At 41.4% G+C, this 121,896-nt stretch overlaps 1 protein-coding gene across 1 annotated transcript; it reads left to right on the forward strand.

Moving 5' to 3' along the window:
* The first annotated feature begins 11,383 nt into the window (after positions 1-11,383).
* On the forward strand, positions 11,384-121,670 carry VSTM4 (V-set and transmembrane domain containing 4). Its single transcript, XM_045842128.1, has 8 exons — positions 11,384-11,478; positions 19,132-19,530; positions 48,255-48,323; positions 59,308-59,415; positions 81,246-81,279; positions 91,759-91,865; positions 93,340-93,401; positions 120,215-121,670. The coding sequence occupies exons 1-8, from the start codon at positions 11,424-11,426 to the stop codon at positions 120,338-120,340; spliced, it is 960 nt and encodes a 319-aa protein (XP_045698084.1). The 5' UTR covers positions 11,384-11,423; the 3' UTR covers positions 120,341-121,670.
* Positions 121,671-121,896: the final 226 nt, after the last annotated feature.

Consider the following 121,896-nt stretch of genomic DNA (forward strand, 5'->3'; position numbering starts at 1 on the left):
CCTCAGGATGTGACTGCTTTTGGAGACTGAGCCTTTAATGAGGTAATTAAAGTGAAATGAGGTCATTAGAGTGGTCTCTAATCCAATATCTGCTGTCCTTATAAGGAAAGGAGATTAGGACATACACACAAAGGGAAGGCCCTGTGAAGACATAGGAAGAAGATGGCCATCTATGAGCCAAGTAGAGGACTCAGAGGAAACTAGCCCCACTGACACCTTGATATCGAACTTCCAGCCTCCAGCTGTGAAACAATAAGTGCCTGCTCTCTCAGTGCCCATGTCTGCAGGGTATTGTTATGCAAGCCCCAGCAAATGAATTCAGCTGTTGGAGAAAGGAGCTGGAGGTAGGCAGCCAGCAGCCAGCAGCCAGAAAGGCAGGAGTGCATCCATGCTTTTGGTGGGAAGCCCTCCTGGTCCCTGATCCTTAAGAGAGGGAGTACACAGTGAGTGCTCAAGTAATGTTTGTTGATTTGAACGCCTGGAATAGAATAAGTACATCTGGAAACAAGCAGCTGACTTTTGGTAAACACTGTGTGGCTTATTGGCCCCGAGCACTCAAAGTTGTTTGGGCTACTGCAGAGGAACCTGGTGTATGAGCTTGTGATAGCATTGGGTTGGTTAAGAGAACACAGTATGTTCTCTTTAATTCTCTTCTGAGACTCTAATGCTTGTCCCCCAGTGAGACTGACCTGAAGGCCCCACTGAGAAATGAACTGAACACAGGGACAAGAAGGACCTGGATTTGCTGAGTTGAAGGAAAAATGGTACAAACAGTTCATGAAATTGTCATGTCTAGAGGTTAAAGCCTGGCACCAGGAGCAGACCCTGTGTGTACACACACACACGTGTGTTTGTGCATTTGAGTGTATGTGCATGTGTAGTACATGCTGTTCTGCACTGGATCCTGGCTTGGGGCAGAGCATAAGGATCTGGAGAGAAGGTGCATGAATGATGCTTGTGGATACTCTGCTTTCTCAGCCCATCCCAGTGCACACTCAGGACCTGCCAAGCTGAGGTACCATCAGTCTCAGAAGAGAATGAGAATTCCTCATAGCAGTGTTCTGCAAACTTGAGTATTATCCTTTCAAAGGCCAAGAACATTCTTTCAGGGCCTGTGTTGACAAGTTATTGCTGATTAAATAAAGACTTAACACAAATACAAATAACCAAGATTATAGTTGCTTTTAACCATAAATAAAAACAAATTTATAAATGAAATACAAACACAATTACAACAGCAATAAAACTAACAACATTAATTTTATGTGACTGTTGAGTCTGGTGTTTACAAAACCAAGTTGTTGCCTAAGGGAATATGGGACAGAATGTGAGACAGATTCTTCTAGGGTGATAGGTCCTCACTGCCATATGCTGAGATGATATAATCTCCCACTATAGATAATATGGATGCATAAAGCCATACTAATTGAGGTTAGCCTGATTGCCAATCTAAGTTCAATCAAGGGCACAGAAATCAGGTGCCACCAGGGGTTTATATGGTGCTTATCCAGGTAATCCATGTACTATAAAACTTTTTCTAGAACTTCTTAAAGTGTTAAGAATTCCATTAGGAAGTGTGAAGAGCTCATGGGAGCCCTGTTTGGGAAACATCACCTGGGAGCACCCATGTGGAACATCCTTGATTTGTTCCACAGACATTCACTTACCACTCCCCCCATGCCCAGGGCCTGGGCTTAAGCAGAAGGGGCACAGAGATGACTGATAGCCCTGGCCTTTGGGATCAGACAGTCCAGTATATACTTTAGGGGCATTTACTAAAGTATCAACAATGCTGTATATAGAGGTTTGTATAGGAAACTGGAGAGGTGGGGCTTAGAAGAGGGGACCTAACATAGGCTTTTGGGGCCTGGAACCCTTCCTGGGAGAGGTAATTCCTCTCTAACCTGAGTCTTCAAAGGATAGAAACTTCTTGATATTATTTCAATCTTCTTTGTTTTGTGGCCTAACAGGTGTCCTATCCTGATAACTGTTCCATGTGCACTTGAAAAGAATGTATATTCTGTTGCTTTATAATGAAATGCTCTAAAAAATTCAATTACATTAATCTGGTCTAATGTGTCTTTTAAGGCTACCTTTTCCTTGTTGATTTTTTGTCTGGAAGATCTCTACCCATTAATGTTAATGGGGTATTAAAGTCTCCTACATTAAATGTGATAATATTGATCTCTCCCTTTATGTCCATATCAAGATTTACTTTAGCCCTGGCTGCTGTGGCTCAGTGGATTGAGTGCCGGCATGCAAACAAAAAGGTTGCTGGTTCAATGCCCAGTTAGGGCACATGCTTGTGTTGCAGGTCAGGTCCCCAGTAGGGGGCATGAGAAAGCCAACTGGTCAATGTATCTCTTGGACATTGCCATTTCTCCGTCCCTTCCCATCTCTCTAAAAATAAATAAATAAAATCTTTTAAAAAAAGGATTTACTTTATATATTTAGGTGCTCTTGTTTTGAATACATAAATGTTCACAAGAATTATATTTTCTTGTTGAATTGATCTCATTATTATGTAACATTGTTCTTTGTCTCTTATCATATATAGACTTTGTTTTAATGTCTATTTTGTCTAAGTACTGCTACCCAGCTTTTTTTTGTTTGTTTCCTTTTGCATGAAATATTTTTTCCAATCTCTTTACTTTCAACGTTTGTGTGTTTTTCAATCTGAATTTGATTACTTGTGGGCATAATATACATGGGTCTTGTTTTTAAAAAATTCATTCAGCTACCCTATGTCTGTTAATAGGACAATTTAATTCATTTACATTTAAAGTGACTTATTGATATATTGCCATTTCATATTCATATTTATGTTTCTTTTTTCTGTCTTCTTCTTAAAGAAGCCCTTATATCATTTGTTTTTTTAAAGACTTTATTTATTTATTTATTTATTTATTTATTTTCCTAGAGAGGAGAAGGGGGGAGGAAAAAAGGGTGAGAAACATCAATGTGAGAGAGAAACATTGATCAGTTGCCTTTTGCACATGCCCTGACTAGGGACCAAACCACAACCCAGGCATGCACACTCACCATGAATCAAAACAGAGACTTTTTGCTTTTCAGGATGATGCCCAACCAACAGTGGTCAGGGCCACCTTTGTCAATTGTTGTAATATGGGTTCGGTGGTGATGAACTCTTAGTTTTTTCTTATCTGGGAGGATTTATCTTGCCTTCAATTTTGAATGGTAGTCTTACTAGATGGAGTAGTATTTGCTGGAAGCCCTTGCTTTTTATCACATTTTTGGAATATTTCATGGCAATCCCTTCTGGCCTGAGAAATTTCTGTTGAGAAAATCACTGAAAGTCTTATGGAACTCTCTTGTAGGTAACTAACTGTTTTTCTGTTGCTTCTTTTAAGGTTCTCTCTTTATCTTTAGTCTTTGCTATTTTAATTATGATGTGTCTTGGTGTGAATATCTTTGGGTTTATCTTTTTTGGGACTGTCTGTTCTTCCTGGATTTCTGTGTCTTTTTCTTCTACCAATTTGCAGAAGTTTCCCTCATTTTTTCTTCAACTAGGTTCTCAATCTCTTGATCTCTTTCTTCTTCTTCTGGTAACCCTATTATACAAATGTTGTTATGCTTCATGTTGCTCCTGATGTCCCTTAAACTTTCTTCATTTAAAAAAAATTCCTTTTTCTTTTGCTGCTTTGATTTGGTGTTTACTGCTACCTTGTCTTTCAAATTGCTTATTAAATTGTCTGCTTCATTTAATCTGCTGTTGATTCCTTCTAGTGCATTCTTCCTTTCACTTATTGTATTTTTCATTTCTGACTGTTTTTATGGTTTCTATGTCTTTTTATATGTTTAATATCTCTTTGTTGAAATTCTCACTGAGTTCTTCTATTCTTCCTCTACGTTCCTTAAGCATCCTTACAACTATTGTTTTGAACTCTGTATCTGGTAGTTTGATTGTCTTTATTTTAATTTGTACTTATTCTGAAGATTTCTCCTTTTTTTTTACTTGGGGTGTGTTTGTCTCCCCATTTTGGCTGTCTCTCTGTGTTTGTTTCTGTGTATTAGGTATAAATGCTATGTCTCCCAATCTTGGTAGGGTGGCTTCATGTGGCAGATGCCTTGTGGGACCCAGTGCAGTCTCCCTGATCACCTGAGCCTGATCACAAACGTGCCTCGAGTATCCCTCATGTGGAGTATGTGTGTCCCCTTGTTGTAGTTAAGCCTTGATTATTGTCAGCATGTACACAGGTGGGTTTAACCCTCAGGCTGGATGGTTGTAAGGATTGGCCACAATCACATTGTATTAGCTTCTGTGCAGGGGCTAACCACATGCAGTGGAATTTTTCCCATCTGGATCTAATGCCTGCTGAGACCTCGCTTTTTGTGTGCTGCTTGTGGAGCTAATCGGGTGGTGCTCTGTTATTGTCTGAAGCCAGACCACAGGTGTGTTGATTCTTTGGCTACTTGGGAGGGACTCCAGTGCAAGTTAGTGTCAGCCACTGACTGTGACTGGCCATGGGCTACTTCTTGGGTGCGACAAAGCTGTTCATGGTTGGTTACTACTATTGCTGGACCTGAGTGCACATTGGAGGGACCAAGCTGTGAAACTAGGCTGATTTCCATCAGTACCTGGCCTGGGGAAGGTCAGCAAAGGCCCAAGGCACCCCAAGACCTGCTGCCACCTGCCAGCTGCCTATTAGATTCAGCTGCTGAAAGAGTCTCAGGTGGGACATGACTTGTATGAGGCAGGTAGGGGTGAGTGGTATTCACCAGGTTAATACAATTTCAATCTTAGCACCAGTGTTGGGTCTGAGACCACTCAGCAAAATTCTCAGAATACATGGAGGCCAGCTGCCAGCCATCTGGGACCTTTGTGGTGAGGCAGGTCTCAGGGAGTTATTAGCACAAAGCTACTAGAATTCACTGGTGTAAAGCAGATTAAGATTTGATAGTGTCGGGGAGGGCTTAACAGTAAAGATGGGCCATGCAGGAAAACAGCACTCACCCTGAAGCCACACAACTCAGTTTCTGTCTGTGTGTCTCTGGCATCCCTCAAACTTGACCAGAATTTCTTGAGAGCTTTTCAAAAAAGACCCAGGTTGGCTGCTGCCAACAGAGCCCCAGCCTTGTATGAGTCATCAGAATGTAGCTAGTGTGGCTCACTAGGCTAATGCTGTGTGGGGAGGAGTACTTAACCCAGGAAAGATGACACCTGTGAGCTGTGCTGTAGGAGGACTCAACACAGTGTCATTGGAGGCTGTCCCTCCAGCCCTTGCCCTAAAGCCACATACCTCAGTCTCTCCTTGTATAACTCTGGCATCCTCCAAACTTCTCTCTCTCTACTGTAGCCTAGGCTAAGTACCTATGTGTGAGAATTTGTGCACTGGCATTTTAAGGGACTGCCTGGGTTTCCAGCAGCTTCTGTCTCCCTTTGGGAGGTGGGATCCCTGCTGATTTCCACAGCCCAATGTTATGTGGGCTTCTCCTCCTAGCACTGGTGCTCTGGGCTAGGGAGCCCAACCTAGGGCTGAGTCCCCTCACTTCCCTGAGGGACCTCTGCTGCTGAGATATCCCTCTAGATTCTCAACTGTCACATGTAGTTGTGGGGCCAGCCCATTTCACATTTCTACCCCTCCTATGTCTCGACGTGGCTTCTTCAGATGATTTCTGTTTAGCTATCCAATTTGATTGTCCTATAATTTAGTTGTGATTCTGATGTGGTCATGGGAGAGGGTGATTGCAACTTCCACCTAATCTGCCATTTTAGACCTTTTGTTGCCCCTTCTTTGATAGTTTACCTTGGTGAATTGGCCTCCAGGGGACAGCAGTCTCTTGGCTCCTTATCTACATCTCCATTTGTCAACTCCCTTTGTCTTAACACTCACATAATACCTACCTTCCTCTTCCCACCTCTCCCTCCCTTCTCCCCTCCAGTCATGGACTGAACTGTGTCCCCCAAAATCCATCTATTGAAGTCTTAATACTCAGTGCCTCAGAAAGTGACTATTTGGAGATGGGCCCTTCAAGGAGATAGTTGAGTTAAGGCAGGTTCACTAGCATGAATCCTAATTTAATATGACCAGTGTACTTACAAGAAAAAAATTAGGACACAGAAACCCATAGAAGACTGTGTGAAAATCCAGGGAAAAGGCAACCCTCCATACATCAGGGAACAAGGCCCCAGAGGAAACCAACCCTGAGGTGGAGATCTCTCAGACTTCCAGCCTTCAGAATTATGAGAATACATTTCTATTTTTAAGCACTCAGTTTGTGGTATCTTGTTATGGCAGCCTGAGCAAACTTACATACCTTTCTTTCTTTCTTCATTTAATAATTTACTGATACATTCCTGAAATATTTATTGATAACCCTCTCATGTGTTAGGAACTGAGTAATAATGGACTTTCTAGGGCTCAGTACTCAGCCTTTCTCTCATCTCAAAGGACTGGCTCTGGACAATGGCATTTGTTCCTATGGAATCCCATATAGGCTCGAGAATGAGTCAGTTGTCTTACTCTGGTTCTACCTCACAGACTTTAAAATTCAACATTGTAAATAGAAGTTCGTCCTACCCTATAGATGGAACAAAAGAGATGATCTCTGATAATCTCTTTTTAGGGGCCATGGACAGGGACTCTAATTCAAGTTTTTCCAGGTAGTGGAAGTGAGGAAAAGAAGTTCCTCCTGAGCCAAGTTGCCCTTAACTCAAAATCAATCCTCATCACTGAAACACATCTTAGTGTGACTAGCTTTGAACTCCCACACCTCCTTGTGACATCACCTGTCTTTCAGTGACAACCACCATCATTGGGATGAGGTACAAACTTCTTGGTCAAGCATTTGAGGGTCTCTAGGACTTTGTTCCTATTTGTCCCTCCATTCGTTTTGTTAACAGTAAGGGGACCAGGCCCAGAGTGGATCTGTCTAGGATAGGCCAGTGGTGTGTGTTCTTGATTTTGTGCAGGAAAAATTTCACAACATGAACCAGATGATTTTTGAGGAAAGTTTATTAGAGCTGGAGACAGTGAAACAATGAAGGGCTTAGGGTAGAAGAAGAAATAAGAAAGAGACTATGCAAGGTTGCTTTGGTTTTCTAAAGACACTATGGGAAAGAAGTGAGCCGAGGCTGGGCTACTGTTAGCTCACTTGGAAGTCAGAGAAAAGGGGACTTCAGGGACAGGTTCAGGGGATTAGCCATGAATAAGTTGCCACTGTCCATTGCTCCCCTGGTTGCAAATATCATGGGTCCCTTAGAGTTTAGGAGATGCATGCCTGTGGTAGAAGGAAGAGGGAGAAGGGAAAGGTGTGGGCATGGTTCCTTTCTTTTGGAGGGTGTTAAAAGCTGGAGCTTTTGGGGAGGTCTTAGGGCAGGATCTTAATAGAATGCTCATCAGCTTTTCCAGGTGTACCTTTTCAGGGTAATGGTCTCACAGATTGGTCAGTGCCAGGACAGGGCGGTCATTAGACATTGCAACTGGTGTTGGCATTGCCTAAAAGATTTTGCTGCTTTTCTGGGCCTGAAACTAAAATACCTCTGAGGCCTAGAAGTTATCTCAAGGGGTCTAAACCACATGACCAGCAATATGCCAGGGGAGGAAAGGCCATCCAAGGTATAAGGTTTGGCACCAGTTTTGCCTGTTGCTAGGCACCAGGGGCTTTCTACCCAAGTGACTTTCTATATCTGGCTGTAAATTGCCTGGGCAGTTGTTCAGTTGGCTATCCATTTCAGTCTCATTATTCCACTTACCAAAGAATTCTCCTAGCTTCTTACTTTCCTGCCTCAATTTCTACCCACTGAACACAACTGGTTTTCTAGCCACCTACAGGACCTGAAAGTCCTATATCTTTTAGCCTCTGTGCTTTGATTCATGCTATTCCCTTGCTTGGAATAAGCCCCTCACTCTGCTTTCAGGATTTTCCCAGTATCCTTTAAGGTTCAGTTCAAGAGCTATTTTCACTATAAATGTTCCTATCACTAGGAAGAGGAAGTGGGCATGGCCTTCATTGAGGTCAATGATTTAGATAACCTATTCAGTTCTTAATTTCTCCCTCATTGCAATCCCTTCCACCTGGAGCCTTCTAGATTCTGGAGGCCATTTCTTTCTGCATTTAGCCAGCCTGCAGAGTCCCTGATACCAAGTTCACAATCACTGCTAAGTTTGTGGAATGACCCCAATTTATCAAAGTCACCACTGTGGTTGGTTTGGAGAAGCTATTTCTATGTACATATAGGGTCAGGCTTACAGCTTCACATCTCCTTACTTTTAGTGGAAAAACCAGTGCACTTTACTCCCCTTCTCCAGTTGTGCATTGAAAAGATTCTGCAGGTTTTGTGAAAGGTCCACCATCAGTGGCTCATGACTTTCCTAATTGGATGGACTTGCCCTCTGTAACTGTGATCTCTTCTTTCTCATCCTCCCTCATCAGTCACAGCTGAAACCCCTTTTATCCTGAGTCGCTCTTTGTTCAGTTCCTTTAGTGAAAATACATGTGTGCAACTAACTTCTTTTTGCAGTAAAATGCTTGTGAGCCATATGGAGGAGGAAAACTTAAACATTACTTGTATAAATCCACATTGAAGAAACAACACAGAAATGTGCTGAACACCTTAGAAGGGGAGTGTTTACTTTTCCTTGGTGCTTTTAGTTTAGGAATATATTTCCTGTACACAAAATCATGCTAATTACAAAGCCATGCCACACTTTAATCTTGGGCCCAGGTTTTAGCAAACAACTGAATAATGAAAGAGGAAAAGGAGACTTCCACATCCTAACCATTATGCAACATCAGGATGCAGTTATTTTGAGGGAATATGGACTTCTATTCCTTCAGTGCCGAATGGTGGAATCCAGATTAGTTGAGTAGAGCCGGCATGCAGCTTAGTGTCCACAGGGACCTGGATCAACTTCAGAACAGTCTGAATGCTCGTCCAGAAACCCCAGACAGAATCACCCAGACAGGGGGGTTTTTATAAGAGGTAATTTTTAAAATATATAATTAGATTGTATTATTCTAATTCAGAACAAGTTAGACCTGATAGAGCCAGGGAACAGACAAATAAGCCAGTGGAGGGTTTTCAAATCATCCTAAGCTTGTGTGTGAGGGCAAGGCAAAGCCCTTTGCTATTGCAGTCCACAGCAGCTAAAATACTGAGTCTCACCTGGCTCATTAGCTGAGTCTTCCCTGAGGACTGGGTATATTTCTCTGATCCTATGTCATGCAACAAAGGTCTGACCAATGTTTGGTAGATTATTGGGGAAGCTGAAGAGTACTGAGAGAGAGCATAGCTGCAAACAGAACAATGTTCTGTATTGCAGAACTGCGAGAAAAACACTTTTCAGCCCCAAATCTCCAGCACTGCACCTGTTGGCAAAGAAAAAAGCAAGGGAAAGGCTGAGCATTTAGGTCCAATGATGGACTGAATGTCTGCTCAGTTCTGCAAGGAGAAATGGATATTAAGAAGTGATACAATGACCGAAGCAGGAACTTGCTCCTCAAAGTGTGGCCAACAGGTGTAAGGGGCCCCTTCTACTTTTTACCAACTGGGAGCGTAAACTGAAAGCATCAGTGTTGAGGTGTAATGTCATGATGGGCACCAAACTGTCCTGCCACTTCCTTGGTTCCCTGCCCAGGTGAAGTCATGTTGACATGCCATTTTACATGTCATCACCTGCATCAGGGAAATAAAGTTCAGAGGACCTACAGCTGTTCAGGTGGGATGCCAGCTGACTTTAAGAGCCAGTGCTCCTCTTCTGCCATGAGTTCAAGTTCCCAGTTCAGACACTCCATGGCCCACAGAACCCTGAACGGGTCTCAGGTCCTCTTTGATACTGAGTTTACCAATCTGTAAAATGGAGCCTGGGACCTCACAGAATTAGTTAGTTTTCAGGCTCTGGTCTAGAAGTCTCCTAGGAATGTTTGCTTTCCAGGGCTGTAGGATCCAGTCTGGCACCAGTTCCCGTCTTTACTTGTTGTCCTTGCAATCAGATCTGGGGACCTTGAAGCTAGCTCACCACAGACTCCTCAGGTCCTTTCACTAGCCTGGCTGAGTAGTAGGGCCACTCCCCAGTCTGGTTGCCTTGATAGGCAGCCCAGTCCCTGCAGGACCCTGTTCTGTATGAGGGATCTGTCAGCTACAGGAGCCCTATAAGGACCATGGGACCTAGACCTCAGGGAGTGCTTGAGATTTGGAGTGATCACAAAGGCTTGCACCCATTGACCCGGGCTGTAGTGGTAGATGGTCCCTCTGGGACACATCTTGGGGCTCAATACCAGTGGGCAACACTACCTCTCTCTCTATGCTGTCTGCACTCCCCTCACTGCCCTTAGAGGGAAGAAGATGAGGACTCTGTTTTCCTCTGCTTCCATGGACCAGTCCCAAGCAGAGCCTACTATTTCTGGAACCCCTCAAAGACCTTCCCTTACAAAACATACCTAACATACACTGTTCATGCCCTGGAGATCCTGGACTAACATATCAGTTGGGCTCAGACCCCAAGTTTAGAACCATGGTGAAGAGACTAGGTGTTGACTCAGAGTGACCTGGGCTGAGTGGCTTTGTCACCACTCCCTGGCTGTGTGACTTGGGTCAGCTCCTTTGTCTCCCTGCTTCCACTTTCTTACATATAATAATAATACTAAGGATAGCTGACATTCATGGGCCTTAACTGGACCTGTCTAACTTGATCTTAAACACTTGGTGAGGAACGTGTCCATTATCCCACTGGACAGATGGAGGAAACCGAGGCATATGGAGATTAAGGAGCTATCCCAGGAGCCTCACTGTGCCAGGATTCAGTGACATGGTGCCAAGTACCTAGACCAGGCTGTGTCTGAAAGAACCCTAAGTGGTCTTTATTTTTAACAGTGTCCATGTGGACCCTCTCATTTTTGCAAGGGTCCCCATCCCTGGCACCCCCACACCCAGTTCAGGGCAGCAGAAGAGGACTTCTTTCTCTGCTGCTCTGCTCTTTGGCTCACAAATGTCTCTTTAGACGGTGGGCAGCAGGTTACACTCACACAGGGACATTTCGTACTTCCCCCATTCCACTCCACCTGCAAGCTCCAATATTTCCTCTCCTTAGAAATAATTGCCTGTGATGCTAACAGACTGAGAATCCCATTGCAGCTGCGTATTTCCTCTGTCCAGCCATCAGCTCTCAGAATCTCAGTTTTCTCATCTGTGAAACGGGAGTAGTGAAAACAAGATGCTCACAGGTTGCCCGAGAATGATCGTGCGGGGCGGGGGGAGAGGGGTGCCGCCCCTCACCCAGGGCGGCCCCAGGCATCCTGAAGCCAAGTCCAGCAAGCGGGCGGCCCAGGAGCGGGCCAGGATGGGCCGGGGCCGAGGCCGGGGCAAGGTTTGGGGGCGGGCCCAGGGCGGGCTAGGCGGCAAGCCCCGGTGGGCGGTAGCGTGGCTTCGCGTCACAGCGACGGGCGGCGGTGGAGGGGAGATGCGGCTCTTGGCGCTGGCCACTGCCGTGTTGCTGGTGTGGGTTTCGGCCCCGGGTAAGCACCACAGATGGGCGGCGGCTGCCGGGTGGCCGGCGGGTGAAGGGCGGCTGGGGCTCGGGGCTTGGGCCTGGCGAGGAGGCAAGGCAGCCTCCAGGCCTCCCCCTCCTTGTGCTCGCTAGCGGCCGGTTCTGTGCTGTCCAAGTCGCCACGCGGATGCCTGCCAGAGGGCACGGGCTGCGCCTTCTCCCCACTTTTTTCCTCCTTGGCCAGGACCCTGGCGCTCCACAGAGAAGCTCAGAACAGCTAGCCCCCTTTCAAGGGTCAGATGTCTCAGTAGATTTAAACCGGAAAGCGCGAGCCCTAGTTGTTGGTTTGTTTTTTTCCTCCACAGTACGTACAACTGTTAGCCGGTGGTTAGTCTGGGCAGCAACTTCCCTTAACTCCCTTTGTACATTCCTTGGAGGGTCTGGATCTCCCTGGCTAGCTTTGGGTCTGGGGACGTATATACTTGGGCCATTTGCGATGACCAGGCCTAGTGAGATAAGATATCCAATAGCTGGATGAAGCGGGACCATTTACATAACACCCTGCCTTAGGGAAAGCCTCTGCCCGCACAGCTGGCTTTCATTTGGGGGTTTATGCCCTCACTTCCAAGTTGATGAAGAATTTTCTCTCCTTATTCCTCAGGGCCCTGCCTGCTTGCCCCAGAGCTGAAAGAGCCATGCTGGCTAGAATAATAGTAAAAATAAGTGTATCAATGGCCGTCAGGTTTCCGGGGAGCCACCTGGGTTCCAAGTGTTGTGCTATACAGTTATCTCATTTATTCACAGCACTACTTCAAAATAATAATGACAAGAGCAAATATTTGTATATCCAGGTACAAACATTAACTCAGTTAAACTTGTCAATAATCTTTGAGGGAGGTGCTGTTATTGTCCCCAGTTTGAAGATGAAGAAACTGAGGCAGAGGCCCATGTGTTGACTTGCCTTAAGTCATGAGGCATATAAGTGGTGGAGCTGGGATTTGAACCCAGGAAGCCTGGCTCTAGACTCTGTGCTCATACTGTTGCCATTGTTTTGTAAACAAAAATGCTGATGCTCAGAGTTACATAATTTTCCAGGGGTGACCCAGCTACCAAGTGGTAGAGCTGGCCTTTGAGCTAGCTAGCATAGATCAGAATCTGAGGAATGACTTGGATCATCATGGTGGGAAGAAATTTACCCATTATCCCTGGCTACCAGAGCAATGGGGTTTCTAGTGAACCTGAAATCAGCACTGTGGGACATGTTCCTTTTAGGGCTATCACTGTCTTGACTGACAAAGGCTGCAGGTTTGACTGTGATAGTTGGGCCTGGCCCCTCTGGTGGCCTGTGTGGAGTAGCCAGCAGCAAATTGGATGCAAGAGGGCACAGGGGTCTTTGTCTCCAGGCTCCATGACCACCTTCCTAATCTTTGGTGCTGTCAGAGAGGGCACCCTCAGAGAGGCATTTTGAGGGTCAAGGACATTCTCATGTTCCAGGAGACATCAGCTGAAATTCAGGATTCCTTACAGCCCACTCTGGCTGTGACCAAGGCCGTAGCTCAGGTAATGATAATGATGACAGCTCCTGCTTGGCAGCACTCATCATGTGCTACCCACTCTTCTGTGGTGTTTCACCCGTGACTCCTTGTCACCATCCCCCAAGGCAGAGCCTGGCGGAGACACTTTATACATAAGTCTGGACTCTTAACCCTTGAACTTTTCTACTTCTCTATTTTGGGGCAGACCAGGACCTTAGCAATCACCTGGTCCCACCTCTCATTTTACAGCAAACCAAGGGGCAAAGTATTTAGTATTTAGTAGAAGCCAAACTACGGTACAAAGTGCTGGTTGAGAGTTGGCTCTGAAGCTGATGGCCTAGGTTCAACTCCAACTCTGCCACGTTCTATGGCAGTTTGCACGAGCGGCTTAGCCTTTCTGGGCCTCACCCCTCTTGTCTGTAAATGGGGATAAACACAGTATAAGGGTAAATTGGGAAAATACATTTAAAGTGCTTATATTGTACTTGACATGGAGTTCATGTCCAGCAAATGTTATGTTAGACTTTATCACTGGTCGAAGCCATATGTTTGTCCTGGATGAGAGCTCTTTTCAGGTGGTGGGCTTATTATGATTGCATCAGCCCCTGCACTTGTGCTTGGTGCTTCATCCTAGTGCCATGGGTTTTCAAGGAATACAGTTGTATTATTTTCAGAGATTTACTTGTCATGAATTCAGACTAACCATTTAATGAGAATGAGATTTTTGCTATTGAGTGGTACACACAATTTGCATTCCTTATAAACATAGAGGCACCTGGCTCTCTGAAATGAGTGGGGCAAGGCTCCTCAGGACAGAAAAGACGTGCAGGGCACAAAGCCACTAGCACATCACTGGCTAGGTTAGAAGAGAAGGACTCAGGCTGTGCCCACCTCTGCTCTCAATCAAGGCCAGTGCCTTGTTTCTGCTGTAAGTCGCACATTCGCCAGCATCTGGAAGTTGCTGCCCTCCCCTTATGAGGAGAGGTTGTGTGCTAGATGAGTAGTACTATTTGACTACACTGATGTCCTTTAGGTATTTTCTGCGCTGTTAGAAAACATTATCCAAATAGGAACAAGAAGGTTATACCCCATCAATCTTACCCACAGGAATTCAGTGTTTGCTTATAGCCAGAACAAGATATATAATTTGTGGGATCCTGTACAAAATAAAAACGTGGGGCTCCCTACTAAAAAATTATTAAGATGTCCAGAGAATGACAGAAAAGATCAAACCAAATGGGGGGCCCCCTGTGTAACTGTAAGACACACACCAAGGTGCCCACCCTACTCATGGTCAGTGTGTATGTCACTTTTTATCGTCCCTACCTGCTCAGTTCTCAGGGCATGCAAACTATTGTCGATATTTTAAAGTTAGTTTCACGCTAGAGCTTTATACTCACCATGTAAGGGATTACTTTCCCATTTTTCAGATGAAGAAACTGAGGCTCTGAGGGAATTACTCCTAATAGAACCAGGTTTCCAACTTGGCTGACTCTTTGCCTAGCCCCAATAAGCCACTGGGATGTCCTGGAGCCATGAGCAACCCAGTGCCCAGACCACATGGGGTAACCAGGGCTCCCAAGTAATGGAGCCTGTGCTCATTGAAGGAACAAGGTTCCCTTCAGCAGTGTCCTGTCCTTCTCTGTTTGCATCAGTCTCTTCCCTGCACTCTTTAAGAACTGACCTTGGAGGCCCAGACTGGGGTGGAAAATCCTCTCCTGAAATCCATCTGCAGATCCAGGTAGCTGCATGGGCCATGGGGCAGTGGACTTCACTAGATCAGGGGTGTCAAGCTCATTTTTACCAGGGGCCACATCAGTCTTGCAGTTGCCTTCAAAGGACCAAATGTAATTTTAGGTCTGTATAAATGTAACTACTCCTTAACAGTTAAGCAAGAGCTTGGCGTTGCTGCTGGGTAGAAACAAGGTGCTGGGCTGGATAAAACAAGGTGGAGGGCCAAATATGGCCCTCGGGCCTTGTGTTTGCCACCTGTGCACTAGAGGATGCTGATTTCTCTATTTCCAGCTTGCTCTAGGTGGCTCCTGCCTCAGGGTCTTTGCACAGGTGGGGCCTTCTCCCAAGAGAGTGATTCCTTCAGCTGCCCTGAGTTTTGTGTCATTAAATCCAACTCATTCTTCATCTCATGATCACCTCCCCAGGTTCTCTCCCCTGACCCCTAGACTATGTCAGGATCCTGCCCTGATTTGTGTAATCCCTGTATCTTGTCTCTGCAGTATATTATATTACTTGTTGTCACATACTCCTATCTTTTTCCTGATGAACAGTTGCCTTTCCCACTGGGATGAAGGCTCTATGAAATTAGGAATGCCATCTTTTTCTTCATACAGTGCCGAGCACATGGTTGTTGTTCAGCAAGTATGTGTTGACTGGTTAAGTGTACAAAGCATAAACTGGGGCATAGGCTAGGGGAAATGGGAACTCTGAATGTGGAGGTTCCCCCAGGGTCACAAAGCAAAATATTTAGTTTTTTTCTGGGCCAAACTTTGCCAGTTTTCCCTCCTAGGCCAGAAGAGGGGAGACTCTGCCCTTCCTGAGACTACTTCCTTACCTTACCAGGTGTAGGAGGGTCTGGTGACACCCGTCCTCTCCTGTCCTATAGCTGGCTTGGCCTGGGATTGCTGGGCTTCCTTCATGACCTGCAGGGTGTGTATGCTCTATTCTTCAGACCGAGATAGAGAAGGGAAAGACCTAGACACCAAAGATACCACTTGACTCTATCAGCTTTGCCTTTGCTCTCTGTAGTCCTGCTGTGTTCTCTCCTGAGCCACATGAGTCCTGGTGACTACAGTGGAGAAGATGTGTGTGGTTCTCACCTAGTATGTAACTAAGCATCCAGGTCAGCTAACCTTGGCCAGGCACTGGCTCCCCACATGAATCTTTTCACCTTCTACAGTGTCTCCTCACCACCACACACATGAGCTGTGTCTCCTTGGTTTAAGTTAGGAATCTCTGTGCCTAGGGGATCATGTTACCCTGGGGTGCCTGGCCTTCTGAGCAAGCTCATCACAGGCTTGGGAGTCCCCCACAATCCGAGAGCCTATGTTCTTTAGCAAAGCTTTAAGATTCCAAGGGCCTCTTGAGCATCACAGTTTCAGTTACACTCACTTTTATTGAAAGTGAGTGTGACTGTCCGGATGGTGGCAGATATAGGGCTGAAATGAGCCTTCCTGTGAACAAGGTTACATTGGTTTACTAGGGCTGCCATGACGAAGTACCATAGACTGGTAGTTTAAACAATGGAAATGTATTTCTCACAGTCCTTGGGAGGTCTGAGATCAAGGTGCTGGCAAAATTGATTTCTTCTGAGGCCTTTCTCCTTGGCTTGTAGATGACCACGTTCTTTCTGTCTTCACATGGTCTGCCCTCTGTGTCCTAATCTCTTCTTATAAGGACACAAATTGTGTTGGATTAGGGTCTATACTAATAGCCTCATTTTAACTTAATCACCCTTTTAAAGGTCCTTTCTCCAAGTACAGTCACATTCTGAGGTCTTGGGTGTTGGGATTCAGTATATGAATTTGGAGGGGACACAATTCAGCCCATATCAGAAATCTTTGTGCTTCACTGGGAGAATTGTGCTGGAGCCCTTTGTGAGAGAACATGGGGATGAATGAAGGCAGAAAGGCATACAGGTACAGAGGAGGGGAGGGCTCATGTTGGGAAGATGGTTCAGTCCATTCCTTTCATGGGAACTGCTGACTCTTGGCCTGAGCTATGGAAGTGGAAGGGTTACTAGTTTGCTTCCAGGATGGAATCTGGCCTCCCTGGGGACCAGAGCACTTGGCACATTCTCTCACCATAAAAATCCCTCCTTCATGCAGTGTTAATAGAAGGAGACTGGTGTGTGGGGGTCCAGCCTTGCCCTCACCCACCCATATTGTTTTAATTTCCTGCCTTCCCCTTCTCCTTGCCTCCAGTGGGGGGCCAGCCTTGGGGGTAGGTGGAGCTGGACTTCAAATCTGGAGATCAGCTGATGCCTCTCTGCTGCTCTCTGCCTGTTGAACCCCTGTGTTGCTGTTAGAATGGGGTCAGCTTGGTGTTTTGGCTGTGTGGCTGCTCACCAGGGAACTCCCAACATGGAGGCCTTTTAGACAGGACCTTAACAGTCAAGGGAAATGTTCTTGGACTAATACGGCATTTGAGCAAAGTTCAGGCCAGGTGGGTGAGATGCCGGGGAGACAGATGCAGGGGAGACAGTTTCCTCCTTTTGTCCTGCATCAGTGACTTGTGTTGACAGTGAGATTGTTAGAGATTGCTACTAGAGAGCATATAACATTCTCCAAATGACTCCCTAGACTACTTTGTCCTTTGTCACTGTAGATACGGAAGACTCATTCTTGTCCACAAGCTACTTAGAGTCCATCTGATCATCAATCTTTTTCTTCTGAATTTGCTTCCATCTATTTTTTAAGGTAACAAAAGACTATCATAGTATGATAAGCTGAATAGTGATCCCCCCAAAATGTCTGTGTCCTAATCCCTGAACCTGTAAATGTTACCTTATATGGAAAAGTGCACTTAATCATGTGATTAAATTAAGTGTCCTGAAGTATCCTGGTGAGCCTGGCTTCTAAGAGATGAGAAAAAATTAAAGAACATTGGCCTTCAAGTCATATCTCTCAAGGTGTTCAGTTTGTTAAATCAGTGGTGGAAACCATACAAGAGGATGACCTTACTGGCTAATTTTTAATCCTCACCCAAGGATATATCTATTGATTTTAGAGGAGGGGGGAGGGAGGGAAGAAGTAGGAGAGAAGAAAGAGAGAAAGAGAAAGAAAGAGAGAGGAACACTGATGTGAGAGAAACCTCGATTCGTTGCCTTCCATACGCACCCTGACTGGGTATCAAGCATGCAACCTAGGTATGTGCTCTGACTGGGAATTGAACCTGGTGTACAGGATGACACTTCAAATAACTGAGCCATCTGGCTAGGGTAAGAATATTTTTATGTGGCAACCCCAACCCACCCCAACATACACAGGGCCTCACCGTGTTGACACAGCCTCTTCACAGCATAATATACAGATCTCTAATCTCTTTGTCATCCTTCCTTGCCTACTTGCAGCACTGATCTGAGTTCAGAGCTTTTGGTTACTCTGACCTCAGGCCCTGACCCCTTCAGATGACCAGATGACATTTAGGAGATATTTGTGGTTTAGGATGACCTGGGACACCTGCTTAGGTAGTGGGTTGGGTGGGGAATGGTGCTTCCTGGAGTTGTGCACTGGACTGCACAGGGGTGAGGATGTGGCTCTTGGGGACAAAACAGCCCTGCTTGGACAGAGAAGGTTCTGGGCATCCTTTGTAATTTCTGGGTTTTGCAGGCCAGAGGAAGGGGCCATCTGGAAGCTTCAGGGCAGCCTGAGTGCCCTGTACGATCTGGAGGGTCAGCCCTTGAGATGAATGTAACTAGGAAACCAAAGGACAAGAAGTAGTGGACCAGGCCTGCAATGCCGGAGCATCTTGTGGATGACTGGGAGGTTTCCTCACCCCTCTCAGCTCCTGGGCTCATTCATCTTTATTTCTGCATGTCAGCCCTGAGTCCAAAGGGACTTAGAGCAAGAAACTGAGAAACCCCTGTGGTTCTAGCTCTCAGTACTTGTTTAATACATTCCTAACTAGTGCTGATAATCTGCCTTGGTGACAGCTGAACCAGAAACAGGGAAAGGTGCTTGGAAGGGCAGCTCCTGAACCCACAGCACTGCCCACTCATGCCTGTGGTAGAACTGGTCCAAGCAGGCCTTGGGGAGGTGGGTGGGGAGGGGTTGGTGAGGGCTGGAAATTCGTAAGAGATTCCAATTTTTATGTGAAATATTGTATCCTCAATTTTAAGCATCAGCAATTAATTTAAACAAATTAAAAAATACCTTTGGGCCTGGTGGTCAGTGCCATTCTGTGTGGATGGGACCATTTCATAGGAGAAGACATGTGCTCCCACAGAGGGTCCCCCCAGAGGAGCCCTCCTTCTGGCCATCTTGAGGGCAAAGAGCAAGAGTGGAGGGACTGGGATGGCCTAACTCTCTGTCTATGCAGATCACATTGGCTCCTGGAGAAAATACACACTGTGTCCACCTGTAGAAGAAGAGTGACCTTCCTCACTATCTTTCTTCATCTTTTTTCTGCAGAGGTCTGTGGGGCCCTCAATGTTACCGTGTCCCCAGGACCTGTGGTTAACTACCTGGAGGGGGAAAATGCCACTCTTCTCTGCCACATCTCCCAGAAGAGGTGGAAGGACAGCTTGCTGGCTGTGCGCTGGTTTTTTGCACGTTCCAACACCCAGGAAACCTTGATGGTTAAGATGACCAAGCTCAGGGTGGTGCAGTACTATGGGAATTTCAGCCGCAGCTCCTACCGGCAGCGGCTGCGCCTTCTGGAGGAGAGGCATGGGGTACTCTACACACTCTCTGTTTTGACCCTCCGACCAGCTGATCAAGGGCATTATGTCTGCAAAGTTCAGGAAATCAGTAAGTACAAGAATAAGTGGACAGCCTGGTCCAACGGCTCTTCAGAGACAGAAATTAGAGGTAAGCACATCCGCTGTCTTGGAAGAGGCATGGGGATAGGTCAGTGGGCCTCCCTGAAAGGGCCGGGCAGCTTCCAGGATGACTGTGCTGGGTTAGAGCACATCTTCTCAGCCTCTAAGAGCCACAGCCATAAGGAGCCAGGTCATGCACTGAGGACAGATTGTTTTGTGAGCTGATGTTTTTGGTAGATGTGAAAGCAAGGACAGAAAGAAGCAAGAGCCTGGCCCCATGTTGCCCAGCCTGCCCCAGAGCAAAACCTCCTTCACATTTGAAAGCTGGGACTGACTGGATACTTTACCTCGAGCTCAGGTTTGGGAGCCTGGATTACTTTGGCCTTTGAGTGTCAGGCGTCCACAGAGGAGGTACACATTGAGAGGTCCTGATGTCAGTTGCCAGGCCTCAGAACAGGGAAGACTGCTGACTGATCTGTTGCCCAAAGCTTATTGAGAAATTCACCTGAAAGTGGGCAAAGGACCAGAAGTAGCCCTTCCAATTGGAGACAGACAGGAGGTGTATTGGGCCTCATTCTGGCATATCTTAGCTACCAAGTGCCATACTTGAGGGTTATTATTATCACAAATGTTCTATTCAAGACACCTCTCACAATTTTAATAAGACTTCCTGACGCAGACACCAGCCCACAGTGTCTGCAGTGTCATGGATGAGACATGAGACATTCACATAGACTACCTAGTCCTGTGTGGAGGAAAAGGGACAGCATGGCTACCTTCTCAAGGGGAGGGCAACTCGGAGTGGCCTGGCCACTCTCTCAAAGGAGACCATGCTGATCCTTCCCTTCACAGGGTTTTTACTGGCTTTTAATTTGCCCAGGAATATAGGTGAAGTTCATTAATCATTGTCAGGCAGTTAGGATCACACAATAGATAACATATAAAGAACTCTGAGGGCCTATTCTGAGTCAGGGTCTGTTAGCTAAAGGGCCACAAAACTCTGGGAAGCAAACTCATTCCTGCCTGGACCTTTATCATTTAATTAAGAGCATTTTTAGTGAAGTAGGTTTCACAGGAATTTATGTATTCCTTCTTAGGCCTGTTCACCCAGGGAAACGTGCCCTTTCCAGCACAAGGCTGCACTGCCCTCTGTCATTGTTTTAGGCTTAAGTCAGGTAGGGGAAGTAAGGCAGCCAAGAGATAGGAGACTTCTTGCAGGTAGAATGAGGACTCAGGCTTTGTCAAAGCCAAGGGGTGAGGGTCCATCACCCCCTTTCTCCATAGCCCCCCAAGTCCTTCCCTGGGGCCTCCATGTGATCATGCCTATCTTAGATCATTCCCCCCTTGGGGAATCTTACCCGCCATTGGCTAACTGATCAATCATTGGGGCCCAGTTATGAAAAGAGGACCAGAAGTTGCACTCCTGCCAGGGAGATAAGCTTTGTCTCCTTAGTTGTTTCTGGTCCAAAGGTTGCTCACTCAGCCTTAGCCATGGGGGGTTACAGCTCCTGAAGCCAGGCAGGGTGGTTCCCAACAACTTCCCATTTATTGCTAAAATTACATCTCAGATTGCTTTGAATTTGGTCTGGCACAGGAGCAAGGGGATCATAAAGTAAAGCTGATAGTCCTGAACATGAAAAAAAGAACCTAATTTTATTATATACATGTAGTACAATATTAAAGGCATTGATGATCTTTTGATAAGCTTTTTTCAAAGGATAAAACTCAGTTGTGAAAGGTATTTTTAGTATCCTACATAAATAAGGGATATGTTAATATAAATATTTACATGGATAGTCTTTAAGCAGCCTACCTTTGTCCTTGGAAATGTTCTTAAGCACAGAATGATATATTAATCCAAAATGTTATCACTTTTTATTTTAAGCAACTTAATTCAAGAGAATAAATGACTATTAGTATAAATATACTCATATATTTTGGCACAGAAAACATAAGGCTGGGAAGGGAATCCATTCTGCATATCACTTGGCTCTGAAACATATGATTGTATATATGTCCTTTTTATTTTTACGTCATAGTATATTCTGGAGCCATGCACTAAGTGTACTGGCAGTAAGTCTGCCAATTAGAATGGTCCAATTAGAATAGATAAAAAGGTTCCCTACATTCAAGTGAGTGCAGTCATCTAGTGTATTAAAGTGAATCTACTTTTGAGAGGTGAAGTGGGTTCCTTTCAGAACATTTGGGTGTCCTTGTTCTGAGGTAGTTCGTAAGTGTTCAGAGAGATTAAAAATCTGCCCCTGCTTCTTTTCTCCTCTTCACGTTATTCCCTTCTCTTTGCCTTCCCTCCATTTTCCTCATCTTCCTTCCTCCCCTTCTCAAAATCCCCTTTCTCTTCTCACTCTTCTTCTCCTCCTATCCCCTTACCCTCCCCTTTCTCTCTTCCCTCCTCCTCTTGCCTTTCCTCACTTACTGTTTCTTTTCCTCTTCTTCTTTCTTCTGTTGCTATCTGGGGATCACTCCCCTAACCCATTCTCTCCCTTGGAGGTGGTTTTAACTCTCCAAGGACCTGAGCCTCCCCTGCTATACCTGGCCTACCTCAGAGCTTCCTGTTTTACACAATTCCTCAGCTTCTGGGCTGGGCCATGGGTTTCTCATGAGAAGGTTCAAAACCTTAGGAATCAATGACCATAGGGTCATTGGTTCTTGAAGGGTCCACTTAGGCTTCTGGGAGTCTACTGTAAGGGATTAAGGAAAGGTAACCCAAAGTGAATGACCTGAAAGCAGACAGGCTTGTTTAGGTTGGAGCATATCTGTATAGAGCTGAGGGGAGTATGTGGAGGCTTGGCTTCTGTCCTTCCTGGGCAGGCTGGGGACAGACCTGTGACTCCAGCCTCCCAGGATATCTTTCTCCAGGCCCTTTGCCTCATTCATCTCCAAGGGCCTTGTTTTCCTAACTCTGCACCTGAGTAGTTATTATAAGGAAAACAGGAGCAAAAAATAACAATATAATGAAAAATTCTGTGGAAAGATGCATTTGGTTTGGAATGTTAAACAGAAACAGCATGAAATGGGAAAAGTTGGCGTTTGTGCTGCCTGTCCCTACCAGAACCAGTAAGTAGAGAGAAGAAGAATTGAATCTTTAGGGGTGCTTTATTCAGGTGGCTGGTGATCTGAGAAGACAGCAGGTTATGTTCCCTAAAAGACTGGATTACATTTCATTTCAAGCTGACCTTTCTTATAGAAAAAAGTGTAGGTAAGGGGTTTGGGATTCAGCAAAAGTTATTCAGATAAAACCTGCAGTTCGGCAATTTTCCTAGCAGCCTTTCATTTGTTGACCTCAGGTGGACTTCTCTCCCTGGAGCACAATGGCTCAGATACCATCTTGATTGCTTTCAGTCCTGGGGCACAATGTTTGAATTGCTTATGGTCTCCTGAAGTCAGGGTGGGTTATACCTTCAGTTCCTAATATGATAGCTTTTTATATGCATTAATGACTAAGCTTATTAGCTATAGAATTTAAAACTAAACATTTTCCAAATCTTAAGTTCCCTCAGTAAGAGCTGTTTCTGAATAGAAAGCCTTTTCCCCTGGGCTCCATGGCTTACTCACTTTTTCTGCATGCCCACTCTGCTCTCCTCCTTCCCATGGGCTTCTCAAGTCATTCACGGAGAGAGAAACTGGCTTTTCTTGGGAATTCTTTCTAACACTACCCACCTACAACCCACTATGGACTATTCTGTTGTCCTTGCAATGTTATTAATGTGAGATCAAATTGCTTGTCTTTCCCTGTAAACTTCCAGAAAGACTGGTGGTCTCTTTTTGCTGTTGCAAACAGAGGTTGACTTGTGTTGATGCAGTTAAGGGATGGTTCTTGGCATGGCAAGTGTCAGAGCAGTGTTGGCTCTTTTGATTTACCCTGATTTCCACGTGTTGGTTTTTTCTATTGCAAAAATAATATAGTCCAATTAGAGAAAATATGGAAAAATACAGAAATGACTTGCAATCTCTCCACCCAGTCATAACTTATCATTTCATTATAAATCCTTTCAGACATTTTTATGCACATAAAAATTAAAAACCTAATTCCACTTATACCACAAATACCATTTTGGGACTTGCTTTTCTCACATTACTAAATAATATGCACATTTTCTTATGTTAAACATGCTTCCTTAACCTATTTTTAATGGTGGAATAATATTCCATGATGTGGATGTACCACAATTTAGCTTCCTGGTTATTGTCACTAAAGTTGTTCTACTACCTTGTCAGTAAATCTTTACTAATGTTCCTGTCCTTAGAATAAAATCCTGGAAATAAGATTGCGGGGCCTACTGGTATATTCAAGTTAAAGACTGATACAATTTAAAGAGTCAAATTGGCCTCTATAGTAGTTAATGAATTTATATACCGACTAGCATTGAAAATGCCTTTTTTGCATGGATTTGTCTACATAATACATAATTTTGGGGGATGATGATGATCTGTACACAACAGACTGTCAATAAGTACTTGACGAATGAATGAAATGCTCTTGGTGGATAATGTCACCCTCTCTTGGAGGCCTTAACCCTTTTTCCTTTGGACTATTCCAATTGCACATCTTATTTAAGGTCCCTCATCCACCCTTCCTCCTCCATGAGGGTATCTTTGTGTGTGCTAGCTCTTGGAGACCTCTTCCACCTAAGGCATCATGTAACTTTTGTTTTTAGCACTGTTTACACAACATAGTGTAGTCACACCAATGTTTTTGTAAGCTGCTGTGACACAGGCATTATGTAAAAAATATTATATGTAAAAGATTCAAACACTGCCAAAATTAAAATGTGAGAGTCTGCATTTCCTATGTTTATGCCCCAATATCCCACTTCTGCTGCCATCCCCAGAGATAATCATTGCCAATGATTTGGTTTAGATCTTTCAAGTCCCTCTCCTATTGGCATTCATCTGTACCCACACCGATATTATTAACACTACATTTAATGCTTTATAAGCATTGTTGGTAATATTATTTGCACTTTTTTTCATTGATGTTACATAGCAAGGCAATACCAAACTATATCCTGTCATTTCCCAGGGATGAAAACTTAGGAAACTTCCCATATTTCATTTACACAACCAGTGCTTCAGTGAACATCCTTATATACATTTTCCAGTGTTTCTGTTGGTTAGATTTCTGGAAAGAGAATTGCTGGGCCTAAGACTATGCCTATTTAAAGTTTTAATAGACAAGGCTAAGATGGTCTCCTAAAAGACTTTACAAATTTATACTCTGACCATCATTGCATAATAGATCTATTTCCCTGAAGCTTCATTAACAATGGATATTATTAATCTTTTCCATTATTTATCACAGTGATGGGAAAATAATATTTAATTGTTTTAATTTTGATTATTCAATACAATACAATTTAATTTAAATTATTATATTCAATTAGTAGTGAGGTTGTACATCTTATCATATGTTTATTGACTGTTATTGGAGGAAAGCCCCAAAGTGTAAATTCAGGATCAATTACAAATAAATGACATGTAGCCTTCTTCAAATTCATAAGAGCTTTAGTAGGAGAAACTTACATACATGGGCAAAGCAGCTACTTGCTGCCAGTGGTAGCTGGCTGGGAAAAAGTTCATACACTTCCTAGGACAGGGTCTTTGTTTTATAGGGAGTTAATAGTAAAACTATGTTGTGGGTGGTCATATAGACTAGCAATCCCCAACCTTTTTGGCACCAGGGACTGGTTTCCTAGAAGACAGATTTTCCATAGATGGGGATGGGGGGTGGTGGAGGGAGACAGGAGGTGGAGCTCAGGCTGTAATATGAGGGAAGCTTCACTTGCTTGCCTGCAGCTTACCTCTGGTGGGGGGCAGGAATTTATTTATTTATTTATTTATTTATTTATTTACTTACTTATTTTAGAGAGGGAGAGAGGAGTGGGGGGGAGACAGAGAGAGAGGGAAACATTGATTTGTTTCTCTTATTGATGCATTCATTCATTGGTTGCTTCTTATATATGCCCTTACCAGGGATTGAACTCTCAACCTTGGTATATCAGAATGATGCTCTAACCAACTGAACTATTCAGCCAGGGCAATAATGCATTTCTAAGTTAACAGATAACATCAGACAGTTACCCGTACTCTATACATTTGTTAACCTCCTTCCTCTAGTATGACATTTATCTTTGGGCAGCATTCTGGCTTTCTGGGTATTTAGCCAAACCTGAGGCTACAGAGAGTTAAACAGTCACAGAATGTTAAACAGAGTCCAACATTTCCCAGACGCTTTTACTGCTGGAGCAATATTGCATCTCTGAATTCCATTACAACTGTTTTAAATTTTTCTCCTCTCAATTGCCTGTCCATAACCTTTGCCTATTTTTCAAATGGTTGCTATCTGTCTGTCTGTCTATCTATTTCTCATCTATCTATCTATATTTCTGATTATTAATTTGTTAGCTGTTACATATGGTGCAAATTTTTCTTATTTGTTACTTGCCTTTACCCTTTATTTATTTATTTTTTGCCATGTAGAAAATTTTACATTTTCAGCATATTTATGCAGTTGAAGTTGCCATTTTTTCCTATATGCTATTCTTTTCTTTTCTAGTTGTATTTTATTATTGAGATGTAGTTTATTTTCAACAAATTGCACATGGTACTTTGGTTTTATATCTTATCCAGGAAGGTATTTCCCACCCAAAGCTTATAAAACTTTTTTCCATATTTGTCTTTAATGTTTTCAAAAAAAGTTTTACTCCTTTATCTATTTGGAGTCCATTTTTATATAAGGTGTGGAGTAAGTAGCTAATTCACTTTTTGTTACCAAATGGCTGTTCTATTGTCCTTACGTTATCTATTTATTGATCAAATGAAATTTCCCTGGTTTGAAATGCCACATTTTTCATAAGCTAAATTCCTACATTTGAATGTAAACTCTACCTACCTCACCAATGTAGTACTATTTTAATTATTATAGAATAGGGCAAGTCTCATTATTATTCTTTAAATAAATGCTTTTGCTTATTCATATACATTTAGTTTTTCAAGTGATCTTACCTAGTTTTAAAAATTATGTTAGAGTTTGATTTTATTGGGATTTAATTGACTTTATAAATTACATTGGGTGGGCATATACCTCTTATGATTTATGATTTATCTTTATGATTTTAAATTTTCCTATCCAGGGACCTGTTGTGTTTCTTCATGCATTCAGGGTTTGTCTATTTGTTTTGTAAATATATTTAAGTAAAGAGTTTTTCACATAAGTCTTAACATTTTTATTGTGTTTATTTCTAGTTTTTTATCCTTGTAATTAAAATCTATCTCTTTTATGCACATGCACACAAACACATGGATCTCTTTTAAATTGGTTGTTCCCTGTTTATAGAAAAGTTGTTGACTTTTATTCAGCAACATAATAAGTTATCCTACTTTTTAAAAAATTGAATGTATCAGGGTGATATTGATTAATAAAATTATGTGGTTTTCAGGGATACAGTTCTGTAATACATCTTCTATATATTGTATTGTGTCTTTTCCACCCCAAATAAAGTGGCCTTCCATCACCATTTATTCTTCTTCTACCCTCTCCTACCTCCTCCTAATCCCCTTTCCCTCTGGCAATCACCAAACCATTATTTGACTGACTATGAGAGGGTTTTTTTTTTTTTTTTGCTTAAGTTTGCTTAATTCCTTCATCTTTTTTACCCAGCCTTCTCTACATGCTCACCTCTGACAGCTGTCAATCTGTTCACTGTGTCTATGAATCTTTCTATTTTTTTAGCTTATTTTGTTAATTAGATTCTACATAAAAGTGAAAATATAAGCTACAATATTTGTCTTTCTCTGACTAACTTATTTCACTTAGCATAATACTCTCCAGGTCCATCCATGCTGTCCCAAAAGTTAAGATTACCTTCTTTTTTTACAGCCAAGTAGTATTTCATTATGCAAATGTGCAAATGTACTATAGCTTTTTTATCCACTCATCTACTGATGGGCACATGGCTGCTTCCAAATCTTGGCTATTGTAAATAAGGCTTCAATGAACATAAGGGTGCATTTCTTTCAAATTAGTGTTCCATATTTCTTTGGATATATTCCCAGAAGTAGGATCACTGGGTCATAAGGAAGTTCCACTTTTAGTTCTTTCAAGAAACTTCATACTGCTTTTGATGGTGACTGTACCAATCGACATTCCCACCAACAGTGAACTAGGGTTCCCTGGTCTCTGCATCCTCACTAATGCTTATTGGTTTTGATTTATTGATGATAGCCATTTTAGCAGGTGTGTGGTGATATCTCGTTGTGGTTTTAATTTGCATTTCTCTCATGATTAATTCAATGTTAGTGAATTGAACATCTTTTCATATGTCTATTGGCCATCTGTATGTCCTCTTTGGAGAAATGTTTATTCAGGTCCTTTGTCCATTTTAAAATTGGAATTATTTTTAATCCTCACCCAAGGATATGTTTATTGATTTTAGAGAAAGAGGAAGAGAGAGAGAGACAGGCAGAGAGAGAGAGAGAGAGAGAGAGAGAGAGAAATGAGGGAGAAGCATCCACTGGTTGCTTCCCATACACACCTCAACTGAGGATTGATAACCTAAGTGTGTGCCCTGACCAGGGACCGAACCCACAACCTTGTGGTACACAGGAAGATGCTTGAACGAACTGAGTCACTGGCCAGGGTGGATTGTTTGTTTTATTGGTGGTGAGTTTTATAAGCCCTGTGTAAATTTTGAATATTAAACCCCTATTGGATGTATCAGTGAATATGTTCTCCCATTCACTGTTGTCTTTTCTTTGTGTTGATGGTTTTCTCTGTTGTGTAAAAACCTTTTAGTTTGATGTAGTCCTATTTGTTTCATTTTCTTCTGTTTCCCTTGCCTAAGGAGTTATATCAGGAAAAAATATTGTTATGAGAAATTCTGAGATTTTACTGTCTAGGTTTTCTTCTAGGATTTTTATGGTTTTAAGTCTACATTTAAGTCTTTAATTTATTTTGAGTTTATTCTTGTGCATGGTGTACGAAGGTGGTCTAGTTTCATTTTTTTTTGTACATTATCTGTCCAATTTTTCCAACCCCGTTTATTGAATAGGCACTCTTTACCTTATTGTATGTTCCTGCATCCTTTGTCAAATATTAATTCACCATAATAATGTGGGTTTATTTTTGGACTCTCTATTCTGTTTGATTGATCTATATGTCTGTTTTTTATGTCAATACTATGCTGTTTAGATTACGATAGTCTTACAGTATAGTTTCATGTCAAGTAGCATGATTCTTCCAACTTCGTTCTTTTTCAAGCTCACTGTTGCTATTCAGGACCTTTTGTGGTTCCATGTAATTTTTTTTGAATATCTGTTGTAGTTCTGTGAAAAATGCCTTTGTATCTTGATAGAAATCGCATTGAATCTATAGGTTGCTTTGTGTAGGATGGACATTTTTAATGAGGTTAATTCTTCCTATCCATAAACACAGTATGTGCTTCCACTTATTTGTATTTTCTTCAGTTTCTTTCCTGAGTGTCTTATAATGTTCTAAGCAAATGTCTTTTATATCGTTGGTTAAATTTATTCCCAGGTACTTTATTTTTTTGATGCAATTATAAATGGGATTGTTTCCTTAGTTTCCCTTTCTGATAGGGTTCTATGAATACAGTATTATATCATCCGTAAATAATAGCTGTTTTACTTCTTCCTTTTTAGTTTGGATGCCTGTTATTTCTTCTCCTTGTCTGATTGCTGTGGCTAGGACTTCCAGTACTCTGTTGAATAAGAGTGTTGAAAGCAGATATCCTTTTCTTAAGGGAAATGTCTGTAGTTTTTGCCCATTGAGTATAAGGTTGGCTGTGGGTTTGCCATGCATGGCCTTTATTGTGTTGAGATATGTTCTGTTTGTTTCCAGTGTGCTGAGAGCTTTTATCGTAAATGGATCCTGGATTTTATCAGATGTCTTTCCTGCATCTGTTAATATAATCACGTGATTTTTATTTTTCATTTGTTTATGTGGTATATCACACTTACTGATCTGTGGATATTGTACCATCTTTGCATGCTGGGAATAAATTTCACTTGATTGTGGTATATGATCATTTTAGTGTATTAGTGGATCTGGTTTGCTAATATTTTGTTGAGGATTTTAGCATTTATATTCAACAGGGATATTTATGATCTATTGTGTCATTTAAGGCTGCTGTTTCCTTGTTGACTTTCTGTCTGGAAGACCTATCCATTGATGTCAATGGGGTGTTACACTTTCCTCCTGTGACAATATTACTCTTGAGCTCTACCTTTATTCCATCAAGACTTGGTTTATATATTTAGGTGCTCCTATGTTGGGTACATATATGTTTACAAGGGTTATATCCTCTTGTTGGATTGCTCTTTCATTATTATGTAGTGTCCTTCTTTGTCTCTTACTATAGCCTTGTTTTAAAGTCTATTTTGTCAGGTGTAAGTATTGCTACCCCAGCATTTCAGAATTTCCATTTGCATAAAATATCTTTTTCTATCCCTTTACTTTTGGTCTGTGTGTATCTTTCATTCTGAGGTAGGTCTCTTTTAGACAGTGTATATGTGGTTTTTGCTTTCTTATCTATTATGTTACCTTATGTCTTGTGATTGGAAACATTTCTGCCATTTAAGTTTAAAGTGATTATTAATAATAGGTATGCATTTATTGCAATTTTATTCTTTTGACTCTGTTCCTCTGTTTTTTTCTTTCTTCTTCTTAAAGCAGACCCTTTAACATTTCTCATAATACTGGTTTGGTAGTAACAAACTCCTTTACCTTTTCTTGTCTGGGAAGCTCTTTATTTCTTTTTCAGTTTTTGAATGGTAGCCTTGCTGGGTAAAGTAATCTTAGTTGTAGGTCCTTACTTTTCATCTCGTTAAGTATTTCATGCCAGTTCCTTCTGGTGTGAAATATTTCTATTTTGATATCAACTGACAGTCTATGGGAGATCCCTTTTAGGCAACTAACTGTTTTTCTCTTGCTGCTTTTATGATTTGCTCTTTGTCTTTAACCTTTGTCATTTTAATTATGATATGTCTTTGTATGGGCTTCTTTGGGATCATCTTGTTTATGACTCCCTGCTCTTCGTGGACTTGTGTGTCATTTAGGGAAGTTCTTAGTTATTATTTTTTCAAATAGTTTCTTGATTGTTTGCTTGTTCTCTTCACTTTCTGGTACTCCTATGATATGAATGTTGTCTTACTTCATGTTGTCTCAAATGTCCTTAAACTATCCTCATTTTTAAAAGTTACTGTTATTTTTTGCTCCTCTGATTGGGTGTTTTTTCTACCTTCTATATTGGCGATTCAGTCCTTTTCTTCATCCAACCTACTGTTTATTCCTTCTAGTGTACTCTTCATTTCAAATCTTGTATTATTCATTTCTGACTTTCTAAAATGGTTGCTTTGTTCTTTTTCATGTTGTAGTTCTCTAAGTTCCTTGTAGTTCTCACTAAATTCCTTGAGCATTCTTACAACCAATATTTTGAACTCTATGTCTGGTTAGTTTTTGTTTCCATTATACTTATCTCTTTTTCTGGAGATTTCTCCTATTATTTCCTCCAGGATATGTCTCTTTGTCTCCCTATCTATGCTGTTATTTTGTGTTTGTTTCTATGTATTAGGTAGATCTGCTATGACTCCCACTCTTGGTATGGTGGCCTTATGTAGTAGGTATCTTGTCGGACCCTGTGGTGAAATCTCCTTTATAACTTGTTCTGGTTGCTCCATATAAGGAATAAAGGAATGACCCTTGTGTGGGTTATGTGGGTCCTCCTGTTATAATTGAGTCCTAATTGCTATTAGTCTGTTCCTGTGTGGTGTCAACCCTCAGGCTGGCTGACTGTGAACATCAGTTCCAATCACAGTGTACGAACTACTGTGCAGGTGCTGACTACAAGTGTGGAGTTCTCCTCAGCAGGGTCTGGTGCCTTCTGAGATCTTCCTTTGGATATGCTACTTGTGAAGCATATTTAATCCTTATCTGATATTGTATGAAGCTGACCACTGGGTATTGGTTCTGGGACTTTTGGGGAGGGACTCTTCTGTCAGAAGCTGGCTGTGACTGACCATGAGCAACCTGTTTGGAGCTACAAAACAATCCACAGTGTATGGCTGACTCTGCTGGGCCTGGGTATGTGTGGGAAGGATCTGGCTGTACACCAAGGCCAGCTTTTACCAGAAGCAGGCCCAGAGGCAGGCCAGCAAAAGTCCCAAAGGGTCCTGAGATCCACCTCTATCTGCCTCAGCCTTCTGGCTGCCTGTTAGACTCAGCTATTGAAAGAGCCTTTGGCAGTACTTGAGTTGCATGAGATAGGTTCTCAGGGAGTCAGCAGGTAGGGATGACTGGTTTTCCCCAGAATGATACATGGGAACTTGTTGCCAGTGCTTGGTCTGGGATCATTCTGGGTATAACAAGTCTAGGTGCTATCTGCTGGGTGCTTGCTTACCTTTGTGGTGGAGTAGGGTCTCAGGGAGTTGTTAGTGTGAAGCCAGCAGAATTTATCAGTCCCTAACAGAAAAAGATTTGGCTGTGTGAAGGGAAGGCTCTGCATATGTACAGCATGCAGGGGAAAAATTTCTTCTATTCTAGAGTTACACCACTCAGTCTGCTCCAAAGTCTGCCAGGAACTTGATTTCAGTAGGGAATTGGGAGATGGGGAGTAGCTGATCAGGCTTAGGGGATCTAGATGTTATGTGGGTGCCTCTTCCTAGCTCTGGTGCTTTGGTCTGGGGAACCTGGTGTGTGCTTGAGACTCCATACTTCTTGGGTGACCTCTATATCTGAGATATCCCTGCAGCATCTCAGCTGCCACCCATGGGAGTGGAGCAAGTCCTTTTTGCATGTCAGCTCTTCTTACCAGTCTTGATGTGGCTTCTTCTACCAATCCTTGGTTATAAGACTTCTCTTCAGCCAGTTTTCAGTTGGCTATTTAGGATAATTGATCTATATTTTTGTTGTAATACCAGTTTGGTCTTGGGAGGAGGTGAATGTATTTTCCACCTATTCTGAGGTCATCTTGGATCTCCTCTATCTCACTTTTTGTTTGCATGTAGTCTTTTTTAGTTGCTTCTCAGTGATATCTGCAAATTTATATCTCATTACTTTTTCTTACCTTAGTATGTTGGCCAGCACTTTACAGGTAGTGAGTCATCTCTTGTTGTTGAAGTACTAGGAATTTTAACTTTAGCACTTGAGCTTTTATCTTGACCATATTTTGCCATTTAGCTCATATGGCTACTGTTAGAGACTGCCAATTACTTTACTAAAAAGCCAGTTTTGAGATATCCATGTTTTTTTTTTCATTATCCCACTAGTAAACTTATCAGAAAAGCAATTGGGATTGGCCTGACAATGTCTCTTAGTAATGTACTTTTTCCTTTTTCAATTTCTTAAAACCTGTATTTATAAATCTATTCTAAAGAAATTAGCTATGGAGCCATAAAAGGATATTAAGGAAACTTAAATTCATGTTACTAAGTGAAAGAAGCCAAACTGGAAAAGCTCTCCAACTGTGTGATGGCAACTCTATGGCATTTTAGAAAAGGAAAACTTTGGAGACAGTAAAAAGATTAGTGGTTGCCAGGGTTAGGTAGGAGGGAGAGATGAATAGGTAGGGAGCACATATGATTTTTACAGCAGTGACAACATTCTGTATGATATTATAATGGTGGATGCATGTTATTAATAATTTGTCCAAATGCATGGAATGTACAACACTAAGAGTAAACCCTAATGTAAACTATGGACCTTGTGTGATGTGGATGTGTTAGTGTAGGTTCATTGATGATAACAATTGTACCATTCTAGTGGGGGATGCTGATAGTGTGGGAGTCTATGCATGTGTAGGATATATGAGAAATCTCTGTACCTTTCCCTCAATTTTGCTTTTAACCTAAAATTTCTCTTAAAAAAATAAAGTCTTAATAATAAAGAAAATCCATTCTAGAAACCTGTCATGGATAGAGGAAAAGTCCTATAGCCTATAGTTTTAAAACCTAGTTTTCTACTTTTTCTTTTTTTAAATCAAGGAACTTGCATGCCTCTTGCCTTTTGGCACTTTTTGCATTTTCCAAGACATCTCATTTTTTCCTTAGCTGGAATTCTTTTTGATCCAGGAATGATCACTTCAGAAAGGTCACAAGTTCTTCTCTGAGGAGAAGGAGATGAGAATGTCAATGAGCCCACCAGCTGCAAAGGTCATTACTGGGGAAGCTCAGTTGCCTGGTTGTTGAGTAAATTAAACTCATGAGTATTATTGGGGTGCCACAACTAAATTATCATGAACATTGATTACAGTTTAGCATTTTAAAATTTTTTGTATATATTACTATGGAGTCAAGTCTATTACTACAATACTAGTCTTTATTACTCATACTTTGCTTAGCTCTTTGGGGTGGGAGAGAAAAAGAAAAATTAAAGGGATGTCCAGGGAATTGGGCATAACTTGCAGCCCGTTATATTCATGCTGTGTAACTCAGATGGTGGCCCTGACAAATCCAGCTCATTAGTTCTGTGCTTTTAAAATGCTTTGCCAACATCATGCAAAGTAGAAGAAATGAACAAAAACCTAGGAACAAAACAAATAACCAGCCCACCTCAATATCAGCAGTATTCTTTGCTTCACTTTCCTCTTTATATTTTTGAATTTCCTCCCAAACAGGGTTAGTCTTAAGCATGTGTGTATGTGTGACAAAGGAAAACCAGTAGCAAATTATTGAGGAAAAACCTTATACTAATGAATGAATTTGTCATTGCTTTTTCCTGAGGACACCCCTAAAAGTGTTTGACTAAGAAACACAGGATGTAGCAATTTGGAGTATAGCATACATAGCCATTTGATATGTTAAATATGAAAATTATTAAGGTATGATGGAACATGATGATTTTGATGAATGGGGAAGTGTTAAATTGGGGTTTATGTGCAACCTCAGTGTATGTTTGTGTGAGACCACAGCAGGGGGTTTGGCAATAGGGTTATTGTTGCTGGTTGGCACAAAATGAAATGATAAATAATGTAGAATGTATATATATTATGACCCTCTAGATGACAATAGAGTCATATTTGGCTTACTTTAGAGAGACTGTCATGCCAGATGAACTTGTCAATGTCATTTTTATTACCCAAAGTAGAAGAAAAGGTACAGAATGTCACACAGATCCTTTATTTGCTTGTGCCATGCGTCCCTTTCACTGAGTGAAAGCCCAGCCTGCAGGAAAATGGATTGACATGTCCTAAGTGACACATAGCATTGAACCCTCTAGAGAAATTTCCAGTGGAAACAAAGGGGGTCAATGTTGGGTTTCATTTCATTTAATTGTTTTATCAATGACATTGAAAAAGGAGCATACTGTACCCTAATGAACTTTACAGAAAATACAAAATTGGCAAATGTTCTTAATGTTAGCGAGGAGTAAAACATAATAAAAATGAATCCAGAGAGGTAAGAAATATGGGCAGGAAATAACAGAATGAGATTCAATTTGGAGAATGGCAAAGTAATACATGTGGGGAAAATGGATTGCAGGCACTGTTGGGTAGTCAACAGGAGGCTAAGAGGCTGTCTCTGTGAAGGGACTTTGGTGATAATGGTGGTGAATTAGATGTGCATCTGCAATGTGATATGGCAGCACAAACAGCTGGTGTCATTTCCATCCATGTATAAATTGTCCTGGTGTCCCTGAGAAGAACAGTAATTGTGTCAAGTGTACTGAGCTGGTGAGACGGTAATGTAGAATACACAGTCCATTTTGGGAAACTCATAGATAGAGAAAGATAGATTCAAACTACAGAAGAGTGTCAAAAATGATAAGGAAATGAGTGGCAGCCTTCAGAGCCATAATAAGTTCAGCCAAGGAAGCTTTGGTTGGCTCAGTGAAGAAATTGAACTGGAAAATAATATTGCCTAGAGTTCAGCAGTTCTTGGTGGATTTGTTTGCTCAGTGGACCTTTGTTTAGCACCTGCTCTGTTCCAAGCCCTTGCTATGCTGGAAACTTGGGGACATATACATGGATTTGTCCATAGGGGTGGCAGATGCATAAACAGATATGATGTCACCATGTAAGTGCAATGATAAACATGCAAATATCATGGGATCACATAGGAGGGCCCCTAGGCTGAGGGAGAAGGCAGTGCTTACACTGACACCAGCATTTAGGTAGGGCAGGGAATGGGAAGGAGAGGCATTTCAGTATGCTCAGTATGTGAGGGCCCTACAACAGTGTGTCAGGACTCCTGGAGCCTAAGCTGAGAGGCAGGGGCAGCTATGGATAACTAGGGGAAGGAGGCAGGGATGATGGTGGAAGGGCTTACACCAAATATGAAGGAATTTACACTTGATTTTGTAGGCCAGTATTGTCAACCTTGCCTACTGATAAGCATCACCAGGGCCACTGTTAACATGAAGACTCCTAAACCCCTGCCCAGGAGATTCTGGTCTTTTTGATCCGGGATGGAATTTGAATATTTAACATGCAGTCCAGGTGATTTTATCATTAGGAAGTTTGAGGAATCTCTGCTTTAGGCTGCAAAGCATTTAAAGTCTTTTGTTAGGCCCCTCTCTTGACTGCTTAGGACATAGATCTGGAGGCACCATACAAGAGGGTGAGGAGGGAGTGTCTTTTGTAGTTATTCAGGCTTGACATGATGGAGGACTAAATTTGGAAGTAGGAATGGAGAGACACTAAGAGGTCAAATGAGAAGATTTTAGGATTGACTGGATGTGGGCAAGGGAGAGAGATTTGGGGTGACAGCCAAGGTGGTGCCCATAGCAAAAATAGGGACCACAAGAGAAGGAGCCACTCCAGAGGTGAAGTTTAGGGTTGAGAGTGATGTGGCAGGAGGCCATCCTGCACTGATGTCCAGTTGGCACATAGACACATGGATGATGCCTCTGTCTGATCTGGCTAGTGAGAGCTGATTTCTGAGTCAGAGAGGTGAAAACATGGGAGTGTGTGAGATCCCCAATGGGCAGGGCCAAAAAAGGAGCCCTGGGAAACACCAACATTTGGGGCAGCAGGAAGAGTGACTCCTCCTTTCCAGTACATTGGCCACATAGAGAAGGTGGAGTGTCCTCAGTGGAAGAGCAGTACTGCAGAGTGAAGATGCATCAGCTCTTTCCTAGGATCCCACAAGGTCAATGTGTACAAAATCTAGAGTAGCATAGTGTTCCAGGTGGGAGTGAGGTATACTCACCTCCATCTTAGCAGCCTAGTGAGCCCTGTGTCCTCAGCTCCAGTGACAACCATCCTGAAGTAACTGCTTCTAGTTCCTTCATCATGAGCAGGTGAGATGCAAGTGTGGGCCTCACTGCAGGTAAGGCATGGTGAGGGAACCCACCCAACCCCAGGAATAGCAGGGAAGTCAGTCCTGAGTGCCCTGCATCAAACATGGGAGGCACAGCAAGGCTGGAGTTGGTGGAACAAGGAAGTCAGGATGGAAATTAGGGGAGTATGAGCAGAGTTTGGTATACTTTCCAAAAGGAAGACGAAGCTTCTCAGAGTACTATCTCTTTCTCAGGGTGACTGACTTATTTTGGGAGTGTTCAAGGGTTTCTGAACTAGAGATATCACAGATAAACTAGTGCAGAGATTTCCAAGTGTTCTTGGTTCTTGGTCACCTTGGGCCAAAAGAAATAACTAACAAGTTTTGCTTTTTAAGTAATGGGGTCCAACAATATAGTATAAGTGTTTCTGTCCTAAAATCTGAAAGCACAATATATCCTTAGAGACTGAGGTAAGCTGTTACCTTTTGAGTAAATTCCAAGGTCACTTTGAAGTGAAGTGAAGATTTGACATGTAAAGACCCAAGTCTCTCCATTAAGTGCAAAATAACATTACTAGTTGTGGTAATTTGTGTTTATTTTGGTAATAAATTTTTTTGGTTGTTGTGCTCTGTCCTTGCAGACACATAGGACTGTCTGACCTGCATCTGTTCTCCACACTCAGCATTGGCAGGTCATTTGATGTGCATCTGTTAGTGTGCAATGACCTGCACACCATTTGTAAATGAAGTGGCTGTCTTCCCATTACTGGGAAGCCAGGGTCCCCATTGCCCTCCACATGCCCTTCCCCATCTCCACTTAGTGTCCCTGCATCCAAGTACTTCTGTCTGTGTTCTGTCTCTGCTCTTTAGTGATCCCTTGACTCTTTTCCCCAAGCTTTGAGTCTCACAGCCTTTTCCATCCTGCTTGATATTCCTGTGACCCTTACTTGTGTCTTCCTCACACATTGATCTGGCATGTCCCTCCCAGGAGGTCAAGAGGGCAGCCTGGGTAGGGATGGGAGGCTGGACAAGCCCCAAAGCCTTTTCATCATGTGTCCATGAGACAGTTTCTGAGGTGAAGCCTGAGGGCTTCCAGATAAGGGCAGGCCCTGGCCAGTCCCAAGTGCCACACGTCCTTAGCTATTGATAAGCTTGGAGATAGTCCAGTATTCAGGGCTCAGCCTTGGGGAACTACATGGGTCCTTCATACCAGGGAGCACAACCTCCCAGGGTTCAGAGTGACATTGTCATTCATATTAGGCTTTTGTTTTTAGGTGTTCAACAGCTTCATTTCCCTAAACTTCATAAACAAATTGCCCTCAATGGCTGTTCAGCCCAGCTCAAGCACCCACAGACTCAGAAGCAGTCTGATATTCTGAAATGGAGATGTCTTCATCAACAATGAAAATGCTGATAATAGAAGCAATTTGCAAAGGCTGTCTCCTGAAATTTAATCAATATTTCAGTCTAACCCCACATAGCATATTTTAATAAGCCAAATTGTTATTTGACTTATAACCATATATGTAAGCTTTAAATATGAGGAGTAGACAAAGCAAACAGAAGACTATTACCTAAAAGTATTCAGGGGCAAAGATGAAATTATAATATAAGATTAGAGGGAATTTAATAATTGGATCTGAGAGTACTGCCACAGGGAACTGATGTTTCAAGTTTCAGTGGAAGAAATTAAATAATTCCTTTTTCTCCAGAGACATGGAGATAATTAGGAATGAGATTAACTAAACGTTGAGTGCTACTGCTTAATTAAGCAAGCACATATCACGATGTTTAAAGTGTCAACAGGTCCAGATACTCAAAGGGAACAAATTGACAACTGGAGTGTAATTTAAACAATGCTTAAGACAGTTCTTCATTGTACCTACCCTCATTCCAACTGCCATTGTTTTGGAAGAATTGAAGAGATTGAAAACATAAAGTGAGCAAATGTGTAACCTGCCCTGGTTGATAAGCCTGTGGCCACTCTGCCTTCCCCAAAAAGAAATGAGAGTGAAGAGGTTTGGTTTCCACCCTCCTGGGATGCCAGCCTCACAGTCTAGAGAAGAAGCCATATGTAGATGTGGATATACTTGTAGATCGGATAGATGTTATCGAGGTAGTTAATAGAATGAGAGTGTGAAAGGGCCACACAACAAGGCGACTCTGGCAATGGAGTAAGAGACAGACAAGGGTGCATTCTTGGGAGAATGAGAAGGTCACCTGGGAGGATGTGGGATTTTGCTGGGCTCCAGGGCGAAAAGGGCTATGACAGTATAGGCCATGCCGTATCAGGAGACCAACTAGCCTGAGCAAAGATGTGGACAAAGGAAAAAAGGAATTTGCAAATGAGTAGATGGAGTTGGATGCTCAGTGTTTGTGCTTACTGAAGGCCAGGGTGCATAGTGATGAAAGGAAAGTTAGCATAGTAGACTTGGCAGGGAATTTGACTCCAGAGACAATGCCAGATTCTTCTTAAATGCATCCTCACACCTGACAATGCATGGTGTACAAAAGGGCTCAATAACAGTTTCTTTGGATGAAAGAAATCTTTCATCCAAAGAATAATAATCTAAACCTTTTGGTAAAATACCATTTTAATTAATGGCAACAAGGAGTGGAAGGTAATAGCAAGGAAAAATATAGACCCATCCCATAGCTGTATCTGGAGAGGGCCAGTTACCAAGCCCTAAGTATCAAAGTTTCTTAGCTGCTGATTGGGGACACACATGTCCTTGGTATTCTGCAGCTGACTGCATTTCAGAATGCAAACTTCTTTTCCAGCTGCAGGGAGATGAGGAAAGTCTTTTGCATCTGTTTTTTGTTTGTCCTTTTTGTTTGATTTTTAGAATTTGTTCTAGAGTGAATGCAAAGGAAAGAATGACTTGAAATAGACAAAGCTAGAGCTTTTCTATTTCTCATCAGTTGCTCCATCATTGCAGGATGCTTTGTTTGAGCCCCAAGAGAGACTGACTGCCTTTGGCCTGAGTCTTGGAGGGCAAGAGGGAATGAAAACCATAGACAATCTTCTGAGAGCAGAAACAGAGAAGGTCTCTGTAACTCTGGGGCTTCAGTTACCTTCCCTGAGAATGCTGTTCTAGTAAATAGTGGGGACACAGCTACATTTAATTTTTTCTCTGGGAACCATCACTGAATAAAGGGCCAGTGAACTGAGTACATTACTTTTTAAAATTTGGAGCAAGTTTTAGACTCATCTTTGTTTTATTTAAGGGCCTTTTTAAGGTTTTTTTTGTGCATATTTTATACTACCAACCTCTTCCAGTCCCTATAGATTTTTCTCTTCCATTGATCTGTGAAAAATGCTGCCTGAACTGAGGCAGATGGCATCTGCTCTCCAGATTTGTATGTCCCCTTGGTGCAAAATGGCAGGTCTATAGACCAGAGATCAGGGCCTTAAATTCTGCCTCTGTCCTTTTAACTTGAAAGAACTTAAGAATCACCTTCTACTTGAGGTTTGAGGACTTCCGACATTTTAAGAAGCTAATAACTTAGAGGCTGTAAAGTGAATCGTAATAGACTCAAAGTATGTCACGCTGAGGCCAGAACATTGCATAGAAGGCTTTCCTTTTTTAAAGTATATTTTATTGATAATGCTATTACAGTTGTCCCATTTGTTTCTCTCCTTTATACCCCTCTGCCCTGCACCCCGCTTCTACCAGCGTTCCCCCACCTTAGCTCATGTACATGAGTCATATGTATAAGTTCTTTGGCTTCTCCATTTCCTATACTATTCTTAACCTCCCCCTGTCTATTTTGTACCTACCATTTATGTTTCTTGTAAGTCTTCCCCCATTCTTCCCCTTTCTCCTCCCTGCTGATAACCCTCTATGTGATCTCCATTTCTGTGATTCTGTTCCTGTTCTAGTTGTTTGATTACTTTGGTTTTGTTTCTGTTACTTTTAGGTTTGGTTGTTGATAGCTGTGAGTTTGTTGTCATTTTACTGTTCATAGTTTTTATCATATTGTTTTTCTTAGATAAGTCCCTTTAATAATTCATATAATAAGGACTTGGTGATGATGAACTCCTTTAACTTAACCTTATCTGGGAAGAACTTTATCTGCTCTCCCTTTCTAAATGATAACTTTGCTGGATAGAGTAATCTTGGATGTAGGTCCTTGCCTTTCATAACTTGGAATACTTCTCTCTAGCCCCTTCTTGCCTATAAGGCTTCTTTTGAGAAATGAGCTGGTAGTCTTATGGGAACTCCTTTGTAGGTAACTGTCTCCTTTTCTCTTGCTGCTTTTAAGATTCTCTCCTTATCTTTAATCTTGGGTAATGAAATTATGATGTGCAGTGGAGTGTGCTTCCATGGGTCCAACTTCTTTGGGACTCTCTGGGCTTTGTGGACTTCCTGGAAGTCTATTTCCTTTGCCAGATTGGGGAAGTTCTCCCTCATTATTTTTTCAAATAAGTTTTCAATTTCTTGTTCTTCCTCTTCTCCTTCTGGCAACCCTATGATTAGGATGTTGTAACATTTAAAGTTGTCCTGGAGGTTCCTAAGCCCCTCCTCATTTCTTTGAATTCTTGTTTCTTGATTCTGTTCTTGTTGAATGTTTCTTTCTTCCTTCTGTCCAAAATGTTGGTTTGAGTCCCAGTTTCCTTCCCTTCACTGTTGGTTCCCTGTTTATTTTTCTTTATTTCACTTTGCATAGCCTTTACTTTTTCCTCTATTTTGTGACCATACTCAACCATTTCTGTGAGAATCCTGATTACCAGTGTTTTGAACTGTGCATCTGGTAACTGGCTATTTTCTCATGGCTTAATTCTTTTTCTGGAGCTTTGATCTGTTTTTTCATTTGGGACATACTTTGTGTCTTGGTGCACCTGTTACATTTTAAGGGGTGGAACCTTAGGTATTCACCAGGGTGGGGTAACCCAAGTCACTGGGTTATGGCACTGTATGTGTGGGAGTTGTCAGAGAGGGAGCAATGCCACTCGCTTGGCTCTTGGCCTGCTGTCAGTCACTTCTCCTGCTACCCACAATCAAATTGGACCCTTCTGGTGCGGATTCCTGGGTGTGTGGCTTTGTGTACATTCTCTCCAATGAACTCTCCTGTGAGTCTGAGAGTTCCTCCTGCTGCCTCAATCCCCACAAGTTTTTCCAGCCAGTGGTTTTGAGGTTTTAGTTTTCTGTGCTGGAACCCTGGGTTGTGTGGTCTGTCTCTCTTTCTAGTTGTATCTCCTGACTTTTGCATGCACAAATGTGGGAATGCCCAGACATACCATCAGCCACCACCTCGCACCCACCTGGTCCATCTCCTTGCCCCACCTCCTCTCCACTGCAGCTGCCTGTCTCCAACCCTCCTGCCAGTGTGGATGAATGTTTCTTTTTTTAACTCCTAGGTTGTTCAATTTCCATACAGTTTGATTTTCTGGCAGTTCCAGTTATTTTCATTTTTAAATTTTTTGTTGCCCTTCTTCTGGTTGTGCAAGAAAGCAAAGCATATCTACCTACACCTCCATCTTTGCCAGAACTCAGTAGTAGGCTGTCTTGTTGGCCTGGTGTGCTGGTGGTGCACTCTCAACACTTCTGAGGTACAGCTTCCAGGGGAAGAAAAATGGCTGGGTAAGATGGGGCCCCTTGCTCTGGCCTCTATTTCCTATCTCCCAGAATGTTATAATGTCATGGTCCCAGCACTTCGACCCAGCAATATGGTCTAATGTTTGTTCCATTCGCTCTTTCATTCAAAGTAACTATGACTTGGTACAACCAGGAAGGATTCTAGAAGTGAAGAAAAGATACAATCCATACCCTTCAGCTGGGGAGGTGGGTAAGACACAATATAAACAAGTAAAACATAGTGAGACATTCTAAGGGAACACATTTATTGGGGAGGGAGTGTGTAAGTATTACTAGGTGATCATTGGAGAAGGCCTCTCTTAGATTTTCTCTAGTTTTTCAGTTTGAGTCAGTACATGGGAAGACACATGGATTGTTATAGATGCCTGCCCTTTTGAAAAGAACTTCTTATAAAGCCATGCTCTTCATTTTGTATTCACTGTATTGAAAGACGCTACTTAAAGGGGCCCTTTTAGAGTCCTTTGAAAACAATACTTGTGTGATTGGCTTAGTCCTTAGGTTTTGCTGTTTTCTTGTTCTCTCTGGATTAAAATGAAGAGATATTGGTTTAGTTTCTAGTCCTGGACTCTTCCCTTGGCTGGATAGGAGATTGAAGCACAGGGTCTGGCCCCTCATAACTTGAACTCCCTCTCTCATGTCTCTGTGGGCTTGGTACCCACTTTCACTAGGAGTGTGTGAGGCAAGGCTTCTCCTAGTATGTTCCTGAGACCTCAAGTTTCAGAATTTTCTTTAAGGTGTGCTCCATAATCATACAGATTCCTGAGTTCTCCCCAGATTTCTCAGACCAGAAGCTCAGGTTGATGCCTGGAATTCTCCATTTTAACCAGAATTCCAGTTACTTTTCCTAATACTAAAATTTTAGAAATCTTAGGCTTTGGGCACTAAGGAAAGATCTGGAGAATCTGGAAAATACTTTATCTCAGACTGGCCAGCAATAGGAAGAGAAAAATGAAGGTGTGTCTCCCAATCTCCATGTCTTTCCCCATATCCTTGCCGCTGTTCTCTCAGGCCTGCTCACTCCTATGTCTGTGCTGGGCCCTCTTTACTTCCCTCTTCATCAACACCTGCATTCTGGAAGGCTTCTGTGTCATGAATGTGCACCTCACTTTGGATGTAACTTATGGGTGCAGATTAAGCTTTTAATTGTACAATTCTTTATTAAAGGAATTTGGGCATAGGTGAATAGGTAGGAAAGAATACTGGGAAAAAGGGAGCCTTCCCAGGGTCTCTAAAAATCATCAGCTATCTGTTCCATGAATGATGAGATCAGCCCTTCAACACAGATCCAGACAAAGATGTCACTATCATTGGTGAACAGATACTAGGAAGGGAAGTGGAGGCCCCATGGCCCTGGGCATTGTCATTATCACAGAGTCTTGGCATGAACTCAGGGAACACAATCTGTCACATCCTGTGAAACATGCCCTCCCCGGGGGTGTCGGTGGACATTCTGTTCAAGTTAGGAATCAAGGCTCTCATTTTTCACACCTCTCAGAGTGATGGTGTCCCATAGGCTCTATTAAAGGGGATTTGACTAAGAGTCTTTCTTTCTACCCTACTTCCTCCAGATATAAGACTGATATGATCTATGTGTCTTGGTACCTCTGTGCTGTATTCTTCCAGACTGTTTGATCCTGGGACACTTTTAACCAGTTCCTCCCAGAGGAGGTAATACATGGTATCTGTCACAACATGCCCTTTCACTCAGGGAGGGACCCCAGCACCACCTGCAGCTCTGGCATCTGGGCTACTGTATCACCAGAAGGGCAGATGGCCTTGACCTGGGTACTGGGGTCCCAAGGAAATTACAAAGCAGTCAGTAGGTCAGTTGAAGACAACTTTGGAGTGCTGTTTATTCCCTTCTCCACTGTGAGCTCCATGCAACTCATAAGTGGGCATGGGAGTCAGACAGAAACCAAATACCTAGTCTATGTCTTATAAAGCTGTACTGAGAGAAGTGGTTTGACACTGAGGCCAAATGGGCTTCTTCCTCCCCACCCTCTTCCAGGCCCTGAGCCCTTTGGGAAGAGGGGTTCTTTATATCACCCACTCTCCTGGGACCTCTGGATCCAGGAAGGATGGAAAAGAAGGGTACGTATGAGCGGCCCCAAGTAGGACTCTCTGGGAAACAGGGCTGGCAACACTCCTAGCAACTGGGGTAATATGTACATTCCCAAGGGGCTCACACCACCCACTCCCATGTTAGCTATTTGCTGAAAGTCCAGTCTCAGAGCACATGGCAAGACAGAGGCCACCCAGAATAGGATGTTGACCACATTCCTCTGATTCAGAACAGGGTAGCTTGTCAGAAGCTCACTTGGATCAGGGGTAAGAAGGAAGATGAATGAAGATGGGAGTTGGGGAGAGTCATGCAGTGTTACTCCCTTCGGCTATGCTCCCTCCTGGCCAGGGACTGAAATCCCATTACTCCATTACCCAGAGGAGTACGGCCCCTACCCACCATGAAAACCATGTAAAACAACTCATTGGTTAAAAAAGCTGGCAGCCTGTGACTCCCTAATCTTTGAGGGATTAAACTGAGAACTGCCCCAGTCCTAGGGAGCTGTCAGAAGGTAGAGACTTTCAGCTCCCCTGAGCTGGTGCTTAGTCAGAACTAGGACTTCGATTATGAAGGGCTGCTATTGTCTTCTCTCAATTGTCTGGAAGTCTGGTTTAATCACAAGGTAAGGCAAACACAGTTGAAAGTGATGGGCTGTTACTTTCTGATGGCTAAAGTCATTGTAAACCACTGCACATGCTCTTTGATCAAGAGATTGCATTTTATCTCATAGTGTTTTTGACCAACATTAGTAATCTGTGATTGGAAAATTTGCCACTCTTTCCTTGGTCAGGCAAAATATTTCCTTGAAGAACTTCATCCTCTGCCATCCCATCTAGCCCTCGGTGGCCTCTTCCACTCAGCTCCCCCAGGCTGACTGTGGGGGAGATCCACTAATAAAGTCAGTGGAGCCACTTCTTGTCCACTGCAAAACCCTGCTGTTATGGTGGCCTAGCTCTACCCACAGTGTGTCCTTGTGGTTTGTGGACTCAGACACATGGCTTGACTGTATCAAATTCACTCAGAGATAGCAGGGGATTAGCAGCTGAAATAAGATTGTTATGCAGAAACTTGGAAAAGTTTCTGAAACTGGCAGAGTTTATCCACATTTTTTCTTTCTTGTAGGAACAGATAAAGAGTATGACTGATGTTACTGATCAAAGGTGCTGCACTTTCCCATAAAATAGCTGCTACTAGGGGAGATGAGCATCCCTGAATTCCTCTCTTACAGGCCCATTAGCTTAGAACCCTGGTTTTCTGGCTCTTTCTGCACATATCTCCATGTGTCAATTAGGGAGATCTTACCTTCTGTCCCAAATAAGGCAAAGGGACTTGTAATTGGACTAGATCAAGAGCCAACAAATTGAGAAGGAAAAAATGAAAGATGAATGAAAGGTGGTCTGAAGGCACTTGTCTTTGCTAGAATGGTAACAGCCTGTTTGAGCTGCAGACATTTAGCTCCAAGGGCAGGGAGCTCTTTCTTATGGACCATTTGAACAATCAAAGATTCACACTTTGAGGCAAAGGGCTGACAGCAAAGGTCCATGCTGGAATTATGTGTAGAAGTTAGAGCAGGGGATAAAATAGACTAAAATCCTAGTCTTAGAGAGCTAACGTCCTTATGTATAGAGATGGCTCACTAGGTCACAGGCACTGTTCTGAGCACTTCACATGTTTTAATATATTTGATGCTAACACCTACCCTGAGAGTAGGACTTATTATCCCTGTATTACTGGGAAGTAAAGTGACTTTCCCAGTCATACAACCAGCACATGGCAACTTAGTGTTTCAACCCAGTGTATATCAGTTCATCTTAAACTCTAAAGGGCATATGATCCACCCAGGGAGTCTGGGTTTAGAGGCAGATGCTGATCCAGTAGCTCTGGTTTGGAACCCTAGTGATTCTGCACTTTTGACTGGACCCCAGGCAACACTGAGCTGCTGGTCCATGGAGCACACTCAAAGTGGAAGGCTCTGGATCATGATAGGCATACCTGACTGTCTGAAAGCATAAGTGACCTGGAAATTTCTTTCTAATTTATTTCTAATTTCTGTATTGACATCATTAAGATTCTTTGTAGTTAGCCTAGCCTAGCTTAGGCTCTATTACTTGAAGCTATGAAAACTCATTTAAGGTAACTCAGAAGAGAAGAGGCAATAGTTTAAGGCTATAGAGCTCATGGGATGCAAGGATAGCAATGCAATACGTCAACCCTCTTGGGACCCAAAGTGCCATTGACATCAAGTCTTCCAGCCCCATAGTGCCTCTCACCTCTACCTTTCCCTTACAGGTTCTGACTTCTATGCTCTTCTGCTTGCCTGTTTTCTAAACACAGCTTCCTGCCTCAAAGTTCACAGGTTCTTTCAGCCCCAGGGTCTATACAACCATATGTACTCTGTTTCTTAGTTTAAATTCTTGAGGGGGAAACTGATTTGTTGCTCTGGTAGTCAGCGATTATAGGGCCTGTGGATGGGGCAAATTAAGTAAGGAAGATGGTGGACAAATTGTATATAATATGACATGCAAGACCAAATATCTACTGAATTCATTCCTAGACTTCCAGATTGCTTACTTTGTGGGGCTATTAGGAAGAAAAAAATCATTTGTTTACTAGGCACCTACCAGCTATGAGGCAGTGTGCCAAATGATGGGTATATAGAGGTAGAAGATACTTCTTACAGTTTTAGGGAATTTAGGTTCAAATGGGAAAGGAGTTTTTCAGTAATGTCAGACTAACTTATAGCAAACCAAAACCCTCTTTCTGAGAACAATTGGAAAAGCTGAAAACATCTGCATTTCACCTTTCTTAATTACATATTTATATTTCATAAATACATTTATATTACACAATTATATATGTGCATATACATTTCAGCCATCCTAATTGTTCTCTGAAGGATAACATAGATAGATAAGGTAGGTAGATAGATAGATACATTCTTTTTATTAGAGTTCTACATTCTCTTCTCTAGAGCTCTGAATTTGGTAGACACTGAATGCATGTGGCTATTTAAATTTAAATTAATGAAATACAACTACAAATTCACTTTCTCAGTCCCATGTGGACTAGCCACAAAGCCACATGTGGCCAGTGACTGCTACTGTGTGTACAGTGCAGACAGGACATTTCTATCACCTCAGAAAGTTCTATTGGACAGTATTTTAATTCTCTGACATTTTACATTTTTTGTTATATTAATTTTTAGATTTTTTACTTATGATAATGTTACCCCTATGCATGGAACATTTGCATGGTTTCAGACTCTTTAGAATGATATTCAAGGTTTAACACAGTGTAACTCAGTTCTGTTTCCATGACTGTTGAAAGAAGGCACAGTGAATTCTGTGATCAACCATTGACTGAAAGCTGACAAAACAACATAATCTCAGAATCAGATGAGATTATGTGATGGCTGCTTTGTGTGATTGTCTTGCAAGACGAATAGTGCTCAGAGCGCTAACCCTGAGTCATCAGGTGACCTCAGGCTTCTCTATCTTGGGACATCAAATTATAAAAGAAATAATGTTTTGGTTCTTGGACATCCCATTGGAGAATTCTTTATTTTGCAAGAATGTGAGGCAATTGGGACTTCTATTGAACTGCATCTCAGCTGTGTGGTTTACTGGCTTTAAACAGAAATATTAATTCCCCTCCAGTGTGTCAGCTTTCTCAGTTGTTATATGCCAGTCATTGCAGCTCCCCATGACCTGTGAGTTTTGACAATTAAATGTGGGTTTGCAAAAGTGAAAATTATTTTATAAAAAGTGCCATATATGCCATATGGCATTATTCTGGATTGCAATGTGGGCCTGGCCTATAGCTTCCCTGCTTTATGCTGTGCTGTTCCTTTTTGTCTTACAGTGATTTCCCTTAAAGCTTCTGAAGATTCATCCTTTGAAAAAAAGAAAAAGACTTGGGCATTTTTTGAAGGTAAAGCTTGCGTATTTTTATTATAAGATGCTATCTCACTTTTATATAACAGGAAAGGAATAGAATAGAAGGAAAAGACCCCCACTTCTTAGTTTTGCCAAGTTGTTTTCTAGCCCTAAACTTACTCAAGAGTAGGATGGGAATTTCTGGTGTTATCAACTGAAAGGTTTTAAAAAGGTAAAGCTCCAAAACTGCATAATTTGGGGTTGTTTTATTTTGCTGTAGAATTCCTACTTTCAGGTGATATTAGGGTTGGGTCTTCAAGTAATATAAAAATAGAAAGTATGTCCACTGTGAACTAATTTTATCACAGATTCTTAAGGAGTTTGGGATTCTGGTAACAGTTTGAAAACCTTAAGTAAGGGATTTTTGACCCATTTTAGAATCACCAGGGGATCTTTGAAAACATTGCTGCCTGTACCACATTTCTGGAAGTTCTGGTGGTGATAGAACTTGTTGAAAGCTCCTCAGGTGATTCCAGCATGCAATCAGGCCTCTGAACAATGGTTCTAGGCTGGTCTCAGACCAGCAGCATAAGCATTAGTACCACCTGGGAACCTGTTACAGATGTACTAATAGGGCACTACCCTTACCAAATCAGAAACTCCGGGGTGGTGCCCAGCTATAGGTTGGCAGGGTGCTGATATGAGCTCCCACTTGAGCCTTGGGGCAGTTTTACCTCTCTGGGAGACATTGGTCAACATGTGAACATATTTCTGATTGCCACAGCTAACATTTTAGTGTTATTGGCATCTAGTGGGTAGGTGCACAGCCTACAGTACACAGGGCAGCTTCCCACAACAGAGTGATATGGCCCCTAATGCCAAGCATGCCAAGCTTGAGAAACTTTGCCTTCAAGTAAGGAAAGTTGCAAAAATATCAAAGTGGTTGAGGACTGAGACCAGAAACAATGAAAAAATGGGCTTTGTAAGTTCTCAGGAAGAGTCTTTGATCAGTACAAAACTGATTAATGTTAAGAGGTTATCAGGAAATTGAGAAGGATTATATCTGTTGAAGGCTGGGCATTTATTGATGAGCATGACTTTGTCAAAAGAATCTTAGACGTGTGTGCCTTGGGGATTCACCATCCTCTTTTGTTAACTCAACAGGTGTGGTGGAAGCAAAGCTTGCCCTAGGCGAGAACACTTGAAGTTAAACCTACCCATACAAAATCTAGATAAAAGCGGTGGGTTAAGGCATTTTCTCTTAGAAAAATGTCACCATAATTATGAACTTAGTTTGCCAACTCTAAGGTGTCACCAAGATGGGCCATTAGGATTTATTTTTGTGTGTTGAAGTCATACATACACATTGTGTTCCTCAGATTGCACTTTACTCTCATAGTGATCTTTGTATTCCCTGCTTTTTGCCTGCATGTATTGTAGCTGCCTCTTTCTTTATTTGATGACCTTCTAGAAAAATAATCCCAAATTTCCTCCCTTAGCCCTTCATTCAGTAAATGTCTGTTCATTAGAAAAAACACAAAAGTGACTTGACTCCTCACAGGGTGAAGCAGTAGAAAAAGTGATTGATTTAGCCTGTGTTTATGTGATCCAGGCACTGTGATGGAGGGCAGTCTTGTGGGACCCTAAGGCAGGTTTCTGGCAGCTGTAATGGGGGAGCCTTCTTTATCATCAGATGAATAATAATCTCTTCAGGTTTGTTAGTAGTAACCTGGACTCTGTGCTCCCCTTTGAAAGTCAGATTATTACATTTAGGAAGAGATCCAATAATGTACACTTAGTCAGGGCTAGAGGTGTTTTCAAAGACCAACACTGTATGTTTGGAAAGATTGTGGCATGTGACAGACCTAGGTAGACCTAGGAGGAATGGGAGATCACCAGGTGAGAAAACTCACTGTGGGAAACTGTAGCTTGGGAAAATGCCTGCCTGGGAAACTGCCTGCTGACCCTACCCAGGACAAACAGATGCCCAGCTAAGATTGGGGTCTGGGGTTGGCCTATCTGGCGTAACAGGATGCAGCTTTAATCTGAGGTCTGACAAGATGTATCAAGAAAAATGGTCAGCAGAAGTGGTACCCAGCAACCAGCTCTAGCCAATCAGACTGACACCCCAACCAGTTACCCTTCATGGGTTTTCGCACTTAAAAACCCTGCCCTAAAAACAACTGAACAAGTCTTAACCTTTCTTGGTTGGCTCCTCAACCTCCCTAGGTTGGCTCCATTTTTCCCTCTTATTCCCTGCTAGTAAACGCAGCTCCTTGGCTCATTGCATCCATCTGGTTTCTTGAGCAACTCTAACCTAACAGGATATAGTTCCCAATCACCTTACAGCATAATCAATATCTCTAAGACACTTTGTTTAATTAACAGTATTTTATAATTCACGTGTGGCTACAGAACATCAGGGTTACTCTCTATTTAACTCTATACAATATCTGTAGCTCAACATGTCCTCTCATCTCAACACAGAAAACTAGGTCCCTCTGAAAAGCAGACTCTGCATTCTCACTCTGTATGATACCTCAGAGCAGCTGTTTCCACAGTTCTTTTTTCCAGCGATTTCGGCATCAATTTCCCTTGGGTTTTGCTTTTTGAACCCAGCCATAGTGTTGGGGAGGTCAGGGGGACAGCTGAAATTCCCTGGTGCCTACTCCCAGGCCTTTGTCCTTTTGTTCCTGGATGGGAGAAATGCAGTAGAACTTGCCGGTGGATATCCATCCATCCTCCTGGGTTTAGCTGGGCCTGACTGTGCACAGCAGCACAAAGAAAGGCATTGTCAAGCTTCTCAGGAGATGCTGGAAGTAGTTAAAATCACTCTGGGCTGTTGCTTAGGTATTTTGCCTCAAGCAAGATGATATTGTAGGCTGGATAAGAAATAGCAGAAGTATACAGTTTTCTCCACAGAGCTGTGATCTCCTAGGCATTGGCCTTTGCCCTGGAAATGTAAAGGACTGACATTAACTTTCTAGATTCAGTGGTTTGGGAGCATTGTGTCCCTTCATTCTGCTGAAGAATGCTGGGGTCACCAGGTTTCAGAGCAGAGCAGCTCTGAATACCCCTGCAGGTCTCAGGGTTGCCCAGCAACAGGTGCTGTCTGCCCTTTTGTGGGCTACTCCTCCTGGCCTATTGTGGTTTAGCTTTGTGGGAAGGCGGTAGGTGGCACGCAGACACTGTATACCCCATCTCAGCCTCTCAGCTTTGTGATCATCACTCTAGCCCTGTGATCATCACTCCAGCCCACTGGCCCCACCATCTGCTTCAGAGAAGCCTGTACTGGTGGCTATGGGAGACATTTTCTGTGTGGCAGCTTGCAATTGAGCCTAAAAAATGACATGGGTGCCTTTGGAAGTGCAATGGCAAAAGACAGAAGTGCAAATGAATTCAGGGAATATAATATGATTTTTAGAATTATTTTGAGTGTGCGGGTAGATGTGGTATTTTAAAGGGGAATCCCAGATATAATTATATGCAGACTTTTTGTTAAATTTAGACCTGAAGGCTTCTCAATCTCTGGACAAACACCGTTTGGTTGGGTCTCTTTAAAAACCTTTGAGCCAACATTTATAATTATAGAGGTTTTTACCTAAAAGTTAAAGGCATCAGTCTGGCTTTCCAGCCCAGGAATGGCTGCCTGTCAGGCAAGTCATGGGTTTGCAATAGCTCCCCCTGTGGATGGTGGCCCTGGAATTTTAGGAGTTTGTGACCCTGGCTTAAATGGCTCAGAGCTTAATCTTTTTCTTCTTTTTTTTTCATAGTCTTTGTGCAGCAAAGCTGGGAACAAAGGGAAAAATGAGAACTCTTGGGTAATAGTTGCTGCCCAATCTAGGGAAACTCAGGTTTTTTGTTTTTTTAAGCTTTTCTTCTGGAGGTCCACAATTTTTAAAGTTCACATAGCTTCAAGAACACAACAGAGCACAGGCACAATTCATCTGAGGCCTGTGGGGACTCACACATTTGTAGCTGGTGCCTGCTGGCCAGTGTCCACAGCCTGGAGGGCCTGTGTGCTTGGCAGTCTGCTGACCCTTCCAGACTGGACAGATGTTTTATGATTCTGTATCTGTGGCTGCCTGTGGAGAGTCCCCTTTGTGCTATGTTGAGGAGGCTGTGATCTGAAACCCTAACATGGGCCTCTGGGAGCCCCTGGCCTCCTGCCACAGATGTCTACATTACGCCTCTAGGGACACATGGGAGATTCTCACCATGGTCTTGTCCCTCCTTGATTTCTGCAGTCCTGGAACTAAAGAAAGAGTTCTGATAAGGTGAGCTTGTGGATCACGTTGGTCTGCTCCAGTGGCACAAAGTAGGGCATTTTTTGTCTATTCTAGGAATGAAACTGAAGCCAAATTTTCCTTATCTTTTAGTCCAGGGATCCACCTCTCTATAATTCCTATGAGGCAGATGTATGTGTACCTGGCCCACATCTGTCTGCCTGACATTGTGACCATCCTGTTCCCCAACCTGTTGTTCCAGACATGGCTCTATAACTCTGTTCCCAAAGAGTCTGCTCCATGGGGTAGAATCCAGGACTGGTCACATGTTCTCCATATTCAGTCCCAGCCTGTGTCCTATCATGTAACCTTCTCTATGACCTCTGCTCTGTCTCTCAGAGTTTCATGTTTTTGAATGGAAGCCTAAGCCTCCCTCCTAACTCTGACCACTTTTGGAGTGCTCTACCATATTAATCTTCAAAAGATGTGTGGACATCTGAAATACAGGAATCTCTATGGAAAGGCTGTCTTAATTTTGATTGTAGAAGAGAGTTTTTTCTCTTTCTGTCTCAGACTCCTCATGTGCCATTGACCAATTCTAGTTCTTTAATTGGGCTTTGCCCCCACCATCCCCTAAATTAGCTTTACCCCAGGACTTTTCTGGTAGGCCCCTAGTGGGAAAACCAATAGGTGTCTTCCCGCAGCACCTACTGCTATTAAAGAATCTCTACTACAATGTTCTACTCTCTTAGCTTCTAGAACTCTCACTTCAGTCCCTCTCTACTTCTAGGACTGGCTCCCAGATCCCTCTGTAGGAGACACTACCCTGCTCCCTTAAAAATTAGTATAGGTACTCTCTTCACTTACAATATTGTCCTGTTATGCTATCCACTTATTTTTCCCCCAGGCTCCTAAGTTTCCATGAATAGAACCTCACTCAAACTAGCTTAGACCAAAAAAAAAAAACAAACAAACAAACAAAAAAAAACCTGACTGAGCTCTAATACCATGGGAGGAGCTCAAGGCCTCAGCTGCACTGGGCTTCTCTGAGGCAGGAGGTGTAGAGGGAGAACATGTGAGAAGAAACTGAGTGGCAGGAAACTGAGGTGTCTGATTACATCCCATTATCCTTCCCTCTCTCACTGACCATAAGCCTTACCTGCTTCTCTAGGCTCTCCATGGAAGCCTACCACCCCAACACTCCGATCATGCTTGTTCATCAGTTTGAGCACTTACCTAATTGCTTCTCTAAGTCCCAAGGGCTTTGCAAAGGTGAATTCCTGCTGACCAATCAAGTTTACTTCTAGAAACTTAATCTTAAGAACATAATGTAAGAGATGCATTACAATTTAAGCTTACAAAGGCTCATCATAGAATCATTTCCTACACAGAACTGTTAGAAACACTTTGAGTAACCAATAATAAGATATTGTGACTCAAATTAATATGATAAACTATAATCACATCTTTTAAAATAGTTCAGAATAATTTTTTGAAGAGAGCTTAAGGAAAAAATGAGATTAAAGAAAAAGCAAGATATGAAACTATAGGATTTTAATTTATAAGTATATATGTATCCATCATAAAAAAAGAACCATTTCAAACAACATGCAACCTGTTTTTTGAGTCTACAAGAACTCAAAAAACAACAACAAAGACAGCCCAGAGCAAGTAGAAGGAAGGAAACAACCAAGATCAGAGCAGAATTAAATGAAATAGAGACTAAAAGCACAATTCTAAGGATCAATGAATCCAGGAGCTGGTTCTTTGAAAAGATAAACAAAACCGACAAGCCTTTAAGCAGGCTGATCAAGAAGAAAAGAGAGAGGACCCAAATAAACACAATCAGAAGTGAAAGAGGAGAGAGTACAACTGATACCACAGAAATACAAAGGATTGTAAGAAATTACTATGAAGAACTGTATGCCTAGAAATTTGAAAACCTAGGTGAAATGGACAAATTTCTAGAAAAGTATAATCTTCCAAAACTCAATGAAGAAGAAGTAGAAAGCCTGAATAGACCAATAAGAGCAAAAGAAATTGAAGCAATAATAAAAAACTCCCAACACACAAAAGCCCTGGACCAGATGGTTTCACAGGAGAATTCTACAAAGCATTTAAGGAAGAGCTAACCCCTATCCTTCACAGACTATTCCAAAAAATCCAAAATGATTTAAGACTCCTGACCCCTTTTTATGAAGCCAGCATTATCCTAATTTCAAAACCAGATAAAGACACAACAAAGAAAGAAAACTTTAGGCCAATATCACTGATGAACATAGATGCTAAAATCCTCAACAAAATATTGGCAAACCTCATCCAACAATACATTAAAAAGATCATACACCATGACCAAGTGGGATTCATCCCAGGGATGCAAGATGGTACAATGTTCACAAATCAGTAAGTGTAATACATTACATAAACAAAAGCAAAGGCAAAAATCACATGATCATATCAACAGATTCAGAAAAGCATTTGATAAGGTACAGCATCCATTTATGATAAAAAAAAACTCAGCAAAATGGGAATAGAGGGAGCATTCCACAACATAATAAAGGCCATATATGAGAGACCTACAGCCAACATCATACTCAATGGGCAAAAACTAAAATCTTTTTTACTAAGATCAGGAATAAGACAAGGTTGTTCACTTTCACCACTTCCATTCAACATAGTATAGGAAGTTTTAGCCACAGAGATCAGACAAGGAAAGGAAATAAGAGGCATCCAAATTAGAAAGGAGGAAACAAAACTGTCACTGTTTGCAGACGACATGATAATGTACATAGAAAATCCTATAGACTTGGTCAAAAAACTGCTCGACCTAATAAATGAATTTGGCAAAACAGCGGGATACAAAGTCAATATCCAGAAATCAAAGGCATTTTTGTATACCAACAATGAAACAGCAGAAGCAGAAATCAAGAAAAAAATCATGTTTGATATAGCAAGGAGAAAAATAAAATACCTAGGAATAAACCTAACCAAGGAGGTAAAAGACCTGTACTCAGAAAACTACACAACACTGAAGAAATAAATCAAGGAAGACACAAACAAATGGAAACATATACTATGGTCATGGATTGGAAGAGTTACCATCATGAAAATGTCCATACTACCCAAAGCAATTTACAGATTCAATGCAATACCTACTAAAGTACCAATGGCATATTTCACAGACATAGAACAAATACTTCAAAATTTGTATGTAACCATAAATGACCTTGAATAGCTGCTGCACTTTTGAGAAAGAAGAGCAATGTAAAAGGGATCACAATACCTGATACCAAATCGTATCACAAGGCCACTGTAATGAAAACAGCCTGGTACTGGCATAAAAACAGGCACATGGACCAATGGAACAGAACAGAGAGCCCAGAAATAAACCCAAGTCTCTATGGTCAATTAATATTCAACAAAAGGGGCAGCAATATAAAATGGAGTAAAAATAGCCTCTTCAACAAATGGTGTTGGGAGAGCTGGACAGCTATGTGCAAAAAAATGAAACTCAAGCACCAACTTACACCATCCACAAAAATAAATTCAAGGTGGATAAAAGACTTAAATATAAACCATTACACCATTAAAGTCCTAGAGGAGAACATAGGCAGAAAAATCTCATATTTCATGCAGCAATATTTTTACTGATATGCCCCCTAGAGTAAGGGACATAAAGGAAAGAATAGACAAATGGGATCTCATCAAAATAAAAAGCTTCTGCATGGCTAAAGAAAACAGTATTCAAATGAAAATAGAACCAACTTTATGGGAAAACATGTTTGTCAATTGTACCTCAGACAAGGGTTTAATCTCCAAAATATATAAAGAACTTAAATGACTCCACTCTAAGAAGACAAGCAACCTAATTATAAAATGGACAAAGGACTTGAACAGATACTTCTTTGAGGAGGACATACAGAGGGTCCAGAGACACATGAAAAGATGCTCAGTACCACTAGCTAGCAGAGAGATACAATTTAAAACCACAATGAGATACACTTCACACCAGTCAGAAAGGCCATCATAACCAAAGCAACAAACAACAAGTGTTGGAGAGGTTGTAGAGAAAAGGGAACCCTAGTGCACTGTTGGTAGGACTGCAGACTGGTACAACCACTATGGAAAACAGTATGGAATTTTCTCAGAAAACTGAAAATGCATCTGCCTTTTGACCCAGCAATTCTACTGTTTGGACTATATCCTAAGAATACTGAAACCCCAATTGAAAAACACCTACGCACCCTGATGTTCATAGCACTACAATTTACAATAGCCAAGTGCTGGAAGCAACCTAGGTGCCCATCAATAAATGAATGGATCAAAAAACTATGGTCCATTTACACAGTGGAATTCTATGCAGCAGAAAGAAAGAAGGAGCTCCTACCATTTGTGACAGCTTGGATGGAGCTGGAAAGCATTATGCTAAGCACAATAAGCCAGATGGTGAAAGACAAATACCATATGATCTCACCTTAACAAGAACCTAAACAACAAAACAAACAAACAAGCAAAGTACAACCAAAGACATTCAAATAGAGAACAGGCTGACAGTGACCAGAGGGGAGAAAGGAGGGGATTTCAGGGGGAAAAGGGAAGGGTTTATGGGAACAAGTATAAAGGACACATGGACAAAAACTAGGGGGTTGTAGAAATGGGAGGGAGCTGGGGAGGGCTGGGGGGTGGGCTTGGAGGGTGTACAAGACTGAAAACTACACTTGAACAACAATTAAAATAAAATAAAATATATTAAAAAATAATGGGCACCATGTATTAGCAGTACTTAGGGTGATGGAGGTCGAATACTTTTCTTCTCTCTCTATATTTTTATTTTCTCTACACATTTTTGCATTTTTCTGTGTTATTTTAAATATAACTCAGAGCAGATTTCCAGTCCTTTGGGAATCCCCTCTCAGCCCTCGCAGACTGGATTGTGTCCTTTCTCTGCCTGTTATTAGTATTGGACACACATTCCTATTGTTGCTAGTACCATGTAACTTCTGATTTTTGATGAGAGGACCTCTGGATGTTCATTGTTATATTTCTCATATCTAGCAGTGTGCTGAACATGGCTGATGATTGATGTCTGTTGTCTAAAGAAATTTAAGTCAGCAAAGCATTTTTGCTAAGTTCAGTCATTTGCCAAGTCTAACCATCTGTGGCATTTTGCTGCATAGAAGGTTAGAATAAAGCTCTGGGCTTTCTTTTCCACCTTCCAAGCATTTTATCAATCAGATTGGTGATAGAATTGATCACTGGAGTTTGAGAAATGGATATGTATTGTTATGGGCTGGATGTTTGTGTCCCCCCAAATTCATGGTGAAATACTAACCCCTGTTGTGGTGGTGTTTGGAGGTAGAACCTTTGGGAGGTAATTATGTCATGAGAATGGAAGCCATGTGTGGCATTAGTCTCCTCCGAGAGCTTGCTTGCTGTTGCTCTGTTCTCCATCATTTGAGGATATCAAGAGATGTTTCTAAACCAGGAAGAAAGCTCTCACCAGACAGCCAATCTGCCAGCACATTGATCTTTTGAGAAAGAAATGTCTGTTACTTAAACCACGCAGTCTATTAAGACATATGTGAACATGTTTTAATTATTTGAACTTAAAATTTATTTTGAGAAAATTGTAGATCAGCATGTACTTCTAAGAAATAGAAGATAGATCTTTTGTACTGTTCTGTACTCTGTACCTAATTTCCCCCAATGGTAACATCTTGAAAAGCTCTAGTACAATATCACAACCAGGATGTTGACATTGATACAGCCAAGACACAGAACATTCCTATCACTACGAGCATCTCTTATAGCCAAACCCATTTTCCTCCCACTCCCTCCATAACACCATACTGTATATAACCTTTTGGGATTATTTCTTACTCAACATAATTCTTTGGAGAGGTTACTGCATGTGTCAGTGGTTTGTTCCTCTTTATTGCCGAGTAGTATTTTGGCAGTGGTGTGGATGAACCACAGTTTGCTTAACCATGCCCACCAGAGGATCTCTGTGCTGTTTTTCAATTTTGGGCTATTATGAATGGAGCTTCTACAAACATACTTGTATAGGTTTCTATGCGAACTTAAGTTTTCGTTTCTCTGAAACAAATGCCCTGGAATGTAACTGTAGGGTCGAATGCTAGTTAGTTGTAGGAGTGCCTTTTAAGAGACCGTGGCTGTAGCATTTTATATTCTCACCAGCAATGTCTGACTGACCTAGTTTATCTATATCCTTGCTAGAATTTGGTATTGTCACTATATTTATTTTACCTGTTCTGATAGCTGTGGTATATTTCACTGTGGTTTAACTTTCCAATGGCTAAGAAAGTCAAACATCTTCTCCTGTGCTTATTTGCCACTTGTATATTTTCTTTGGTTAAGCATCTCTGTATGTTTCTGCCCATTTTCTAATAGGATTATTTATTTTTTACTGTTGAGTTTTGAAAGTTATTTATATTCTAGATAGTTCTTTGTTCAATTTGTGGTTTGAGATAGTTTCTCGTGGTCTGTAAATTGTCTTTTCATTCTATTCATATGGACTTTTATTGAACAAAATATTATAATTTGATCAAATGTAGTAACTTTTTTTTTGTGGATGGTCCTTTTGGTGTCAAGTCTAAAAATTCCTTGCTTAGTCCTAGATCCCAGAGATTTTTCTTCTAGGTTTTTTCTAAAAGTTTTCTAGTTTATATTTTACATTTGGGTTTGTGGTTCATTTTGATTTGATTTTTATAAAGTGTAGGATGTTTATTTTATCTGGCGCATCTTCTCTGATGTGTGTCATCTCAGTAATCACTGCCGTGTCCTTGCTTTCAGATCTCTACGTGTATGCTGTGCTTGTGTGCTGCATCGGGATCCTCAGCGTTCTGCTCTTCACCCTGACCATTGTCTGGCAGTCTGTGTTTAGCAAGAGGAAGTCCAGAGGTAAGAAAACAGAATGCTTATGTCTGGAATGGGAGCACAGCCAAACCACAGACAGTGGAAGAACTCTGGATGAAGTGTCAACTTGGTTGAAAAAGGTAGCATGAGTCAGGAATTATGTACCTGTGACTGGTCAGTCAAGTGAGCAAGATGTGCCTCCCTTGCACTCTGCTAAAATCTACTGTGATCACTGTTATCTTTTAAATCCTCTTTTTTCTCAAATCCCTTCCTTCCTTCTTCTGTTTTAAGGGCCCTTACCTGTGCCATTCTCCCAGAAGAGGCTATGGGTCAGATGAACTTGGGTTTGATTCTGGCTCTGCCACTTGAGACTGAGTTTTTAGAAACTTTCCTTAGCTGCTCTGAACTTCAGATTCCTCATTATGAAATTCAGTGGGATTGACACCACCTTACTTAGATTGAATTTTGTTGGAGTATTTATTTAAGTGTAGTACCCAGTGGTGTGCCTGGCCAGCAGGTGGGATTATTAGAGAGCTTTTCTCTTCCCATTCTTCCCAACTAGTCTGAGGGTTCCCTTGTTCTTGTTGGTGTCCATGTTGCCCTGGACTGCCCTTTCCCTTTTCACTTTACTCTTTCTTCCTAGTGACTCATTTTCTCCCCACAATTGCTATCTGCTTTCTGTCTTTGGCCCTCCTCTCACCAAGCCCTGATGTCACATTTCCACCAGCTCCTATACATTTCTTCTGAGCAACCCACCCTGCAAACCCTTTCAGAATTTCTGAAACAGATGAGGACCCTGTAGCTCTCCAAGAAGATCTGGGTCAGAATTGGGCTTGAACATTATACCATTTTGATTTAAACAATGACTCTCCACTTACCAGCTGATGACTTACCCACCTTGGCTTACCTTTCCCATCTAAATTATGGAGAAAACAGTAGTATACCAGCCTCATAAGATTGTTGTGAGGATTAGATTTAAAAACAAAAAAAAACAGAAACCCTTAACACATTCTGGCTCCTTGTAAATGTCTTGTATTTATGATGACACATAGTTAGAGTTATACATAATTACTTTTAGCCGAAGGTCATAAAATTAGGAAGAATTAGATTCGGTGGTCACAGCTTAAGGGGACAGTCAAACAGGGAAACTGAGCAGTGTTTCCAGAGGGGACTCTCCTCAGAGGTTCAAGCAGGGTTAAGGGAACCAGGGGGAGCAGGAGGGGCAGGTACTCATGGACCAGCACCTGTGGGAAGCTGTTTCCACCCTAGACCTTGGGGGACAAGGGAAGAGAGGTTCCTGGAATTTGTAATAACTGCAGCTGTGGGAGAAGTGTTGCCAAGAGGAACCTTAGAAGAGGGACTTAGGCAGTGATAAACCAGGAGGCAGCAGGGAAGTAGCCAGCAGCATACATTTCTTGGCCCTTCCCTATCCCTTCTTCCAGATGTTCCACTGTTGCTTCAGTCTCACCAGCCAGAGTTCATAGAAGTGCCTAGAAGTCAGCCCCCAGGGTCCTGAACATGGTAGAGAAGGGTGGACAGGGACCCAAAGAGGTTTCCTGGGACACCAAGAGCACTGAGCACCCGTAGATGGAGTGAGGGTGGTAGCCAGATCCTTCTCCTCCCCAGCCTGTGCCCTCCCATCAGGTTCTGTGTGTGACTCTGCACTGTGCTCTGAGAGTTGTCCTCCATGGTATCTTCCCCCCACAGCAGCAATTCTTGAGCTTTCCACCTGCCTGAAACCCTTGACTCCTTCTGACAGCTTGTGTCCCATGTTGCACATGTCCCTTCAAAAGAACAGTGTGTGAGGTGGGGACCATGTGTCCAATCCATTCTCCTGCTGTTCGGCTCATGATAGCTGCTCAACAAATGGTGGACAAATGGGTTTGGTTTCTAGCTGCTTGGCTCCCATGTGTGGGAGTTGGGAAGCTACACAGTCAGCCTCCAAGTCTGTTTTGCTCTAAAGACATGTCGGCTCAGGGGCATGATAGGGAATATGCTATGAAGTACAGGCTATGTTAGTGCTTAGGTAGGAGGAGGAGGACAAAGCAAGGCAGTTCAGGAGATGACCTTCTTCCTCAAAGCCTCCAAAGGCAGATTGTGGCAGACCTCACCCACAGTCACTCAGAACCCAGCTCCTAGCTTCCCTCATCTGTCGCCAATCCCCTCCCCCCGCCCCAGTGGGCTCCAGATGGCCTGGTGTGCACAGTGCCCCAAACCCTGCTGAGCTGCCCAGAGCCTTGCCTGAGCAGCTGCTGTGGGCCATACCCCTTGCTGGCTCCTCCACATTCTGTTCTCATGTAATCCTCACCACCAGTCCAGGATCACACCCCAGATCACTCCCTTTTCACAGACAGCAAAGCTGAGGAGCTTGAGAAAGTCTTGAAAAAGAGAGTATTCAAACCTAAACCAGCCTGCTTCCTAGCCCCCCACATTTCGGATTTTTTTTAAGATTTTATTTATTTATTTTTAGAGAGAGGGGAAGGGAGGGAGACAGAAAGGGAGAGAAACATCAATGTGTGGTTGCCTCTCACATGGCCCCACTGGGGACCTGGCCTGCAGCCTAGGAATGTACCCTGACTGGGAATCGAACCGGGACCCTTATTTTGCAGCCCACACTCAATCCACTTAGCTACACCAGCCAGAGCCACATTTCTATTCAAGGAAATCTCAGCCAGCTGGGGGCTTCCCTTTCCAAGGAATTTCCCCTCAGCCTTCCATAGGGGTTGTTGCTGAGGTTTTTCCCACAGAGCAGTTCATAGCTTCTGTAGCCCCTTGGCAGTTTGGTTCTGGGTGTGCATAGCTGCCTCTAGTAGGCTGGCATCCTGTAGCCCTGGCAGGACAGGTTCTTTCCCATGGAGCTTTAGCAGCCAGTCTGTAGGCCCCAGTCACTTCATGGGCTCATAGACTGAATATGAATGGTGGGTCGGTATTTGCCCTCACCAGACCCCTTAAAGGAGTACACTGTCCCAACCTTCAGAAGTGGCTCATTCACCTGAGAACTTGCTCAAACATAGGTTCTGATTTGGTATGTCTGAGCAGGTCTGAAAGTCTGCATTTCTTTCTACTCATATCCCAAGTGGTGCCACCACTGCTAGTTTGGGGCCACATTTGGAGTAGCAAGACCTTAGAGTAAGTTATTTGTAACTTTATGCTACCTAGCACTCCCTTTTACAGCAAATATATTGAAATGATCCCATTGCTATTTTGAAATGAAAGTCATAGATAAGATATGCTACCTGTAGTCACAAAAATCAATCTAATGGTGTAACTATAACATTGGGTTGGCCAAAAGGTCTGTTTAGTTTTTTTCTGTAAAATAAAAGACACATTTTTCATTTTCACCAAAAACTTTATTGATTTGGATATTCTGAGTATGTCAGCTATCTCTTGTTATTGGCTTCTAGTTGATAGAGGCCAGGGGTGCTGCTAAACATCTACCAATGCATAAGACAGCCCCACAGCAAAAAATTATTTGGCCGAAATGTCAGTAGTACCGAGAAACTTCACAAACCACTTTTGACACATTCGATCAGTCACAGCACCTTCTCCATACACTGCACAAATCTTTTCTTTGCATTTCAGTTGCATTTTTATCTCTCTTGAAATAATAAAGCATAATATGCCAAAATGTTGCATATTTTCTTTCATCTTTAATATTAAAATGGCTGTACAAAAATTCACCAATTTTGATGAGTGTTTTAAAAATGCATGCTGATATGACAGCTGTCACAATACAATCTTAACAAAATTGTTTCAAATTAAGTTAAAGACAACTAAGCACTACTATAGTCATCATACAGAAAAAGAGCCATTATATAGAAAAAACTAAATGAACTATTTGGTCAACCCAATATAAAGGAAAAATAAATGTAAAGTAATTTATAACACAATAAAATATTTAGTATTAAGTTTCTTCTTTTGAATGTTGAATTTTAGAGAAGACAATGTCTTTAACTCCCAGTTGCCTTTGGGGGATGGGCCTTGGATTTTGAGAAGGCTTTTCCCAGGTCTATGCTCCATCCCTTTAGTTGGAGAAAATTAGGCCTCCAGGAACCCCTGGGGACAGGCCCAATGGAGCTCTTCTTTCCTCCTAATACTCTGTCTGGCATGGAAGTCATTTTATTAGGTCCCTTTTCATGACTGAGAAAGTAGGGGCATGCAGAACACAGGTGAATTGCCCACATATTGTACAGAACCCCCAATACTGTCACTTCCAGTTCCAAACCGTGTGTGTCCTCTGCAGAACTTCCACAGAAGCAATCCTCATGTAGTCCTGTTCCCATTGCAGGCAGGTGTGGGGAGGGTGCAGATACCTTTGTGATCCTCTGGACAGCAGCCCCTGGCTCAGAATCTGTGGAGTTTCAGGAGCGGGTTTGTAGGTAGATTTGCAGTGAGGAGCCCTAAGCCTCCATTGAGGCCTGGATTATAGGACCCTTCACAACTGGTTTTCTTAGTGAAATTTAAAAACAACAACATGATCTGAATGGAGGGAGGGGATCTGATAAGTATGATCTTGTTTCAGGTTGGTTCTGAAGATGTAACTTAGAGCAGCTGCCTTTCTTGTCATTGAGTAAGCTCTTACCCAGAGCACACACACTGCTAATCCCCAAATGTTGCAGGTATCTGTTGCTGCATAAGAAACCATCCCAAACACAGTGGCTTTAAATATTTATTTCCTCAAGATTCTGCAATCTGAGCTGGGATCATCTAGGTGGTTCTGCTGGTAGTCACCTAGAGTTTCCATGTGGCCTCAGTCATCTAAAGTGGAACGGGTCTAAGATCCAGGATGGTGCCACTCTCAGCCCTGGGTCCCACCTCTGACACACATGGGACAGCAGGGCCAATAACATTGTTCTCTGTCTCTCTCTGTCTCTCCCTCTGGTCTCACCAGCAGGGTGGGCGTCCAGACTACCCTACTTGATAAATCTGGGCTCCAAGGGCATGCCTAGCCTGGACCCTGGCCCACTGTCACTCTGCCACATTCTGTTGGGTAAGGCAAGTCATGATGGCAGCCCAGACTCAGGGGAAGGGAGGAGAGTCCACCTATGTGGGGGAAGAATGTCAAAGATTTTGTGGTCACATTTAAACCACCACACAAGGAAAACTTTGTTGCTGTCTTTCCTCACTGACAGACCCAGTGGGAAGCTCCCAGCTCGGGATGAGTGAGGGATACACCCCAGTCCCTCAAGTGGCCAGGATGTAATTGTGACCACTTTGGGCCCTGAGAGCTGGTGGTGTTCGGGCATTCTTCAGGCAAGCAACTAGTTCCCTGGGAGCACTGCATCATTTGTGCCCAAGCAGGGGAGGTCGTGGCAGTGATTCCAAAGTGGCAGATTCCAACAGGTACCAGAATAAGGGCTAGGACAGGACACATGTCTTATGTGGGCTCTACCCCAGGAGGCTGCCCTTTTTATTGGTTAGCTGTGGGAGGTCATGGCTGTCATTGGGGCAGTCATGTATTTATGGGCCAAACCACATGTGTCCAAATAAAAACCAACAGAACACGTATAATTCAAATATAGCATATTCTTACATTTAATGCATCACAACAAACTTGCTTCACTTGATTAAAACCATATAAAGTGCATAGAATAGTGTTTGGCATGTGGAGGGCCCAAGCCTTACTAGGAGCCAATAGCAGTACAGACCCCTTGTTATATTGATGGTTTCTGAGGTTACTATGCAAGAGTGGCTTTGGAGGGCCTTGTGCATTCTGACCACAGAAAAAGCTGGCCCCTGCTGCGTAAGTGGGAGCCAAAGAGCCTTCAGGTTCTCAGGCTGCTCACATGTGGAAAGCAGAAGTAAGCCCAGCACCAGTTTTCCCACTCCCTCTATAATATCTGTATCTGTCTGAAAGGGGACATCAGAGTAGCTGTCACCTCTCCTGCTGCAATCCCCCCACTGAAACATGAGATAAAGAAAGCCCGTCCCAGAAGCCAGGCACCAGAGGGTGAGCCCCCTTCACTTTCCACCTTGCTGTTGTTCTGCCCTCAGCCCTGTCCTTGCATTGCCATTTCCTGGGACACCCAATGTTCCTATGAGCTGAAGTTAATGGCATCCCTGTGTTGCTTGCCAAGCACAAAGATATTTTCTTCCCTCCTCCCAAGGTGTGACTCTGTCCCTCTTTTTTGTTAGTGCCAGCAGCCTGGAACTGAATCCTAGGGCCTTTGCAGCTCGGAGTCACCTGAAAACACCAGCCCTGGTGGCCCAGGACTTAGCCCCAAGTTATTCTAGTGGTTCCCCAAGCACACTGGTTTCCAAAGGTCTTTCCTTATTGGGAAATTAGTCCAGTCTCACTCTTTTGGGGTGGCCCCAATAACCTATCAACCTTCTGTATCAAAGCTTTTAAAATAACAGTTTTGAAGGCACACTACAACCACATAAGGAGCAGCCCAACCCCTTTGTCTCTATCATCTGTGTTCACTTGGACTCCGTGTGGCTTGTGTTAGCACCAGAGCCAATCCTTCCTAGGGCCTGCTAGACAGCCACAGCCTCCTGCCTTAATTTGCCCTCAGCTGCTCCTCCGTGGCCATAGGATCAAAAGCCTGTGATCTTTTCTCCCAGAGCTAAGAGACAGATGGAGCTGGGGAGCTCTCTCACTCATAGGCCTACGCATGGGGAGAGGCTGCAAAACTCAGAGCAGAGTGTCTATGGATGAGTAGAAGGGTGACTCCTGGGCTTTGGGAAGATGGAGAGCTCACCAGCCTGGTGTCAGACACTTGGCGAACCAAGCACGAGCTCTCCTGTCCAGGAATTTATGTGATGAAATCTTGTCTGCAGAGCATGTGGACAGGCTCTCTGGCTCTGCTGCCTTTATTGTGGGGACTTGTTCCCCCCCACACACAGGAGCTGAATAAACATGGTGCTGGACCTCAAGCCTGGATTCAAGCTCCTGCACTTACAAAGCCTGGCTTCTCATGCCACAGGCATCCCCACTGTAAGATGGGGATGAGAGATCCTCTTACCTCACAGAGCTATTGGGAACACTCTTCCAGGTGCTGTGTAGTAGCTAGTCCTGGGTGTGGGTGGCTCCAGGGAACACCTTCTTCTATAAGCTGTTCACCTTTCCAGGTTGCACTCTTCTCTCAGGTCACGAGGACTGTGGGATCAGCCATCCCTGCCACCAGGGCACATGAAATGTCTGGAGTGAGGCATGTGTGTAACTGGACATTTTTTTAGCATTACATGTAAAAAGGTATAAACAAACAGGGGAAATTAATTTTATTTAACCCAATATGTACAAAATATCATTTCAATAAGTAACAATATGAAGATTCTGGATGACATATTTTACATTCCCCTTTTCACACTAATGCTGAAATTCAGTATGATCTCATTTGCAGCATCTCATTTGGGACTAGTCACATTTTCAGTGCCTGATAGCCACCTGGGTTCATGACTCTGTGTAGGACAGCATGACTTCAGATAGACAACTTTATGTGCTGGTGCTTTTCACTGAATGGCTGTGGTCACAAAGTGGCTCTTCATACCAGGAGAACAGGAGGTAGAAATCTTAGTTCTCCTCAGCTTTCCACTTGGTGACCCAGAGAGATGGTCCCACCTGTCCTTGTAACTGTGCTGGCCTAGGAGCATTGCTGGGACAGATGCTTCCAGAAGGGAGCTGGGATCCTGAGCATGACATGGTAGGAGCCCACTACTTGGCAAAGGAAAGGGCTGGCACACATAGGTTCTGTCTGTCCCCACAGGCTGCAGGGCTCCCTGCTTGTACTGAGGCTGGAGAAGGCCAGGGTTATGCAAATGCCTAGGGCCCTGTGCTGGGCTGCCACAGTGCTCACCATGAGTACAAAACATTCGAGTAAACAGAGCAGAAATATCCACAGGTCTTATATCTGTGTCATTGCAAGGCCTGAGGGTCTGCAGGTCAGGGTGGGGAGTGGAAATGGTATGGGAGGGTCAACCACCATTGAACACCCCAACACTGCTACCAGGCTGCTGCCACCCATATCAGCTGCTGGTGGGGGGTGTTGTAATGACAGGAACAAGCCCAGCTGGAGATGAGAAAGCTTTCAAGCTTAGACATGTCACCTGGGAGGTTGGCCATGTGGTAGAGGCTGGGAGCAGTGTGGCCACAGCTGAGGAGGCTGAGAAAGTGTGGCCCAGGGCCTGGTGCTCACAGGTATCTTTCTTTCAGAAGAGATGAGAACAAAGTCCTAAAGATCAAAAGATCACCATTAAATGGAACTGCATCCCACATTTTCATTTCTGTGCAGAATAGTTGCCTTACTTGGAGCTGGGGAACTTGGAGTCAAGTGCACTAGGTGCCAGCCTATGGGCCATGGTGAACACTAGCTCCAGGATCACCCCTTCATTGGCTTTGTCCTCCTTCTGGTTTCATCTCCCCACTCTCCAGTGGGTTTCCTGAGATCACCTCCCACATAGGCATGCACTTGAACCTTGATCTTACAAGTTCTGCTTCCAGGGAGCCCAAGCTAAAACAGGTTAACACATATATGTAATCGACACTGATTATGTTGTGTGTACTTAAGGGGGATCATGGTTGAGGTCTATGGCTCAGATGCCTAAAAGTCTCACCTTTGGTGTTCAGGATCACTTTTGGCCCCTTGGGCAGTCTTTTAAAGGTCCACAGGTCCTACATTCATCTGGTTGAGAACTTAGAAGCAAGTATTGACAGAAGTGCATCTCCTGTGTTTGGCCCTGACTACTCTTACCGAGATCATGGTCCTTTTGAGTCAGTCCCCAAGGCCAACTATTACAGAAACCTCTCTGCTTCTCCCTGGGTTCCTGTTCTCTAGGCTGCTCCCATCACTGCTGCTGTAGTGGACTTCCCAAAACACAGGACAGCCAGTGCAAGGCATTCTGTAGAGCCCAGTCCCAGCTCTGCTCTGTGCCACCTGTGGCACAATGGGCTAGCATTTCTCTGTGAGTCTGTTTCTTTATCTGTTGGAACCCTACCCCCAGCTGCCAGGGTCCTTGGAAACAGTGAGGAGTAGTTACATGAGGGCTCTGGAGTCAGTTTTCTCCTGTCCCAAGTGCGTTAGTTGCTCAGGCTGCCAGTGCAAAGATAGGTGGCTGTCCTCTTGTGTGGTCTGCTCTGTGCATGTTTCCTTCCCAGTCTCTTCTCTTAAGGACAGCAGTCATATTGGATTAGGACCCATTTTAACTTAATCACATTTTTAAATGCCCTATCTTCAAATATAGTCACATTCTGAGATATTAATTTTGGAAGGGCATAGCTCAGCCCCTAACACTAGCTTTGTGACCTTGGGCAAGGTGGTTAACCTCTCTGTACCTCATGTCCAGCTGTAAAACAGGTGTGATGACAAGATGATTGTGAATATTAGAGTAAAAAGTTGTGGTCCCAAACATGTTTGCTTGCATAGTTCCTAAATCATTTAAAAAACTCTAGACCCTTGAATGTGTCTTGTTGACATCTCAACTTTTTATTCATCAATGTAAATTGTTGCAAAGGTTGTAATTTCCAGAGCATCTCAAATATTGACATCTTAAAATGAAATGGTTAAATCTTCCTTGTACATCCAAGTGTCATGATTTCAGTAATTACCTCTATTAATTTAAAGACTCCATAAATAAGGATTAGCTGTTAAAAAATTCATATTGTTCCTTTTTCTCCATGAGCTTTTATTTTTTAATATATTTTATTGATTATGCTATTACAGTTGTCCCATTCCCCTCCCCACCTTTATTCCCCTCTGCCCTGCAGACCCCCTTCCACCTACATTCCACCACCTTACTTCATGTCCATGGGTCGTATATATAAGTTCTTTGGCTTCTCCATTTCCTATACTATTCTTAAATTCCGCTATTTTCTACCATCATTTATACTACTTATTCCCTGTACCTTTTCTGCCATCTCCCCCTTTTCTTCCCCACTAATAATCCTCCCTGTGATCTCTATTCCTGTGATTCTCTTCCTGTTCTAGTTGTTTGCTGAGTTCATTTTTTATGTTCAGTTGTTGATAGTTGTCAGTTTGTTGTTATTTTACTGTTTATAGTTTTTTAAAAAATATTTATTTATTTTTAGAGAGGGAAGGGAGGGAGAAAGAGAGAGAGATAGAAACATCAATGTGCAGTTGCTGAGGGTCGTGGCCTGCAACCCAAGCATGTGCCCTGGCTGAGAATCGAACCTGTGATGCTTTGGTTCGCCCGAGGTCAATCCACTGAGCTATGCCAGCCAGGGCTACTGTTCATAGTTTTGATCTTTTTCTTAGATAAGTCCCTTTAACATTTCATATAATAAGGGCTTCATGATGATCAACTCCTTTAACTTCACCTTATGTAGGAAGCACTTTATGTGCCCTCCCATTCTAAATGATACCTTTTCTGGATAGAGTAATCTTGGATGTAGGTTCTTGCCTTTCATGACTTGCAATACTTTCCATTCGCTTCTTGCCTGCAAGGTTTCTTTTGAGAAATCAGATGATTGTCTAATGGGAACTCCTTTGTAGGTAACTGTCTCATTTTCTCTTGCTGCTTTTAAGTTTCTCTCCTTATTTTTAATCTTGAGTAATGTAATTATGATGTGCATTGGAGTGTGCTTGATTGGGTCCAACTTCTTTGAGACTCTGAGCTTCCTGGACTTCCTGGAAGTCAATTTCCTTTGCCAGTTTAGGAAAGTTCTCCTTCATTATGTTTTTTTTTTAAATTTTATTTTAATCATTGTTCATGCATGGTTTTTTGCCCTCCATTCCCATTCCAGCCCTCCCACCCATCCCTCCCCACTTCCCTCCCATTACCATCCCCCTCTAGTTTTTGTCCATGTGTCCTTTAAATTTGTTCCTGTAAACCCTTCCCATTCTCCCCTGAAATTCCCTGTTCTCTCCCCTCCGGTCACCGTCAGCCTGTCTTCTATTTCAGTGTCTTTGACTATATTTTGCTTGTTTCTTTGTTTTGTTGTTTAGGTTCCTGTTAAAGGTGAGATCATATGGTATTTGTCTTTCACTGCCTGGCTTATTTCGCTTAGCATAAGCTGCTTTCCAGCTCCATCCATACTGTTGCAAAGGATAGGAGATCCTTCTTTCTTTCTGCTGCATAGAATTCCATTGTGTAAATGTACCATAGTATTTTGATCCATTCATTTATTGATGGGCATCTAGGTTGCTTCCAGCACTTGGCTATTGTAAATTGTGCTGCTATGAAAATTGGGGTACAAAGGTTCTTCTGTACTGGTGTTTTAGGGTTCTTAGGTTATAGTCCCAGCAGTGGAATTGCTGGGTCAAAAGGCAGATCCATTTTTAGTTTTCTGAGAAAGTTCCATACTGTTTTCCATAGTGGTTGTACCAGTCTGCAGTCCTACCAACAGTGCACTAGGGTCCCCTTTTCTCTACAACCTCTCCAACACTTGTTGTTTGTTGCTTTCTTTCTGATGGCCATTCTGACCAGTATGAAGTATATCTCAGTGTGGTTTTAATTTGCATCTCTCTGCTAGCTAGTGATATTGAACATCGTTTCATGTGTCTTTGGATACTCTGTATGTCCTCCTCAAAGAAGTATCTGTTCAAGTCCTTTGCCCATTTTATAATTGGGTTGTTTGTCTTCTTAGAGTGGAGTCATGTACATTCTTTATATATTTTTTAAGATTAAACCCTTGTCTGAGGTATCATTGGCAAATATGTTTTCCTATACAGTTGGTTCTCTTTTTTATTTTGATACTGTTTTCTTTAGCTGTGCAGAAGCTTTTATTTTGATGAGGTCCCTTTGTTTAGCCTTTCCTTTATGTCCCTTCCTCTAGGGGACATGTCAGTGAAAAAGTTTCTGCGTGAAATATCTGATATTTTCCTACCTACATTCTCCTCTAGGACTTTAATGGTGTAATGGTTTATATTTAAGTCTTTTATCCACCTTGAATTTATTTTTGTAGATGGTGTAAGTTGGTGCTTGAGTTTCATTGTTTGGCACATAGCTGTCCAACTCTCCCAACACCATTTGTTGAAGAGGCTATTTTTACCCCATTTTATGTTGCTGCCTGCTTTGTCAAATATTAATTGACTGTAGAGACTTGGGTTTATTTCTGGGCTCTCTGTTCTGTTCCATTGGCCCATGTGCCTGTTTTTATGCCAGTACCAGACTGCTTTGATTACAGTGGCCTTGTAGTATAATTTAGTGTCAGGTATTGTGATCCCTTTTACATTGCTCTTCTTTCTCAAAAGTGCAGCAGCTATTCAGGGTTGTTTATGATTCCATATAAATTTTTGAAGTATTTGTTCTATGTCTGTGAAATATGCCATTGGTACTATAATAGGAATTGCATTGAATGTGTAAATTGCTTTGGGTAGTATGGACATTTTCATGATATTAATTCTTCCAATCCATGACCATGGTATATGTTTCCATTTGTTTGTGTCTTCTTTGATTTCTTTCCTCAGTGTTATGTAGTTTTCTGAATACAGATCTTTCACCTCCTTGGTTAGGTTTATTTATAGGTATTTTATTTTTCTTTTTGCTATTTCAAATGGGATTTTTTTCTTGATTTCTGCTTCTGCTGTTTCATTGGTGGTGTACAGAAATGACTTTGATTTCTGGATATTGACTTTGTATCCTGCTGTTTTGCCAAATTCATTTATTAGGTCAATCAGCTTTTTGCCCAAGTCTATAGGATTTTCTATGTACATTATCATGTCATCTGCAAACAGTGACAGTTTTGTTTTCTCCTTTCCAATTTGGATACCTTTTATTTCTTTTTCTTGTCTGGTCATTGTGGCTAAAACTTCCAATACTATATTGAATAAAAGTGGTGAAAGTGGACAGCCTTGTCTCGTTCTTGATCTTAGTGGAAAAGATTTTAACTTTTTCCCATTGAGTATGATGTTGGCTGTAGGTCTCTCATATATGACCTTTATTATGTTGAGGAATTCTCCCTCTATTCCCACTTTGCAGAGTGTTTTTATCATAAATGGGTGTTGTACCTTATCAAATGCTTTTTCTGCATGTATTGATATGATCATGTGATTTTTGTCTTTGCTTTTGTTTATGTGATGCATTACATTTACTGATTTGTGAATATTGTACCATCCTTTCATCCCTGGAATAAATCCCACTTGGTCATGGTGTATGATCTTTTTAATGTATTGTTGGATGAGGTTTGCCAGTGTTTTGTTGAGGATTTTAGCGTCAATGTTCATCAGCAATATTTCCCTGAAGTTTTCTTTCTTTGTTGTGTCTTTATCTGGTTTGGGAATTAGGATGATGTTGGCCTCATAAAAAGAGTTTGGGAGTATTCCATCTTTTTGGATTTTTTTGAATAGTCTCTGGAGGGTAGGGGTTACTTCTTCCTTAAATGCTTTGTGGAATTCTCCTGTGAAACCATCTGGTCCAGGGCTTTTGTATGTTGGGAGTTTTTTGATTACTGCTTAAATTTCTTTTGCTGTTATTGGTCTGTTCAGGCTTTCTACTTCTCCTTCATTGAGTTTTGAAAGATTATATTTTTGTAGAAATTTGTCCATTTCACCTAGGTTTTCAAATTTCTTGGCATACAGTTCTTCATAGTAATTTCTTACAATCCTTTGTATTTCTGTGGTATCAGTTGTACTCTCTCCTCTTTCATTTCTGATTGTGTTTATTTGGGTCTTCTCTCTTTTTTTCTTGATGAGTCTGCTTAAAGGATTTTTGATTTTGTTTATCTTTTCAAAGAACCAGCTCCTAGATTCATTGATCCTTAGAATTGTGCTTTTAGTCTCTATGTCATTTAATTCTTCTCTGATCTTGGTTATTTCCTTCCTTCTACTTGCTCTGGGCTGTCTTTGTTGTTGTTTTTTGAGTTCTTGTAGATGTAGGGTTAGGTTGTTTGCTTGAAATGTTTTTATCTTTTTTAAGTAGTTCTGTATCACTATGAACTTCCCCCTCAAGACTGCCTTAGCTGTGTCCCATAAGTTTTGGTTTGATGTGAGTTCCTTTTTGTTTGTTTCCAGAAACCTTTTGATTTCTTCCCTAATTTAATTCTTGACCCATTCATTGTTTCATAGCACGCTATTTAATCTCCATGATTTTGAGTGGTTTGGATTTTTTTCCTTGTGGCTGGTTTCCAGTTTCAGTCTCTTGTGATCCGAGAAAATGCTTGGTATGATTTCAATTTTCTGAATTTGTTGAGGCTTGTTTTGTGTCCTATCATGTAGTCTGTCTTTGAAAATGTTCCATGTACATTGGAAAGGAATGTGTATTTAGCTTCTTTGGGATAGAGGGCCCTGTATATATCAGTTAAGTCCATTTCATCTAGGGTATTGTTCAATGCCACAATATCTTTGTTGATATTTTGTGTGGAAGATCTGTCCATTTTTGACAGTGGGGTGTTAAATTCCCTCACTATAATTGTTGTTCCTGTCAATATCTTTCTTGAAGTCCTCTAAGATTTTCTTTATGTATTTGGGTGTTCTTATGTTGGATACATATATATTTACAATATTTATGTCTTGGTGGATTCTTCCCTTGAGTATTATGAAATGACCTTCTGGGTCTCTCTTTATGGCCCTTTTTTTGAAGTCTATTTTTTCTGATGTGAGTATTGCTACCCAGCTTTTTTTTTCCTGTCTGTTTGTTTGGAAAATTTGTTTCCAGCCCTTCACTTTCAGTCTGTGCAGGTCTTTTATCCTGATGTGGGTCTCCTGTAGGCAGCATATGTGTAGGTCATGTTTTCTTATCCATTCAGCTATTCTATGTCTTTTGATTGGAGCATTTCGTCCATTTATGTTTAAGGTTATTATTGATAGGTACTTATTCATTGCCATTTATGTACGTGTGTTCCTCACTCTCTCTCTCTTTTCCTTCTTTTCCTTAAAGCATTCCCTTTAGCATCTCTTGCAGAGCTGGTTTGGTGGAGGTGCATTTTTTTAGACTTCTTTTGTCTAAGAAGCCCTTTATTTGGCCTTTTATCTTGATTGGGAGCCTTGCTGGGTAAAGTAGCCTTTGTTGCAGACCTCTGGTTTTTATTACTTGGAATGTTTCTTGCCATTCTCTTCTGGCTTGGAGCCTTTCCATTGAGAAGTCAGCTGCTAACCTTTTTGGGGCTCCCTTGTATATTACGTCCTGTTTCTGCCTTGCTGCCTTTAAGATTCTCTCTTTGTCTTGGAATTTTGCCATTTTAATTATGATGTGTCTTGAGGTGGGCCTGTTTGGGATTCTCTTGATAAGGACTCTCTGTGTTTCCTGGATTTGTGTGACTTTTTCTCTCATCAAATTAGGGAAGTTTCCTGTCGTTACTTTTTCACACAGGCTTGCTATCTCTTGCTCTTCTTCTTCTCCTTCTGGTACCCATCTTACATGGTCATTATTATGTGTCATATTGTACTGCACTTCCCTTATTCCCTCTTCATTCTTTCTGAGCTTCCTCCTTTTCTTGCTCTTTCTGGGTGTTTTTTTCTACTTTGTACTCCAGTTCATTGATCCAATCTTCTGCTTCATCAATCCTGCTTTTCATTCCTTCTACTGTGTTCTTCAGTTCAGAAATTGTATTCTTCATTTCCTCTTGGCCCTTGTTCATAGTTTCTATTTCCTTTTTCATGCTGATATAGTTTTCAGTGAGTTCATTGTAGCTTCTCTGTAGTTTCTGGTAGCTCATTGTGAGCTCATTGAACTTCCTGATAATCATTGCTTTGAACTCAATATCTGAAAGTTGAGTTGCCTGTATTTCATTTAGTGTTCTTTCTGAGGCTTCCTCCTTTCCCTTCATTTGGGGATTGTTTCTTTGTCTTCTCATTGTTCATGAGACTCTTCTTGTTAGCCTCTGTTTCTTAAATTGATCTGTTCTGGTACCCTGTGTTTATGGTGTGAACCTCTGTGGTAGAATATCTGTGAGAATCAGTGGTGCAGTCTCCTTGGGGTATCCTGGTGTTCACAGCTTCCCCCTACTCTTTTTTGTGATGGGTTGGAGGAGTAAGGCAGAATGGATTAAGATCGTATTCTATGATATTTACAGTAGCAGGCCGTAGAGAAGAAATGGGAGATCCTTTGGCTACATATAGTGTTATCTGTGATTTTCCACCCCAGGAGCCATGTTTTAGAAAGGATGCAAAGAAGATAAGACTCTTCTTGGGGGGAAAAGGATTGTTAGTTGGATCTAGAAAGCTGTGAGGTTGTGGGAGGTCAGATTCTGAGGTAGGGGGGGAATAAAGAATAGTGAATAGGAGTAGTGTATAAAAGAATAGAGATAACCCCTACAATAATAGAGTTCAGGAAATTGTGAAGTGGGCTGAGATCTAGGAGGGGTGTTGTGTAGTATTTACAATTGTATGAAATAGGTCTTATTTACAGTAATATTAAAGCAACAATAATGTGGCTGAATCTATGAGATCTAGATAACAAGAATAAGGAGTATAGAACCTTGAGAGGTGTACTAATGGAACACAAATGAAGGACAGTAAGTTAGCAATACACTGTGAATGAGATAACAGGGGCAACCTATCAAACGACAGTGTAATCAGCCAAGAAAAGAAGATTATACAGAAGGAAAAAGACTACCAAAATACTATTTGGTACTATTTGGCTGAGGGGTGATTGGAATGCTTTTCAGTAGTCCCAGTCAAAACTCAGTCTCTGTGTACTGTCCCCAGGGCTAGCTGTGTGCTCCCCCCAGAGCTGATCTGATGCCTTCCCGCAGGACCCTGGGTATGGGTATAGGCGCTCCCAAGCACGCTCTCCAGAGCTCATTGCCACAGTCTCCTGGGCTCCAGGCCCCGCACAGTGCCTGTGTCTTTTCCGGGTTCATGGTGTAAGCTCCAGGGATCGCAAGGGGTCATGCTCTTCCCCCAATTTCACTGCCACGGGTTCTATGTTCTCGTGAAGCACTCGCCTGTTTTCCAGGTTCACAGTGTGAGAGTCGGGAATCCCAAAAGGGCGTGTGCTTCCCCGAGTTCACCACCACAGGCTCCAGAAACCCGAGAATGCCCATGCCCTTTCCTTGTTCAGGGCTGTGGATCTGGGTCTTCCACACAGCCACACTCTCACCAGGTTGGGGGTGCAGGCTCATGGCCAGGCCACACTTGGTCGTGCAGGCTGAGGCACTCACTTTTCCCAGGGCTATGCATGGGTGCTCGCAGCCCCTATGTGATTGTCTCTCAGTCTCCCCTCACTGTGCCTTCAAGCAACAAGGCCTCCCCTGGTGCTGCTCAATCCTTGTTGTCCAGGGAGGGAGCAGAACTCTGCTCTCCCAGGTACCCTGAGGCAGACCCAGAAGCACTGGCCCTGGGAGCTGCAACCTCCCTGGTCCCCGTGCTGATCCCTGGGCCCTTATTGTCCTGAAGCAGTCTCCTTAGTGTCTGGTTTTTCAATGTCTGCTATAATTTTTGATGTCCTGTTTTCATAAATGTTGAGATATTGTTGGCCCCTTGCTCTGTTCCTCCACAGATAGGCCAGTTTTCCTTCATTATGTTTTTAAATAAAGTTTTCAATTTGTTGGTCTTCCTCTTCTCCTTCTGGCATCCCTATGACTCAGATGTTGGAACATTAAAAGTTGTCCTGGAGGTTCCTAAGTCTCGCCTCATTTCTTTGAATTCTTGTTTTTCGATTCTGTTCTGGTTGAATGTTTCTTTCTTCCTTCTGGTCCAAACCATTGATTTGAGTCTTGGTTTCCTTCCCTTCATTGTTGGCTCCCTGTACATTTTCCTTTATTTCACTTTTTATAGCCTTTCACTTTTTCCTGGTTTTGTGACCAAACTCAACCAGTTCTGTGAGGATCCTGATTATCAGTGTTTTGAATTGTGCATCTCATAGGTTAGCTATGTCTTTGGTGCTTAGTTGTATTTTTTACTGGAGCTTTGATCTGTTCTTTCATTTGAGCCATTTTTTTTTTTTTTGTTCAGCTTGCCTGTTATGTAGTAAGGGGTGGAGCCTTAGGCATTCATCATCAGCACCTCACTGAATTGTGGTGCTGTGTCTGGGGGAGAGGTCAGAAAAGGAACAGTGCCACTTGCTTAGCTCTTGGCTGGCTTTCAGTCACTTCCTCCTGTACTCACAAGCAAATTGGGCTCTTCTGGTGCTAATTCCCAGGTGGGTGCATTTGTGTATGTTCTAGGACCCTGTGGGTCTCTCCAACGAACTCTTCTGTGAGTCTGAGAGTTTTTCCCGCTGCTGCACCCCCCCCCCCCGAGATTTTTTCAATCAGAGGTTTTGAGGCTTTATTTCCCCATGCTAGTACCCTGGGTTGTATGATCTATCTCGCTCCTCAGTTCCTTCTGGTTTATATGCATGCAGATGTGGAACTACCCACTCTGCCAGCTGCTGCCTCACCAGGTTTGCCAGCCACCACCTAGCCTGAGTCCTCTCCACCCCAGCTGCCCATCTCCACCCCTCCTACTGGTTTGGATGACTGTTCCTTCTTTAACTCCTTGTTTGTCAGACTTTCATAAAATTCAATTTCTGGCAGTTCTGGTTGGTTTTTGTTTTTAAACTTGTTTTTGTCCTTCTTTGGTTGTGTGAGGAGGCACAGTGTATCTACCTACACCTCCATCTTGGCTGGAAGTCTTGAGCTTTTATATTCAATTCACTTACCCAACAGAATTTTATTACTTTAGTACATTTTTTTTTGTTTTGAAAGTCCTTTATTGATTACCCTGTTATAATTCTCTGTGAAATAATGTGTACAAAATTTAAATTCAATTTTTATTTTCTTATTTCATAAGTCTCTTGGTTTTAAATTTTTTCTGGATTAAGTATTACTATTGAACAATGAGTAATATTTGGAAAATGAGTATAAAATTAATCAAAACCACATACATACAAAATTTAGATAAATAATTAATAACCATAAGAAGTAAAATGTTATTAGAAATGTATTTTATTAAAATGGATTTTTATTTTACTTCATATACACTGTATAAATTTTATATAAATTTTGTTAGTGATAAACTTCAGGCTCAGTTTTTTTTCCTATTTTTCTAATGGATATTAGCTCTGAAATACCTCATTCAATATAAAAAGAGGAAGGGATAGATGAAAAATTTTTTTAAGTACATTTTATTGATTATGCTACTATAATTGTCCCAATCTTTTTCTCATGTGTTTATCTTCTGCTCCAAATCATTGATTTGAGTCCTGGTTTCCTTCCTGTCACTGTTGCTTCCCTGTATATTTTCTTTTATTTCACTTTGCATAGCCTTCACTTCTTCCTCCATTTTGTGACCATACTCAACCATTTCTGTGAGCATCCTTACTACCAGTGTTTTGAACTCTGCATCTAATGGGTTGGCTATCTGTTCGTCACTTAGTTGTATTTTGAAATTTTGATCTGTTCCTTCATTTGGGCCTTATTTCTTTGTCTTGGCACACCTGTAACATTGTAAGGGTTGGAGCCTTAGGTATTCACCAGGGCAGGGCAATCTATGTTGCTGTGTTTTGGTGCTGTCTGTGGGGGAAGGGTCTGGTAGGGAACAATGTCACTTGCTTGGCTCTCAGGCCACTTTCAGTCACTTCCCTTGCTACCCACAATCAAATTGGGCCCTTCTGGTGCTGATTCCTAGGTTGGTAGGTTTGTATACATTCTAGGGTGCTGTGGGTCTCTCCAGTGAACTCTCTTGTGAGGCTGGGGGTTTCTCCTGCCTCCTCAACCCCCACAGGTTTTTTCAGTCAGAGGTGTTGAGGCTTCTTTGCATCACTGGAACCTTGGGTTGCTTGGTCTGTTCTACTGCCCAGATGTTCCTCCTGGTTTAGCTGCATGCAAATGAGGGGCCACCAGTTGCTGCCTTGCTGTGTCTCTTCTCTGCTACTCCTACCAGTCTGAATGAATGTTTTTCTTTAACTCCTTGGTTGTGAGACTTCCATATAACTTGATTTTCTGGCAGTTCTGGTTGTTTTTTGTTTTTAAATTTGTTGTTGTCCTTTTTTGTTGTTGTTGTTGTGGGAAGAGGCAAAGTGTATCTATCTATCTATGCCTTCAACATGGCCCAAAGTTCTGGATGAAGTATTCTTACGCCACTCAGTACTTTAAACTGTCTCCAGTTACAAGTCAAAAGTCATAGTGATTTATCATGGAAAATGATTTTTAATACTCTACCAGCTGACAACTGGACCAGGTCATTATTCAGTCCCTGTTGAAAGCGAAATATTGGAAACCTCCTCCTAGTGAAAGGTTTAATGGCCCAATCATGGCATTCATCTCCTCAACACTGGCACCAATATTTCAAATCATCTCTCATTTGATGCCCACTAGTTTTTTTCCCCAGAACAGGTCTCTATAGTATCAATATAAGTCAGGGTAGGTGAGGGCTATGCCTGGATTGAAGTAAAAAGGGTGATGTGGCAGAGGAGGGAGGAAAGAAATAGAGCCTGACCTCAGGTATGTTTGAGGAGAAAGAATTGTTAGGAAAGGTGAGAATCTAGAAATAGATTTTCTCAGAACTGCCCTTTCTAAGAATGCCTAGGGTCTACAAGCCCCAGGGTATACAAAGCACCAATCTATATAATATGCTTAAAATAGTGCCAGGAATTTATTAAGTTCTTAATTCTATTAACTATGACCTTATTATTGTTGTATCTATAAACTATGTGATACATAGTACTGAATTGGAATATGGCAAATGAAATACAGAGAGAGTTTAGGCACTTAGAGGCATTTGGTCCAGATAAACCTGAAAAAGCCCCCTTTAAAGCTGAGGTACTCTCATCCTGGTCTGGAACCTGAATTGGTCACCTTCTTGACAGATCACTCCAAATGTGTAATTTAAAACGACATTTTATTTTCTCATAATTTTGCAGATCAGCTGTTTGGGCTGGGCTCAGCTGAGCTGTTCTGGGCTCAACTGGAGACACTCACTCATGCAGCTTCAGTTCAATGGTCAATCAGCTGGGGCCTGCTTTAGGGCCTCAACTGAGATGACTTGCAACTGTTCTATGTGGTCTCATTGTCCAGTTGGCTAACCAGGCTTGTGGTAGCAGAAGAATTCCCTGCAAGAAGGGAGGGAGGGAAGAAGAAGAAGAGGAGGAGGAAGAGGAGGGAGGGGGTGCAGGGAGGGTAGTAAAGGTCAGTGCAGGGTAGGGTTTGAGAGGAGAAGGGGAGAGGGAGAGGGGGAGAGAGAGAGAGAGAGAGAGAGCGAGCGAGAGAGCGAGAGCGCGCGCATGTGTGCTCAAACCTCAGGACACAGGAGCCTTTTATGTCTCTGCTTGGCTAATGTTTCATTGATCCCAGCATGCTATGTGGCCAAGCCCAGAGTCAGTGTGGGAGGGTGTTACACATAGGTGCGGAAAGGTACAGGAAGGTGTGATTACACAATCTATCACACAACCCCAAGGCCCTGTGGCTGCTTCAGTTCTACTTCTATTTGAGGTGAGCTCAACTGTGAGGTTAGATAGGGCACTTGTTAGGATAACTGCCTAGGCATTCTTATGTTTCCTCTACAAGTAGAATCTTGTTTTTCTCAAGGAGAGCTACTGTGGTAGATATCTTGCCCTAAGACTATTCTTCCAGGGATATCTGTCAGACCTGGAAGAGCATTGATTAGAGAATGGAAACCCATTTTATAAAGAAGAATGTCTTAAGTGGAAACAGGTGACCCCAAGAAGGTTTTTTCATCATTAAGGCTAAGCTCATAAGTTGGGTGACTTACTCCTGGACCCTTCAAGCTAGAAGACAACTCTTCCTAGCAAAAAAAAAAACCCAAAAACAAAACAAAAGAAAAAAAACAAAAACCCAACAATATTTTGGGTAAGGTAACCAGGAAGTCTGGGTGTCTGGCTTCATGCCTGGCTTGATGCAGTGTGGAACAACAGCAAATTCCTGAGGTATCCATGCTTTGACTCTGCTGTTCTTGTCCAAAGAGAAGTATGAAAGTCTTGAGAAGTGGCTTGAACAAACACCTGGTCAACATTTGGGCAACCTATGTCTTCTGTTAATTCCTGGAGCATATATGTCTAAAGTAGCATCTATTTACTGTCTTCTATTTTTCTTTTAACAGCGAGACATTGTTTGGTGAAATGCCCTCAGAACAGGTAGGAATATTTTTCCTTTTTTCAAAAAATTATTGCTATTTTACGTTCTTTTGATATTACCAAAAATTGTTTAAATTTGTATCTTGACTTAAAGGCCTACACGTTAGTTCACAAATTGGCCTAAAAATGTGTGATACCCCTGCATATGTTTGCATATTTCTAGACTCCATGCTCTGGCTATCACTCCCAGAGGATCCAGAAAACAGGTGGTTCCTGATGGCCCAACATGCATGCTGGAGGAGGCTTGGCACCTGCTCCTGAAGGATGGTTCTCCCTTTTAGAAAGAGGCTGGCAATCAGACTGAACCACTTTGATGCCTCATGACCACAATCACTCCTAATCTTTTTCCGACAATGCTTACTTATCCTATGGCCCTCTGCAAAATGCAGCCATTAGTAATATATGTGTTAAGATGCTAGCCTTTTAGCTGGTGGAACACACCTCACAGGTAACATAAGAGTTATGGTAAATATTGCAATCTTTTAGTGTTTAAAAATGTGAGATTTTTGATCCAGACAAGACAGCATAGGTCAGTTTGTCCCTGCTCTTCTCTGCTAAACACAGCTCTAAACCTTGGAAATAACATGAGACAACCAAAGGAGGACTCTGAAAGTTGGTTAAAAGAAAATTATGAAAGCCAAAGACAAAGAAAAGAATCTTAAAAGCAACCAGGGAGAAGCAATGTATTACCTACAGGGTAACACAAATTTGAATGACAGTGCATTTTTTATCTGAATTTATGGAGGGCAGAAAGAAATTGAATCACTTTTTTTCAAATAGAAAAAAGAAAAACCCTGTCAACCACAAATTCTGTATCCAGCAAAATTATCCTTTAAGAAAAAGGGGAAATAAAGACATTCGCAGATGAAGGGAAAACTAAAAGAATTTGTCAGTATCAGACCTACTTTAAAAGAAATTCTTGAAATAGCAGAGAAAATCGTAGTGTTAGGAAGGAAAAAGGAATAATAGAACATAAATACGGGTACCTAAGTAGACTTTTTTTCCTCATGAGTTTTAAAAATAATATTTGATGATTAAAACAAAAATTATAAAATCATCTGATACTCAACAACATTGTTATTTGAAAATAAAATGACCTAAATAGCAGTGTGGTTTACATACTTCACTCAAAGTGATAAAATGTTGGTACCAGTGGACTGTGTAAGTCACATATATATATATATAAGGTGACTTCAGTATCCCAGTTCTTCAACAAGATATGTCTGAGAGAGAACATCAAAGTAGTTGTCACCTCTCCTGCTGCAATCCTCCACTGAACTCTGAGAAAAAGAAAGCCCATCCTAGAAGCCAGACACCAGAGGATGAGCCCCTTTCTCTCTCAGCCTTTCTGCTACTCTGTTCCCACCCCTAGCCTTTCATTGCCTTCTTTTCCTGGGACATTTTTCCATTTAGCTGGAGTTAATGGCACCCATGTGTTGCTTGGTTATGGTTGGGGAAAGCATAATTCTCCTTGAAGCAACACGCATATCCAGTAAATGGAGAGCATCCAAAGGATAAGAAAAGATATACTGTGCAAACAGTAATAATATGAGAGGTTATAACTAAATTATATAATTTAAGACAAAAATATTGTAAGAGACAAAGAAAGAAGTTTCATAATTATAAAGGGTCTAAATATCAGGGAAATATAACAATTATAAATCTATATGGAACTAACAACAGAGCCTCAAATACATGATTGCTGGTGGGAATGTTAAATGGTGTAGCCACATTGGAAAACAGTTTGTTAGTTTCTTAAACATTAAACATAAACTTATCATATGACCCAGCAATTCCACTCATAGGAATCTACCCAAGGAAATGAGAGTATATGTCATCATAAAGACATATACGCAATTGCTCATAGCTGCCTTATTCATAATAACCAGAAGCTGGAAAAATCCTAAACATATTCATCAATTGGTATATAGATAAATGAAATTTAGTACATTCATTCAATGAAATACTATTTGATAATAAAAAGTAACAATCTGCTGATATACTACACCATGGGTTAACCTCAAAAACATTTAGCTAAGTGAAAGATTCAGATGTAAAAAATTACATATTGGATGATTCTGTTTGTTTGAAATGTCCAGAAAAGGTACATCTGTAGAGGCAGAAAGTAGATTAGTATTTGGTTAGAGCTGAAGGTGGAAATAGGAATTAACTATAAACAGGCTAGAGGGAACTTTTGGGGGATGACAGAAATGTTCTAAAACTGTTGTAGTAATGATTGCACAGTTTTATAAATACACTAAAAATTATTGAATTGTACACTTATGGTCAGTCAACTTTATAGTGAGTAAGTCATGCCCCAATAAAGCTACTTGCTTCTTTTTTAGAGCATATGCCCCCATAAGGCATTACATATGGTGATAGCTGGGGGTCAGAGGCTGTGGAGAGCCAGCCTGCACTGTTTCTTAGGATTTGTTTGTTGCAATCTAGGGTCTGGCCTTTCTATACTGGCATATGGTACAAGGCATTTGGGCCTGCTTCCCTCCCCTCCCAGGCCTTCCCTTCACTTGCTCTACTCTGAGCTGGTGCTGACCAAAGCTAGAAGTACAGGTCATCCATGCCTGGCAGGCACTGGAGTTGGTTCTCCTCAGCCCTGGGATGCCTAGCAGAGGTCAGATATGATTGCAGTTCTGCTAAAATGCTGCCTCCCCTACGAGCTGGTGCTGTCAACAAGACTGGTTGGATCTCTGAGTTGAGCTTTCCCCGTGGGTATGTCTTCTGTTGGGCCAGCCCACATGTCTGCCTCTGGAAAGCCTTCCTTTACTCCACTGCACCCAACCTCCTGAAGGGGCCAGGTCTGCTCCCACATACATGGAAATGGGCAACTTACTGACTTCCATTTATCTTTCTGATTAGAATCTTATGCCAAATCACTAGATACAGCCCAGAATCCTTGTCATTGTACCTCACTAGTGACCAGGCCATCCTTTGCCTTTGACCTATCTTTGGCTTGTGTGCTCTGTCTCTGTAGCCCAAGCAGATGCTTCTGTCCCTGTCCTGCAAGGGGGCTTCCGGATCCTGGCTCATTAATCTGTGCTTTGTCAGTGGGAAACTGGGCCCCTGGAATCTCAAGACGGATGTCCTTCTCTGTCCTCAGACCACTTCCTCCTAAGGAAGAATGGGCAGAGAGCACAGGACCAGGGCAAGGTGCCAGGAATGGGAACACTCAGCAGGGGAGGGACCTTCATGAGGAGGTCACATACTGACACTGAGCCTGCATTCACTGAATGGGGATCTTGTCATGCAACTGAGCAGAACCTAGCAGCTCTGGAGAATCCTATGGTTTCTTGAAATAACTTCAAACAGAAGAGAATAAGTCTCATCTTGAATTTGTGTCATCCATGAAGTGGGAAGTTGCCCTGACCTTCAGGGATGGTATACCGTTTGTCTCCCATGGCAAAGTGCTATAGTGGAGCAGAAAGCCAGACTCAAGCAGGCCTCTCAGGGTCCTGAGACCTTTGAGACAGGCCCTCCTGAGAGAAAGCAGCTTTCAGATCAGCTCAACTGCATGGCATTTCTCCAAACAAAATGCCACCAGTTGCATGTCTGTGTGATGGGCTCCCACACCATGACACATCTCTTTAGTGGATTCAGATGCCTTCCTTCCTGTAGGTCATGTACAAAGAAACTGTCAAGAGAATGGGCAAGGGTACAGGAAAGGCAATTCCCAGCTAGTGCATTTCCTGACCTTTTACTGGACCTCTCCTTATGGGTTTGAGATAACAAAGTATTTGCAAATGGGAGAAATTAAACTAGACATTATATTACCTGTGCCAATAGCAGCTACAACTGAAATTATCCAAGCTTTCTTCATTTTTTCTGGTGCATACACTTTCTCAAGGATAAACAAGGACAGAGACTATTTATATGCTGGATAAATTATAGGCACAGTTTTACTCTGGTTTATGAGCTTAGTTTAAACTAAAGTGTTTTGCAGTCTTTTCAGAACCATCAAAAATTTTTAAACATACACCAACAATCAAAGTATGAGATTTAATTAGTACTGACTTGTGCAGGATATTAGAGTGAAGACAGACTTATGATTTTAAAAAGAATCTAAAGATATGTGCTCTGAACTTAGATATGTAACTATTGGCTTTATTTGTATAGTAGTGAATAATATTAGTGTTACAAACACTTATTCCTTCTGTGAAAGGTATCTGCTATGATGGTTCAAAGCTCTGGGGCCAGGCTGCCTGAGTTCGAATCCAGGCTCAGCCACTGTATGCCTTTGAGTAGTTTTTCAATTCCTCTGGTAAGGTGGGGATAATGATAGCCCTAGTGCATAGCATTGTTGGAAGGATTAAATGAGTCAGTGTCTGGTAAATGGTGAGATCTATGTAAATGGTTCTATTATTATTCAGTCAGTACTTATGAGTGAGTCTACTAAGTAGGACAGCTTATAAGGCCCTTAAAGCAAGGATGAAATAACACAAAGTCCATGCCTTTGAAGTCTGCATCAAATAGGAGACCCAAAGAGGCAAAATTGTGGCACTACCCTTGGGATGCCGACAGAGCTGTCATGGGCACCCAGAGTAGGTATTCCTAACCTCATCTCAGACATCTATAGGTGGTAGGACAGGCTTACAGGAGGTGAATGTGGGCCAAGTCATGAAGGATGAGTACGCGTGTTCTAGTCGAAGAGGACTGGGGAGGGCAGATGCAGAGATAGGGGAAAGAAGCATAGCAAATAAAAGGCTGGGGGCTGGAGGAATTTGGTTCATGGGAGTGAGGAGCCCTGGAGATTCAGGGCAGTGGGAGGGTAATCTCACTTTTAGTTATGAAAGAGAGGTGTGGCTGGGCTGTGAGTTGTAGTTATCACATGTTCTTTGGTAGGATCAGCCCATTTGTGCTTTCTTATTTATTTTTTTCTACTCCCCAACACTAAGCTCAAAAGTAGAGGCAGATTTCCACAAGGCTGGCCCACCCTTGTTCACCTCCATTTTGCCAGCTGGCATCACTTATTCCAGAATTTCCAACAACAGGAACATGCTCCCCTCCACCTCTGCCCTCTCTTGGGCCAGACTGGTCCTTGGTCTTGAGCCCCAGCCATAGCTCCTGCCCCCAAGACCCAGCACTTAGGTTGGTTTCTTCTCCTCCCACCAGGGGAGGGGTTAGAGAAGCTGTAGTGGGCCTGGGAGCTCCCCACTCTGAGTTTACTACAAACTTCAGTGGGGTGCTGGTATTGCCTTCCAGTACCTTCTCTTTAGGGAGCTGATTTAAGCATGGAGCAGACATTGTGGATCTGACTTGATTTCCATTCTTCCTGTACTAGTTTTCTTGTTCTCTGTTGTCTGATTGGGGCCCAGAGTCCTTGCTTCCGGGCCAAGGAGGCAGGCTGACCTACATCAGATCCCATATCTCCTGCCCAGACCTCTAAGTCTTAGTTCTCTCATCTGTGCCAGAGACTACACAGTGCCTTGCATTGGACAGAGACAAACAGGTTTTATCAACTTCAGCTTCTGCAGAATGTGGTTGCTCACAATTTGGTCAGCACGTGGTGAGACCAAGGATGCCTCCTTATTTGGTGGCCCAGGGAAGCCATTCATTGCTCAGGGTACATCCTCTCCCTCCTTCTTCCCTGCCTGCTCTGTCCTGCACTGGTTCTCATACTGGTGTATCTATGCCAGTGGGAGGGCATTCTGTACTATCTTGAGCATAAAGACTTTCTGATCAAGATTTAAGTTGAAACTTGCAGCCTTCCCCTCAGGACCAAGACATTCCACCATGAGATACCTGGGTAGCAACATTGTTCTCCCAGGGTAGCACAATGAAATACCCTGCTCACATTGTACCCACATGATGAATTTTGGGGTCAGTACTACTTAGCCATTTCATGCCCCATCCAATTAAGGCTACACTATTTCATCCAACCCTCATAAAAATCCTGTGAGATGGATAGCAAGGTTATGTCTCTCCTTTTTACAGGTTGTGAGATGAGGCTCAGGGAAGTGAGTGACTTGCCAGTGTCATTTCTCTGCCACTGGTCCAGTGCCCATTCACTACATCTGGCCACCATGTGCCATGAAGCAGATGTACCCAGGCTGTATGGGACAAAGGCTTCTGTAAGAAACAGCCAGGCTGGAACATCATACATGCCCCACATATGTGCCTCCTGCCCCATGCTTGTTGGAGCCAGAAAGACAGTTTTGTTCCCCACAAATAGCACTTCCCTTCTCTCTAATTCAATCACAGCTTCTGGCCTGTTTTCTATCTCCTTTGGTTTCATATCTCCTTTGGTTTGACTGGCCCCAACAAGACTCACTCCCTTGTGTCAGAGACAAAATACCATCCTGTTCCAATCAAGATATAGAATAACTTTCATGTAAGTGAATCATAAAGTGGGCTTTCTTAGTCAGAAATTTTTACCAGCCTTGCTGGCTCAATGAGAGACATCAGATTCTGAGGGAAACAATGCCTACTGCATGTCATTGTGGTAATTAGTTGTTGAAACATGAATTAGAACTATATTTAGTTTTGTGCATGTAGTTTGGGAAAGCAGATCTTTTCCAGTTTACTAAGGCCTGGGCATGACAGCCTAAGTTCACAGCAGTGATGTCCCACAGTTTTCCTTTTTATTAAAGAGCTAAGGAATTATAGCCAAGAAAAGAGAAGAGTAAGGGCAACTGTTATATATTCTGCAGGATGTGAGGTGCAGCTGGGGAGGAAGATCCAACTCAGAGATGATAGACAGAAAGAAAATATCAAATGATTTTGGCAAACAAGAAAAATCATTATGTGTTTAACAAAAAGACAAAATTTGAAGAGAATTGGAGGAAAGGTCTAAAATAAATATGTCAGACTGATTGAAGAGTGCATGCAAATTGGTAAGAAAAACCTCAAGATCCTAATAAATAAGTGCAGAAGATGTCCATACATCATTCACAAATGAGGATACACAATAGACAAACCAGTGAATACTCATCCTTATTAATAATCAGAGAAATTCAAGGAAAAAGGGAATCACATTTTTCTTCATTAAGTGAGTAATTTGTTAAACTGATAAACCTGGTTTTAAAGAGGGTGAAAACAACAACAACAAAAATAGGATGAAAACTTCATCTGTTGACAAAGTGGCTGTAAAGTAGTACCAACTTGCCACAAAGCATTTTGACAACAGCCATTAATTAGAGTTGAAAATGGTCTGTGAACTGGTAAGTCCAGCTTCAAGAATCCAACCTAAAAACAAAAGTCTTGATTGGAAGTTATGCATAAATACATTTATAGAGTTATTATTTCTATGTCAAACTGGGAAACAAATTAGATGTTTAGAAGTCAGGGAATGGCTAAGTAAACTGTGGCATATCTTCTCACTAGAATAGTATGAGGACGTAACAGTAAGAGAGATGTATGTTAAATAAAAAGAAGGGTGTGAAATTGAAATACATTAGAATAAAATAATGTATAAAAACCAAGGAAGAGTTGAAAACTTCTGTCTGCCCACAAACCTAAATATGGATGTTTAAGGCAGTTCTGTTCTTAATTGACAGAACTTGGAAGCACACGAGATGTCCTTCAGTGGTGAATGGACAAATGAACCCTGGTGTAACCAGATAATAGAATATTTTTCAGCACTAAAAATAAGTGGGCTAACGAGCCATGAAAAGACATGGAGGAAGTTTAAATCCATGTTACTAAGTGAAAGAAGCCAATCTGAAAAGGCTGTAATCTGTATGATTACAAACATATGACATTCTGGAAAAGGCAAAACTATGGAGAGAGTAAATAGATGAGTGGTTGGCAGGAGCTAAGGGGTGCAGGGACAAACAGGTAGAACACAGAGGGTTTTTGTGGCAGTGAAACTACTCTGTATGACACTACAATAGTGGACACATTATACTATATTTGTCTAAACTCATAGAATGTACAACACGAAGAATCAACCCTAAGGTAAATGATGTACTTTCGGTGATAATGATCTGTCAATGTAGTTGTAACAAATGTACCACTCTGGTGAAGGATATTGGTAATAGGGATGTTATATATCTGCAGGAGGTGGCAGGGGTGGTGTACATGGGAAATCTCTGTACCTTCCTCTCAATTTTGCTGTGAACCAAAATCTTCTCTAAAGAATGAAGTCTGTTAAGAAAGTACAACAGGAGGAAAAAGACTGGAAATGAAAGTTTGTGTTATGTATTTATGCAGGTTGTATTTTGGTTATGATAGACTTATTTTCTTTAGTCTCCATGCCTGTAATTACCATTTTAAAACATGAACATGAATTAATGTATAACTTAAAGTGGAAAGAAAAAAGTAAACATTTTAGGAGTTTAAATAGCTACAACATGAAGCTTGACATGTGCTTGAATATTTAAGAAATTCTGAGAGTTTCTGATCCCTTGTTTTCTCTTAGCAATCAGAACTTTGTAAACATACTTTTTTTGGCTACTTATGAATTTACATAATTGATCATGTACTCTAAGGCCATGGCCAGTTAGAATTTCTGCTACCAGTAAAAATAAGCCATCTTTGGGGAAGCTCAGCGTGAACTGTATTCTTGGAATTTTTCCCATAATGTGTGTGATTCAGTCTTTGTTTATGTTTGAAATTTTAGGACCACATTAGGATAGCATATTTTCTTTCATTAAATATATCTAGATATTTATTTGTGTTTAACTTACTGTTTTTCAAAGATTATACAATCAGTTGGTTTAAAAATTAAAATTAAAAAGCTAAATAATCTAAAATATATACAGTGACTATCCTGCCTATCCAGTTTCCCATCTGTTTAGCTCCTAAACACCCCCATTCTAAGGAACCACTGATTTTAAATTCTTATGCATACTTCCAGAGTTTCTTTACTCATGTATATGGAAATACTAAGTAGATATTTTTTTCTTATTTTCCCCTATTTTTTTTCAAAAGTATCACATTTTACATTTTCCAACACCTAGATTTTTCACTTAACAATGTATCTTTTCTTATCAGTACACAAATATATTCTTCATTCCTCTTTACAGCTACAGAAGATTCTATGTGTGATTTGTGGATTCATCATAATTTCCTTAATCAGTACCCTGCTTATAGACAGCTGGGTTGTTTCCAATCTATTGCTATTACCAACAGCACTGTAATGATTCATGCATGCATTTTCAGACATGTGCAAGAATATCTACAGAATAAATTCCTGGAAATGAAATTGCCAAGTCAAAAATTATAAGCCTCTGTAATTCTGATAGCCCAAGTTATTCTGATTTCCACATTTTTCTCCCTCAAGAAGCATTTATATTTATACCGACGATACTTCTAAGTTCCTGATTCCCTACTCATTTGCTAAAAGAGTCCTTTGCCTTAAACTCGATGGCTGTTATTCTGATATTCTTCATATAATCACGAGATGGAAAAAGGAAGTACCGTATGTTTTAACTTGGAGTCCTTTCATGAAAAGTTTTAACATGTTTTCATAGGTAAGAGCCTTTCCTCTAATGTAAAAACTGTCTATCACCTTCATTCATTTTGATTACTAAGCAGGCAGTCATATTCTTATGGATTTCTAGAGATTCTTTATGCAGTAGGAAGAGAGTCTCTCTTGGTAGCTACCTCCCTAACTGGGAAATGTGCCCAAAACAAGAGATTTTAAACGTACCTTTCCTCTGGGTTTCTGGAGCCAATAGGATGCTTTTTTTAAAAAAACGAATAGCCGTTCAGGGAAGTATGTGGACTCCACTCCATACATAATATCAAGAACAGGTTTCACATCAGGACAGCCTGTTTGTGGCTTTCACATAGGCTGCATACTAACATTGTCACTTAGAGAAAGTCATTTATCACCTTTAAGTCTTGGTTTTCTTACCTCTAATATAAGGCTTATCAGCCCACCACTTTGTGCTATCATGGATAACACATAGAAAGGATCTGACACTATAGTCAGTGATTGAGAAAAACACTCCTGTGGTTGCATTCACTTAGCCTGAACTGAAGGTAAAGTTACAGCAGGAGAAGAAAGTATGAACAACCATGAGAACCCCCAGGACTTCCAAGTGCAACTCTCCAAGGTCCTGTCTCACTTGCACAGGAGTTGCTCTGTTTTCAGCTGTGAACCACAAAGATGTGTGCAAGGAATCTCGGTTTTAGAAGAGCTCAAGCAGAAGTTTCTAGTGATAATCTTAATACCTTACTGGTGATGGTGATATAGCTGAGCCAGGCTGTATAACCAATGAAACCTTGTGTAAAACCATGAACCCAGGCTGGCCCTGGGTGTCTCCAGGATTTTTGAACATTGAACACAGCACATTATAAATCACTAACTAGCTCATCTCATTGTTCTTATCTTGGCCAAGGGTCAGTACCAGACCTCCAGACATCCCTGGAGATAAGCAAAGAGCAATCAATCCCAGCTCAGCTATAAGGTAACCCTATCTTAAAAAGGTACACAGGGAAAAATTAGCAAAACTCTTGCTTCCTTTCCTTTTCCCTGGAACAAACTTGCCTTTCCTTTACCAGGACCCTTTTCTCCTGCAGCTCAGGGGAGACTGTCACCAGTGTGACCAGCTTGGCCCCATTGCAGCCCAAGAAGGGCAAGAGGCGGAAGGAAAAGACTGACATTCCTCCTGCAGTCCCTGCCAAAGGTAGGAAGCTAGCCTGCAATTATCTATGAGGAAACCACAATGACTGATCCAGAAGTGGGCCAGGGATTTGATGTGGGGTCATTACAGGGGGAACAGACAGATGGAGGACATGCCATCTAGTGATTATATGGTCCAGAGAACCCCACCTAGATTCTGGTCATAACTGAGCCCCATCCTGGGGTAGGGCTGGTGGTAGTGCCATTGATCCAACATGGCTTTATTAGGGATATGGGAGGTTAACATCACAGACTGATTCCACAGCGTATTTCACTTTGAACTATCAATATGCTCTGCACATAGTGGGGAGGGGCAAGAAGATGTCACATCTTCTTGGTTCATTCAAGGGAAAGAAGGCTCTTTGCTTGTTCTAAAGATGTAAACCAGGTATGTAATTTATTTTATATTTGTTCTGAAGATAAAACAAGGGTCATTCTTTGATTTCAGTTATGACTTAGAGGAACGTAAATGAGGAGGAAGGTATTTGTGGAGGAGAGAACTGCACACATCTTAGGAGAATTAAGACCATCTATAGATAGTTTCTAAAATAACTGGCCAATTTAAGAGAAGTTCATACCTCAAAAATTTGAAATATAGTTGGAAGTACTAGGATTACTGAGGTAAACATCTTAATAATGAGGCAAGATACATTTTATCCCTCAATTGTACCTTTACAGGATGTTTCCTAGGGATACTTGAAGCCCTTTGGTGAAGTCCAGTTGTCCTAAGGCTGCACATGTGTTGGGTGGGCAGAGGGGCTGGATGACATGATGTTCTGTTAGGCATAACAAGTGCAAATCTGGGGAGGAAAGGGGGCAGAGAACCCCTGCCTGGGCCAGACACATGCTGCTCTAATATCTCATCAATCAGAGAAGATAGTACCTCCCCTTTAAAAAGGTGGAAGTGAGCCTCAGAGAGCTAAGTAATAGAGACTGACTAAAGTGAGGTCTGCCTGACTTTCAAGGCCAAGTTCAAGTCTCAAATTACCTAAATACTAATTATGTTAGTGTTTAGGGGAATACTAGTTATGTTAGTATTTAGGGGACATTAGGGGAAGGGATTCAGTTTCCTTCTCTTTAAGGGTCTCAGTTTCCACCCTCCCTGATGACCAATGAGGGCTGCTGTAACAGCCAAAGGTCATTGCTGTCAGTGTTAGTATGCAGTTAGGACCCCAGGGAAGGTACCAGCCTCAGCCTTTACCAATCCCACCTGTTTCTCACCTGTACATCTGACATCATTGCAGAGGGCAGTGCTTTATATACAGTTTTTTGTTGAACTTTATGAGGGGAGAGGCTGACATGTCTAAGGACTAGGAGGGGCACCCACTGATACCTAGGGGAGAAACTAGAGTGCTTTCATCAGGGTAGGAAGGAGTCCATGTGTCTCCATAGAGTATGTCTGTGATGCTCATGATATGTGAGTGTTAAGAAGAGTCCCAGGAGGAATTACAAGCTGAATCCTTGACATACTTCCACAGCTCCCATAGCTGCCACCTTCCATAAACCGAAGCTGCTGAAACCGCAAAGGAAAACCACCCTGGTGAGTAATTACATTCTGTGTTGTTGTCCCCTCAAGTCTTGAACACACTTCTGGGTCCAAGTGGTACTTTTATTGACTCAAAACATGCTGAAAGTCCCTGGTGCTCTCATCCCAAGCTGGGGCATTCTGTCTTCTTGGAGCAGCTTTTGAGCCAGCTTTTCTACATACACAGTTCCATCATGTTTTTTCTACAATCCAAGTGGAATTCTTTTTCATTATAAATGCTGCTTTCAAACAGAAGAAAAAGTTCACACTCAGGAATGTATAAAATAGAAAGTGGACTGCATTTATAAATTCATCTGATAGCCACAGTGAAGAACCTTAAAAATTCATTATAGTTTTTTATTTTGAAATAATTTTAGGCTTATGGAAGAGTTGTAATGCTAGTACAGTTTCTGTCTACCCTTCGCCCAGCTTCTCCTAATGTTAACATCTTACATAGCCATGGAGTAATGTCAAAACTGAGAAATTTCCCTTAGCACATTAGCACTAACTATACTTCCAATTTGGGCTAGATTTCAGCAGTTTTCCACTAACTTTCTTTTTCTGTTCCAGGATCCCATTCAGGAGATCACTTTGCACTTAGTCTCTCAATCTGTTACAGTTCCTCCATCCTGTCATGGCCTTGAGATTTTTGAAAAATAGGAGCCAGTTATTTTTTAGAATGTCCCTTGATTTGGTCTGAGTTTTTCTGATGATTGGAAAGGAGTTACAGATTTGGGGGAAGAACAACACAGAGGTGATACTTCTGCAACCCTTCTGGTTGCATCCTATCAGATGTATATGTTGTCAGTATGTCTGATTAATGGTGGTATGCACCTATCACTTGGTTTGGTGGCATCTGCCAGACTTATTCAGTACCAAAGTACTGTTTTTCCCTTTCCATACCCTATTCATTAAGAACCAGTCAGTAAGTCCTGTTGATATTCAAAGGGAGAATCAAAACCACCAGAGTAATTAATAAATACATTAGGGGAGTTACATCAAGACTATGCAGATATTCTGTTTTTTGTTAAACTTTGCCCACTGCTTTTAGCATTCATCAGTGGATTTTGCTATAGTGTATTAATAGTCATTTTTTATTTTCCTCAATCTGTCTACATTTATTATTTAAAGTTCTTTTGTAAGGAAAAGATGAACCCCTTTCCTCATTTACTTATTTACTAAGTTTCTGTATCAGTATGGGTACATGGATATTTAATTTTTTTAGTTTCTAATCATATTACTGCTTGTTTTGGTGCTAATGTTGTTTATCAGTTGTGCAAGAGAGGGGGGAAGAAACTGCCAAACCTATACTAAAATGTGTATGTACTAAGAAGGGCCAAGATATTTTTGAAGGAAAAGAACAAAGTGAAAAGTTTATATACCAACTCCAAAGATTTACATTAACACCACAGTAATTAATTCAGTGTGGTAATAGCACAAAGGTAGACAAGTAGACCAAAGGAACAGAATAAAGAACCCTGAACCAATCTACATATGTATTGTCACTTGACTTATTACAAAAGTGACATTACAATGTAGTGAAGAAGGGTGTATCTTTTCAATATATGATAATGGGTCTATTGCATGTCCATCTGAAAGGGGATCCAGAACCCCTGCTTCAAATCACACACAGAACTTGGAGAAGGATCATAGACTGAAGTAAAAAAATAGGTAAAAATAAAGCCTCCTAAACATAGCATATCTTCCTAACTTCAGGATGGGCAAAATTTTTTTAAACAAGATACATAAAGTACCAACCATAAAAAAAAGATTGAAAAATTTAGATTATGTTGAAATTTAGAAGTTCTCTTCTAATTAAAGCTATCAATATAGGAATGAAAAGACAGGCCAGAAAATGGGCGAACATATCTGTCATGCATCTATCTGACAAAGGATCATCCATATGAACATCTACAAGTCAATAAGAAATGACAACAGTACAGAAAATGGGAAGACACCTTAAACATGCACTTTATAAACGTAATCTCATGACAATTATTTAATCTTATTGGAATCATAGACATGCAAGTTAAAAACATAAAACCAGTTCATATCTGCCAGGATGGCTAAAATACTTGTATGTTTTGGGTTTTATTTGGGGGCAGGGTTGCCTTTTTTCCTCTGGTCCATTTGAAATTTAGGAATAGATCCAGTTGTATCTATTTGTCAGATTCTTTTTAATTTTACTTTGTTTCATATTTCAATAATCATTTTTTGCTAGTTCCATTTATTTTATCACTACATTTTAAATAATTATTTAAGCTTAACTTTTACTAGTATTATTACTCTTTTTCAAGTTCATTGTCTTCCCCTTCAAATATCTTTACTTGCCTTTACATTTGAGCAATTTATCTCTAAGTGGAAATCAGTTTCTTAAACTTTCCCCACTATGTTCTGGAAGACATGCTAAGAGCTTTATGTATAAATGTTTACTTTCCACATTGCTCAAGGTAAATGTCAACTCCTCACTGTAACCTATAACACCCTATGTTATGCAAGCCACATATGTAATTTAAATTTTTTAGTAGCCAGCATAAGGATGTGAAAAGAAACAGATGAAACCAATTTTAATAACATGGTTTATTTAACCTAATATATCAAAATATTATTATTTAAATATATCAATATTAAATTATTAATGAAATATTTCACATGCTTTTGTTCTACTAAATCTTTAAAATCTAGTATGTATGTCACACTTACTGCACATCTCATTTCAGAACTGCATCTCAAGTGCTTAAGAGCCACATTAGTCTGGTGGCTTCCACATTGGACAGTATAGCCCTCTATGGTGTGGTGTCCCCACTACAAAGAGGTAAAAGATCCCATTACCTCTTTGACATCGTTTTTTATTGCCACCCCGATTTCCCATTTCCCTCTGGCTATGCTGACCTCCTTGCCAGGCCTTAAACCAAAAGGTCTGCAAGGGTCTTTGTACCAGCTGTCCTCTCTGCCTGGAACTTCCCTCTAAACAGATGCCTGTGGCTTCTCACTTACCTACAGGGTCTCTATTCAATCATTACCTCAATGCAGGAGCTTTCTGAAGTCCTATCTAAAACATGCCCACCCTCTGACAGCACCCCCCATCAGAGGCACTTTCACATACTTTATATTTGTCTGTTAATTGCCTCTCTCTTCTACCAGTTCCTTGTCTATGAAGGCAAGGAACATATCTACTCTGGTCATGGCCGTACTCCCAAAGCCCAGATCAGTCTAGCAGGATGAAAATTTGTTAGTGATTCTGCATACCAGCTCTGTGGAATAGGTTCTGTCACTCTGCTTTTACAGATGGGGACAGTGAGACTGAGAGTCAGTAAGATGGGTGACTTATGCAAGCAAGGTCATGTAGTATGTGGGCTGCAGTCAGGACTTGAACAAGGGTCCTTCTGAACCAAAGCATAAAGTTTTAAGCTTATTTGGAGATTTGCCTCAGTGTGGAGTCTAGGTCTCTGAGTATGTTTTGTTTTGTTTTTGAAATGATAAACATTTTTTCTTTTTTTTTATTTTATTGTTGTTCAAGTACAGTTGTCTGCCTTTTCACCCCACCACTCCCCCCAACCCCAGCCATCCGACCTCCCTCCCCCAATTCCACCCCCTGCCTTGGTTTTGTCCCTGTGTCCTTTATATTTGTTCCTGAAAACCCTTCCCCCTTTCCCTGTCCTTTATCCCCTCCCATCTCTCCTCTGGTTACTATCAGTTTGTTCTTAATTTCAATGTCTCTGGTTATATTTTGTTTCCTTGTTTGTTTTGTCGATTAGGTTCCACTTAAAGGTGAGATCATGTGGTATTTGTCCCTCACTGCCTGGCTTATTTCATTTAGCATAATGCTTTCCAGTTCCATCCACGCTGTTGTAAGGGTAGGAGCTCCTTCTTTCTTTCTGTGACGTAGTATTCCATTGTGGGAATGTACTACAGTTTTTTGATCCATTCCTTTACTGGTGCACACTTCGGTTGCTTCCAACACTTGGCTGTTGTAAATTGTGCTGCTATGAACATTGGGCTGCACAAAATGTCCATACTACCCAAAGCAATTTATATATTCAACACGATTCCTACTAAAGTACCAATGACATATTCCACAGATCTAGAACAAACATTTCAAAAATTTGTATGGAACCATAAATGACCCCAAATAGCTGCAGCAATTTTGAGAAAGGAGCAAAGTAGGTGGGATCACAATAACTGATATCAAACTGTATTATAAGGCCACTGTAATCAAAACACTGTGGTACTGGCATTAGACCAATGGAACAGAACAGACAGCCCAGAAATAAACCCAAGTCTCTATGGTCAATTGATATTTGACAAAGGGCGCAGAAGCATGAAATGAAGTAAAACTAGCCTCTTTAACAAATGGTGTTGGGAGATCTGGACAGCTACATGCAAAAAAATGAAACTTGATTACCAACTTATACCATAAACAAAAATAAATTCAAGGTGGATAAAAGACTTAAATATAAGTCATGAGCATGGTTCTAATGTCCTGTCATAGCTAAGCCTTGCCCCCACCCCTGCTGCTCTGTGTCCAGATTTCTTACGCTTGTGTTAGAAAAGCTGGTTCACTTGTTTTCCAAAGAGAGCCTTCTTTTGCCTACAGTGAATTGTGGGTTTATACAATGCAATTCCATTTAGTTCATATCATCAAAAATTCTTCATCAGTTCTCCTCTGTTGACTACACTCATACTTAAATGCAGCAGCAGAGTTTTTGCTAATTTGAATAGATCTCTGGTCAATCAGGAGGCTTTTGGAAACTGGATTGAACAGAAAAGCTAAAACTACCAACTTATCTTGCCTTGGGGCATCCTGAGTCCCACCCATGAGACTCAGTCTCCCCAGATAGACAGGCTGAACTCATTCTCCTCTCAACTGTACATTCCACTGCACATCAGCATGGGTATCTGTGTATCTTTTTTTAGATTCTTTATCCTTAATTCTGATATTTATCAACAACCTCAAGAGTAACTATGACTTGTAAGTTTCCCCACCTTACATTCTAAGTTGCTCAAGGACCCATTGTTTCCAAACCAGTGTGTTAGTCCTGATAGAAACTTCTGTTTATTGAATTTCTGTTGATATATCAGAGGGATACATCCTAAAAAGTGCTTTCTGCATGCCATCATATTTATTTCTCACAGTAAGTCCTTCTCCATCCCTACATTTGCATGTGAGAACACACTGTTTAAGAAAAGTGAGTTCCCATCACCGATGGGGATAGCATTCCTTCTCCCGTGGTGCCCATTCTGTGATGATTCCTTCGCAGTACCATCAGTCTTGAATGGATAACTTTCTGTAGTCCACAGCCAGGGGGAATGAAACCTTTCATTTGTCCATCAAATAAAAGTTGGTTGTACACCTACCTATTTGGTACAAAATGCCGCCCTAAGCAGTTTTGGCCACCTACAAACAGACCAGAGTCAATAGCACTTTCAAAAATAGCTCCTGTCCTAGTCACAAGTTTCCATTGTTGACTTTTGTGTGTGTGTTTGTTTTGCGCTGTCATGGTCTTCTGCATGGAGATTCAACACAGGAAATTCTTAATTTTCACAGAAAGTTAGTCCTGGGCAGTTATATGCATTTCAAAAGGACTCTTTGTTTTATGGAAGTACTCCCAGTAATAGTTTTTTAAATACCAAATTGTCCCCTGATCATTTAAGATATGAAAAGACTTCAAATTTTCTATACCATCAAGATACAAGTCAATTTGGAAACCAGTTTACAGTTAGTATAATGCACAAAAAAGAAAGGAGCTGACTTGAAATGGGTCTCAGTCTACCAGTTTAGATAAATAATTCTAGGCCTAGCATCTGCAGGTTTTATTTAATATTAAGATTTATTTCCCCAGGAGGTCAGCATTGACTTCAGTCCCAATTTGGTCAATATTTATCTCTCAGATCAGTAAGTCTTGATGGTCACTGAATCCAAAGTCAATAGTTGCTTGCTGTCTCACACAGGCTTTGGAGGGGAATTTAGAAAATAACTGGGAGGCATCTTTTCTTTGGGGCCTGGTGCCAGTTCAGGTGGTTAATTCTGTGGTTTTCCCATCTTGCCACAATCTCTGTGAAATGGTGTCCTGGAGTACTTGCAGGCCTCAGAGCTCCACAGCCCGTTTATCCAGAGTGATGTGACATGCACTCACCCCAAACACCAACCTGCCTGCTGCCTCCACTGACTTATTGACCAGATGGGAGAACCTTCATCTGTTGAGCACCTACTGTGTGCCAGCACCTCTGCCTGGTGCTTTATGGGCTCCCTTTCTCATCTCAACTGTACATACCTACTCTTGGTGGACCCTCCAGGATTCAGGCAAAAACAAAAAGCCTGTGTCCTTGTGTTTCCACCCTAAAAGCATTAACAAGTGGGAATCTTCTCTTAAGTTTCCAAGAGAACATGGCATTTTGCAAGAAGTATATATACCAGAGACTAACAGTGGCTAGGAGATTTTTTTAAAAAAGAAAAAGTACTGAAGTAGGAAAAAGAGGGAAGAAAGACATTTTAAACATTTTATAATGAAGATTTGAGAACTGCCTCCCCTTTATTTAACAACCATCAAACACAGCCACCTGCTTTCAAAGTTAGCTACTGAGGCACTGAAGCCACACTGAACACAGGTTCTTTCTGATGGAGAAAGTAATCCTCTTGTCTAACGACCTTTGCACACTGACAAGGAATTGTTATTCCAATATATCAGTGGTTCTTCATCCTTTTGTGGTCCAGGGAGCACTTTCACAAAATTCAAAATGTGTCATTTACTTTAACTAGGGATGGGGGATGGGCACTGGCTCAAAGACCTTTTGGAGCCTCCTGGGGACCTGCATTTCCTCCCCTTGGTTGTAACCCTGCAGCAGAGCTCCCAGCATCCTTTGAGCTAATTCACAAACTTCCAGGAAAAGCTGTCACTGCTTCCTTGTTTCAGAAGAAAAAGAGAAAGCCAGAGTACATTTATTTTGGTTGCATTAAGTCAGTTATTGATTTAGAGACCAAGTACAGGAAGAGAAAACAAACAAACAAAGGCAAGACCTCCCTATCACAGAAATTCGGTGTTGAAACTCAGTGTTGAAAGGAAAATAGCAACAGAAAATGTGAATTCAAGAGGATGGTAGTCAGCATACCGAAACTGCCTAAAAGAGAAGAGAATGTTACCATCTAGACCACAGGTGGCAAACACAAGGACACAGGCCATATCTGGCCCTCCACCTTGTTTTATCCAGCCTGGCCACTTGTTCCTACCTGATGGCAGTGCCGAGCTCTCGCTTAACTGTTAAGGAGTAGTTACATTTATACAGTTCTAAAATTACCTTTGGCCTTTCGAAGGCAACTAGGAGACTGATGTGGCCCCTGGTGAAAATGTGTTTGACACCCCTGCTCTAGGCTAAGTGAACTTTCATGCCCTCCTCTGCCTCATTCAGAGTCCACCCCCGCCACACACTGCCTCACCCTCTCTTCCATTAAGTCACTCATACATAGCTCTCAGTAGCTGGAAGGGGTCAGGCCACACTTGTTCTCTAAGGAGAAGATGATTTTTTTGAGCAAAACAATGAAGATAGAAATATGGGGAATATCATGTGCTTAACTACCAAACATTCCCCAGGGGACTGCTTGTATCCTGTCTCTCTTCTTCCCATCCATCCTTCATGTTACTACCTAAGGATTTATCTAAAAGACAACTCTATGGCATTTCCCACTTAAAATACTCTCATGGCTCCCTCTTGCCTCCAGGATGAAGCACGGCTTCATGTGAGTGACACAGGGCATGCAGGCCATTACCATCTCTCTCCTCCACCTGGTACCCAATTGGTCTAGGTCCTTTTACCATTAGCCCCAGAGTCCTTATCTTATCCACCCACTGAGCTGCTACTCACTTACTAGGTGGGGCTCACTCACCACCTTCTTTTTGAGGCCTCCTGTCCCTTCAGCTACACTGTTTTACAAATCAAGGTTTTCCTGGACACCAAAAATATATGTCTGCATGTCAGCGACCTTCCCATTGCCAATTCTTATGGCACTTCTTAGTTAATATGTTATTTCTGACCCCTGGATGCATCAATACCCTTGTCCCTGGAGGCAGACATGAGGCACCTGCTGTTGTCCCACCTAACTGCTTTTCTCCTGCTGTTGCCACTCCCCAGATGGTCAGGCTGGCTTCTCTTTTCCACCTCTCTGGAGTGATGGCTGCTTCTGGGCTTCTTTTCTCCTTGAACACATTGCTGAAAGAGTCAACACTCTCACAGGTGCTGCAGTCACCTGTGCAATCCATTTCCCCCCAACAGGTCTTCAAGCCAATTCTGAACTACTCCTGACTATTTATGGGACACTCCTCTAGAGGCTTCACACACACCCCAAATTTACTCCAGCACATATCAAACCCATTTCCTTCCCCTAGTCCTGGTCCACCTGGGAAGTCCCTGCCTCAGGGAATGGCTGTGTTGTCCAGAGTCTAGGTGCCTCCCCTTCACCCCCATGTCCACAGCTGACTGAAGCCTGGCGGTTACTTTTTGGTATGCCCAGGCTTGTCCCTTTCCTCCTACATGCTGCCACAGCTGGCTCACATGTGGCTCACCACCTCTCCATCCAATCTGATGTCACGACCTTTCCTTGGGGCTCCCATGGCACCTGGCCTTGCCTGTATGTTAATACTTCCCACTCCACATTGAAGTCATGTTTACTCTTATGACTTGACTTTATCCTCCACTGGAACCATGTGGTTTCTTCCTACAAAGTGACCTTTATGTTTCTATACTATGACGTCTATATACACCGTAGACACCTTAGATAGTACGTACAGACAGTGGGAAGGGTTCTTTTTTAATTGTGCTAAAATACACATAAGATGACATTTACTATTCTGTTTATCAGTGTACATTTCAGTAGTGTTAAGTACATTCACACTGTTGTGTAAACAATTTCCAGAAATCTTTTCTTCTGCAAAATCTGATCTGTACTCATTAAACAACCCTTCACTCTCTTCTGCCAGCCCTGAAAACCATCCTTCTACTTTCTGTCTCTAGGACGCTGACTACTCTAGGTATATCATATAAGTGAAATCATGCAGTATTTGTCCTTTTGTAACTGGTTTATTTCACTTAGCATAGTGTTGTCAAGGATCACCCATTTTTAAAAATATGTCAGAATTTCCTTTCTTGTTAAAGCTGATTAATATTTCATTGCAAGTATATACCACATTTTGCATATCCTTTCATCTGTAGTGGACACTTGGGTTGCTTCTACATGTTAACTATTGAGAATAATGCTGCTGTGAATATGGATGCACAAATGCCTTTGAATACTTGCTTTCAATTCTTCTGTATATATACCTAGAAAGGAAATTGCTGAAGTGAAATCATATAGTAATTCTATTTTTGCTTTTTTGAGGAAATGAAATAATACTGTTTTCCATAGCAGCCGTACTATTTTACATTTCCACCACCAACGGAATGTTTGTACACAAGGGTTCCAATTTTTTTACATCCTCTCTGACACTTATTTTCTGTTTTTTCATAATAGCCATGTTAATGGGTGTGAGGTGGTAAATCATTGTGATTTTTATCAGTGTTTCCCTGATGATCAGTGGTAGTGTTTTTGTTGTTGAATTGTAGGGATCTTTATACATATATTTTGGATATTTTATATATCAGATATATAATTTGCAAATATTTTCACCCATTCTATGGGTTGCCTTCTCCCTCTCTTGATTGTGTCCTTTGATGCACAAGAGTTTTACATTTTCATTAGCACTAGTTTTAACGTTATTGAGGACCCGTCTTAGTCATTTATGTATCCCCAGTAGGGAGCCTTGAATGTGTAGATGGTGAGGTTGCCGAATGACTGAGGGCAATTATCTGAGATTTGAGCTCTAAGTCTTCACTGCTCCATGTGCGCTCCATGGACCAGCAGCCTGGAAATCACCTAGTAGGTCCCACCTTAGACCTACTGAATTCAAATCTGCAGTTCAGCAAGATCCTAGATAAATCTGAGAAATGCTAAAGCACAGAGAAGTGCAGCTCTGAATAACTTATCAAACTCAGTAGCCAGCTCTGCTCAGGTCACTGCCAATGGGACGATCACTGCCAGCCACCTCCACAGAGGACTTACATTTTAGTAAGACAGTTCAGTCCACTTGGGGGGAAATGGTGGCTTTTCTTGCTTAATCAACAAAGAGAAATTTAAACATGAGAATGTGCTTCTAAAGGGTATTGTGACTCTCTTTCCTTCCTGAAAACCCTTTTTGGAGAGTTTGTCTGTATCTCAACTAGGGGTAGCCCTGTCCAATGATCCTCTAGGGCCTCTCACAGGTAGATTTCTGACTAGCAGAGAATATGTGACCAAGACCTGCTTCTCTGGAATGCCATTGAGTTTAAAGTCTACACTCAACCTGTTGAAAGAATGGACAGAAGAACGGGGGCATACTTTGTGGTACTTAAGAGGGAGCCTTAGGAAGAAGCCTTTCACCCTGTGGTCAGTTCAGGACCAGGTGCCATGCTCTGTTCATTGTTGGCCTGTGTCAGAAAACAAGCCCCTGCTCCCCGCCCAGTTTTTATGATTGAGAAGGTACTGCCAAGACCGAGAGTGTTTCTCTATATCAGTAGCAGAAAAGGCTTTGAGATACACTAGACACCAGTGATAGAATTCTGAGAAGATTTTAATAATAACCCAAATCCCAGCAAAATTATTTCCAGAGGACATGCATTTCAGGTTTCTTGAAGGATGTTTATAATAAGCCAGAAAATTTCTCTTGTTGTCGTTAATGTGCTAGATAGAACTGGTTTCAGTTAAATTTTACATGAAAAGGATATATTAACCTGCATAAAATATGTTCATAATCTCAATTTAAAATTAAAAAGAAGGAAAAAACCTACAACCACATGTACAATATATTGCTCCAAGTAAAAGCCTTGGGAAAAAAAACAAAAACTTTGCTTATACCACGCTAGTGCCATTTTTACAGAAATAAAAATTCTATGCTCCCCTTGGTACACATGCACATCCCATTAGTGTCACTGGGAGTTATGTATGTTGACTGGAGGGAAGAGTGGATGCTGAGACTTCTGAAGGGATGAGAGGGGAAAACGGAAGTCATTGGTTTCATGGGCTTCCTGCGGTCTGGAGAAGTGGGGGCCCATTCGTGAATGGGATGTCGTCATCAGGGAGAAGGGATAAAACCTCCAGAAGTAGAAGTGGGAACTTGTCTGAGGGATTGCTGGCTCTGACATAGGCCAGCATTTCCTGGCTGGCAGAAGGTTAATGTCAAGGCCCTTGATGCCTCACACTGTCTGCAAAAGAAGCTAGATGTTTCTCAGCCATGTCAGAGGTCAGTGGGGATTAGTTGAGGCTCTGAATTTTTAATGACAGGCCAAGTGAAGCTGTTACTTCCAGGTAGTCTTTTAAGACTGGTAGTACCTTACACAGTCATTAGGAACCACTTTACAGAGATGACAGGAATCATACTGCTGAGGAAGTTGCCTTACCCTGTTGTAGAAGGGTAGCATGGCTTTGTGCTGTCAGGAGGGAAGTGACTTTGAAATTGGATATGTCAGGATTGTGTTTCTCCTGTTCTGCATCACTGATTTATGTTGACCATTTTCAGTCATCTGCTTATTCCTTCTTTGGGCATTTACTGAGTACTACCAGGCAGTGTGCAAGGTGCTGTGGGGACAGGAGGGACCATGAGCCTTGCAGCTCCTGACAAAGGTGAACAGGTGGCAGAGAGGCAAGCCCGGCCTGAAGTTCCAGCAGGCTCAGCCCCATGAGCAACTCACCTGGCTACACAGGCCTTCCCTGGGTCCCCAGGGGCCCTGGTCTGGGCATGCTGGTCCCTATGCGTCTGCCAGCATTGTCTCTGTGGAGCAGTAGGGTCGTTTTTCCATCTTAGCTCAGCTGATTTGCTACATTTATTGGGCACCTCATTGCTACAATCATTGCACTGCTGGGAAATTTTTTAAACTTTTCACTCTATTTTATTTTTGTAATCTCATAGAACAATATCATTTGTGCTAACATTTGATTTAAAAAAACTTATTTAAAACCTCAGTTTTGAATGCAGAGCACTTTAGAGTTGTTATTAAAGGATTTTTTCAATCTCAAATTGAGAATACTAGAAATGAAGTGCCATTTCAGAGAAAAAATAAAAAATTATCATTGTATTTATTACATCAAGCTATGCATTTAAAACATCAGAAAAATATCTCTATATGAAATTCTGCATTTGTGATAAAACTAGTAATACATTTAAGGGGATTTTCTTTCCTTGGCCAGATTCATTTCTAATTTATTGTTATAACTTTCTCAAGCTGAATTTATAAATTGCAACAAGCACATATGATGTCCAAAAGGCAACAATGGCCTTACGAATTTATGATTAGAGTATGCATAGAAAAATGAAGAATACAAACTATTAATTCAATCATATGTGCCCATTGCCCGCACTACATATGAATTCAACAAATGAACTAGCATATCTACTGCTATTTATATCTGGTCTTTTTTGTTGAATTTATTGGGGTTGCATCAGTCAAAAAAACATATAGGTCCCAGGTACACAATTCTAGAATTTGTCGTCACCATTCATCCCCCAACCGTCTTCTACTTCTTCCCACCCCTCTCCCTCTGACAGTCACCACACTGTTGTCTGTGTCCATGAGTCTCTCTCTCTCTTTTTCTTTTTTTGCTTAATCTCTTCATCCTTATCACCCAACCCCTAAATACCCCCACACCTCCGCATAGCTGTCAGTCTATTCTCTTGGTTTGTTTCCAACTTTGTGTCTATGCCATAATGCTAGTGGTAATGATGGTGATGATGATGATAGATGATAGATGATAGATGATGGTGATGGTCCTTCCCTATTCAGACACTATCCCCATGCTTACATTGGGACAACCCTGTCCTAAGCATTGTTAGTATCTCCATCTCATTGATGAAGCATGGGGGCACAAGGAGAAAGTACCAGAACAAGCTCCTGCACCAGGGAGTGGCAGAGCTGGGTCTGGCCAGATACTTGGCTCCGGGTCACTCTTCTTACCCAAAGGGCTCAGGCTCTGCTGCCTTTCATCAGAAACACTAAAGTCCTAGTCCTCTGGATCTCAGGGTGTTTTCTGTCCTGACCTTACTGCATGAATTTTTACATGATGAAAGCTATAATGGTGAGTCTAAATTGGGTACAGGACTGGGACCGGGAATTCAGAATCTCTACGTGTTAGAATACAAAGTAAAATTCCTTCCATAGAATCTTATTTCTCTGGGATAACCTCTTAGGAATTTGGCTTATATGCTTCTGAGTATTTTTCTATGTGTATACAAAACTGTACCCACAATTGTATGTATGTTTCCAAAGTGCACATGTAGTCAGCCCACAATGAGTATAGGTCATTTCTGTGTGCAGAGTTCCCTAAAAATTAGAATGATCCTAAACAAAATGTTCACACATTGAATTGTTTTTTCATTGAAAACATACCAGGCTTATATTTTTACATCAGTGTGTGTAGATCCTCCCATTCTTTTAATGGCTACTAAGTGTTACGAGTATTACCTGTCTATCTGTCTATCTATCTATCTATCATCTATCTATCTATCTATCATCTACATTTTAACCTATTAAGTTGAAAGCCACATGTAGATTTTGTATGATTCCAAGCAGTAGAACCCAGGTATGCTACTCTCAGTAGTGTATCCTTATGGATACCCTAGACAAGCTGAAAGAGAAAAGAGTTCATGGTTTTTCTGCTCATAATTCTTGAGAACATCCCCTCCCTATGTTCCTGAGGGCAAGGATATCTACAAGAGGGTTTTTAATGACTGTGCCAGCCTTATTTTCTTCTATTTTATCTTAAACTCATTCAACCATTTATTTTAAAATGTGTGCTATTTTTTATGTGCCAGCTGATGTCTGAGAGGGTATTTTTCTAGGAGATAAGTTATATCAATGGCATGCTCTGACCCACTGCTCTCCAGTAGAGAGAGCAAATCTCCTTAGCATCTTGAAATCAGCCATTGTGAGAGGATTTATACATGTAATCAGCAAATGCTGCAAATTAGAGCTTTTTTTCTTGGAGAGCCAGTTGCTTGACAATTATCACCACACCACTGGCTGCAGCAGTGAGTAAGTTTGACAAACTCACTGCATGTGAGGAGCTGAGTGTTATGGTTAGAGTCCATCTCTAGCATCAGCTTTGCTATTTATTAGCGATTGACATCACGCTTGTTTTTTCTGTGCCTTTGTTTCCATGTATGTAAAATGAGGATGTCAATAAGAGTACTTTCTGCACAGAGTTACTGGTGCACTAAGTAAATATTAGGTGCTATAACTGCATTCTGGTGGGAGGAGGTAACTAAGTGGACCATATGTTATAATGCTGAGATGTGATACATGCTCCGCAGGCCAACAGAGCAGAGTAAGGGTGCCCCAGAGGAACTGTGTTTGATCGGGAGAGGGCCTCCTGAGAGTAAAAGATAAAGGTCTGACAAAGCGAGGGGACAAGCCATACTAGTATCTTGGAGAAGAACATTCCAGTCAGAGAGCACAGCCCGGCTAAATACTCTGAGGTGGGCATGGAACAAAAAGTATTGCCTTGGTGTCTGGTCAGCAAGCAGGACATGTGGTGTGATCTGAAGTTGGAGGCATGCCATGCAAGATTCTGATGGATCATGATCCTGATAGGGACTCTGGGTATGATTCTAAGGGTGATGAGAAGCCACTGGAGGATTTGTGCAAAGCAGTGAGGGGCATGGTTTGACCTATCTTTTTAGAAGAATTAGCTTTCCCACTATTAAAAAAAATCACTGGATTTTTTTTGGCACTGGCCTGAGGTCCAGTGGTTCCATCAAAGTCTGACACATGGCATTTTCCAAATGATTTCTGAGTGTCTTTTTCTCTCTGCCTCTAAATATTGTAATATTTCAAAGAGACTGATTGTTAAAATAATACTTCTTTTACTTTATAATAAATATTATAGTAATAATAACAATTTTACACTTATGTAGCATTTACTATTTACTTACTAGGTAACTTTCTAATTACATTTCATGTGTGAATACATTTAATCTTCCAAATAACCTTGTGAGCTAGGTATTATTTTAAGTCAAACTTTACAGATATGGCAGTGGAGGCACAGAGGGGCTAAGTAACTTGCCCAAGGTCACACAGCTTACAAGTGGAAGTCTTTCTGTCTCTGAGAGTCCATGGTCTTTGATACCACTACATAGACCCTTGCACAATCCGATAAATCTAGGACAGTGTTATAGCTTATAGCTGATTAGAGGAATAAGAGTGTTCCAGATTGAAGATTCTCAGAGTGGGCTCTTTTTCTAAGCATAAATATTCTCTTCAATAATACTGCCAGTAAAACTACTTTTGGAAGGTCCATAGGGAAGAGAAAATGAGTGACTGTATTCGATCATGAAGCGATCACTGTGCCACTGTGAAAGTTTCATGTATCAGGATCCTCCCTAAGAGAATTATCTATAATAACATTTTAGCTCCTCAAATATGCATTGGTTAAATCTAGAGACATTCATCTCTCTAATGACTTGCAAAGCCTTGGACCTTTCTGTGCATGGCTTTAACAGGTTCTGTGGGTCACCTCTTTCTGTCCCCAAAGCACTTAGCCAGAGGCATGTGACTTTCTGTCCTGTCAAATTCATTGTGGGAATGCCCTTTGCTAAGCATTATTTTGTTTCTCCAGATTTAAGAGCATGATGTGAATTTGTTCTGTTCAAGGTTTTCGGGTGACTTCATCCAATCTAAGGTGCCAACAAGCCTGGATAGGACTTTGAAATCTTCATCTCCATCCAAGACCTCTCCTGAGTCCTAGATCCTTTCTAATCTATCCAAAATCCTAGAGAACACTAGGTTATTTATAGGCAATTAGCCACTAAATAACCATGTGGAAGCTGGATGTGGGGTAGGAGTCTGGGAAGATGTATTACCAAGGTTTATAGATGTATGAAGCAACAGAGGAAGGTCACGTTTTGACCCAGAGAGCACCTGTGTCCCCATGTGCAATAGACCAGGAGTCCTGGTCTCTAAACGCTGGCTCAGATTGTCAGGACATGTCTGGTCAGCAGTCAGTCTTAGTCATTTGTAAGGGCTGGACCCCTGTGAGGAGCAGAGTGTGGATCCTGGGCAGGACTGCCTTGTTCTGAGTCCAGACTCCAATGGACAACAGCTGCATGACCTTGCTCATCTGTAAAGTGAGCATGACCATTGGGCCCACTTCACAGGGCTGGTAAGAGGACTGAGTGAGATAGTGAACATTAGATAACATTTGTTGAGTTACAATCTCAGAAGTACCAATTCTCAACCACCATACTCTGCTACCTCCCAAAGTCACTTTTGGATTGTGTCCTTTGTTTTACTATTTAACATCTCTGTCTGGGAAAGGTGTCTCTTTTGTTCATTTTGACTCTTTATTTTCATTTAACCTGCATCTCAGGGAACTCTATTTCTCTTTATAATATGTTTAAATATAAATCAGCAAGCCTGTGGATCTCAAAATTAAGTCAACATATCCAAGGCATGTTGATTCCTGTAGGACCATTAGGGACCACAACATAGTTTTCTCTCCTGAGCTTGGACCCAAATAGAGCTTTACTGAATACACAGCATCTCCCTTCTCTGTGGTTATAGTTCTATATGTGTTGAAATTATGAGGAGAGTTTGTTTTACCAGGTACTACTCTGTTGAATAAAAAATGAGCACTTATCTTTACGGGGGAAGAGGAAGTCTGCCCTCGATAATATGTAATTCTCTCTTGGGTAAATAGATTCCTGATAGTGCAACTCTAGTAGAACTGCAATCACATTTCTTTACTTCAAGGTGATGTTAGCATAAACATCCATGTCCTAGTTATTGATCTGTTGCTGTGATAATGGTATTACCCAATTGAACTTCTGACATTGGAGAACTTGCAAGGGCTGCAAATGCATTTTTCTTTTATTCCTGAAACTTAATTTAACTTGTGCATCCAACTGTTATCCCTATGAAAATATGTTGTTTAGCTGGAGTCTGCATGGAATGTGAAATCCTTCTTTCTTTCCTAGTAGACACACCTACAAAATGAAGTACTCAAAAGCTACCAATTAGGAGCTCAAAGAAAGGGATTCTCAGCTTCTGAATCTTTTGGTTTGACTTGTCCAGTTTTAGCCCCATGAAGTAAATCCTTCCTGTGGACATACTTTCCATTCTCTAAAACTGGAGGAAAGAAGGGTTTAAACTAGAAAAGTGGGGTTTAGCCTGGAGGCTTAAATCTGCTGCTGCATGTCTCACCCCTGGCAGAACAGGTGGATGGGAGATGGAAGACATGGTATTCCTAAAGCTTTGTAGAATCCAGAGGTTCCATTGCTGCACTAGAAAACTACTGTTTGTGATCACCTTTTCCTGATTCTTCTGAGAGGATGTTGTGCTTTGTGGGGATTTAATGTGTCTCAGTGGCCATCAATGAGCACTTGAGTTTAAGTTTAAGACCAGTGAGGTCCTTAAGGAAAGTGAAAAGGTAAATACTAGACCACTGGCACCTACTAGAATAGCCAAAATAAAAAATACTGACAATACCAGGTACTTCCAAGTACACAGAGCAATTAAACTCTCAGACATTGCTGATAAGAGGGAAGATTGGTGCATTACTCTGAACAAATAGTGTGGCAGTTTTGTATAAAGTTAAACATTACTTTTCTTTCTTTTTTTTTAAAGGCTTTAAATTTTTTTAATGTATTTTATTGATTATGCTATTACAGTTGTCCCATTTCCCCTCTTCTCTCCCCTCCACCCTGTACCCTCTCTCCCACCCACGTTCCCCCCCTTTAGTTCATGTCCATGTGTCATACTTATGAGTTCTTTAGCTTCTACATTTCCCGTACTATTCTTGCCCTCCCCCTATCTATTTTCAACCTACATTCTATGCTACTTATTCTCTATACCTTTTCCCCCCTCTCTCCTCCTCCCACCCCCCCTGCTGCTAGCCCTCCATGTGCCCTCCATTTCTGTGGTTCTGTTCCTGTTGTAGTTGTTTCTTTTGGTTTTGCTTTAGGTGTGGTTGTTAATAATTGTGAGTTTGCTGTCCTTTTACTATACATGTCTTTTCTTTATCTTCTTTTCTTAGATAAGTCCCTTTAGCATTTCATAAAATAAGGGCTTGGTGATGATGAACTCCTTTAACTTGACCTTATCTGAGAAGCACTTTATCTTCCCTTCCATTCTAAATGAGAGCTTTGCTGGATAGAGCAATCTGAGATGTAGGTCCTTGTCTTTCATGACTTGGAATATTTTTTCCAGCCCCTTCTTGCCTGTAAGGTCTCTTTGGAGAAATCAGCTGACAGTCTGATGGGAACTCCTTTGTAGGTTGCTGTCCCCTTATCTCTTGCTGCTTCTAGGATTCTCTCCTTCGTTTTTACCTTGGCTAATGTAATTATGATGTGCCTTGGTGTGTTTCTTCTTGGGTCCAACTTCTTTGGGGCTCTCTGAGCTTCTTGGATTTCTTGGAAGACTGTTCCCTTTGCCATATTGGGGAAGTTCTCCTTTATTATTTGTTCAAATAACTTTTCCACTTGTTGCTCCTCCCCTTTTGGTACCCCTATAATTCGGATGTTGGAATGTTTAAAGGTGTCCTGGATGCTCCTAAGCTTTTCCTTGATTTTTTGAATTCTTATTTCATCATGCTTTCCTGCTTGGTTGATTCTATCTTCCTTCTGGTCCACTGTATTGTTTTGAGACTCAGATTCCTTCCTTTCACTATTGGCTCTCCTCCGCGTATCTTCCTGCATCTCTTTTATGGTAACCTGCATCCTTTCATCTAAATTGCGCCCAAAATAAACCAATTCCGTGAGCTTTCTGATCACCAATGTTTTGAACTGTGCATCTGATAGATTGGCTATTTCTTGGTCGCTCAAAAGGATGAGTCCTGGAGGACTGATCTGTTCTGTTGGAAACATGTCTTATGTCTTTCCCTGTCTCTCCTTTTTTTTTTTTCCGGTCTGGTCGCTCTTGTTATGGTGGGGGGCGGAGCCTTAGGTGTTCACCGGAGCTGGGCACCCTGGTTGCTAGATTGTGATGTTATATGTGGGGGTGGGATGGAACAATGGCGGTAGTTCCGTTCTCCTGGGCTCAGACCCTTCTTTGGGATCATGGGCTGCGAGCTCTGCCCTGGTCCACAATCGCTGCCTCACTGGGTCCGCCAGCCGCAGTTTGCATACTCAGGGATCACCACTGCGTTCTTGCGCCCTGGATGGCTGTCGCACCGATTTCGCACCAAATTTTCCCTGACCTCTGCGTGCCGCCGCCCCGCACCAGCTCGGTGCCCGCCCGGCTCGTTGTCTCCTACCAGTCTGGATGTACGGGTCTACTTCAACTTCTTGGCTGTCCGACTTCCATTCAGATAAATCCTCTATCAGTTCTGAGTGATATTCTGTCTGTAAATTATTGTTGTTCTAATTTTGGTTGTGCGAGGAGGTACGGTGCATCCACCTATTCCTCCATATTGCCGGTAAAAGAAACATTACTTTTCATATCACCCAGAAAACCTACTCCTGGGTGTTTACCCTGAGTCTGGCAAAAATCTACATATGAATACTTATAGCAATTCATTCACAACTGCCAAAAACTTGAAACAATTCAAATGTCCACAGCAGGTGAATGGATAAGCAAACTATATACATGGTACACCACAGAATACTTAGCAATCAAAAGGAACAGACCATTAATATATTCAACAACTTGAAAATGAATTATGCTAAGAAAAAGCCAGCCTCAAAAGGTTCCACACTATATCATTCCTTTCATATAACATTCTTTAACAGGAAAAACCATAGTGATAGAAAATGGATCAGAGGGCTCCAGGGGGGAAAGTTGTTGGGAAGACATGACCACAGAGGACATAAGGGAGCGAGGGAGTGTTGATGTAACTAACTGTTCTGGGCCCTGCCATTGAGATGGCCACTAATCTGTCTGTGTGTTAAAAATGCATATACTATCCACCTGAAAAAAATAACTTTTACTGCATGGCATTTAAGGAAATTAAATTTAAAAATTGTGAAAAATCCTCTTTATGTTACTGGAAGACTCAATAGGAAGTTTGAGTAGAAGTGAAATCTTAGGGCTGGGGTGCAAAATCAAGCCAAGCTGTGGGGGAAGGGCAACTGGAAGTGGGAGGCATGTATGTTGGGGGTCACTGGCTGATAGCTCTAGAGCTCTCTAGCCTTGTTCCTCACTGAATATTGGGGAAAATGCATCACACTGTAGATCTCTCCCTCTGGTGTCAACATAACATGTATTGATCTCTTGTATGCACCCACCCTGATCAGGTAGTTCATTTCCTCTCCCCTAAAGAAAGACTATTCCCTTTTCTTCCCTTCTCTTCTAATATATCAGTTTTCTCAGGCTGCTACAACAAAATACCACAGACTGGACAGCTTCAACAACAAGAATTTATTTTTTACAGTCCCAGAGACTAGAAGTCTGAGATCAAGGTGTTGAAAGGGTTGCCTTTTTTTTATCTTTCTCATCTTGTAGATGGCTGCCTTCTCCCTGTGTCCTTACATGGTCTTCTATCTATATGTATCTGTGTCCTAATGTCCTTTTCTTATATAGGCACCAGTCATATTAGATGAAGGCTCATTCTAATGACCTAATTTTACCTTAATTGCCTATTTAAGAACTTTGTCTCCAGATACAGTCATATTCTGAGGTACTGGGGGTTAGGGTTTTTACACATATGAATTTTTCTGGGACACAATTTAGCCCATAACAACACATTTTCCAGAATCTATTCCTTATCTATCAAAAGATATGTGGGGCTATTTAGTTCACATAGTTCTTGGTAACTCATACATAATTCAGAACATAGACAAATGGATGATATTTTAACTGACTAGTGAGAAAGTGATGGCATCAAAACATTTATTTTTTCAGCACACAGGTGTTTTAACATCTTCTATAAGGCAGGCACTGTGGTACCAAAATTGTTACATACATCGTTTCATTTAAATCCTAATTCACATGAACAAGATGGATACTTGAAGGCTAGTGATGGAGCTGGCCAAAAATCACACAGCTGACATTTGAATTGAGGTCCAAATTCCTCTTGTACTTATGCTCTGAAGTCAAGTACAGGATGGCAGCCCTAGGACCTCTCTCCTTACCTCTTCTTCATGAACACTTCATTGAACTGAGAGTTAGAAGAACTTTCTTTTATTTCAGCCTTCCTTTGATGCATCAACATCTGTCTGTATCTGAACCCTCACCCCCTCTTGCTCATAGAATCCTCTGCAAACTAAGGAGTGGGTTCGCCCCGGCTGGGAGGAAACATATGAAAAGTGAGATTAAAGATACACAAAACAGAGGGGTTTAGAGTATACCAAGCAGTTGAACACAAATACCAGGCCTTTATTGGAGGGAAAGAAACTGGCCAGGAGTGTCTGCAGGAGGGTGAAAGGAAAAGAAAGTAAACCAAACAGTCCAGGGAAAGAGGAAATGGAGCAGTTGCTTCTTGCATGTTTAGAAAGTTCTAGGCTTTTTCTAAGGATCCTACCAGGACTTCCACCAGTTGGTTCACTTCTGCTGTCTATTCCTTTTCCCTCCTGCCTTCCAGTAAATAGAACAACATCAGGTACAAGTGTCAAGGTACAAATGTAAATCCTATTTTCAGGAGTTTCCTTTATGTTTCAGTGGAACCTAAAGTGTGAATAACCAGTTCAAGAGTACTTAAGTTTGTAGTCTTGAGTACTAATGCCCCATACACTTCTGTACTTCCTGCACCCCCATGAACAGGATGGGGGCTTGAAAGGAGTCATTTTGAGGGCTAGTGGATAGCAGGGATATAACAGAAGAGCTTCTTGATTCATCTCCAGAGATCTACTGTACTCTAGTCCTTGAATTGCTATAGGCACTAGAAGATATTCTTTAGCTGAAACCCAGGACTGCCATGAATTGGCAAGATTGAGTTCATCACCTGAAATACAGGCTGGGTTCTGCAGCAGGCTCTCACCCTGGCTCCGCCCCACTGCAATTACTTTCACCTTTATATTCTGCTCCTGGCTTTATTACCAGTTCTAGAGCCTTACCCAATCTTATTGATAAACTGATACTTTTCTCTAAGCTCCTTCTCAATGTACCCAAACCCTCCACTGAAATGTGGGTGCAAAGAAAGATAGAATGATAAAGACTGGTGAGGAATCTACACTTGCCCCTTTCACTTGCCTTTAGGAATTTATTTCCAATTAAACAAGATGGAAGATGTAATTAACACACGGTTGATTGTGACAATCAAGTGTGCATGCCAGAAAAACAGTAGGTTCTTTAAAGGTGCCAAGGATTGATATTATGCATCTTCTGTTGGAAACTGTATACACTTCATAATTCAGAGCCTCCTGTGTGCTACCTCGTATCTTCAATCAAATTATTATAGCCCAGAAATATGCATAAGGGAAATGACTCTACACACTTTATGGGGAGGGGGTTGGTGCTTGTAGCAGTAATTGAAGTACCTTTCCACTTATGAAAGTACTAATTTTATTTGTTTTTATTGCTTTTCTAGATGCAATTATTTATTTAGTATGCTTTGGCTTTATTAAATTATGTTTACTATAGGAACATCATAAAAATGTATGAATACAACACACCAGCCAAGCCAGTCTGGTGACCTGTATTGCGAAAGCTAGTGTTATTTTTCATATCCAAGCATAATGGAATAACTTAAGAATAAACAGATAATCTACACTAGAAAACAATGCAATTTCAGGGTAATGTAATAAAACACCTGGACAATATGATTTCATAAATCTTGGTTCTAAAATTTACATGAGTTGGGTTTTGAGTGCTTATTTGAGGACACATGACATTTCTAAATGGAATCATAATGTGAAATGTAATTAAACCAAAGGCAAGATGTAAACGGGATTTTTTGTTGGCTTGTAAGATATGAGCGACTTAGAAGTGGTATAGAGTTGTAGTGTCAAAAGACAAACAGGAGGTTTTCATCCCTATAAATGTCTTTAACTTTGAAATTTAAAAATGGCCAATTTGTGGAGGTCACTTGGCATTTGGTGCTGACTAGTACATACTGGCTGTAAGGAGTTCTTGACATACTCTCTTTGTCTCTTGTTCCATGTTCCTATTATATTTCATTCAGAAGCCAAGGGGCTTTCTGCTTTTGATGTTCAGTTTAAGAAAAATTGTATGCAAATTGGTTATTTGTCCTGAATTTTGGCAGGATAAACAAGATCTAAACACAAAAGAACAAAAATCAAGACAAAGCAAAAGCACAACCAAAGCCAAAAACCAAAAACAAAAGTGTGGCTGCTTAAATGAGTCATGTGCCTTTTATGACTGTAAGTTAGCTAATGACTTGTATTTCTCTAATTATGAATTTAAAATTAACTAACATGTTTGAATACATGTACCTACCAGAAAATTCAAAAGGTATAAACAAATGCATTCAATAAAGGGGGAGGTGTCCCTTTGGTCATGTAGTTTACTCCCCCAGAGAGAAAAATGCATACTCTTGATTTTTCAAGCAGATTCCAAGGATTTTCTAAGCATATAAATATATGCACATATATTTACTCACATAATGATAGTAAAACATACAGCACATATATAACTCCGTTACTCCTTGTAAAGATTGCAACATATGCTCCACTGTATGGATGCACCAGTTTTCTGTTGATGTTAACACAAGTGTTTACAGATTCTTGCTTATACCAATGAACATTTTCACCAACTATATACAATAGGACCTGTTTCTTTCTATTTCTTTTAGCAATTTATTGTTTATTTTATTTTTACTGTTTACACTGTTACAAGCATTCCCATTTTATCCCCCTTTGCCACCCTTCTCCCCCTTGCTCCCCCTTTCCTCTGGCCATCACCACACTATTGTCTGTGTCTGTGGGTTATGCATATATGTTCCTTGGCTAATCCCTTTGCCTTTTTAAAAATTTTATTAAAGTGTAGTTGGCATCCATATTATATTAGTGTCAGGTGTACAACATAATGGCTTGATATTTGTATTCCTTACAATTTAATCACCACAATAAGTCTAGTAACCCTCTGTCACTGTGCAAAGTTATTACAAAATTATTGACTATGTTCTATGTTCCCTGTGCTGTACATTACAACACCATGCCTTATTTTAAACTGGAAGTTTGTACTTCTTATTTTCCTTCACCTTTTTTCTTTTTTTTGTTTTTTAGGTTTTATTTATTTACTTTTTAGAGAGGGAAGGGAGGGAGATAGAGAGAGAGAGAAACATCAATGTGTGGTTGCTGAGGGCCATGGCCTGCAACCCAGGCATGTACCCTGGCTGGGAATCGAACCTGCGACACTTTGGTTCGCAGCCCATACTCAATCCACTAAGCTACACCAGCCAGGGCAAAGATTTTATTTATTTATTTTTAGAGAGGGAAGGGAGGGAGATAGAGATAGAGATAGAGATAGAGATAGAGATAGAGATAGAGATAGAGATGAGAGAGAGAGAGAGAGAGAGAGAGGGAGAGAGAGAAACATCAATGTGTGGTTGCTGGGAGTCATGGCCTGCAACCCAGCCATGTACCCTGACTGGGAATTGAACCTGCGGCACTTTGGTTTGCAGCCCATGCTCAATCCACTGAGCTACGCCAGCCAGGGCTTTCCTTCACCTTTTTTACCCATCCCCCCACCCACTCCCTTCTGGCAACATCAGTTTGTTCTCCTGAAAGACAAAAAGTGATGTATAAGTGTGATTTTAGATCACAGTTCTCTTATTAGGAGAGAGATTGACTCTCATTTCATAAGAGTCACTTGTATTTCCTCTCCTGTTAACTCTCTAGTCCTGTTATTCTTTGCTTCATTTTTTTGAAGGATTGTCAGCCTTATCTGTGTTGAATTGTAAAGCCCCTTGATATAAGTTACAAATATTTCCCCCAGTTTTTAAGTTGTTCTTTGACTTTATTTAGAGAATATTTTGCCGTATACATAGCATGAAGATGTCCATATCTTCTCTCTATTGCTTCTGGATTTTTATATCATACTTTAAAAGGCATTTCATATGCTGAGTTTATTTACACATTCTTCTAGCACTTTTATGAGTTTATTTTCCACATTAAAATGTTTAATTCATCTGGAACTTCTCTGGTATAAAGACTGATATAGGGGTATAATGTTTTTTCAAAAGACTATTCAAATATCCACGCATCATTTGTTGAAATGGGGGGGGGGTCATTTCTAGACTTTCCCATCAGTTCCATTGATGTTATGTCTTTTCATTTGCCAGTACCACAGTATTTTAATGATGGCAGCTTTATATTTTTAGTATTACTAGGGTTGGATCACCAAGTATTTATTTTGATAATATTCCTTAAACATGGTAAAAAAAAAATATATATATATATATATATATATATACACACACCTGTGACTACTTTATTCAAAAATGGTTTTTAACAAAAATATTTTAGAATTCTATTAGATGCCTTTCCAGTATATATAAAGATAAAAAAAATGGGACCTAAATTTAGGACCTAAATTTAGAGTATTCTCTATGTTCTTTAGGTTCTTTAGGTTCTAAATTTAGAATATTCTAAATAGATTCTCCTAATATTGAAGTATATTTGCATTCCTGAAATAAAATCAACTTACCTTGATTATGTAAATTTTAATATACTTCTTCATTCTTTCTGAATAAATTTTATTTAAAATTTATATCAATAAGGTTGTTGTAAAATATTTGAATTTCTTTTGTTTTTAATGCAGTGGATCATTTTAATTACATTGGAATTTTTTGTTCCTTAAAGGAATTTTTTTTTTAAGAAATTCTTGTATAAAACTGCCTGGGCCTGGTGTTCTTGAGAAAGAGCTTTTTAAAATATTTTTTCTTTCATGTTTCCTCCTTCCTTTCTTCTTCCCTCTTTCATTTTCTTTTCTATTTTTATGATAATTAGTATACTCATTTTTTTGGAGTTAATGCTTATAATTTATATTTTTCTGGAACATTACCCATTTTATTCTGTATTTTAGTTTTTTTTGTAACAAGTTGAGAAAGGTAGTTTTAAATTTCTTTTATTTACATTATATTTCCTTATTTCCTATTTTATTTATTTATTAATTTTTCCTTTTTATCTTGATTAATGTTTTTTTAGTTTATTTTGTTGGTGTTTTCCAAGTACAAGCTTTTGGATATTTTTATTAATTCTACTTTTTTTTATTGTTTTGTCTTGTTTTCTGATTCACACAGTCTGGTTTTAATTCTGGTCCTTCTTTCTGCTTTTTTTCATGCATTTTGTTCTTTTTCTAACTTCTTCAGTTGGAGGGTTCATCCATTTAATTCATATTTTTTAATATAAATATTTAAGTCTGGGATTTCTCTCTGATACTGTGTTTTTTATGTCCTGAAAAGTAATGTTTTCTTTATTATTTTGAAGATATTCTTAAATTTTAGTTTTATACAGGTTAAGTCATTTAAGAAAATTACTAGATGGTAGCATTCTAGTTTTGTTACTAATTTCTAAGATTTTTGTTTCTATCTCTATCTTTTATTTTTTCATTTTGATCAGAGAGTGTTAGTTACATTACTTTTACATTTCAGAATTAAAGTTTTCTTTGGCCTAATGTTTAATCTTTTTTTTTATGTTAGTGTTCTTTGTTGACTTGAAAACAAGCCGCAGTGTTCTCTTTGCAGGGCATAGTGTTCTCTATGAGACATGAGATCTATATTATTATCTTATTTAGGTTTTGTATGTCCTTATAAAGTTTTGTTTATTTCTTCCTCCTTTGAATCCCCAAAGTGCAATGAAAGTGCATGCCTGGTGAATAAATATGTGATATGAAATTTCCTGTGGTCAGCCAGAATTGTATTGTGTTTTGTCTTACAGCCAAAGATTGCTGAGGAGAACTTGACCTATGCTGAGCTGGAACTGATCAAACCCCATCAGGCTTCCAGAGGCATCCCTACCAGCACTGTCTATGCCCAGATCCTCTTTGAGGAGAACAAACTGTAACTCCATGTTCTCTCCCATGGTTCTATTTAATACCTGCCACCCCTGTTATTTATGAAACCTTGGAAACAAAGTCCTTATTTTTGTATTTTCACATGTGCCACTGTGTGGTGGGGAACCCCTTTCCTATGGTATTCCAGGTGCCTTTAGAGAGGTATGAGGCTCCTCCTCTCAAAAAAGCAAGGACCACACCCTTGGACAAATCTTCTGGGACAAGTTTTTTCTGGGTCTGAGCCCTGAGGGATGAGGACTCGTTTCTGAGAACATCCAAGAACATTCTCTGCTGAGCCAAAAGACTTCATGGTTTCATCTTCTTTCTCTGGATTTTAATTTTTTAAATCTTAATCTTCTATTCTTTCTGTATCTGTGATATCAAGCTCATAGTATATAACTAAAGGAAATGCCATTATAGGCTAAAGCTTGAGATGATAGATATGTACTAATTGGTTTTGAAAAGATCAGATAACTTGCTAGGGCACTCAAAGCAGAGTAAACTGCTTATTACAAGCTGTACTCAAGGTAGCATCTCTTATTTTAAATGGATGCACTGACCCTGGCAATTGAAGGGCAGAGAGGCACATTGTAGGGAAGTCTGAGGCCTAATAGAAAATGAGCTGCCTTTGAAAACCCCAGTGCCTATTTCCCCATCCATGATCACCCACAGCCACAGGGCAAATAGACCACCATGCTAAGGGCTCCCATCCTTTCAGCAGCATGGAACTTTACCAATATAGAGACTTATATCCTCTAAGAAGTTCTTACTCTTTCCAGAGGAGCAAGGGAATTTCCCATCAGTGACACACTGGAGGAACTGGTCCTCTTGGAAGTATGCCAGGGTTACCAACTCTGATCGAATGTCTACTCATGTGGAAGCAAGGTCTTCCACCTGGTTCCCCCAGGCTAGAAGAGTAAGCAGCACAAGCCACATTAGAAAAGTATGTAACAAGGATCCTACTGTTGGAAAGTGCCTTGCCCAATTCAACTTTACATGTAACTTTTGATAGGTTTGAGTGGGGGTCAGGCAGGAATGTGTGGCAGATGCACATGTGGGGAAGTTGCTCTGTGGATTTCTGTAACATCCAGGACCACACTGAAGACAGATCCATTCTTGGAGAAGACCATCCTGTCTAGTTGTTAAGGACACTTCTTTCTGCGTGAGTGCACTATAGAAATTTTTTGATTTTTGTAATGGACCATGTATATGTGGTAAAGTATTTTAAACACAGCCTTGAGTGTGAGTTGTGCCCCTCTGTAAAATCATGTGATTTGAACTTAGTCAAGTTTCTTATCCTTTAATTATCTCAGACGTAAATAAAGGTGACTTAACCTCTCATAGAATTCTCACAATGGGTTAATAAATATTGCAAGATTCTGGACACTAAATTGCTACACAGAGACACAATGTTAGCATTCATCCTGAAGCCAGTTTGCATTTTCAAGATGAAATTTTCTGTACTATTTGAGACTCTCATTGCTGTGACTTTAACACAAATATTTGCCAATGAACTTAGTTCTACAGTGACACCCCCAAAGACCCATGATGGCTTGTGAGTCTATTT

Source organism: Phyllostomus hastatus, unplaced genomic scaffold (assembly GCF_019186645.2).
Source record: "Phyllostomus hastatus isolate PE091 unplaced genomic scaffold, TTU_PhHast_1.1 phas_contig_38, whole genome shotgun sequence".
Taxonomy (NCBI): domain Eukaryota; kingdom Metazoa; phylum Chordata; class Mammalia; order Chiroptera; family Phyllostomidae; genus Phyllostomus; species Phyllostomus hastatus.

Bases quoted from the DNA above. Each gene is read 5' to 3' on its own strand.
- VSTM4 (XM_045842128.1), top strand. From the start codon at position 11,424: ATGCGGCTCTTGGCGCTGGCCACTGCCGTGTTGCTGGTGTGGGTTTCG. The intron at 11,479-19,131 runs GTAAGCACCACA...TTTTTTCTGCAG, and splicing joins GGTGTGGGTTTCGGCCCCGG to AGGTCTGTGGGGCCCTCAAT. The intron at 19,531-48,254 runs GTAAGCACATCC...TTTGTCTTACAG, and splicing joins TTCAGAGACAGAAATTAGAG to TGATTTCCCTTAAAGCTTCT.